At 55.1% G+C, this 101,190-nt stretch overlaps 3 protein-coding genes across 6 annotated transcripts; 2 read left to right on the top strand and 1 right to left on the bottom strand.

Annotated features, from left to right (window-relative positions):
• Positions 1-2,259: 2,259 nt before the first annotated feature.
• On the top strand, positions 2,260-22,111 carry ELP6 (elongator acetyltransferase complex subunit 6). 2 transcript variants are annotated; one of them, XM_068404426.1, is made up of 7 exons: positions 2,260-2,351; positions 7,180-7,258; positions 8,464-8,534; positions 17,037-17,167; positions 18,524-18,716; positions 20,522-20,668; positions 21,477-22,111. In XM_068404426.1, exons 1-7 carry the CDS (start codon positions 2,298-2,300, stop codon positions 21,603-21,605), a joined length of 804 nt encoding a protein of 267 aa, XP_068260527.1. In that variant the 5' UTR covers positions 2,260-2,297; the 3' UTR covers positions 21,606-22,111. The 2 variants fall into 2 exon arrangements, with proteins under 2 accessions (XP_068260527.1, XP_068260528.1); XM_068404427.1 differs by lacking the exons at positions 2,260-2,351; positions 7,180-7,258; positions 8,464-8,534 and adding an exon at positions 9,004-9,134.
• Positions 22,112-25,584: 3,473 nt separating this feature from the next.
• On the top strand, positions 25,585-80,907 carry SCAP (SREBF chaperone). 3 transcript variants are annotated; one of them, XM_068404393.1, is made up of 23 exons: positions 25,585-25,767; positions 44,384-44,600; positions 53,087-53,216; positions 55,436-55,593; positions 59,433-59,653; positions 61,671-61,776; positions 62,938-63,110; positions 63,779-63,905; positions 64,195-64,307; positions 64,937-65,031; positions 68,094-68,192; positions 69,290-69,508; positions 70,848-71,263; positions 71,953-72,147; positions 72,813-73,014; positions 73,700-73,815; positions 74,442-75,006; positions 75,395-75,480; positions 75,896-75,978; positions 77,110-77,276; positions 77,702-77,782; positions 79,014-79,220; positions 79,517-80,907. In XM_068404393.1, the coding sequence occupies exons 2-23, from the start codon at positions 44,479-44,481 to the stop codon at positions 79,760-79,762; spliced, it is 3,927 nt and encodes a 1,308-aa protein (XP_068260494.1). In that variant the 5' UTR covers positions 25,585-25,767; positions 44,384-44,478; the 3' UTR covers positions 79,763-80,907. The 3 variants fall into 3 exon arrangements, with proteins under 3 accessions (XP_068260494.1, XP_068260495.1, XP_068260496.1); XM_068404394.1 differs by lacking the exon at positions 25,585-25,767 and adding an exon at positions 41,183-41,251; XM_068404395.1 differs by lacking the exons at positions 25,585-25,767; positions 44,384-44,600; positions 53,087-53,216; positions 55,436-55,593; positions 59,433-59,653 and having other exon boundaries at positions 61,684-61,776; positions 62,938-63,114.
• A 104-nt stretch (positions 80,908-81,011) lies between these two features.
• Positions 81,012-98,268, bottom strand: PTPN23 (protein tyrosine phosphatase non-receptor type 23). The gene is made up of 25 exons (XM_068404392.1): positions 98,144-98,268; positions 96,151-96,225; positions 95,439-95,566; positions 94,787-94,863; positions 94,240-94,289; positions 93,693-93,824; positions 93,185-93,265; positions 92,403-92,534; positions 92,223-92,270; positions 91,443-91,499; positions 90,549-90,607; positions 90,290-90,369; positions 89,974-90,088; positions 89,552-89,617; positions 88,712-88,857; positions 88,021-88,335; positions 87,783-87,937; positions 87,507-87,658; positions 87,096-87,275; positions 84,910-86,869; positions 83,805-83,989; positions 82,660-82,764; positions 82,427-82,565; positions 81,704-81,817; positions 81,012-81,617 (listed from the first exon to the last, which is right to left on the bottom strand). The coding sequence occupies exons 1-25, from the start codon at positions 98,225-98,227 to the stop codon at positions 81,108-81,110; spliced, it is 5,145 nt and encodes a 1,714-aa protein (XP_068260493.1). The 5' UTR covers positions 98,228-98,268; the 3' UTR covers positions 81,012-81,107.
• Between the last annotated feature and the right edge of the window lie 2,922 nt (positions 98,269-101,190).

Below are 101,190 nucleotides of genomic sequence, written 5' to 3'. Positions count from 1 at the left end.
GAACATGAGCCAGCAGTGTGCCCAGGTGGGCAAGAAGGCCACCAGCATCCTGGCTTGTACCAGCACTAGTGTGGCCAGCAGGACCAGGGCAGGGATCGTCCCCCTGTGCTCGGCACTGGGGAGGCCGCACCTCGAATCCTGGGTGCAGTTTTGGGCCCCTCATGACAAGAAAGACCTTGAGGTGCTGGAGCGAGTCCAGAGAAGGGCAACGGGGCTGGGGAAGGGTCTGGAGCACAAGTGTGATGGGGAGCGGCTGAGGGACCTGGGGGGGTTTAGCCTGGAGAAAAGGAGGCTGAGGGGAGACCTTCTCGCTCTCTACAACTGCCTGAAAGGAGGGTGTAGCGAGGGGGGGTCGGTCTCTTCTCCCAGGTCACAAGTGACAGGACGAGAGGAACCGGCCTCAAGTTGTGCCAGGGGAGGTTTAGATTGGAGATGAGGGACAATTTCTTCATGGAAAGGGTTGTCAAGCGCTGGCACAGGCTGCCCAGGGCAGTGGTGGAGTCCCCATCCCTGGGGGGATTCAAAAGCCGTGTAGATGTGGTGCTGAGGGCCGTGGGTTAGTGGTGGCCTTGGCAGTGCTGGGGTAACGGGTGGACTCGATGATCTTAAAGGTCCTTCCCAACCAAAACGGTTCTGGGATTCTATGATTCTATAATTCACAGCTCAGGGGCTGCCCAAGCCAGTGGTGGCCCTCAGAAGATCTCTCTTCCATGGATGTGTTCCCTTCTCCCATTGAGTCACCCTCCTAAACCCTCAGCAGTGATGAGCTGTGGTTCTGAAGAGCCCCACGCTACAATCCACAGGCGTCTCCTCTCTCTTGCTCAGCGCTTGCCATTTGTGAGCATCGTTTGATGCCCCCTAATGCTCACAGATGATGAGACAGCGCAAGGCTGGTGCATCTCTCCTGGCCCCTTGGCTCATCCAGGTCTCCAGCATGTCTCCCCTCAGCCGAGCAATCCTTGTCTTTGATGAAAATCAAAGGTTACGAAAGCTTAGATGGGGCAATGAAACAGAAAGGTGAATTCAATGCCAAAAAAAAATGTGAATGCTGGCACACGGGCAAAAATAATGCTAAATAATGTGGACGTTTGTGGTTACAGGCTGTAAATTTGCTGTTACTGCTCAGCTGCTACCTGGGAACTGCTGCAGCTCGTTCTCTGAGTGTCAAATTAATGCTCAGCAACACTGGAACATGCTAATAACTTAATAGGGATTATTAAGAGAATAAGAGACCCCTCCCCAATATCCCACTCCCTCATGGCATACGGCATCTGCCATAAAAACCCAGGGGCCTGTAGCTGCCAAAGGGGCATAGGGGGAACCTCTGGGCTGGGGACCAGGGTGGTGACCAGTGCCACCAGCTCCAGGGGGCTGGTCACTGGTGGTTGGTACTGGGATCCAGTCCCATTTAGCACCTTTATTAACGATGGGGATGGAGGATTGTGCTGCTGCCCAGGGGCCCTGGGCAGGCTGGAGAGACGGGCTGACAGAATCCTACAATCACAGAACCGTTTTGGTTGGGAAGGACCTTTAAGATCATCGAGTCCACCCGTTACCCCAGCACTGCCAAGGCCACCACTAACCCATGGCCCTCAGCACCACATCTACACGGCTTTTAAATCCCCCCAGGGATGGGGACTCCACCACTGCCCTGGGCAGCCTGTGCCAGTGCTTGACAACCTTTTCCATGAAGAAATTGTCCCTGATCTCCAATCTAAACCTCCCCTGGCACAACTTGAGGCCGTTTCCTCTCATCCTATTGCTTGTGCCCTGGGAGAAGAGACCGACCCCCCCTCGCTACACCCTCCTTTCAGGTACTTGTCTGGAGCTCAACCATGGGAAAGGCCGTGCCCTGCAGCAGGACGAACCCAAGGCACCGGGAAGAGCTGGGGCTGCCCAGCCAGGAAGCCCCCGGCAGAGAAGTGCCTGGTTGGCACCGGGGTGAGGGTGACTGTTAACACTGCCCACACCCCCAGGGCTGCCTGAGGGGGTGGCCGCGGCGCTGGGCCCAGCCGCAGCGGCACAGGCTGCCCGGCCAGCCGGTGGAGACGCCCCCCCGGAGACGACGGGGACCCGTCCCGGGGCAGCGGCCGGGGCAGGAGGAGCCCGAGCGGCCGCCGCGGCCCCGCCGGGCCCTGAGGGGACCGGGAGGGGCGGGCTGAGGGGAGCCCCTCGCTGCGGCCGCCCCTCCGCCAGGGGGCGCCGTCCGGCTGCGCTCCGCGCATGCGCGGGCCGCACGGCCTTCCCCCCCGCCCCGCCCGGAAGCCTGAGGGTCCCCTCGGCGGCGGCCGCCCGCCATGTTCGCGGAGCTGAACGAGCTGCTGGACGCCTCCCCGCAGCGGCCGGAGTCGGTGAGGGCGGGCGGGCGGGAGGAGGGAGGGAGCGGGGCCGCCGTGGCGGCGGTGCAGGCCCGCGCCGGGCCCGCCGGGAGCCGCGCGGTGCATGCCGGGAAGGGCGGGGCCTCCTGAGGCGGCATCATGGCGGCGGCGGCGGCCGCGGCCTCCCCCGGGACCGGTAACGGCGTCCGGGCCTTCCCCTTCCCCCGGCCCTCACGGCCCTGGCGCTGGTATCTGCAGCTACGGAGGGGCCGGGCCCTCTCCCCGCAGCCCCCGGCGTGTCTGTGCGTGGTGTCGCGGGTTAAAGCCGCTCCCCAGCGCTCCTCCTCCGGGCCCTGCGGTGGGTTCTAGAGGTTTCTCCTCCTTTAGGCCGCTAAATTAATTCGGTTTATCCGTGCAGTCTTTGTGCTAATGGAATCACGCTGTAACTAAACACCCTCGCCCTGTATAAGAGCCGTGAAGCGCTTCAGGTAAAAAGTTAATAAAATATGTGTGTGTTAGACGTTACTCGCGTGTATTTCCTCATAGATACTAGTTTAGATAATAAATGCATATTTGAGCTGATAATTTATTTTGTAAGTCTGAGTTTCCCCGCTTCTCGGAGAGCTCATGATGTGAGCAGGGCAGCTTTATCCCTGGAAAACAGCAGGGATGTAATTCCTTGCTGGGGAAGAAATGCTGAGGAAAAAACGAGGGAGCGTGGCTGAGTAGAGGTCTGGCCCTCGAGGCTCGAAGCAAAGCTGGTGGAGGTTGTTGGCTAAGGCTCGGTGGTAGCGGTGTCACGCTCTGTAAAGGATAAACTGAAGCTATGAGCCGGCAACGTGGGCTGGCAGCCCAAAGCCACCCGTGTCCTGGGCTGCATCCCCAGCAGCGTGGCCAGCAGGGCGAGGGAGGGGATTCTGCCCCTCTGCCCCGCTCTCGTGAGACCCCCCCTGCAGTGCTGCGTCCAGCTCTGGGGCCCAACAGAAGGACACGGAGCTGTTGGAGCGAGTCCAGAGGAGGCCACGGAGATGCTCAGGGGGCTGGAGCCCCTCTGCTCTGGAGACAGGCTGAGAGAGCTGGGGCTGTTCAGCCTGGAGAAGAGAAGGCTCCGGGGAGACCTTCTAGCACCTTCCAGTGCCTGAAGGGGCTCCAGGAAAGCTGGAGAGGGGCTTTTGACAAGGGCATGGAGTGAGAGGACGAGGGGGAACAGTTTTAAAGTGACAGAGGGGAGATTGAGATGAGATGTGAGGAAGAAATTGTTTGCTGTGAGGGTGGTGAGAGCCTGGCCCAGGTTGGCCAGAGAAGCTGTGGCTGCCCCCTCCCTGGCAGTGTTCAAGGGCAGGTTGGATGGGGCTGGGAGCAACCTGGTCTGGTGGAAGGTGTCCCTGCCCATGGCAGGGGGCTGGAACTGGATGAGCTTTAAGGTCCCTTCCCACCCAAACCAGTCTGTGATTCTATGGTAAGCTGAGGCTCTGTAAGTGCCCAGGTCCCTGTGGTTCCTGTGGGTTGATGACTGGGTTTTTAATGCAGGTGAAATGCAAAGTGAGGAGCCCTTGGTGGAGCTGAAGTGTTGGCAGAGCCGAGCCTGTGCTCTAAGGCAGGTTTGATGGTGGAGCTGTGGGACGAGCAGGGATGCTGCCATCCACAAGCCTGGTTTTGGAGGCAGGGGGGTCACCTTGATGTGAGTAGGAAATTCCACAGAGCAAAAACAAAAGGGAATTTGGCCTCAAGATCCTGAGTTTTGACTTGGCAGCACAGTGGATGAAGCTGCTGCCTGTGTGGGTGTATCTGACATGTCACCGCTGAACGCTCGTGACACCCGCTGCTGCCCTGCCAAGGGATTTTGGCAGTTTCTAACAAGTAGCTGCAGCTTCTGCCTTGGAGCCTGCAGGTGGAAGGAGTGTGAAAGCAGAGTGTGGAGGGAACGGGCTGGGGCAGGCGGGTGGAGAAGGTGCTACGAGAAGGCCTTGCCTTTGGCAGTGCTTCAAACCCAGTGGCATCCTTCTGGGCTTGAGAAGGGTGCGCAGGAGCGGGCAGAGAATCAGATGGCACGTCAAGGGCCGCGGGGTTTCTGGATGCCAGCGAACAAGGGCCTGGTGGTGTGGCCAGGACTTCTCTGCTCCTCAGCAGAAGAATTCCTCTTGGCTGGCAGCGAGGGGAAGCCGCCCGCCCTCAGGTCCTGCAGGGAGCTGGTTGCTTCCAGCCAGTGGCTAATCAGGTTGATAGACGTAGCCTGTGGGGATGGGTGCGAGAGGTGCATGGAGCTGTGTGAAGACAGCGTGGCCACAGGGCTTTACAGACCTTGGAAAGCCTCACAGACCCAGATGTGGGTCGGGGCAATCCCAAGCCCAAATCCAGGCTGGGCGGAGAATGGGTTGAGAGCAGCCCTGAGGAGAAGGACTTGGGGGTGATGGGTGACGAGAAGCTCACCATGAGCCGGCAACGTGCGCTGGCAGCCCAAAGCCAACCGTGTCCTGGGCTGCATCCCCAGCAGTGTGGCCAGCAGGGCGAGGGAGGGGATTCTGCCCCTCTGCCCCGCTCTCCTGAGACCCCCCTGCAGTGCTGCGTCCAGCTCTGGGGCCCAACAGAAGGACACGGAGCTGTTGGAGCGAGTCCAGAGGAGGCCACGGAGATGCTCCGAGGGCTGGAGCCCCTCTGCTGTGGAGACAGGCTGAGAGAGCTGGGGCTGTTCAGCCTGGAGAAGAGAAGGCTCCGGGGAGACCTTCTAGCACCTTCCAGTGCCTGAAGGGGCTGCAGGAAAGCTGGAGAGGGGCTTTTGACAAGGGCATGGAGTGACAGGATGAGGGGGAATGGTTTTAAAGTGAAAGAGGGTGGATTTAGATTAGATATTAGGAGGAAATTCTTTGCTGTGAGGGTGGTGAGACCCTGGCCCAGGTTGCCCAGAGAAGCTGTGGCTGCCCCCTCCCTGGCAGTGTTCAAGGCCGGGTTGGATGGGGCTGGGAGCAACCTGGTCTGGTGGAAGATGTCCCTGCCCGTGGCAGGGGGTTGGGACTGGATGAGCTTTAAGGTCCCTTCCCACCCAAACCAGTCTGTGATTCTGTGATTCCTGCTGGCTTTGTGTGCCTTCCTCCTTGTGTCGACACGCCTGGTAGAACCCTGATTCCTGTATTTGTCCCCCGTGCTCTGGAGTTGGTGAAGGCTTTGGGGCAGTTCTGTGACCACAAGCAGGATGCTGGAGTTTCCCGGAGCTGTTGCCTTCCTTCCTTCTTTCCCCCAGCCGTGCTTTGGTGCAGCTGCTGCCTCTGGAGACGCACGGTTTGGACCTTCCCACCCCTGGCTAGCTGGGCATGCAGGCATCAGAAATGAAGCAGAGTTTTGAGTGCTGTCTAAGCAGCTGCAGTGTGACAGCGAAGTGAGGGTTGGCAGGATTTAAGGGTTGATGAGTGGAGGGTTTGAAGAAGTGAAATAAAGTATGTTCTGAATGACAGCATCCTGCTGTGTTCCATGCAGAGCGTGTGGGAGCTCAGGAGGGAGCCTTCTGAGAGCTGGCAGGCGCGGGAGGGGATGTGAAGTGGCACTCAGCCTGCTGCTGCAGGGGACCTCTGCAGGGAAGAGGGGAGTTAGAGGGGATGGAGTCCTGCGGAAGGTAAACTGCTGAACGTTTAGGCTGGTCTTTAAGGTCCCTTCCAACCCAAACCACTCTATGATTGTGCTGTTTGAACCCAGAGACTCCTCCAGGCTTCGCCACGAAGGACACATCTCACAGCATCACAGAATCAATGAGGCTGGAAGAGCCCTCTGGGATCATCGAGTCCAACCCTTGCCCTGACACCACCATGGCAACTAGACCAGGGCACTAAGTGCCATGTCCAGGCTTTTCTTAAACACATCCAGGGATGGTGACTCCACCACCTCCCTGGGCAGCCCCTTCCAATGGCTAATGACCCTTGCTGAGAAGAAATGCTTCCTAATGGCCAACCTGACCCTCCCCTGGCCAAGCTTGAGGCTGTGTCCTCTTGTCCTATTGCTGGTTGCCTGGGAGAAGAGGCCGACTCCCACTGCGCTACACCCTCCCTTCGGGTAGTTGTAGACTGCACTAAGGTCACCTCTGAGCCTCCTCTTCTCCAGGCTAAACACCTCCAGCTCCCTCAGATGCTCGCCAGGGTGCTGCCTCCTGTTCCTGTAGTGCCCACAGAGGCATAACCCTTTTTTTGGGTGGGAAAGAGCTTTCTCTGGCCGAGGCAGAGCAGCGTTGCTGTACCCTGGCTGCTGCTCTGCATTCCCTGCAATATTTGCCCTTCCATTTATAACACTTTAGGCATCAGGGAGCTGATAGATGGCTTGTGACTTACCTATGGGTAGATTGCTTGTTGCTGCAAAGGGTGGGTTTTTTTTTCCTTCTAATAGATAGAAAAAAAAGCATTGATAAGTTCTTTGTGATTAAAAACAGCCCTTCTATGGTTTGTATTGATTAAAGAAACATCTTGACGAAGGTTTGAATGGAAACAAGTGCCTTGATGAGGCTGGTACTGGTAACAAGCAGGCACTGATGAACGGAATTAATTTCCTGCGTGATCAAAACAAGGTGTATGCTTTGTGCAGAGCGCTCTGCCCTACTACGTGTATTTTGGTAAGGTTTTCTGCTCTGAACGTGGCCTGTTTGAGGTCAGCCTGGAGCAGGGAGGGCGGTTTGGGGGCAGGAGAAGCAGTAGCTGTAGCAGGGCTGCTGGTTTAAGCGCACAGGGAAAATGGACTGGGGACAGAGTGGGTGGCAGTTGTCCCCAGCAGTCTGTGCCACTTGGAGTAGACAGGAGAGGACTGTCTGTCTACCAAGATGGAACCAGGAGCAGTTTGTGCCCCCACCGTTCTCTGTTAAGTGATTGTGCTGCTTCTTTTTCAGGGTAAATTCACGCTGCTGCGAGACACCAGAACAGACGGCAGCTTCCTGGTGCACCATTTCCTCTCCTTCTACCTCAGAGGTATGTCAGCAGCAGGACTCCAAGGCAAGGGTTTGCCTTTGCCTGCTCCTGGGAAGTTCCTTCAGCCTAAAGTGTTTCTGTGTGAGCAGAGGCTGGTTTTGCAGCGTGAGGCATCCTCGGATGAGCGCAAGTCTTTGGAGTCAGGATTTATGGATCCCAGTCCTGACTTGTTCTTGGGACTTGGTCTGTATCCGTGGGTACATCCTGTAATGACTGTGCACCTTGTTTCATCATTAATGAGTGTTGTAAATCACAAGGGCATCTGACAGTGAGGTGTTGACTGTAATTCCTTCACTAGCAAAGTGTCTTATAATGTAATGAAAAATATCAGGAACAACTAACAAATAGATAAGCGGGTAGTGAGTAAAGAAACAAAGAGCCTGGCAAGTTACCTGATTGCTGTTCTGCTAACAGTTTCACCTGGGAGTAACCTACCAGCCCCTGCAGAGTGGGTGCTGGACTCACGGACTCCTCCAGCTTTCTGCTGGCGAAGCAGCCAGCCCAGCAAATCTGGTACCTATCAGACTGGAAACGTAGCTCAGAGTGGTGGTGTCCAGGTACCCGCTTGGTGCTCAAAACCTTTGGGAGCTCCCGAGTGGTCAGTGAGGGTTCAGCTGGGGCCACTGACTTGTTCCAGTTGAAATCCGTGTCCTGCTCTCTAGCAGGGAGAAATAAATACTGATTTTGTACCCAAACCATGAGGCCAGGTTGTCACGTGCCGGGTTTTCCCAAAATCACATTTTAGCCAGGTGTCTTTGTCAAAATTGCTTGTTCTGTGTGTTTTCCCAGTCAAGGCCACTTGCCCTACGAGAGCCAAAACAGGGACTTTTGGCACGTCAGTGGTTTCAGTAGCTCGTGTCATGGTCGGCCGTTGGCCTCCTTGCAGTGATACCAGCAAACAGTGCCAGGAGATCCCAGGGCAGGGTGGCACGAGACAGAAAAGGGGCCTTCTGCTTTTTTTTAATGTCATCTTTTTCTCATTCTTTCCCTTTTTAAACTGACTTAACATTTTCCCTAACGTGGAAATCCTATAGAAAGGTGAAAATTGGAAGCCCAGCCATGAGCAAGGGAGGGGCTGCCTAGACCTGTCTCCCTTCAAGGCCTTTCCAGGCAGATTTGTAGCCTGGCTGCTGTGATTTATGTGCTTTGAGAATGGCAGCTTGCAAAATTGAAATTATAACACATCTTTCTGTCTTCTCACCCAGCTGGCTGTAAGGTTTGCTTTGTGGCCCTGCTCCAGTCCTTCAGCCACTACAACATCGTAGCCCAGAAGCTGGTAAGTCTCTCGGCGTGGGTTAATAATTACAGGTCCGGGTGGTTTCTGTTGGGTGGGAAGGAATGAGAACAGGGAATGGGAATTGCGGGTGAGCAAATGTTTCCAGATGTTGACGAGGACAGTCAGGGTTGGTGCTCCTGTGGCAGAGGGTGGAGAGCACTTCTCGCCGTAGAAGAGTTGTGATATAGGGCAAAAACCTGGCTGTGAGGCTCACTGCAAGGGCCCCACGGGGCTCTGCCCCAGAGAGAACAGAGCTGAAGGGCTGCTGGCTTGCTTTGTGCTTAGAAATGTTCTCTGGAGATCAGCATTCCCCAGGCAAGCCCAGACTGGTAGATGGAGTTTCATTAGTACTTTGGGGAGAAAAATGCTGTGGTGGCTGTGTCCCTAGGGCCTCTCTGTCTGCCTGCAGGACGCACTGGCTGCAGGGCACAGGAGGTCCTGAGGTGACTGTGTCTTCTGTCCTGTGGTTACGTTGTGATGAAGTGCCTTGGGGTGAGCCACCTGTAGATTCAGAAGGACACCTGTGGGCTTCTTCTGGCGTCTGGGCCAAGCCATCAGTTTGAGACGTCTGAGGACGTTCTCGTGGATTTCTTTCCCATGGTGAGTCAGGCAAGGAGTCTGTGTACCCTGAAACCAGGAAAAGGAGAAACAACGTAGGCAGGGTCGTTCCCAGGGCCAGCCTGAGCTCTGCCTTTAAACTCTTGGCTTTTTGTACAGTGCTCAGATGTGAAATGCTCCAGTTGTGAGGTCCAGGTGTCCTTGCAGGGCCAAAGGGATGAGGGTTTGTGTTGGTCCTCCCTCCTCTGCTTCTGCTGGAAGTCCCAGCAGTGCTGCTGCTTGTAAAGGCTTTCAGGTGTTGAAGAGCCAGGTGTTGCCATAACAGTGTGTTCCCCACTGTAAATATGAGTTGAGTTTCGGTGCTTGCTAAACAACTATTTTATTTACTACTCGATTTTTACCTTTTAAAAGGAGATCAGTGGTCTGAGAGCTCAGCCCTCAGTTAAATAAAATGGACTGAGCAAATGAAGCATTTCCACGTGGAGCTTTAACTCACTGATGCTCCACATGTGATCTCCCTGCAGAGCAGATTCCCCACTGCTGAGCAAACTGAATAGTTCTGACCGTCGTGTTGTGGAGAGGAGGAAATCTTGGGGGGAACTTGCTCTGTGGGGTAGGAAAAGGGGCATAGCAAGCGGTGTAGGTAGGAGATTCAGCTGTTAGATATGGCATCCTTGCCTGCTCTAAAAGCAGAATGGTGTTTGTTGGTGTGTTTCCTACCGTGGTGCAATTTCCCAGTGCGCAGCTTGTGCGTGTGCTTTTAATAGGTGCTGTTGTCACCTCCCTCGTGGGAGAGCCCGAGAAGGGAGAGAACATGAGGATTAGCTGGAGCACATGCAAATGGAAATGATCTGCTGTCTGATGCTTCAACAAAAAGGTTCCTGGCACGAAGGGAGGTGATAAGAAGAACAATACGCTTTGCCCAGGGGTGTTCAGAGAAGAAATTACATTTGCCCACAGTGGTGAGCTGTCCCTGTCCTGGTGGTTTCAAGTCTGAGTCAGTCTTACACTGTGACTTCACAGGTGCCTGTGCGGTCGGTGGTTGTGAATTCTTCCTGAGCTCTGAGGAGCTGGAGGTCATAACACCAGTTATTTATATCTGTCTGAGTTTCCGTAAGATCTTGGGTTTGCTGTAATCCTTCTTTGCCTAAATGAACACCTCAGGCTCAGTAAGGGTGGGTTTTGTGTCCAGTTCTGGGCCCTGCACTTGAAGAGAGATGTTGAGGTGTTGGAGCGAGTCTAGAGGAGGGCGACCAAGCTGGGGAAGGGTCTGGAGGGTCTGACCTGCGAGGAACGGCTGAGGGAGCTGGGGGTGTTTAGCCTGGAGAAGAGGAGGCTCCGAGGTGACCTTAGTGCAGTCTACAACTACCTGAAGGGAGGTTGTAGCGCAGTGGGAGTCGGCCTCTTCTCCCAGGCAACCAGCGCTAGGACAAGAGGACACAGCCTCAAGCTTGGCCAGGGGAGGTTCAGGTTGGCCATTAGGAAGCATTTCTTCTCAGCAAGGGTCATTAGCCATTGGAAGGGGCTGCCCAGGGAGGTGGTGGAGTCACCATCTCTGGAGGGGCTTAAGAAAAGCCTGGACATGGCACTTAGTGCCCTGGTCTAGTTGCCATGGTGGTGTCAGGGCAATGGTTGGACTCGATGATCCTTGAGGGCTCTTCCAACCTGGTTGATTCTGTGATTCTGTGATCTTTACAGCCCTGTTTTGTGGGTCTGGTCCTTGTAGCACCTGATGGATGGTGATACACTGAATATTGGTACATAGTTGAAACAATGCTTACCTTACATGCTGCTTCCCCACAGTGTTGCCAGGTCCTACCAGCCCAGAACCAGTTCCCTAAGTGGTAGCTAAATGCAGGGATGTACTTATACTTGCAGGAAAAAAGCTTCCCTGTATTTTTGTGCCTGTGCTGGCTCTGCAAGACTGGCTTCACACTTTTCCTTCTCTGCAAATCCTGCTCTTTTCGTGAGGATCTGCACTTCTAAGGGACAGTTAATGTTATTTGTCACGACCTTGTAGAGAACATGCTGGGCCATAGCCAGACCAATGGCCCCAGGGCAGCTTGCCAGCTTGGTGTTCCCACCCTCATTTGTACCATGTTTGTTTTCTTTTAAAGGAAAAACAGATTTGTCCCCATTTGCTCTCCCCCTTGCCTGCTCCCCTGCCACAGCGCTGAGCTCACAGCCCAGAGGACATCGCCTGGTCACCTCTGCTCTCCCCTGCAGGTAGCTGTGCTGGAGAGGAGACCTTGGCTGGTTGCCTGATCACTGATCATCACGCTTTGTACCACGGCTGTGTTGGCTGTTTGAGCTAATTACCCATTACTAGTTCCCTCCTGCAAATATTTTGCTTTCCGTTATGAAATGGCCAGCAGTGGTTCTGGTTTGAAGGGACGTCACTGCTGGCAGGCCGATGGGCCACCACGCTGCCGGGCTGCCAGCATCCTGGACGGATGAGAACGATTGTGCTCCGTGTGGAGCTCACAGCTCATGCCGAGCTGCTGTTTCAGAAGCATTTCTGAGCTTGATCGATAAGTGACAGATTGCCAGGGATAATGTCTGTGCTCCCGGCGATAACGGAGCGTGGTGCTGGGAGATAATGAAAGCTTTCAGGGCTGGTGATGCACACTGGGTGTTCTGCAGCACGGTGGCTCTGCAGCAGGGACGTGTGTCGTGTCTGTGGCAGTCAGGCAGGTGCCGTTGGCCATTTTGAGCACTTTTTTCACCGTCTCCGAGCTGTCCTGGTGCTTTTAGGAGGAATTTCTTTTCAGCAAGGGTCATTAGCCATTGGAAGGGGCTGCCCAGGGAGGTGCTGGAGTCACCATCTCTGGAGGGGTTTAAGAAAAGCCTGGCCATGGCACTTAGTGCCCTGGTCTAGCTGCCATGGTGGTGTCAGGGCAATGGTTGGACTCGATGAGCCCAGAGGGCTCTTCCAACCTCATTGATTCTGTGATTCACGTGCTGCTTCCAGAAGTTACATCAGGTGGGTTGCTAGCTGGGAGACAAGCAGAGGTTTGCTGCACAGATGGCTGCAGTGGGGTGAGTCCAGGTCTCCATCCAGTCCTGTCTGTCTGGGACCCGGTTCCCCAGCTGGAAAATGAGAACAAGCTTGCTGGGTCCTCCCAGGAACGTCGTGGCACCGAGGAGATCGAATTCCTGCTCTGACCCACAGGCACACTGCCCCTCGCTGCCTCCCTCTCATGCTGTGGCCCTTCTACATCCAGGCCCTGGTGTAACAGCATGAAGCTGTTGGGTGTTTTAAAGAGGGGACGCTGTTTTCTTGCTGATCTGAAGCATAGAGAGCTTGTGTGTGCAGGAAGAAATGGCTGAAGCAAAGTTAAAATCAGTTTCTGAATTATTAACATTAATAGTGAATTTAGCCACTGCTCTGGCAAAGCATTTCAGCAAGTGCTGAGGCCTGTGGACTCCAAAATGTCACCAGGGGATGAGGTTTGTGAGGCTGCTGTGCAACCCAGCCCCATTTTATGGCACGTCAGGTATTTGCTGGCCATTCCCTGCTCCTGCCCTGCCACATAAAGCTGCTTCTGTCCTTGGCTAGAAATTTTTCCGTGGTGTGTGCTTGCAGTTGCCCAAGAGGCTTCCCTTAGCTCTCCGTTCCTGCCCTGCTTTCTGGCATGGTGTTAGTGAGTAGATATCACCTGGAAAAGCCAAATCCCTCTGCCTGCAGCCCACATCAGCCCCTGTGGGCTCGGGGCCGGCGGGAGGTATGGCAGGGAGGGTGAAGGGCCCCACACTCTGTGAGAAAAAAAGGAGACAATGTGGATTAGATGAGGCAAGAGCGTGCTGCAAGGCTTGCTGGTTCATGCTGTTCACTGAGAGGGTGCTTGAAAACAAAAAGGATATGTCTAAAAGTGCTGGCTGGTGCCTCGCCCCAGGCTCTCCTTCCTTCCCAGAGTTTGCCTCATAGGTGGGACCGATTTCCTCCCAGAAGCACATGTGGAAGACCAGGAAAAAAAGAAGGGCAAGCTCAGGGCTGATTTAGAAACAGGATCTGAGGTGGGCACGTGTCAGACAGCCTTCACCCCGGTGTAGCCCCTGCTAGGCGAGGATGCTTGTCCCAAAATCAGAATCAACCAGGTTGGAAGAGCCCTCTGGGCTCATCGAGTCCAACCATTGCCCTGACACCACCATGGCAACTAGACCAGGGCACTAAGTGCCATGGCCAGGCTTTGCTTAAACCCCTTCAGAGATGGTGACTCCACCACCTCCCTGGGCAGCCCCTTCCAATGGCTAATGACCCTTGCTGAGAAGAAATGCTCCCTAATGTCCAACCTGACCCTCCCCTGGCCAAGCTTGAGGCTGTGTCCTCTTGTCCTGGCCACCATGGAAGACGTTGCCTCTGATCCGTTGTTTTCTGATCGCCGTAGGCAGCGTTTTCTGGCAGCAACCCTGCTGGATGGGTCTCTCCCCCTCACATTTCAGCTGGGAGGAAAAGCAGGGGAAATCTGGCTTTCCTCTCATTAGCGCTGCACGTGTGGCAACTGATAAGCTCAGGGTTAATCTCCCTGGCAAGGACCTCTTCCTTATCTACCCAGACCTTCTCTCTGGAGGTTCTCACGTGGAAACGCCGCGCTCACAAAGCAGCTGGGCCCAGCCCCTTGTAGGGTTTGTCTCCTTGATCAGATACTTAAGATGCAGCTTTACAATCTTTTTATTTTTTAAAAAAGAAAAGAAAAGGGGCTGTGAAGCTGATGTCAGAACAACAGGAGGGTCAAGCAGGTGAAACACAGGGGTAGAAAGAAGGAGGCAGACGTGGACACATCGCTTTGCTGCATCTCGCTCTCGCGTGCGAGCAAGGAGGGTGCGGTGGCTCTCGGGGGTGTCCTGAGGACTGGGAACTGCTTGGAAAACCTCCAAGGTCTTTTCAAAAGAAGGGGTTGGGACACTGCCAAGCAGTGCTTAAGGTACTGGGGCAAGAGCTGCTACGAGCCTTCCCCTTGCTGGGCGACTCAAACAGGCTCTGTGCTCGTGTCCTGCAGCTCCCAGCACGGTTGCTTAGGAAATAAGCAAAAATCTGTGTTTTCTGTGATGCTTAAAAAGTTCCTGGTCAAAAGCACCAGCACTGCTGGTCTGTGCCTCTTCCAGCGTTCAGGCACAAGCCAGACTGGGCTTAAGGTACGGGCTCCTGCTCCTGCCCTAGGACTTGCCTCTGTTCCTGACCGCTCCTGCTCAGGTGGCCAAGAAGGCCAATGGCATCCTGGCCTCTATCAGAACTAATGTAGCCAGCCGGTGTGGGGAAGGGATCGTCCCTCTGTACTGGGCACTGGTGAGGCCGCACCTTGAATCCTGTGTCCAGTTGTGGGCCCCGCACTTCAAGAGAGATGTTGAGGTGTTGGAGCGAGTGCAGAGGAGGGCGACCAAGGTGGTGAAGGGTCTGGAGGGTCTGACCTCTGAGGAACGGCTGAGGGAGCTGGGGGTGTTTAGCCTGGAGAAGAGGAGGCTCAGAGGTGACCTTAGTGCAGTCTACAACTACCTGAAGGGAGGTTGGAGCGCAGTGGGAGTCGGCCTCTTCTCCCAGGCAACCAGCGCTAGGACAAGAGGACACAGCCTCAAGCTTGGCCAGGGGAGGTTCAGGTTGGACATTAGGAAGCATTTCTTCTCAGCAAGGGTCATTGACATTGGAAGGGGCTGCCCAGGGAGGTGGTGGAGTCACCATCTGTGGAGGGGTTTAAGAAAAGCCTGGACATGGCACTTAGTGCCCTGGTCTAGTTGCCATGGTGGTGTCAGGGCAATGGTTGGACTCGATGAGCCCAGAGGGCTCTTCCAACCTCATTGATTCTGTGATTCTCTCGGGGGATACAGAAACTGCTTTCTCAGGATCCTTCTTTCTGGTTCCTGGCCTCTGGCTCACCAGTTCTGCGTGTCGAGCAGTACTGCGTTGAGCTCAACCTTCCTGAACTCTTTGTAAACCATCTATCTCGCCATCTTGTCCACCTACCTGCTGCGTTGCACAACCACCCTATTTCCAGGGCGTCGAGACACTGCGGATCTTGGCGTTCATGCTCCTTGGTTCCATTTTAAGAAATTACACGCCCGTTGTGACATGTGGGAAGCCACCCACGCTGGAGAGCTGAGCAAATTTGCACTTCTTCTCCCGGGAGATGCACAGTTTGGCCGAGATTTGAAGACAGTGCTCGTGAGATACCTTCGTATGATCATGTCAGTAGGAGCTACTAAGTTTTCTCCTGAAAGGTGGACTGGTGTAGTTACCAATAAGCTGAGGAGCTATGGAAGGGTTGGCAAAACTTGCTGATGAAGGAAAGGAGGATGAGACAGAATCACAGACTGGTTAAGGGTTGGAGGGGACCTCTGGAGATCATCCAGCCCAACCCCTGCCCAAGCAGGGTCACCCACAGCACGTCGCACAGGGTTGCATCCAGGCGGGTTTGAATATCTCCAGAGAAGGAGACTCCCCCCCTCCCTGGGCAGCCTGTGCCAGGGCTCTGGCACCCTCACACCAAAGAAGTTTCTCCTCATATTTAGATGGAACTTCCCATGTTTCAGGAGTTCATGAACAATAGGAGTCCATGAACAATAGATCTCCAGTTGAGGTCTTCTGCATGTCTGCTGCAACCCTGCCAAGGCTTTCTCTGCTGGGGCTGGACGTGCCCAGCATGTGGCTCTCGAGGTCAGCCTCATCATGGAGCAGGAAATCTCGGCTTGAGTTTGAGTCACGGCCCCAGGCAGTTTGTCACAGTCCCTCCTCCTTCTCCAAAGAGGAATCAGGGCTGAGGCTGCGTCCCGTGGGAGCTCGGCCATGCTGCTCTCTCCCAGTCATTGTGCAAGTGTCGGGGTGCCCAGATCCAGGCCGTGCCTCACTCGGGTGCGTGGGTTGTGCCGGGGAGTCGTTATTGCCACAGTGATGGTTTGGAGATAGAGGAAACCAAAGGTGTTCACCACCCAAGGAGGGAGCACGAAGAAATTGCTACCAGCAGGCTCCTTGGGGCAGCGTGAAGAAGCCTGGACCCATCCTCTCCCTGCCTCTGGATAAGACACTGTTTTTCTCCCATGCAATGAGGCTGTCTTCCCAGGAGTGATCCCGGGATGGTGGAATCCCTACAGGATTTCCCTACAGGAAAGCTGGAGAGGGGCTTTTGACAAGGGCATGGAGTGACAGGACGAGGGGGAACGGTTTTAAACTGAGAGAGGGGAGCTTGAGATGAGATCTGAGGAAGAAATTCTTTGCTGTGAGGGTGGTGAGAGCCTGGCCCAGGTTGCCCAGAGAAGCTGTGGCTGCCCCCTCCCTGGCAGTGTTCAAGGGCAGGTTGGATGGGGCTGGGAGCAACCTGGTCTGGTGGAAGGTGTCCCTGCCAGTGGCAGGGGGTTGGAACTGGATGGGCTTTAAGGTCCCTTCCAACCCAAACCAGTCTGTGATTCTATGTTTGAGCCCCCAAATCACTGTTTTTTTTTAATCTCCTGGAAGTGGGAGTCGGCCTCTTCTCCCAGGCAACTAGAGATAGGACAAGAGGACACAGCCTCAAGCTTGGCCAGGGGAGGTTCAGGTTGGCCATTAGGAAGCATTTCTTCTCATCAAGGGTCATTAGCCATTGGAAGGGGCTGCCCAGGGAGGTGGTGGAGTCCCCATCTCTGGAGGGGTTTAAGAAAAGCCTGGCCATGGCACTTAGTGCCCTGGTCTAGTTGCCATGGTGGTGTCAGGGCAAGGGTTGGACTCGATGATCCCAGAGGGCTCTTCCAACCTCGTTGATTCTGGGATTCTGTGAAAATACAAGAGATCGAGTGTGTCCCCCAGCGTGTGTAACAGAGCCGCCTGTCTCACGCCCCGCGCAGGACTCCCTGAAGCACTGACTCTATGAGCACATTTAGATAAGACTTGATAAAAACGGGCTGTCGATCTGCTTGGTTCTGTTTGCACCGTTCCTCCAAAGCTGTTGGCTCTGCAACATAATGTTTTCCTCTCCCAAGGGAGTCAGTCTGACCGCTGCCAAAGGACGGGGACAGCTCGTCTTCTTGGAAGGCCTCAAGTCCTGCATTGACCTCGTGTTTGGAGAGGAGGAGGAGCAGCCAGGACAGCCCAGTCCTCTTCAGTTTCTAAGGTAAACCTGAGCGGTTGTGGTTCTGCTGGGGCTCAGCAGGGCCCCAGCACAGGGCGTTTGCCCCCTCGTGTCCCCCACCACTGCAGCCAACACCGAGAGCAGCAGTGAGGCCCACGGCCGAGACCTGGCTCCTGTTGGGCTTCCCTTGGGGGCCCGAGGACTTGGTAGCTGTACATTACACCTAAGTGAAGGGAAATGCCAGCATGTTGCTGTGCCCTGTCTCTCCCTGCTGCTCACAGAGGGATTTTGTCCCCCTTTCTCCAGCATTTTGGGGCAATTTCCACCCCCATCCTCATTGCCAAGTGGTCTAGAGAAAATTTATTTCAGCACTCAACAGGTTTGTGTCAAATAAAAATCCATCCAAGCAGTTGTATTCCTTTTTTTAATTATTCTGAATTTTTTTCTCATCCAAAAGAACAGGGCTGCTTTAACCATGCTGGCTTCTGGTTTTATTCTCCTCAGCCCTGAGGAGAAGGACTTGGGGGTGATGGGTGACGAGAAGCTCACCATGAGCCGGCAACGTGCGCTGGCAGCCCAGAAAGCCACCCGTGTCCTGGGCTGCATCCCCAGCAGCGTGGCCAGCAGGGCGAGGGAGGGGATTCTGCCCCTCTGCTCCTCTCTCGTGAGACCCCCCCTGCAGTGCTGCGTCCAGCTCTGGGGCCCCAACAGAAGAAGGACACGGAGCTGTTGGAGCGAGTCCAGAGGAGGCCACGGAGATGCTCCGAGGGCTGGAGCCCCTCTGCTCTGGAGACAGGCTGAGAGAGCTGGGGCTGTTCAGCCTGGAGAAGAGAAGGCTCTGGGGAGACCTTCTAGCACCTTCCAGTGCCTGAAGGGGCTACAGGAAAGCTGGAGAGGGGCTTTTGACAAGGGCATGGAGTGACAGGACGAGGGGGAACGGTTTTAAACTGAAAGAGGGGAGATTGAGATGAGATGTGAGGAAGAAATTGTTTGCTGTGAGGGTGGTGAGAGCCTGGCCCAGGTTGCCCGGAGAAGCTGTGGCTGCCCCCTCCCTGGCAGTGTTCAAGGCCAGGTTGGATGGGGCTTGGAGCAACCTGGTCTGGTGGAAGGTGTCCCTGCCCGTGGCAGGGGGTTGGGACTGGATGGGCTTTAAGGCCCCTTCCAACCCAAACCAGTCTGTGATTCTGTGGTCCCTGGAGCAGGGCATGAGGGTTTCACCACACACAGACAGCAAAGGTGCAGTTCTGTAACAAAGTGCAGGACCTGGTGGCTGTTGCAGCAGTGGGGACAGCAGGGATGGCGCAGGCTGGTGTTCCCCGCGTTGGGTCAGTGGTAAGGAGTGGGACACATAACACGTGCGTGGGCCAAGCCCCTCAAGACCTCCTTTTTCTCTTCCAGTGAGAGCACTTCCGACCTCAAAGCCTTGTTTGACTTTGTCCGGACATCCCTGACTCCAAATGGCAGCGACTCCTGGAAGGGCCCCGTGCTGCTGGTGGACGACCTCAGCGTCCTGCTCAGCGTGGGCGCCGCGCCGGTGGCCGTGCTGGACTTCATCCACTACTGCAGAGCCGCGGTGTGCTCCCAGCTGAAGGTACCGCTCCCTCCGCGTGCAGCCACGGCTACGAAACAGCCTCTGGAGCAAAGCTTGGCCTTTGGCTTTTCTTTTTCCACCTGGGCATGATGAGGTTTTGGAAGGCTTTGGCTGTCCAAGAAACTCAAATCATTGCTCTAGGGAGTTGTGTGTCCTGGTTTTGCAGGGATAAAATGTATAGAATCAAATTTCTGTCACATTTGGTTTCAGTTTGTGGCCAGCTGTGGGCTGGTGATCAAGGCCTTTACAGTTAAACCCAGGGCAGCTGCCCCAGGCTGGCCCACAGGTTTAATTAACGTCACATTCCCTATAACTGGGAAAGCTGGGGGGGCTCTGGGGCTCTTTGCTCTGCTCTCTTCTCCCTCTTTCTCTGTTCTCAAGGGTTGTGATCTCTGGAGGAACTTGCCACCACGTTATGGGCTGAGTATAACTTTGTGTCTTTTGTATTAGCATTGATATTGGTGTTCTTATTTTATCAAATCTGTTTAAATTTCAACCCCTGAGTCTCCCTTTTCCCCAATTCCCTTTCTCAGCTGGGGAGGGCTCTTGGGGGATAGAACAACTGGTTATTGTTTAGCCCTGGGTGTGGGCTAAACAAAGCCATTGTATTACTCCCTGGAGTACCCGTGTAGGCTCCTTTGCAACTGGTTTCTGAGCAGGTGCTGCCCAGAGAAGGGCTTTCTGTGTCCCTGACGTGAGCAGGGATTTGAGGTGTAAAATATTGTTTCTCAGAGCTCCTGGCTCTCCAGAGATCTCTACTCACACCCACGTTTGTGTGTGTGTGGGTGGGCAGGGAATGAAATGGGTGATGAAGGTAGTGAGGGGCTGATGAGTCTCAGAGGGGACAGAGGTGAAGGCCCACCTGGAGGGGACTCAAGTCTGCTTCTACTGACCTTCAGCGTTGCTGTGTGTTGCACCAACTGGTTTCTAAGGGCGTGTGATGATGCAGCACTTCAACAACGATCTCCCCAGCCATGTGCTGACTTCTGAGAGCATCGCAGCCCAAAATCATTTCAGTCCCATCCATCCTTTGCTACTTCCATCGCAGCGTCCCCCACCTTGGCCACTTCTCTCTCTGCTTGAGTAAGAAATAAAGTAGACGGTGTCAGTTTGTTGTTATCCTGCACTTCAGATGGTGCCAGGGTGGTTGTGCTGTAAATGCTGACGAGGGACGTTCTGCTCGCTGAGAATATTTACCTCCAAACCAGCTAAAAAAGATGATAAATTGTGCTAACACATTTCTATTTCTGTATAAGCCGTTTTGAAGCTTTAAAGTACATTTTGATTGGGAATTTCATGGTAGTTTAAGTCCTTGGTGACCTGCATGGGCTGAGGCAGAGACTCTTGGGGTGTGTTTTTAATAGAGCTGGTGTGTTTGGGAGCTCTTTGCTTCTTGTGAGAGCTGGGAAGGGTTGAGCATCGCAGCTCTGGCTGCGGCTGTTTGGCCACGTCTTTATTTAGCTGCTCTGAATTCATTGTTGCTGTTTGCGGGGCCTGACAGACCGGTTTAACTCGACAGCTGTCTTGGAACAAAGGCTTGATGTATTTTTAGGCTGCGTATTATGTCTATGTGTGTGTATGTATATACAATATATACACAACAAGCTGTTTCAGAGCTGTATATATGTATCTGCTGTTTATTTTCCCAGTGGATTTTAGCTCAGAAGCAGCTGCTGTGCAGGGGGATGTCTAAGTAGCTTAAATAATTAGCAGGGCATTTGTGCAAGCTCCTGTTGTTATCTCCCTGTCCTTACCCTGCACAGATTAGGAATTAGCAAGGGGCTCACCTGGTGCTCTCGTTGCAGGGGAACATCGTGGTGCTGGTTCACAGCAACGAGGATTCCGAAGATGAGGAAAACGAACTGGTTGTGAACTCCCTGTGTCATCACAGTGACCTGATCCTGTGGGTAGAGGGGCTGGCGACCGGCTTCTGCAAGGATGTTCACGGGCAGGTAACGCATGTAGAGGTGGCACGTGTTAATGTCACGGGCAACGCTGCCTGCAGGCCCCTGGGTAGGTTAGACATGCTCTGTCTGCACCACGGGAGATGGACCAGGAGCAGCCTGATCTGTAGTGTGCCTAAGGACTAACAAACAGCCTTGCTGTGGTCACTGGGATCTGCTGGAGCACCGAGGCGCTTAGGGCTGTGATTCTGCTCCTGCGGGGATGCTCAGGGCCATCCTGCTGCCTGGGGACTGCCCCGTTCCTGGACGCTGGAAAGGGTTTATCCAGCAGCTGCAGTGCAGGCTGTGCCCAGCCCCAGGGTGATGGCAGAGGAATACTTAGAATCACAGACTGGTTTGGGTGGGAAGGGACCTTAAGGCCCATCCAGTCCCACCCCCCTGCCACGGGCAGGGACACCTTCCACCAGACCAGGTTGCTCCCAGCCCCATCCAACCTGGCCTTGAACACTGCCAGGGAGGGGGCAGCCACAGCTTCTCTGGGCAACCTGGGCCAGGCTCTCACCACCCTCACAGCAAAGAATTTCTTCCTCAGATCTCATCTCAATCTCCCCTCTGTCAGTTTAAAACCATTCCCCCTCGTCCTGTCACTACAAGTTCCTGGGAAGCTTCTCCAAATTGTCTTGTTGGTGGATCTAAGCCTGGCCTGTAGTGATGTCTTCTGGGCTGGGAGGGCAGCTGGCTCGCTGGGGCCTGGTTGCTGCATGGTCCCTCATCAGGAGCTGCCACCAAAGGGACTGGCTCCATGCAGCTGTGTGATGGTCAAAGGGATGATATTCCTGTTCCTTTCCATTTGCAGATTAAAATAATTAAGAGAGTGTCCTTGCAGCTGACGGCAGAGCCAGATCTCATCCAGATCTACCAGTATAAGATCCAGGACAAGAACGTCACCTTTTTTGCTCGAGGGCTGTCAGCTGCAGTCCTGTGACGCTGCGATACCGCTGCGAGGGAGCAAGGCCGTGGAGGCAGGTACCTCTAGAGTGGCCGTGCCACCAAACCAGCCTGGCTGTGTCACCAGCACCAGCCAGGAGCCGAGCAGCAAACTGACCCAGGAGGGAAGCTTAAACGCGCGTTGAACCGCGTGCCAACGAGGGGATTAGCCTTGCTGCACCCCTTTGCCCTCCCACCCCGTTCCCAACCTACACAGGCCAAGAGGAAGAGCGAGAACTTGCCAGAATGGCCCTCAGAGCGTGTAAATACAAGCAGGAGGATGCCCCGAGGGCTGGGCGTGCCTCGTACTGCAGGGCAGTGCCAGGCGCTGCTGCGTGGAGCCCTCACCCCACCCTCCCGCTGGTTTAACGAGGTGAGACAGAGCGGGCAGAGGCAGGGATGGTCTGGGAGCGTGGTGCAATCCTTACCTTCCTCCCAGCTCTGGCACAGAAGACATCTGCTCAACTCCCAGCTTCCACACAATTAAAAAATGTGTAGCTACGTGTATAGTCTCTCACCTCGCTGGGGTAGGACCTAGAAGCTGCCTTGCTTGGTCGGTCCCTTGCTTTGTTTTGTTATTTTCCCTCTTTTCACGTGAAACCCCCGTGTCCAGGTTCAGTGTGCTGCTTCCCAGGCTCGTCCTCGGCTTTGGGTGACAGACAGACACTGGTACACGAGCCTCTGTCTCAGCCACTGCCTCCCCATCACAGATCATTACTAGCACTGACATGTATCGAAGCAAATAATCACTAATTTTAATTAGATAAGGGTACAGTCACTAAGTAACCACGGATCTCTGTGTGGGAACTGCTCCCCACAGGCTCCTTGGCAGGGGGGAGAGATGGGCATCTCCCGAGCCCGTGTGAGGAGATGGTTTTGGGCCCCCCCTCCCTCCCCACGGACACAAGGGCAGTGCTGGGAGCAGAGCAAACTCCTGCCGTGAGTGTGGGGAACTTGGGCTTGAGTTTGGGGAGCCCTGGCACGCTTGGAGGCTGCGGCTGAGACTGGGCAGGCTCTGGGGAGTGTGGTGAGTGCTGGGGGAGCGAGGAGGGGGAACGAGGCCCTGCGTGTGCTTTAGGATCACTCGACCCTGGGTCGAGTTGGAACTAGATGATCTTTAAGGTCCCTTCCAACCCAAACCATTCTATGATTTATAGTAGTTCCTTCTATGACCCTGCTACGTCAGGACGTAACCCGTGGGTCTCTCCGTGCTGCCAACAAGGATGGTGCCAAGCAGTGTCTCCAGCCCAGCCTCGCTCATCAGCCTCCCAGCTTCCAGGCTCAGGTGGTGCCTGCTGGGCCTGACCCAAGTCTCCATGTGGAGGCAGAGCTGGGGACACCATCATAGCTTGGGGTCCTGAGTGCCACCAAGCTGCACACACAGCCCGGGGCTCCTTGGGAAGGTGCCTGGTAGCTGATGGTGCCTGGCCTGGCCGTGGTACTGCTGCTGGTGGGTACAAAGCACTGTACCCTGCCCTGGCAGAGGCAGGCTGGTGGCTCGGTCTCCTCCCATGTCACAGGAACCCTCAGGTTGGTGCCTGCTGTGCCTTGCTGGGGTAAAATGCATTTCTTGGCCACTAGCCATGCACGTGGCAGAGGCCAGCAGCGTGACTGCAGCATCACTGGTGGCTTTTGCCCGGTTCTTTCTGCGCTTGACCCATACCTGCATCTGAGCAGGAACCCAGAGGCTGCCCTGGGCTCGGAGTCACCCCAGCCCCTGTGTCACCGTGCAGGGGGATGTTTCCCCACGATCCCAGGCCCTTCTGAACGAGCTGCTCTTTCCACTGTTCACTGGTGAGAGCTTGGACTGGCAGCATCTGGGAGATGCCTCCTGCAGAAAGGGAGGTGAAATCTGTGGTGACTCCTGGTTCACGGTGAGGACCAAGCCCGGCGTTGCCTCCGTCCCTGCCTGACATCCAGGGTTGGCATCTGCCATCAGGACGTGAACGCTGGAGGCCGAGCTGGCAGCTCTGCTGAGCCAAGGCCACCCGGTGTGGCCGTGACCGAACCGAGACCTTGCTCTGGAGCTGACGCTGCGGGAAGGCGGCGGCGATTAGGAGGGATGTGAGTGAGGGCAGAACAGGGTGGCCTTGCACGGGGTCGGCCGACACCTGCGTGCTCGGGGCCACCACGAACGCGCAGCTCTTTGTCTGTGAGCCAGAGCTTGTGCAACGCTGCGTCTGGGCTGATAAAGCAGGCAGGACTTGGCCTGAGGTCCGCGCTCGCTCTGGTCTTCGTTCCCTCGGCCTCGGTGGGAGCAGCAACCAGGGGAAGGCCCACCAAGGCTGGGATGGGTGGGACGGGGGTGCAGGTCCCCGGGGAGAGGGTCGGATGCGATGGTATCAGGCAGGGCTGGCGGGGACTGTCACAAAGCGTCAGAGCCCGACGGCTGCAAGAAAAGCCCTGCAAAGGGCCGGGTTGGGGGGGGTGCTCAGCCCCAGGAGATGAATGAGCAGGGGCTGCCTCTCCCCTGTCCCTTTTCTGCTCCTTCCCTTTGCTTCTGCCCTGCTTCTCGCTTTGGTTTCCCACCAAGACCCTTCTGACACCGCCTCTGTCCTCGCAGGGGTGACGCTTGGCAGCCAGGAGCTGTGCCGGGGGTGATGGCCGAGCTGGTTGTGGGGCAGCGGCAGCTCTGCTGCCTTCCACCATCGCCCTGTCCCTGCCGGCACCGGAGCTGCTGCGTCCTTCGCTGGCAGGAACAGCATGGGCCTTCCTGGGGCGGGGGGAAACCATCCCTTGGACCCTGGGTACCACCTGCCCCCTCCCCTGGGCACCCCCCTACCCCTCGCCCTGCTGCTCCCCAGGGCTCTCGCTCTCCTTCCAGGGGAGCAGCCCTCCCCACCCAGCCCAAGCCATGTGCCGCTGTCCCCGCAGTGCCCGAGGGCTCCTGGTGCCCAATCCTCCCCTCTCAGCCCCCGTGCCCACCCTGTGCCCCAGGGCTCCCAGTGCCTGACCCCTCTAAGCCCTGCCATTCCCCCATGCATGGTCCTGGCCTGCTGTCCCCCCTGAACCCCAGGGTGGCCGGTGCCTCGTCTGCCCCTCTTCTGCAACCCCTTCTGTGCCCCAGGACCCTGGAGAGCTGGGCCCGTGCGAACCGCATGGAGTTCAGCAAGGCCAAGGGCAAGGTCCTGCACGTGGGTCGGGGCAATCCCAAGCCCAAATCCAGGCTGGGTGGAGAATGGATTGAGAGCAGCCCTGAGGAGAAGGACTTGGGGGTGATGGGTGACGAGAAGCTCACCATGAGCCGACAACGTGCGCTGGCAGCCCAAAGCCACCCGTGTCCTGGGCTGCATCCCCAGCAGCGTGGCCAGCAGGGCGAGGGAGGGGATTCTGCCCCTCTGCCCCGCTCTCGTGAGACCCCCCTGCAGTGCTGCGTCCAGCTCTGGGGCCCAACAGAAGGACACGGAGCTGTTGGAGCGAGTCCAGAGGAGGCCACGGAGATGCTGCGAGGGCTGGAGCCCCTCTGCTCTGGAGACAGGCTGAGAGAGCTGGGGCTGTTCAGCCTGGAGAAGAGAAGGCTGCGGGGAGACCTTCTAGCACCTTCCAGTGCCTGAAGGGGCTACAGGAAAGTGGGAGAGGGGCTTTTGACAAGGGCGTGGAGTGACAGGACGAGGGGGAACGGTTTTAAACTGAGAGAGGGGAGATTGAGATGAGATGTGAGGAAGAAATTGTTTGCTGTGAGGGTGGTGAGAGCCTGGCCCAGGTTGCCCAGAGAAGCCACCACCGCGCCGCTTCCGCCCGCCCACGTGAGCAGCGCCGCGCCCGCCCGCCGGGGGGCGTGGCCTGACGGCCGAAGGGGGCGTGTCCACAGCGCGGGGGGGGCGGGTTGGCCGCCAGGGGGCGTGGTTATGCTAATGAGAGCGTGGTCAGCATGGCGGGGGGCGTGGCCGGCGTTCGGCGCTGCGCGCGCGCGTAGGGCCCGGTGGCGGCGGCGGCGGCGGCGGCGACGGGGGGAGGGCGGGAGGGGGTGGGTAAACGGAGACCGGGAACGACGAGCCGAGGGGTTTAGGGTTAAGAAAAGGGGGTTAAAAACACACCAAAAAAAAGAAAAATCGAAGATAAATTTTTTTTAAAAAAAATAATTACCGACAAAACGGACTCACGGCCGCCGAGAGGTCAAAGGCCAGAGGGTGAAGAGGAGCCGCTTCCCCGTCGGTGAGGTGAGAGCCACCGGCGAGGGCGATCGGTCCCCGACGGATACCGGAATATCCGCCCGCAGCGCGGTTCCCGCCGGGCCCGGGCGCGCGCCTTCCCCCCCCTCCATCATCCTCCTCTTGAGGTAACCGCGGCCTTTAGGCCTCTCCACACCGGGAAGCCCGAGGGGAGGCGCCTGGAGCGGGGCGAGGACTCCCCGCGCCTCGGGGGTGTCGTGGCGGGGGGGGTTTGGGCTGCGGAGAGGCCCGCTGGGTCCGGTGTCCCCAACCCCGCAAGCGATAGTGCTTCATGTACCTGTTGGATGTGGGGATTTGGGCAGCAGAGGGTGAATATCTTCTTAGGGGGGGGCGTGGGGTTGTATTTTTGTTTTATCAATGTGTTTAATAATGAGCGAGAGCGTGGGGGTTCTGTGCTCGGCACTGGGGAGGCCGCACCTCGAATCCTGGGTGCAGTTTTGGGCCCCTCACGACAAGAAAGACCTTGAGGTGCTGGAGCGAGTCCAGAGAAGGGCAACGGGGCTGGGGAAGGGTCTGGAGCACAAGTGTGATGGGGAGCGGCTGAGGGACCTGGGGGGGTTTAACCTGGAGAAAAGGAGGCTGAGGGGAGACCTTCTCGCTCTCTACAACTGCCTGAAAGGAGGGTGTAGCGAGGGGGGTCGGTCTCTTCTCCCAGGTCACAAGCGATGGGACGAGAGGAACCGGCCTCAAGTTGCCCCAGGGGAGGTTTAGATTGGAGATCAGGGACAATTTCTTCATGGAAAGGGTTGTCAAGCGCTGGCACAGGCTGCCCAGGGCAGTGGTGGAGTCCCCATCCCTGGGGGGATTTAAAAGCCGTGTAGATGTGGTGCTGAGGGCCATGGGTTAGTGGTGGCCTTGGCAGTGCTGGGGTAACGGTTGGACTCGATGATCTTAAAGGTCCTTCCCAACCCAAACGGTTCTGGGATTCTATGAAAAAGAACAAAGGTCAATTTCCTTGTTTGCAACGAGCAAGGTGCTGTGTTCTCCTCAGATGTGCAGAAGAAGGGACTACCTTACCCGCTTGGCAGCTGAGCGTGAAGCAGCAAGTGGTGTTTGTGGGAAGGGAGAGAAGATTGGGGTTGGGCTTTTGGGCAGAGGATCTGCTGAGGGCCTGGAGGAGCGACCGCTCTGCCTGCAGGAGGATTTGGGATCAAAACAGAGTGTTGACTGCTTAGGAAGCTGGGAGTCATCAGCCTGAGGTGTTGCTGTGCTGGAGGAGAACAAGGAGCAGAGAGGAAGGGAGGGAAAGTGTCTGAAAAAGGGATGTGGGAAGTTTCGGTGAGTCAAAGATGGTGGGATGGGACTAGAAGAGAAAAGAGGGTGAGATGAGGGAAAGAGTTAATCACCTCTGCTGCATAATCAGGAGAACATGCTTTATAGAGAAGGAGGAGGAGTGTGTGCGTAAAGGGAATGGCTGAGATGTGGAGTTAGCTGCTCTGCTCAGTGGGTTTGCTCGGCACGTCGGGAGGTACTCGCCGACCACTTCAGCACCAGAACTGCTCCGCTGCTTCGGTCCTGTGGGGACAGCACGGTGCTGCAAGTATCTTTTACTCTGGCTCATCACCCTGGTCTTTGAAGCTTGGTTAAAATTTAGGAGTCAGCTTCCTTCTATGAACATTTTTTGATTATTTTCTAATATAACGAGGAAGGAACTGTTTGAACCCTGAAGTGGTGTGGCTGTGGGTTTGTATTTGGGAGAATCCTGAGGACAGGACTACTGTGTACAACATTTCCAGAATGCAATGTCCACTTATTTTTCATCATTATTGAAAGACATGAAGTTTCCTTTTACGAGAGGGGCAAAGATGAGGCATGATCTCACTCTTTGTGAAACCTGTAGCTGTTACGACAGCGTGCTAGTGTGATAAATTTAGGATTACACGGGGCTGTTGTGTAATGCAGAAAGGAGATTAGCTGACTTGAATTCAGAAGAAAGGAAAACACCCTGGGATTTTTCACTGAATGTATGGCACGTAGAGCGCTGTGAGCCCCAGTCCTTCCACCAAAACAATTCTGCTCAGTATTGTCAGTTACAAAGCTTAACTTGATACAATGTGGTTTATTTTTCCCAACGTGATACAAATAGAACATCACAAAAGAGCAAAGCAGAATCAGGCTTTGTCTCAGGAGCATTAAAATAGTTTTTTAAGTGTCAGAGTCTCACTGATGAATGAATTTGTCAAGCTGTCTCTGAAGATGGCTGTGGAGTTATTCAATGTTATTTTAATTCAGTGGATTGCTAGGCCTGTCTGTCATCAGAGTTCATATAATTATGCATAGAAGAGGGTTTTTTTTCCTTCTCTGATGAGCAAAGAGTTTAAAAAAATAGAATAGGCACAGCTTGACGAACAATAATAGTTCTACCTGTCTGTAGCAAACGTAGTAGGTCATGAGTGGAAGGGGAGTAGCAGCACTGCAGCGACTTCAGCACATCTTGTGACCTGGGAATGCTCCTTCCTGCTCTCGCCGTGGCCGACTTTCTGTGGGGCTGCCAGACCTCCCGTGACTGCCTTCCCAGGGAGCCGCAGGCAGCTTTCTCCTGGTTTACAAAAGACTTTTTATATGGCAGCGCGGAGCCCTGGTGATGGGGAGCACGCTCCTGGGTGCTGTAGAGCAGGAGGAACCGCTGGCGCTTGGCCCGAGGGACTGAGTCTTGAGTATAGAACGAGATAGGTGTAGGCTGAGCTTTAGAGGCATTGCTCAGCCGTAATATCTTGTGTTATAATTCCTTCAAAACTTACACGGTGTGTTAAAGGGCGAGAAAGGAAGGTCTTAAGGAACACGAGGCAGCTCTGCGGTCGTGCAGCCCTCTGTTTCAAGATCTACAAGCTATTTTCACAACCAAAATATCAAAAAGAAGGTGGAGGAAAAGAGACTTAAAGATGGTTGTCTTCAAGTGAATCTTTTAATTTGTGCCCTCAGGTGAAGCCAGTCCTGGTGTCCTTTCTGCCTAACTGGGTTCCCTTGGGAAGAAAATAAAATTCTAGGGCTGCTGCCAGTAAAAGTGAGAGGTATTGAATGAGGAGGGGAGGAGGGTTGCATTTCTGCAGTTAAAAACTGAATTAATCTTGTGTGGAGCATTGTGATAAAGATGCCGTGGGAAGAATAGTTGGTTTGTTTTCCAAAGACAATGTCCGAGTCAGACTTTCAGACTTGTCTAACAGAGTAGTTTTGGGATTGTTGGGAAGAAAGAGCTTAGTGATTTGCCGATGCTGGGATTTTAATTGGTGATTATTAGAAAGGGAAATATTTAGCGCTGAGTGATGCTAGAGATGACAAAAACGCTCCAAATGGCCCCTCTGTAACCTAGAACCTGTTGAAAATCAATCCCATGCGAGCGAGTCACCTTACAGATGCTTGTGTTCCCTTCTCAGGGCGCTCTTCAAGCCTGAAAGATGTTGAAGTGGAGGCTTGTTTATAATGAAAACTGTTCTGATTAAAGGCTTGGTGATTTGTTTGGCATTTTTTTCTGAGGGAACAATGCAGGGAAATACCTGCTGAAGTTTCCTTCTTAAATTTTGCTTTATTTCATGCACTAAGTGGTCAGAGTTGTGTTCGTTGTCTGTGTTCATGTCTCCCTTATTTCTGTCAGCGTCAACATCCTGCCTGTGAGAGGATACCTGTTAATTAGGTGACAGACACAGCCAAAACTTCCAGCATTCGGGAGTTCAGAGTGAAAATACCACTGAAGCTCGAACATTTGGGAGCTGTAGAGAGGGTCTGTGTGGAAAAGGAAGGGTGTTTCCCCAGGGAGCCAAAGGTAGGCTTCTCTTTTTCTGCCAAACCCAGAAGTTTTAGAAACCCTTCGCTTGATAAAGGTACCCAACCAGTACACAGAAACCAAGTTCTCCTTCTGAAATGGGAAGACTATTGTTTTATATGTTTCCACAACATATTTTTCAGGAAAATGATAGTGCCTAATGCATAAACTTGGTTTGATCCAGCTCTAATTACAGTTAGTCAGGAAACTTCTGCCACTGATAGCTGGTCTTTGTTAGAGGGGTGTGTTTTTAATATGACTTTTTTAATACTCAAAAGCTATTTCTGAGTTGTTTTTTGGGGGGGAATTTTCTTCTAGGAGGCAAATGAGCCAGTATAAGCTGTGATCTTGGTAAAGCAGAAAAACAATCCTGCTGTTGCATCAACAGAGATCACCAGAGCGAGCTGCTGGACTAAATTGAAAGGATTTGTGGGAGCAGCGATGAAAACGGTGGCGATGCAAAGGGTGCTTGAAACCCCTGTGCTGGCAATGCAAATTCCAGGAGAAGGCAGGTACCTAACAGAGCTCTTCTGCCCTTCCTCCGTTACAGTCAGAGCCAGAACCGGTTTCTGCGTGCTGGAGGGGGCAGCACCTTTGTGTGGGGAAGTGGAGCAGCACACGGAAGCATTGACGTAGGTGTGGTTTACCTGGGAAGGGTGTCAGAAACCCGCTGCGTCTGCAGCACCCGGGACTGAAGTAGGGACCTAAACATGAGCAGTGGTGGAGAGGGCTGCTAAGTGAGCTACATTTCTTTCTGAGAAGTGTATTTGCCTGTTATCACAGAATCCCAGAATCAATGAGGTTGGAAGAGCCCTCTGGGATCATCGAGTCCAACCATTGCCCTGACACCACCATGGCAACTAGACCAGGGCACTAAGTGCCATGGCCAGGCTTTTCTTAAACCCCTCCAGAGATGGTGACTCCACCACCTCCCTGGGCAGCCCCTTCCAATGGCTAATGACCCTTGCTGAGAAGAAATGCTTCCTAATGTCCAACCTGACCCTCCCCTGGCCAAGCTTGAGGCTGTGTCCTCTTGTCCTGTCGCTGGTTGCCTGGGAGAAGAGGCCGACTCCCACTGCGCTCCAACCTCCCTTCAGGTAGTTGTAGACTGCACTAAGGTCACCTCTGAGCCTCCTCTTCTCCAGGCTAAACACCCCCAGCTCCCTCAGCCGTTCCTCGCAGGTCAGACCCTTCACCAGATCGTTAACCATTAATTCTGATTTGTGTCCTGACAGAGTTTAGAACCAGGAAGTGTGTCCTTTGCAGGGAAAGGAGCCCCAGCTATAGATAAAGAAACACAAAAGAAGTCAGGCTCGTTTCAGGTACCTATTTGATGAGGTAAATGAGTAATTGCAGCTGGAGAACTGTTGAGGGGAAGAAAGTGAATCTCAGATGGGTGTGTTGTGGTAATGAACGACTGCTAGAGGTACTTGTCAGTTACATTAACCTTGGCTTAGAAAAGCAGTGCTGGGTAGAAATCACACTCTTAAAGTACTAATTGCAAGTGTTGCTTTAATCACTCCTGCAATATGTGGGTTATTCAAACCCAGAGGTGTTTCCATTTTTCATTTGAAGAGTAGCAAGACCACGTAAGAAGCATTAAGACAGAAATCAAACCTGCCTAGCAGAGGCCATCAAGGGATACAAGAAATTACTCTGTGAATGTCCTGATAGTAAGAAGATGATGGAGGAAAGAACAGAGAGGAAAACTTCCTGCCCAGTGTCACTGGAACTGGCGTGTTCAGTATCTTTTGACTCTTGCTGAAGACCAAAGTCAGCTGGTGAGCAACTAACGCTAGCGAGAGGCTAGAAAAAAGACAGAGCAGGTTTGCAAGCGGTCGTTTATGTGAGATATTTTCATCTCTGTACTTAAAGTACAGACTAAAAAAAACCTTAAAAGCTTTAGTGGGCGTCTTTTGAGAAATGGAAAATAGATGATGTTTTGAAAGCCTTGTTTTAGAGAAGAGCAGTTTGTGTAGGTGAAGGAGTGGGAAGAAGAGAGGGGGGAGTTGTAGTCATCTTAAAATCCTGCAGCAAGTAGTCAAATGATTTGTAAGCACCCAAAGTGTTACAGGGAGCACGTAACAGGCAGTGCTTTTGCCACAGGTACTTCCCTGGCAAAGCGAGTTTATTTCTCTCTGGGATAAGATGTCAGGTCTGTTCTGGCTGTGGAAACAAAAGTTTCCGTATATCTGGATTCAGGAAGGTTTTGATTTTTGTCCTAATAAGATTCTCTGTTAGGTGAGGTTTAAAAAAAGAAAAGCTTAGGAAGGTTGATGGATACAAAACTGGATAAATAACCCTACTGAGAGTACCAGTAAAGGTCTCGTTACACCAGAAGGCTGTAATTGCTTGGGTATAATCCATGATTAAAGGAGCCTTTTCACCCGCACTGATAACCATCTCCTGTGGGGAAAGGAGGAAGGGAGGTTTTGTTTGGGTATATAAAGCAGAAAATAAAGTGCAGGTTATGATGTAATCCTTCCGTTCCACCCAGTGCTGGAAAAGCTTCACTGGGACACCCTGTGACTGCTTTTGGTATGATGCTGGACAAGTGACACGGACCAAGTGGAGAGGCTGTGAAGCAGAGCAGTGTGTCTCTGGAAAGGGTCGTCAGGGAGAGCTGTGTGCCCTGAGAAGGCTGAGGGGAGACACAAGGGATTTACTCTTCCAAGTCCTGCTGCTGAGGCTGTCCTGTTCTCCACACCCACTGAGAACAGCACAGAAGGAGCGGTTTAAATCGCAGGGAGGGACACAGGTAAAACGTTACAAAAAGTGATCTGAAGCTTAGCACTGGAGTACGTTGCTTGGGGTGGCTGTAGAGTCTCCAGCTAAACGCTTAAGAGCAAGTTGGATGAACATCAGTTGGGAATAATCTGGGCATAACTCATAATGCTCTGAGATGCATGGTGAATGGGGCAAAGTCCAGCTGGCGGCCGGTCACTAGTGGTGTCCCCCAGGGCTCAGTTCTGGGGCTGGTGCTGCTCAATATCTTTATAGATGATCTAGACGTAGGGATTGAGTGCACCCTCAGTACATTTGCAGATGGCACCAAGCTGGGTGGGAGTGTCGGTCTGCTGGAGGGTAGGAAGGGTCTGCAGAGGGATCTGGACAGGGTGGATAGATGGGCCGAGACCAACGGCGTGAGGTTCAACAAGAACAAGTGCCGGGTCTGACACTTGGGCCACACCAACCCCCTGCAGCGCTACAGGCTGGGGGAAGAGTGGTTAGAAAGAGCCCTGGGGGTGCTGATGGACAGGCGGCTGAACATGGACCAGCAGTGTGCCCAGGTGGCCAAGAAGGCCAATGGCATCCTGGCCTCTATCAGGACTAGTGTAGCCAGCCGGTGTGGGGAAGTGATCATCCCTCTGTACTGGGCACTGGTGAGGCCGCACCTTGAATCCTGTGTCCAGTTGTGGGCCCCGCACTTCAAGAGAGATGTTGAGGTGTTGGAGCGAGTGCAGAGGAGGGCGACCAAGGTGGGGAAGGGTCTGGAGGGTCTGACCTGTGAGGAACGGCTGAGGGAGCTGGGGGTGTTTAGCCTGGAGAAGAGGAGGCTCAGAGGTGACCTTAGTGCAGTCTACAACTACCTGAAGGGAGGTTGGAGTGCAGTGGGAGTCGGCCTCTTCTCCCAGGCAACCAGCGCTAGGACAAGAGGACACAGCCTCAAGCTTGGCCAGGGGAGGTTCAGGTTGGACATCAGGAAGCATTTCTTCTCAGCAAGGGTCATTAGCCATTGGAAGGGGCTGCCCAGGGAGGTGGTGGAGTCCCCATCTGTGGAGGGGTTTAAGAAAAGCCTGGACATGGCACTTAGTGCCCTGGTCTAGTTGCCGTGGTGGTGTCAGGGCAATGGTTGGACTCGATGATCCCAGAGGGCTCTTCCAACCTCATTGATTCTGTGATTCTGTGATTCTGAGAGGTGGATTTAATGGTAAAGCTCTGATATGTAATTACATGTGGGTGTTGCATCAGTCTTTGGGTATTTTGAGGAGAAAGGGATTCCCTGGCCGTTTGTCGTAAAGCAGCTACACTGATAAACAAAAAGCAGCGGATTATTCCAAAAGTGAGGACGTGAGATGCGTTGCTGGGTCAGACTGACGACCTGGTTGGGTTAGTATCTGGTTTCTGAGTGTGGACAGCATTTAGTGCAGGGGAGGAGTGTACAAACAAGGCAAGTATGTTGGATGCTGGTGGCCAGTGCAGGAGAAGTGGCTTGTGGCTGGGGGGCTTCTCCAGCCAGAGGAATGCCTCGGCTTTGCGCTGAATAACGCTTCACAGCTCGCTCTTCCAAAAATCTGTCTGCATGCTTTTTTTAGCCCACGTGACCTAGACAATGTCCTGGGGTAAAGATTTCCGCAGCTTAACTGTGTGTTTATTTTGAGCTGCTGCTTTGTAGTTTCGTTTGATGCTGAATTATTCCTGTACTGGAAGAGGCAGCCCTCCCCTGTTCAGTTTCCTCAGATCATCTCTGATTTTGAGAGAGATCCGTTGGATCCGCTTGCTGTGAAAATCTGTTCCAGATTGAAAAGCCTTCCCGTGGGTTTTTGTTTTATGGAAGCTGCTCCCTATCTTTGATCAACCTTGTCACAGCATCACAGAATCAATGAGGTTGGAAGAGCCCTCTGGGCTCATTGAGTCCAACCATTGCCCTGACACCACCATGGCAACTAGACCATGGCACTAAGTGCCATGTCCAGGCTTTTCTTAAACCCCTCCAGAGATGGGGACTCCACCACCTCCCTGGGCAGCCCCTTCCAATGGCTAATGATCCTTGCTGAGAAGAAATGCTTCCTAATGGCCAACCTGACCCTCCCCTGGCCAAGCTTGAGGCTGTGTCCTCTTGTCCTGTCGCTGGTTGCCTGGGAGAAGAGGCCAACTCCCACCCTGCTACAACCTCCCTTCAGGTAGTTGTAGACTGCAATTCCTTGGCATTGAACTTAATCTGCCGTTTTGTTACCTGCTCATGGGTGTGGAGTTATTTCTGCCAGCTCCTTCAGTCAGCCTGGTCTTTGCCACCATGAGTAACAGACAAGTGAAAGTGTTACTTATGTCAACGTTGTATCTTTTTTCCAGGGAAATTGTGAACATGCCAAGCTGCCCAGTTCCCTGTGGGACCTTCTGGTTACCTCCCTCTACTAAAAGAATCAGACTTTTGTTATGATCCTTTTTTAACCTCTCTTATAATCAGAGGGCTCTCCCCCTTTATCACATGACAGCTCAGTTTTTCGGAGGTCCCTGGTAAGGAGTTTTCTTGAACACACTTGTAGCAGTCTAGGTAGACTTTACATTGGATCTCTGCTCTACGTGCTTGTTTATTCCCCCGGAGAAGTCAGTCTAACAGGTTTGTGGAGCTGACTCTTCCTCAATGGGTGCTAACTCTCCTTCCATCAAACGATTGTTGGCTGTTTTCTACTGATTTCTTTAGAATATCTGCCTGAGTGATCTCTACTTGCCCAGACATTCCTAGTAGAAGTCAGTAGGATACCTCCCACCTTGCAGCAACTGTATCAGGACACGAGGTTACATGTTACCCCAGCTGGAGTTCCTCTGGGTCCCGTGCAATCATACCCTCTGGTCGGGGACCCTGCCTTGTGTAACGTCTCGTTCTGTAACCCCTTCACTGACACACCAGTCTGTGACACAGCCTGATGTCCCTCCTAAGAGGATTTCAGCAGAGAAGCTTCCTCCCCCCCGTAACTTCTCCTCTGTGAAGATAAATTCAAATTTTTAGCATTTATTCTATAGTTTTCTGTTCTCTCTGTGTTCTCCCTCGATGCCCTGATCATCTATGGGCCCTGCAGACTCTCTGGAGGACTTGCTGCTTGTGGTATCTGAATTTACAGTTATTATTAGCTCTTATGCCTCTTCCCAGCAGTTCCTCAGACCCCGTTTTAACCTGCTGTACAACGTTCTCATACACAGTGTGCAAGAACCTCTCTGCTTATCTTCCTCATTGGACACGTCTTCAACTCTTCACTGATTTTTTTTGATACGTGATAGACATTTCTTCTGAGCCTCCCGTGGAATATCTCTGAGTAGCCCCTGTCTCCTCCAAACATTTTCCTCTTCTAATTCCCCCTAAATTTGTTTTTTAAACATGCTTTTTTATGTAGTTCTTCCCTCCCCACCCCCTTTTTTTTTTCCCCAAAGCAGTGGGTTTTTATTTTGCACTCTGTTGTTGCTAGAAAGATACAACTTTAGTTGTCAAATGAGATGTTCTGGTAAAAGCAGAGCCACTGTCCAAACCTGCTTCTCTGTGCTTTGCTTGTTGGGAGTTTTAAATATGACGTTAATTCAAGCACCTCTTAGGTCTGATCCCGTTGAGGTGGTGCCACACATGAAGGAAATCAGACCCAACGCTGTTTAACCAGCTGGTAGCTCAAATCTTTGTTGAGAGTTTATATCCTTTCCGAGACTCCTGGTAGTTTTTAATTATAGTGTTATAACTGTGGATTTCTGTTTCTCTGAGTAAATGTCTATTATCTGTAGTAAGAAATTCCAGAATTAATTAAAAAAGCCAAACCCTGCAATCTGATTTGTCTCTTTTGCCTTCTTATCTCATCAGAGTAGTTTACTACTCCGTTGCCTAAGGCCTGGAAAGATTATTAGCATTGTGGTTACTGTTTTAAAATTCAGTTGCAGGTGAAGGATTTGTATTGTGGAAAAAATCTGCCTTAGCTGAATCTTTCAAATAGTTCACTGACAAACAAAGGAGCTGCTTTCTGGAGGGCTCACAGACTTTATCTGGCTGAGAATTCCCACGCTGCTTGGCGAGCTCGTTAGAAAAGCACGTTCTGGTGACACTGTGAAGAAAGGAAGAGCTTGATGCCTATCTACCCAATATTTACAGCAGCAGCTTTTGAATTGTGATTCTTAGCTTTGTATTTCACAGTATTTTTTAATGGAATCAGTATAATTTACTTTCCGTTTACAGACCAGGGAGAAATGAGTCTAGAGAGGACAATCCTTTTGTCCAAAATCTGCTCAGCTGCCAAAATTGGAAATTGAATTTGGGGATTCTCCCTGTGGCGTATGTCCTGCACCTTTTCTTCTCTAGATTAACTCTTGTCCTAACTAATTTTACAGGTTTTCTATCACATGTCTCACAGAATCACAGAATCAATGAGGACCTCTGTGATCATTGAGTCCAACCATTGCCCTGACACCACCATGGCAACTAGACCAGGGCACTAAGTGCCATGGCCAGGCTTTTCTTAAACCCCTCCAGAGATGGTGACTCCACCACCTCCCTGGGCAGCCCCTTCCAATGGCTAATGACCCTTGCTGAGAAGAAATGCTTCCTAATGTCCAACCTGACCCTCCCCTGGCGCAGCTTGAGGCTGTGTCCTCTTGTCCTAGCGCTGGTTGCCTGGGAGAAGAGGCCGACTCCCACTGCGCTACGACCTCCCTTCAGCTAGTTGTAGACTGCACTAAGGTCACCTCTGAGCCTCCTCTTCTCCAGGCTAAACACCCCCAGCTCCCTCAGCCGTTCCTCGCAGGTCAGACCCTCCAGACCCTTCCCCAGCTTGGTCGCCCTCCTCTGCACTCGCTCCAACACCTCAACATCTCGTCTCCCATCACTTGCCATTCATGAGATGTACACTAATAATATTCCTGAAATTGTAATAAATGCTGCTAAAACAGCCTAAACCCATATTTTATGTGAGAAGCTGTCTCGTATGATCATGTTTCTTTCTATGCAGTAGAGTGACGTTGGTGGCCAGATCATGGCTAACAAGAACTAGGTTGGGCAAGAACTCTGTGGTCAGGAAGAAGAGATTAAGAAATGTTTTCTTGTGTTGAAAGCTGTCAATATACTTAATAAGTGAGCGAGCTTCCTTTGGCTGGATGCAAGAAGAAGAGTAAACTTTGAAGTTGTTTTTTTCTGAATTTGGATACTTTCTATTTTTATTACATATCCCAAACTTCTGTGTTCTGTGGTTCTTCACGTGGAACATCCTGTCACTTCATCCACACCATAAAGTTCTTGTCTAACATGGCTGGAAGTATTTTAGGAAGCAAGAAAGGACGTTTGATAGAAGCTCCATTAAATGAATTGCTATTCTTAAGCAGGAGTTTAGCTGCGGCTCTTCTCTTGTGGCAGAAAAGTCCAAAAGATGTCCTGAAAATAGGTTTGTAAACTTATTTTGAACATCAGTCCCTTCTTTAGTAGCAGATAACATATTACAGAATCATTTAGGTTGGAAAAGATGTTTCAGATCATCAAGACCAACTGTTATCTGGGATGTTATGGTTACTTAAGTGCTTTATGAATCTTTGTGGCAGTGTTTGTCGTTGTTGCTACTGAAGCATTTCAAGGTATGATTAAAAATGTGTAAAACGAGTGAAATACCACTTGTAAATGGGGTCTGTTTCAGATAACTGCTGGATTTTTAAACTCTCAAAACATAAATGAATATTGTAGGGGGAGGAAAACGGGCAAAAAGGTGAGAATGAAGTGAGTGGCTACTGTTAATTGTGTAGGATTTAGTGTCAAGATTTGTGTAACTCCTTGATCTTTAAGCCTCTCAAGCTCCTGGCAAACACGCTTTTGTTTGGTTTTGGTGGTTTGTTTATTTTTTTTTCAGTTGACTGAGGGAAACGAGTTGCCAAGCAAGTTTAGAGCACACAGTCCAAACCTTAGACCAGCGTGAAGAGCTTTGTGGTGTCTTCAGAGAAGGATAAACGAGAAGGGAAGGGTGTGCTAGAGATGTTTGATCCTCGCAGTGCCATATTACAGAATCACAGAACCACAGAATCAACCAGGTTGGAAGAGCCCTCTGGGCTCATCGAGTCCAACCATTGCCCTGACACCACCATGGCAACTAGACCAGGGCACTAAGTGCCATGGCCAGGCTTTTCTTAAACCCCTCCAGAGATGGTGACTCCACCACCTCCCTGGGCAGCCCCTTCCAATGGCTAATGACCCTTGCTGAGAAGAAATGCTTCCTCATGTCCAACCTGACCCTCCCCTGGCCAAGCTTGAGGCTGTGTCCTCTTGTCCTGTCGCTGGTTGCCTGGGAGAAGAGGCCGACTCCCACTTCACTACAACCTCCCTTCAGGTAGTTGTAGACTGCACTAAGGTCACCTCTGAGCCTCCTCTTCTCCAGGCTAAACAATAGCTTTCAGATTCTGTTTTGGCCGTATAGCTGCAATGGAGGGAATGCAGCCTGAAATTTAATTTATTGAAGAATTTTTACTTTTTTGAATATGAAAAGTACCCTTCTGTGAAGGATACTCGACTGAGAACATACAGGCTGTTCTGGAGCCTTGTTTCTGAAAGAGCAGTGTCAGGATTAACCCATTCCAGCCTCCAGGAGGTTAGTGCACTGGTCATGCTTTTCCCATAGGAAGCATTCTGTTGCCCGTGACCTCCGTGTCCTTTCGCAGCACAAAGCCTGTTATTCTTCTCATGGGAAAGCGAGCGGAGAATAGGAACTTGGTGTTAGAGCTGCTTGTGTAGCATTTCTGTGAAGGGAGGTTGGTGTCTTGAGCATATTGCTTGTTTTCCCACCTCTGAAGTCTTCAGAAGAGTGCTTCATCCCTGGCCCTCGTTGGAGGACAATCCACACTGGCTGAAGAGTAGGAGAGCTGCGTTCCCAAGGGCTGTTCGCCTCTTCCTTCCCCTTCTCCCTTTTGCTGATGCTGGGATGGGAGAGCCCCTGCAGCAGCTGGCACCAGTCATTTCACTGAGGGGATGGCAGCAGTGATAGCTTCTACCACCTCAAGGATCTGAAGCACCTCTACAGGCCAACAAAGGGCAAGAAAATCTGTTTGTTCTTTGCTGGTGTGTGTGTGATCGAACATCTGGCCGTTCTCTGCGTCTGCAGAGAAACTTTTTGATTTCACTTGTTTTCAGGGGGGTGTTTGGTGCTGAGTTTCTGACCCTGTCATGAGATCATGGCTGCAGTGAGGACTGAAAAGAGGTGACAGAGACATTTGCAGGTTGAGTGGAGACTAAATCAGACAGTAGATTCAGTATCAGTGATCTCTCTTGCTTTCCTGCTTTATGTGTCCCGGGTATAGCCCAGGAGTGCCTGAAATACCTGTAGCTGTGTGTGTGTGTGTGAACGTGTCCCTGTGGGCAGTGGAAGTGCTGCCATGTGAAGGAGGTGGCACATGGATGTGAAAGAGGCATTGGCCTCCATGGACCCTCTGTTTTGCGGCTCAAGATCTTAACTGGAGCCCACATAAAAATGTTTCTCATTTGACAGTACAAATTTGGAGTAGTCTGGCTAGTTTTGTCTCTAGCAGCACGAATCCTGCTGTCTCCACTTGTTCTGTGATAACTTTGAAGGTTGCTCTGCTGATTCTGCTGTCTCTGGGGAGCCTGTGTGGGATTGATGCAGTCTACAACTACCTGAAGGGAGGTTGTAGTGCAGTGGGAGTCGGCCTCTTCTCCCAGGCAACCAGTGACAGGACAAGAGGACACAGCCTCAAGCTTCGCCAGGGGAGGTTCAGGTTGGCCATTAGGAAGCATTTCTTCTCAGCAAGGGTCATTAGCCATTGGAAGGGGCTGCCCAGGGAGGTGGTGGAGTCACCATCCCTGGATGTGTTTAAGCAAAGCCTGGCCATGGCACTTAGTGCCCTGGTCTAGTTGCCATGGTGGTGTCAGGGCAATGGTTGGACTCGATGATCCCAGAGGGCTCCTCCAACCTGATTGATTCTGTAATTCTGTGATGGATACGTGGCAAACGACTGCAGCGCTGGGCAGGTGAACTATTGCTGATGGTCCGTACGCCCGCCTTGCCCTCAGGTGCTGGGAGAGCAGTAGTCACATTGATCTGCTCTGTTGGCAGCAGCAGAGAGCAACTGAGTGACCTTTATAAATCCTAATTTTTAGTAAACTCTGTCTCCTTTCCCCTTCATTCCTCCTGTCCTTCCCCAAATACACAGCCTTGGCAGGAAAGCTTCTGAAATTCTGCATCTGGTCTGGGGCTGCTGTAGTGATGTGCTGTGCTGTTCCCCTGGCAAACAGGTACGTCACAGAGACAGGTTTGAAGTGTCAGGTCCCTTTGGGGATGCTGTAGCTGGTGGTAGGGGTTTGGGGGGACAGAAGAACCGTGTTGGATTTGTTCCTACTTTACCAAGCTCGATGTTTTAAATGGAAAACGCTGAATTAAAATCCATGTTGAAAGTTTAGGTGTAGGACTTTGCTATGGGCCACAACATGGAGCAAATTTATGTATTGAAGTGCAAGAAAAAATACTACAGAACAGTGATTTATTTTTTTTTATTCTTATTCCCCCCTCCACTCTTCACTAGCTCAGTCATATGTTTTTATGACACCCAACGCTAAGACCTGATCCAAAACATTTTATGGAAAACTGAGATGTTGAATATACTTTAAAAAAACAGGTTGCTCTTTATTATAAAGGGAAAAGTTTTCATACATTTGGTAATTTTGCCTCTAAGCTTCCCGTGGGCTCGAGTTGTCTGAGCTGCTGCTATTAGCTGCGTTGTCCTGCACTTCAGTGGTAAAGGGAAGCGTTCTGTGAAGGCTGTAAAATGCTCTCGGGCAGAAATGTAAAGAATTTGGAACATGTAACTATTGTTAAGTGAGATAAAAGCTTTTGTCTTGGGAAAAGTAGTATCATTCAGCATCTGTAAGTTGGATTTTTTTTTTTCCTCCAAGAAGAAATTTCCCTCTGTACTCTTGGATGGGTGGGAAATAGAAGAGCCTGACCTACTGTCAGCTGGCCAGAAGTTATGGTGAGCCACAACTGGTTGTTCTGAGGGGTTTGGGTGAAGAGCTGCTGGGCTGGCGTACGCTGAGGGCACAGCTGGTGAGGCTGGGGGCGGGGGGTACCAGGCAGTGCTGTTAGCACTGATGCTGGTGCTTAATTCCGGTTGAGAAGTTGCTTTGTCTTGTGACAGTAATCAGCATGGAGAATATTATGAATTAAGTGGTGTGTAACATCACACACCTAATCGGGATAAGGATCAGCTTGAAAGAAGGTGGCCTTGGGGCTCTAGAAGTGTTGTGGGCATTTAATATTCTCTGCCTGTCTTGCCTTGAGAATGAGCAGCAAACAAATGATTGTGCCTTCTCCTGATGAGATGGTAGAAGCCCTTCTCCTGGAGTTGCAGCTTTATGTATGAGAAGAGTTTCTGGCTGCTCGAGAATCCCATTTGTAAGTCTGTGGGTGGCAGAGGACGTAGTACACCCAAAAAAGTACAAAGATGTGGTGTATAATGTAGTGACAGAAAAAAACTGCATCTCATATGAAACGTTTGCAAGGCTGCACTGAAAAACTGTGTTTCTTGAGGTGCGGAGGAGTAACCTTGGTGTAGGGTGTCCTGCGCTCCCCACAGACCCCCCATCCTCGCTCTCCCAGCCAGCCCCTGGGTTGTAGTTACCATGGGAGCTGCTGCGGTCAATGAAACGCTGCGATTGGGTGTGTGTGGCGGGGGGGGAAAGTGTCTTAACTGAAATCCCACTCGTGTGTAGCTGAATGTGTGTGATCCTGGCAGTAATAGTGATTTGTGGTGGTGTAAATGGAGGGGCGGCTACAGAACCTAAGCACAGAATCACAGGATCAGTCAGGTTGGAAGAGCCCTCTGGGCTCATCGAGTCCAACCATTGCCCTGACACCACCATGGCAACTAGACCAGGGCACTAAGTGCCACGTCCAGGCTTTGCTTAAACCCCTCCAGAGATGGTGACTCCACCACCTCCCTGGGCAGCCCCTTCCAATGGCTAATGACCCTTGCTGAGAAGAAATGCTTCCTAATGGCCAACCTGACCCTCCCCTGGCCAAGCTTGAGGCTGTGTCCTCTTGTCCTGTCGCTGGTTGCCTGGGAGAAGAGGCCGACTCCCACTGCGCTCCAACCTCCCTTCAGGTAGTTGTAGACTGCACTAAGGTCACCTCTGAGCTTCCTCTTCTCCAGGCTAAACACCCCCAGCTCCCTCAGCCGCTCCTCGCAGGTCAGACCCTCCAGACCCTTCACCACTTGGTCGCCCTCCTCTGCACTCACTCCAACACCTCAAGATCTTTCTTGAAGTGCAGGGCCCAGAAAGTCTTATTCTGGAGAAGCCAGGAAAAATGTATTTATTTCTTCTCAGATAGAAATACAAGACTCTTGGATAATCGTAACTTTGAACTGTACAAAAAAAATCTGTCTTCCAGTCCAGCCTTTAGCTTCTCACAACATTGTTGTGACCCACATGGTTTGTATTTAGCCTGAGATTTATAAAAACAAACAAACAAAAAAGTTAGAGGGTAAGTTTCTTCTGCTCCATCTTTCCTAGAAATTTGATTTGTGCTTTATTTTAATGTATTATCTTAACCTTTTCTTAGGGCTTTTCATATTGCTTTTTTTATACTTTGTAAATCAAATTGCAAGTTTAAATTGACCAGTTCTGACATCTGCAATTCATTTGCCCTTGGCCAACAGCCTCATCCTGAGTCTTGCAGTCAAGTCAGAACACGTTTTGATGAGAAGTGTCTGCATTAGTTTATCTTCCTCTTATCTAAGACTCTGGCTCAGTCTTCTGACCTGTGGCTGCTTACCCTTCCCTCCCTCATTCCCCATGCAAAAATCCCTTTCTTTGGCCTGTCCTAGCTGCAAAGCCCGCTCTGGTCTCTTCTCTTGTTCCTGGCGTGGTGCTAACGGTTAAAGCACTGCAAGGGCTTCGGTTGGTGGCCAAGAGCACTCCCTTAAGCCCGCCTGCTGACAGCCAGCCTCAATCCTTCTCTGCTAATTGGCATTTTGGCATCTCCGTGGAGCACTGCTTAATTCTTTTCCTGCTAAGCTCCTTTTCTCCCTTGCAGGCAGATGGGTTCCTCGCTCCGTTCCGGCGCGTCTGCTCTGCCCAGCAGCTGCGCCTGACATCCGTTGGGCTGGTGTTCAGTCCCTGCTTCTGTTTTCTGCCCTTCCTTCCCCTATGCAAAACCCAATAATTGGATCAAATTGCCTGTAGGCTCGTAACAAGTCACAAAATCCCAGAATCAATGAGGTTGGAAGAGCCCTCTGGGCTCATCGAGTCCAACCATTGCCCTGACACCACCATGGCAACTAGACCAGGGCACTAAGTGCCATGTCCAGGCTTTTCTTCAACCCCTCCAGAGATGGTGACTCCCCCACCTCCCTGGGCAGCCCCTTCCAATGGCTAATGACCCTTGCTGAGAAGAAATGCTTCCTAATGTCCAACCTGACCCTCCCCTGGCCAAGCTTGAGGCTGTGTCCTCTTGTCCTAGCGCTGGTTGCCTGGGAGAAGAGGCCGACTCCCACTGTGCTACACCCTCCCTTCAGGTAGTTGTAGACTGCACTAAGGTCACCTCTGAGCCTCCTCTTCTCCAGGCTAAACACCCCCAGCTCCCTCAGCAGTTCCTCAGAGGTCAGACCCTCCAGACCCTTCCCCAGCTTGGTCGCCCTCCTCTGCACTCGCTCCAACACCTCAACATCTCTCTTGAAGTGCGGGGCCCACAACTGGACACAGGATTCAAGGTGCGGCCTCACCAGTGCCCAGTACAGAGGGACGATCCCTTCCCCGGACCAGCTGGCTACACTAGTCCTAATAGAGGCCAGGATGCCATTGGCCTTCTTGGCCACCTGGGCACACTGCTGGCCCATGTTCAGCCGCCTGTCCATCAGCACCCCCAGGGCTCTTTCTAACCACTCTTCCCCCAACCTGTAGCGCTGCAGGGGGTTGGTGTGGCTGAGGTGTAAGACTCAGCACTTGTTCTTGTTGAACCTCATGCCATTGGTCCTCACTGTATGGTGTTTCTTTTTTCCTTCCTGAGGAGGTACAGTGCTGGAAATCTTTCTAAAACAAGTTGGTGATGTTTATTTTCCATTTATTTATTGTTCTCATGAGCTTTCTTTCTTTCCGATCCATAGCTGGGTACAGTGCCTTTGCTGAAGCGTTGCACATGCTGGAATTGCCCGACCCCCTGATGTATTCCGGGATGGCAACGAGCTGACAACACTTGAGGATGACCCTGACTGAAAAGCTGCGCGAGAGGATATCGCGGACGTTCTACAGCCACGGGCTGCTGTGTGCTTCCTACCCCATTCCCATCATCCTCTTTACTGGGCTCTGTATTCTGGCCTGCTGGTAAGTCACACAAAGTGCTTGGTGTCACAGGGTGCTGCTGCTTTGTGGGGTTTTCAGAGCAACGCCATGAACAGGCTCAGGTTTCTCTGTCTTGTGGGCTATCTCAGAAGCTCTTCTTTAAAAAAAAAGTAATACCTTTTTGTCATCTCTTTTTGTGGGACAGAAGCAAAGACAGGCGTGAAGTATCTTTGTGTGGTTTAATAAGTAAATAGTAAAAAATAATTGAATAAATGAAGTAAAGCAACAAATAAAGTAAAAGTAATCCCCAAACACCTGGTGGTGGACTCCAAAACCATAAATTAAAAATAGGGAGAGGGAAAGTTGACCTTTCTCTCCGTATTTGCCTATTCTGTTCTCCTGGAGCTTGTGCTCTTCTTCTTCAGCCCTTACCCTGGCATGCATGTGGTGTTTGTTCTTGTAAATTCCCTACCCTCCTCATGAACTCCCGTTTAGATATGAAGTCCAGTTTACATATTGCCAGCTAAATGTGAGCCAGCAGTGTGCCCAGGTGGCCAAGAAGGCCAATGGCATCCTGGCCTCTGTTATGACTAGTGTAGCCAGCCGGTCTGGGGAAGGGATCGTCCCTCTGTACTGGGCACTGGTGAGGCCGCACCTTGAATCCTGTGTCCAGTTCTGGGCCCCGCACTTCAAGAGAGATGTTGAGGTGTTGGAGCGAGTGCAGAGGAGGGCGACCAAGGTGGTGAAGGGTCTGGAGGGTCTGACCTGCGAGGAACGGCTGAGGGAGCTGGGGGTGTTTAGCGTGGAGAAGAGGAGGCTCAGAGGTGACCTTAGTGCAGTCTACAACTACCTGAAGGGAGGTTGTAGTGGAGTGGGAGTCGGCCTCTTCTCCCAGGCAACCAGCACTAGGACAAGAGGACACAGCCTCAAGCTTGGCCAGGGGAGGTTCAGGTTGGCCATTAGGAAGCATTTCTTCTCAGCAAGGGTCATTAGGCATTGGAAGGGGCTGCCCAGGGAGGTTTCAGTTCCAGTCCTGTTAATACAGCTGCTCTGTATTAACTGGTGTTAACTAGGTGTTAATTCTGGCCTGAGAAGTGGCTTTACTAAGTCAGTCAAAACTATTCCAGAGTGCAGCCCTTCTACACTTGAGCATTTCAGTGTGGTGAGACTGAGCTCTGACAGGACATCCGTGCACTGGACACCCTGAAATATTTATTGGAAGTTTAGTTTTCGGTTGAGATTTTCAAGTCTTCCTCTTAGTTTGAGCCTGAGGCCTGACTTCTTCATTGTTGACCTGGATGATGGGGTGGACTGCACCCTCAGCAAGTTTGGAGATGATGCAAATGTCATGTATCATGAACTGGAAGGTGGAAAACTGGATGAAGTGGCTGGATGAAAACTGGAACGAGTGGCTGATACACCAGATGACTGCATGGGCAGAGAGGAACCTCATGAAGTTCAACACAAGGAGATGTAAAAGGAAGAGTCACCCCAGGTGCCTCTACAGCCTGGGGGTCAGCCCTCTGGAGAGCAGCTTTGCAGAAGAGGCCCTGGAGGTCCTGGTGGACACCAAATTGAACAGGAACCACCCATGTGCCCTCATGGCAGAGGTGGCCCACGGTATCCTGGGCTGCATCAGGGAGAGCTCCTGTTTTCTTGGGTAGCTTTGCAGTTGCAGTCCACATCTTGTTCATTCATTTACAACAAGAAATAAAACTTATTGTATCCATTTACAATGCAGCTACGTTACCGAGTGTGGTGTATTTCAGGTTCCTTGACTTGGAGTAGAATTTGGGTGTTGTCAGAGCTCAAACTGCTCTCTACAGTGAGCACTTGATAAATATCCTTAGAAGTCCGAGAGATGCCTCCTCCTTGTTTGCTCTGTGTGGAATAATCTGGTGTTTGTGGTGTGTGGCTGCACACAGTTGTTAGCTCTGTGGCTTGTGCAACTACAGCTGGTTGAAAGCTAATCTGTTAACAAATGGGTAGGGACTACGACAGTGTAAACCTGGAGCAAGACAGTGAGTAACTTTTCAGGCTGTGGTGCACTAGAATCCTTCTCAGTGAGTCTTTTCTTCAGATGTGGTAAAACTTTATAGTTTTTTAGGGGGGCAGGGGGCCAAGGCCAAAGAAAGGACTATAGTTCCTTTTATTCAGGATGCCTGAATATATAAAATGGTATGAAATAAGAGGAAAACAGAAGTGAGGTGACTGTTGGTCAGTGACTGCTGGCTGTCTACGCGGTGGGGCAGGGAACTTCAAAAGTATTTTAGCAATTTTTTCAGAAAATGAATTTTTAGCTAATATACTAACTCACTTCACACGGAATCCCAGCCTGGCTGGGGTTGGAAGGCACCTCTGGAGATCATCCAGCCCAACCCCTGCCCAAGCAGGGTCACCCACAGCACGTTGCACAGGGTCGTGTCCAGGCGGGTTTGAATATCTCCAGAGAAGGAGACTCCCCCCCTCCCTGGGCAGCCTGTGCCAGGGCTCTGGCACCCTCACACCAAAGAAGTTCCTCCTCATATTCACATGGAACTTCCCATGTTTCAGCTTGTGCCCGTTGCCCCTTGTCCTGTCACTGGGCACCACTGAGAAGAGTCTGGCCCCATCCCCTTGACACCCACCCCTGAGGTATCTGTGAGCATTGATAAGATCCCCCCTCAGTCTGCTCTTCTCCAGCTGAACAGCCCCAGCTCCCTCAGCCTCTCCTCGCAGCAGAGATGCTCCAGCCCTCTGACCATCTCCGTACCCCTCCGCTGGACTCTCCCCAGTAGTTCCTTGTCTGTCTTGAACTGGGGGGCCCAGAAATGCCCACAGTTACTCCAGGTGTGACCTCATCAGGGCCGTGTAGAGGGGCAGGAGAACCTCCCTCGACCTGCTGCCCACACTCTTCCTCACGCACCCCAGGACACCATTGGCCTTCCTGGCCCAAGGGCACATTGTTGGCTCATGGGGAACTTGTCTTCCAGAACTCCCAGGTCCTTCTCTGCAGAGCTGCTCTCCAGTAGATCAGCCCCAGCCTGTACTGGTGCATGGGGTTATTCCTCCCCAGGTGCAGGACCCTACACTTGCCTTGGTTGAACTTCATGAGGTTCCTCTCCCCCAGCTCTCCAGCCTGTCCAGGTCTCTCTGAATGGCAGCAGGGCCCGCTGGGGGATCGGCCACCCCTCCCTCACTTTGGGTTGAAGTTAAGTCCTGGAACTATGACATGTGATGGGCATTTCCTTCATTCTATGCTCGCCCTTACTCTTCCCTGGTAAGAAACAGGCTGCTGGCAGATGGAGCCTTGGGCTGACCCAGCTGTGTGTATATTTGTTTTAAGCTGCGTCCATCTGAATAGCCTCCCAGGACGCAGAACTGGCAGCTGCTGGGCACACTCAGCACCCAGGGTGGGTTGGGTGCTGTGGGCAGGAGCCGCAGCAGACAGTCCCTTATGGGAGCTGTGGGATGGCCACCTCCTGTGGAAGCTTCTGTTGGCTGCGGGGAGGAACTCGCTGATGGCCACGAAGTGTCACATCTGCATTTTTTCCTGCAGTTGTGTCGTGAGGACTCTCAGTGATGGTCTTTGGCACCGATTTACTGCTGGAATTTAATTTGTTGTGCTCTTTAGAAGTGTTCCATTTTCTTAGGACAGATCCCACTGATTCAGCTCAGCCACCTCGCTGCAAAAACGAGTGAGAAAGGTGCTGAAATTTGGAGAAAGAAGCTGGTGGAGAAAATCAAGGCTCAGCTTCAAGGTAGAAGCTCGTTTAGGTGGTGTTTCTGTCCAGCATCATTGGTAAGAGACCCTCAGCACTGTTTGCGTAGTAATGCAGGTTGATGTCTGAAACAAGTGTGGAGCAATTAAGTAGTAGGAACTACAGGTCTCTCTAATGAGGAAAGAAGATACACAAATGATCCAGTGGTTTCACGCTGACTTTTATCAGCAGGGAAGGAGCTAATAACATCTGCGATGCTGCTGAGAAGGTTAGTCCCATCCCTGAAGGGGGGGAAAAAGGAGAAGGTAGTAGAGCAAAAAGGAAGTATTGTGTATTCTTCAGCCTTAAACATGATTAATAAATACATTGTGTTGTTCAAGCAAGCAAGGGTGGATCTGGCAACCTGAGTTCTTGAAAGGGAGAGAGGTGAAACAGTCTTCTCCTGTGCACCTGTATGCACCTAGAATCAAGGAGAGCTTGTAAAACTGCTGCAGAAGAAATAAACTCAGTTGTTCTTGCTTTCCTCCCCCACCCCTCAGTAAAACATGACCATCTTTGTGTTCAGCTAACCTTTTTTAAAAGCTGAAATAAACCACGTGGTCCACAATTTATCCAGCATCAGTTCTGGTTCTCGATCTATGTGACAACAGTTAACATGGTGGTGTTTCTCCTGTTCTAAAAAGGCCGGGTGTCGAGGACCAGGTAGCACAGCCATCACAGGGTGTCTGTTACTGGTTCCCAGAATCAACCAGGTTGGAAGAGCCCTCTGGGCTCATCAAGTCCAACCGTTGCCCTGACACCACCATGGCAACTAGACCAGGGCACGCTCAGGTTTGATCCTCCTCACATTTCTCTTTGTTAGAGATTTTTCTGACCATCAAGGCAAGAGGTAAACACCAGAATGGAAAGGATAGAGAAAGGAGGGAAGAAAAGTAGAATCTACAACAGGTGACAGGAAAGCTCAAGAAGAAGATTTGGTTTTGAGAAGCATTATTTTCAGATGCTCATGAGCACACCCTGACCCCCTTCTGCAAATCCAAAATAAAGGAAAAATAGACCATCTACACGTTGGTATTCCTGAATTCACGCAAGGGCGCGCTTTAGTTACCAAGCATGAGGCAGGTTCGAGCAAAAATGTTCATCCAACTACTTTACATATTTTCAAGACAGCTTAGAGGGCCAAGATGGAGATGTGCCAGGTGAGCCCGAGGCAGCTGGCAGCTCAACAGAACTGCAAACCCTCCGATTGCATATTCCTCCTGCTCAGAATCGAAGTGGAGATCACCACCACCCCACAGCAGGCTTCTGGTGAACCTGAAGGGAAGGAGAGAGCTGGCAGGTCTTAGGTAACAGGGAAGGTGGTGATATATCGCCTTAAAATAGCCACCACCTCCGTTTTGCACACTGTAGAACAACCTTTTAGCCTGCTTCCAGCCTAAACTATCACAAATATAGAACAACCTGGTAATGAGATAGGAAATTTGGTAATAAAGGGTCTTGCCAGAGGGTAGAGAAGGCCAAATATTCGGCAGCAACAGTCCCCTTCTTAGCCTTGGTAAGTGCATAAACAGTTCCTGTTTCTGAACAAACGTTTGCTTTGTCTTGTTTCCCCACTGACAGAACCCTCAAAAACTCTGCCCTGCAAAAGCCAAGATGCCCCTTGCTCTGTGCTGCCAGTTTCCTTTTCCTGCGAAGCAGAACAGAGGTGTCACTACACAGAACTTGCTTCTAGTTTCATCACGCGGTCCCACAGGGACTGTATTCTCTGTGGATTTGGAACATGACAAGGCTTGGACATTAGGAAGCATTTCTTCTCAGCAAGGGTCATTAGCCCTTGGAAGGGGCTGCCCAGGGAGGTGGTGGAGTCACCATCTCTGGAGGGGTTTAAGAAAAGCCTGGCCATGGCACTTAGTGCCCTGGTCTAGTTGCCTGGTCTGCTCCTTCATCCAGGTCAGCTCCAGGAGCTGTTGGAGCGAGTCCAGAGGAGGCCACGGAGATGCTCCGAGGGCTGGAGCCCCTCTGCTCTGGAGACAGGCTGAGAGAGCTGGGGCTGTTCAGCCTGGAGAAGAGAAGGCTCCGGGGAGACCTTCTAGCACCTTCCAGTGCCTGAAGGGGCTACAGGAAAGCGGGAGAGGGGCTTTTGACAAGGGCATGGAGTGACAGGACGAGGGGGAACGGTTTTAAACTGCAAGAGGGGAGATTGAGATGAGATCTGAGGGAGAAATTCTTTGCTGTGAGGGTGGTGAGAGCCTGGCCCAGGTTGCCCAGAGCAGCTGTGGCTGCCCCCTCCCTGGCAGTGTTCAAGGCCAGGTTGGATGGGGCTGGGAGCAACCTGGTCTGGTGGAAGGTGTCCCTGCCCGTGGCAGGGGGGTGGAACTGGATGGTCTTTAAGGTCCCTTCCCACGCAAACCATTCTCTGGTTCTATGATTTAGTGAAAAAATCGTTCTTCCTTGGTCACTTTTTCAACTGATTCTTTGTTTGTCACAGGTACTCGATTTTTTATTTTCATTTGTGTCTCTCGGCCTCAGTCAGACGCAGGATAATTGCTCTGTGTATCTCCCCCAGGCTTTTGTTTTCAGCAGATCAGCACGACAAGCAGGTGCTACGTGTCATTTAGCAGGACTAAAAATGATGGCTGCTTGTGTTCTGTGTCTCCTGAGTGTGCCTTCTGTCGGGCATTTTCACCTCTGATGTATTACGACATGATTTTATTATTCCTTTGTCTCTTCCCTCCTATTGCACAATGATTTTATAATAATTAGATGTTGTATTTTTGTCAGACTAATAAAACAGCAAACCCGACAAGCTTTGCTTCTCATTTCATTGTTCTTTTTCATCCTGTTGTTGTTCAGTCTGAAGCCTTGTCCTGAGCTGTTGCTTGTCCCCTCCGTGGCCTTTGATGATCCAGGCTAATCCCTAATCCCTAATGAAGCGGGCAGAGTGTTGCAGGAAAACAATCCCAAGGCCTTTGTATTTATTCTGGCAATATTGGAAGAAAAGTTCAGCTGTAAATGGGAAAATTTGTCAGAAATTTAAGGCCTGATAGATTGTTGTGCATCAGACAACAAAAAGACAAGAAGTTATGTCATCGGAAAGCCCAGCAAACTCTGGTCTCCAGTTCATTTTGGTGCTGACAGTTCCCACTTGTTGGTCGATATCTCTGTAACTGCAGTCTTGATTTTCCACCAGTTCAATTCTGATACGGTTTTAATCGCTTTCACAGAATCACAGAATCAATCACAGAATTAATGAGGTTGGAAGAGCCCTCTGGGATCATCGAGTCCAACCATTGCCCTGACACCACCATGGCAACTAGACCAGGGCACTAAGTGCCATGTCCAGGCTTTTCTTAAAGCCCTCCAGAGATGGTGACTCCACCACCTCCCTGGGCAGCCCCTTCCAATGGCTAATGACCCTTGCTGAGAAGAAATGCTTCCTCATGTCCAACCTGACCCTCCCCTGGCCAAGCTTGAGGCTGTGTCCTCTTGTCCTAGCGCTGGTTGCCTGGGAGAAGAGGCCGACTCCCACTTTGCTACAACCTCCCTTCAGGTAGTTGTAGACTGCACTAAGGTCACCTCTGAGCCTCCTCTTCTCCAGGCTAAACACCCCCAGCTCCCTCAGCCGTTCCTCGCAGGTCAGACCCTCCAGACCCTTCACCACCTTGGTCGCCCTCATCTGCACTCGCTCCAACACCTCAACATCTCTCTTGAAGTGCGGGGCCCACAACTGGACACAGGATTCAAGGTGCGGCCTCACCAGTGCCCAGTACAGAGGGACGATCCCTTCCCCAGACCGGCTGGCTACACTAGTCCTGATAGAGGCCAGGATGCCATTGGCCTTCTTGGCCACCTGGGCACACTGCTGGCTCATGTTTAGCCGGCTGTCCATCAGCAGGTTTCAAGAACCTCCGGAGCTAAAACCAGTTTTCTAAACTCTCTGAAACCTCAGTTTCTCAACTTTCAAATAGTTTGAAGTCTTTGTGGTGGGATTGCTGCAGCAATCATCTGAAGATTGTAGTAGTAAAAAGATCAATATTGCCTAGCTGGGTTGGTGTCTCATTGCTACTATTAAAAGCGCTTTGAGAACCAATGAAGTTAATGACAAATACTGGAAATAGTGTAAATCTCAATGAGGAAAATTAAGTTATTAGTAGGGGACTTGGGGCAGGAAAGTAGCCATCGGCCTCTTCTCCCAGGCAACCAGCGCTAGGACAAGAGGACACAGCCTCAAGCTTGGCCAGGGGAGGGTCAGGTTGGACATTAGGAAGCATTTCTTCTCAGCAAGGGTCATTAGCCATTGGAAGGGGCTGCCCAGGGAGGTGGTGGAGTCCCCATCTCTGGAGGGGTTTAAGAAAAGCCTGGCCATGGCACTTAGTGCCCTGGTCTAGTTGCCATGGTGGTGTCAGGGCAATGGTTGGACTCGATGATCCCAGAGGGCTCTTCCAACCTCATTGATTCTGGGATTGTCTCATTTTTGTGCAGGCTACAGCTTGGTTGAGACGTGGCTGTACTTAATCAGTGTTTTTAGCACTACTAACTTTGGGGTGATGGAGAGTAATCCAGGTGAGGTCCTGCAAGAACTTTTCTTCTTCTCCCAGGATTTTTAGTCGCATTATCTCTTGTGTTGGGGAAACACATCAAACAGTTCCTCTGAGAGCTGAAGCCCTCTTTGTCTTGCAGCCATGTCTCCTGTCCCGCAGAGGTTGGATTAAGCTGGAGTGGGCTCATTTCTCGTGACCCATTCATTTTTTAAGCTCTTCTTGGAGACTGTCTAAAAGCCTGATTCAAAACAAAGCGCAATGTTTCTTGCTTGTGTCCTACCCATAGTTACCCGCTGTTGAAGCTGCCGCTGCCTGGCACAGGACCTGTGGAGTACAGCACCCCCGTGAAGGATTACTCTCCACCCTCTCCAGACGCGGGTCTGCAGCAAGGGGATCTTGGCGAGCGTCCCGACTGGGTGAGTCCCGCACTGGGGGTGTGCTGGGTGTGGGGGGGTCAAAGAGATGGTGAAACAACCCTGTTCTGTTACCTACAGCTTACTGTAATCCATAGAAAATCACAGAATCACAGAATCAACCAGCTTGGAAGAGCCCTCTGGGCTCATCGAGTCCAACCATTGCCCTGACACCACCATGGCAACTAGACCAGGGTACTAAGTGCCATGTCCAGGCTTTTCTTAAACACATCCAAAATATTTCTGGTGACACATTGCTTTGTGTAACTGCTGAGTTTAGGCTGTATTGTCTTGTGTTACTCTTGCTCTATCAGAAAAAGGGATGCCAGGCATTTGGAAGAGTTAAAAGCTCTGAAATGCTGTTACCAGTCCATTTTTCAAGGATGACTTTATCTAAGGTAAATAGGATACTTCTTGAAGCATTATTAGGTTTTAAATGAGTTTAATGATGGGTTCTGGGATAACAAGATCTTGGCACTGGTGAGGCCGCACCTTGAATCCTGTGTCCAGTTCTGGGCCCCGCACTTCAAGAGAGATGTTGAGGTGTTGGAGCGAGTCCAGAGGAGGGCGACCAAGCTGGTGGAGGGTCTGGAGGGTCTGACCTGCGAGGAACGGCTGAGGGAGCTGGGGGTGTTTATCCTGGAGAAGAGGAGGCTCAGAGGTGACCTTAGTGCAGTCTACAACTACGTGAAGGGAGGTTGGAGCGCAGTGGGAGTTGGCCTCTTCTCCCAGGTAACCAGCGCTAGGACAAGAGGACACAGCCTCAAGCTTGGCCAGGGGAGGGTCAGGTTGGCCATTAGGAAGCATTTCTTCTCAGCAAGGGTCATTAGCCATTGGAAGGGGCTGCCCAGGGAGGTGGTGGAGTCCCCATCTCTGGAGGGGTTTAAGAAAAGCCTGGCCATGGCACTTAGTGCCCTGGTCTAGTTGCCATGGTGGTGTCAGGGCAATGGTTGGACTCGATGGTCCCAGAGGGCTCTTCCAACCTCATTGATTCTGTGAGTCTGTGAACAAGCCCCCACTTCCTAATGTCCTCCAAAGGCACGCAGTTTCCCTAGAGCAGCAGGACAAACCTCCTGCTGACGCACTCCGCTTCACATACCTGCCCTTGGCCTCCTCTGAAGGCTGAGAACAGGATGCAGTCAGCCTTTACAGCTGTAACTGTGGAGATTTTCATTTGGATTTGAATTTAGGCAGCCAAACACTCTGTCTGTGGAGCCAGCTACTATAGTGGGGTCTAGGGAGTGTAGGGGTACTTGATGTTAATGGTTGGACTTGATGATCTTAAAGGTCCTTTCCAACCAAAACGATTCTATGAAGAACCTGGTGAGTTGAGTATAATGTAAAGGTGGGTTTTGATTTTGTTTTGTTTTTTTTTAATTGACTTTTATGTATCATGCAGGTAAATGAGACTCATATCTTTATGTTAAGGGTTAGGAATTAACTGTTCTTCTGCATGAGCAAACTGGAACCCTGATGCTTTCCAAGAAGGCTGGTCACCTTGTCCAGGAAATGAGGAAACAATTCTAAAATCATCCTTTGTAACCTGCATTGTTCTTTTTCATTCCAGGTTCTCTCTTAAGTAAAGTTGCCTGTTGGCTTAAAGCTTTTGGTGCCTCCAGCTCTCTGCTCTCTCCATATGTGCTCTTCTCATTGTGATTGATATAATTTGCCACCTTCTACACTCTTTGGTGCCACTGAGAGCTTTTTGTTAACTCGGGCTGCTGCTGGCTGATTAAATCTTCCCTTCTGCTTTGTTGCCTGGTTCAGCTAACAGAGCACAAAAGTTCTGGCTGCCACGGCGTGATTCCCTCGAGCAGGAGCAGCAGCCTGGGCACAGAGACCAGGAAGATTTAAATGGCACACAGCAGAATCAGCCCAGTTTGGGGGAAACCACAGCGTTGTGAGAGGCATCTGTGAGAGGCAGAGAGTCCCTGCTCCTGCCTTTCATTCCAGTACCAAATCCAGCAGGAGCTGGGAGCCTCTGCCTCACAAAGAAGTGCAACAGACTGATGCCAAAATGGTCAGTGGCATTTTGCCTCTTGGAGAAACAGGCTCTTTTTGTTCTTGCTACGTTAGGACTGTCATGTTTCACCTCTAATTTGGGAAAGGAAAATATAGTCTGGCAAACCCCTTCCTGAAAGGTTGCCAAGCTGCGGTCTAATTCTGCTAAGCAGCTTCCCACTCACCGTGTGTTTTTATCCCCCCTCTGGTTTTCCCTGCAGTACGTTGGTGCTCCCGTGGCCTACATCCAGCAGATCTTTGTGAAAGCTACCGTCTCCCCGTGGCAGAAGAACTTCCTTGCTGTTGATGTGTTTCGTTCACCCCTCTCCCGCGTCTTCCAGATCGTGGAGGAGATTAGAAACCATGCCCTGAGAGACAGGTAATTACTGTGCTTTAGAGTTTGTGTACATGGCAGGCTGACCCACTGTTGTACACCCCCATCTTCTAAATTACTGCCTCCTAAGTCCTATTATTAGCTTTGAATTGGTAAGATTCTCAAAATTAAAAGAAAATTTTAACGAGAGATGACTGCTAACAAGTGACATTGTACCTGTCCTGCACACAGAGCAGTTTAGCTTTTGTGCTAGAGAGCTTGCCTGTCCTTTAGCCACTGATAATTATCAGGAACCTTCCTGTCAGAGTCCTGGGCAGAGGTCTGGAAGGAGCCTCCAAGGTTATACCTGTTACAGCAGATAGCAGCATCATATAATCCCTTTGTAAGCGTGCAAGCTTCTTAGTAAAGCAAGTTCATTTGACCCCACCACGCCTATTGTGAAGCTCTTCTAGAATTTCACTTGGTCAGGAACCTTCTCCTGCCTTTCCACTTTGTATTTAGGACAGTTTATACCTGCTTGGTTTTGTCCTGACAGAATCTTTGTACAAAACCAGCTTTCCTCTGCTCCAGGTGTTTACAGGGACAGCTCCTACTCCCCATCCCAAATCCCTGTTTGTTACACTAAACATATGAAACTCTTGGCTTAGTCCAGTAGTAAGACATCTCTGTATTCTTTTTGTCATCCTGACTGCTCCTCTTGGCACTGCTGTTGTTAGTGTATCATTCCTGAACGTGGGAGATGAGAACTCTACACAATATTCTCAGAGAAGTCTCATTTGTGCATTATTTTCCATGGAAATGCCTTTCCTGAAATATCATGAGATCACACGTCCCTTTTCCATGGCCAGTCACATCAATTTTATACATTATAAACAGATTGATGAACTTCCCCATGTCCCTCTCTGTCATTTCCAGCTGATGAGCTCCCCACCTTATAGCAGGAACTCTTTTTAGTCCCCAAGTGCATGGCCTTGCACTTTGAGCTGTTATTAATAGAAAAGGGATTCAATTTATTCCAGCCCTCGCATCATCCGTTTCAGATACTCTGTTCCTTTTCTGTATTAGCGGTGTTTATTTTGTGTCATTGGCAGATATCCCTATCTTATTCCAAGGTTGTTAATAAAAATATATAATAATCCTGGTTCTCTGAACCATCTGTGAGAAATTCCACTTTGTTTTCCTCAATACTGGTGGTTTCCCCTTTCAGCAGCCCCATGACCAGTTTCCTGTTAACCTCCTCCTTTACTGCATCACCATTTTTGTGCTGACTTCTGTCTTTCCTGTGCATTTTCCGTGTGGTCCTGCATCAAAAGCTTCATTGGGGCCCAGGTAGGTGAGATCTGCTGTGCTTTCCCCATCCAAGAAGTCAGGCATTTTGAAGAAAAGACCACTCAGATTAGTTTGGTGTAAACCAAGAGTACATTTTATACACCTTAACTTGCCTCTGTTTTTTTAAAATAAGTTTTCCTTCGAGTTCTAAGTTTTTATTTGTGGTCCAGTTCTTGGCTGGGTTTATGTTCTAAGGACTGAAAGGCTTCTCTGCTTGTCTGTCTGTGTTCAGTGAGAATAATGATGCTGAGAACAGGCCAAGTGTGGTGAAAAATGGTGAGATGAGAGTCTTTGATCATCCCCTGGCTTTTCAGCCAGGAGCTTTTGTCATTCTTTGTCCTCTGACTCACACGGGTAAGGAAGATCTACTGCTTGTTCATACTTCCTTGACAGCATCCTTCATTGCCTCACTTTTGAGAGCGTCCATAAGGCCATAAAGCCAGCGTCTTGCTCCCAGGACATGTGTTGTCTTCTCATTATCTCCCCTTAGTGTTGCCCTTGATGAACAGTGATGCAGCATGGAACCAAAATTAAACTTACACAGCCACCAGAAGAAAAAATCTGAAGCACTTAGACCTAAACCTTGGGATAAGGGCTGCCATTTTGGTGATGGATATTTCAGGAAACATCTATCTTTGAGATAAGTTCTGAAATTACCTCAAAAGTCATTATGAAGTTCCTTGTTGTCAGCTGCTTCTCTCAGTATCAAAGTTAAGCGCAGCTGATTTTCTTAATATGAATAAAAGCATTCTTTTATTCTGAAGTACAGAAGGAGCTGAAGATCATCGACAACTGGATAGGAAACACAAGGGGATCATATTTTCATCAGCTGTTAAGCTTGCTGAAACTTTGAGCAGCCATCACTTGTAAAAAGTCAAAAGTGACCTGAAATTTGTCGTTGGCTCCAGTTCATGGTTTTTGGTATCTCTCTGCATCCACACACACTGGTAGGGCTGTCAGCTGTGTGTGTTTGCTTCACAAATAAGAACGTACGTAGGCTTATCTGCGGTGTAAACTGTTATCACTGGTATGTCTCAGAGTTAGCTAAAGCTGAAATGCAAAACAATAGTTGTCTGGCTCTTCCTGGAGCTATTATTGGAGGGATCACTGCATCAGTTCCTTGAGATTATCTTTCAGAAAGCTTCCTATAAACACAGTTATTTTCAAGCATATTTTCTAGTATTTTCTTTTGATAGCTGTGGCTTTTCTAGGTACCTTGCCACATAGTGACAGAATATAGATTCTGGAGGGAGTGTTCACGAAGACGTAACTCAAATCATTGGTTGGTTTCCATGTTTTCTCTTTGTAGTCATTTAAACTCCTCCAGGGAAGGCATTTTGCAGTAGGACTCTACCTGATTTCTCATCTGGAGCCAGCTAAGACTGATCTCTTGTATCTTAACTTCACCTTTCTTCCATCTACCCTTCCTGTGCCAATCCCACCAGCTGCCCATATCACGTTGCAGCGTTCTCTTTTGGATCGTTCTCTTTTGGATCATTCTCTTTTGGATCTGCAGCTCTTCCTTCTCTAGCCAGACAGCGTGCTGACACATTTTGTCACTAAACCTTCACAGTCAGATCCTGTTGTAAGCCCAAGTTGAATCTTGCTTGAATTACTAGTTGATAAGAATGATGTGATTGTGTTAAAATGAAGTGTGGGAGCAAACACAAGTTCCATTTTATACCAGTTACACCTCTAGTGATTTCTGCACCTGGAAGGCATTTGCTTTTCCATACACTACAGAGGAATTCTGAAAACACTTTGCCCAGTTGCAAGTGCTGTTGTACATTTCAGAGCCCTCTGTACACCTCAATAATCCGCCTCAGGAAGGCTGATAAAGATTTGTGTGAAGTGTCCCATCGCAGACGTGGAAAGAAGTATGCAGAAGAGTTTAAGGCCTTTGAAGAAGAATTCCAGGGAGACAGTTTCTCCGTAGACTGGAGGTGTCTTAAATGTGGAACTGAAAATTGTGGCACCTAGGATGGGTGAAGAGTGAAAGCTGCGTGGCCAGACAGCGTGCAGAGAAATGATAATGGGGTTCTGGAGTAACAGTGAGATCCTGATCTGTGGCCCGAGGCTCTTGATCCTTAGTTATGAAAAGCAAGAGCAGTAACATGGTGATGCAGGTCCTTGGGGTGTTCATCTCAGCAGCTTCGCCTTTTGTTTGTGAGAGCTGCAACAATGCAGTCTACAACTACCTGAAGGGAGGTTGTAGTGAAGTGGGAGTCGGCCTCTTCTCCTGGGCAACCAGCGCTAGGACAAGAGGACACAGCCTCAAGCTTGGCCAGGGGAGGTTCAGGTTGGACATGAGGAAGCATTTCTTCTGAGCAAGGGTCATTAGCCATTGGAAGGGGCTGCCCAGGGAGGTGGTGGAGTCACCATCTCTGGAGGGGTTTAAGAAAAACCTGGCCATGGCACTTAGTGCCCTGGTCTAGCTGCCATGGTGGTGTCAGGGCAATGGTTGGACTCGATGATCCCAGAGGGCTCTTCCAACCTGATTGATTCTGTGATTCTGTAACATACACGGCAGTGTCTAACCTTTGCTTGCGTTTCAGTTCTGGTGTCAAAAGCTTGGAGGAGGTTTGCCTTCAGGTAACGGATCTTCTGCCTGGCCTCAAGAAGCTGCGGAATCTGCTCCCCGAACACGGCTGTCTGTTACTGTCTCCAGGGAACTTCTGGCAGAACGACCGAGAGCGATTTAATGCTGACCCAGATATCATCAAAACCATCCACCAACATGAACCAAAGACATTGCAGACATCAGCTACTCTCAAAGGTAAGAGGCTGGAGTGCCAAAGAAGCTGTGAGAAACCCCTACGGCTTGCATCGCTGTTCTGTCCTCGGTATCTCCAACATCTGGATTGTCAACGTTAGCGAATTGAGGGGTGTTTTGTTACTCAGAGCATCTGGAATGAAGCTACCAAATACATGTCATGTCTCATTTCATGTCTGTATTTGAACTCCGTTCTGTATTTGTGGAAGGTGGATCATTCCTCTCAGTCAGCCTTCTTTCCGTAGGTGTAAGAGCAGCAGGTAACTCGTCTGAGTCTTTTTGTTCCTCTTACTCTACGTATGCTCTAGCCTATCTTTTTTCCTCACGCTATTCTTGGACAGCAGGATGGCCATGAGCCAGCAGTGTGCCCTCGTGGCCAAGAAGGCCAATGGCCTCCTGGGGTGGATTAGAAGGGGTGTGGTTAGTAGGTCAAGAGAGGTTCTCCTCCCCCTCTACTCTGCCCTGGTGAGGCCGCATCTGGAGTATTGTGTCCAGCTCTGGGCCCCTCAGTTCAAGAAGGACAGGGAACTGCTGGAGAGAGTCCAGCGCAGAGCCACGAAGATGATGAAGGGGGTGGAACATCTCCCGTATGAGGAGAAGCTGAGGGAGCTGGGTCTCTTTAGCTTGGAGAAGAGGAGACTGAGGGGTGACCTCATTAATGTTTATAAATATGTAAAGGGCAAGTGTCACGAGGATGGAGCCAGGCTCTTCTCAGTGACATCCCTTGACAGGACAAGGGGCAATGGGTGCAAGCTGGAACACAGGAGGTTCCACATAAACATGAGGAAAAACTTCTTTACAGTGAGGGTGACTGAACACTGGCACAGGCTGCCCAGAGAGGTTGTGGAGTCTCCTTCTCTGGAGACATTCAAAACCCGCCTGGACGCGTTCCTGTGTGACATGATCTATGTGATCCTGCTCCAGCAGGGGGTTGGACTGGATGATCTTTTGAGGTCCCTTCCAATCCCTGACATTCTGTGATTCTGTGATTGTCTGTCATACTCAAAGACTGTCTCATTGTCACAGATAAATGAACATTCATCCTGCTCCCTCTTGTGCGTTCACTGATAGTTGCTTGCATATACCCTGAGCTGAAACTGAAAAATACTGAAAAGTGGTTTTCTCTCTTAATTAAAAAAATAAGTCTGACCATGTTTGGGATCATATGGTTCAGCGGTTCCATGAGGCCAGAGGAAATGCTGTTCCTTTGGTTTTAAAGGAACTTTGTAGGTGTCAGGAAGCCTAGAGTATGACATGTCTGAATAGGGGTTTTGTAACCCTCAAGGGAGTTTGTTCTAAAGGATATTATTTGAGCACCCAGAGCGTGTGCGCACTGTGGTTTGGAGCACATGGGGCCTCTCTTTGAGCGCTCCAGAGGACACAGCCTCAAGCTTGGCCAGGGGAGGTTCAGGTTGGCCATTAGGAAGCATTTCTTCTCAGCAAGGGTCATTAGCCATTGGAAGGGGCTGCCCAGGGAGGTGGTGGAGTCCCCATCTCTGGAGGGGTTTAAGAGAAGCCTGGCCATGGCACTTAGTGCCCTGGTCTAGTTGCCATGGTGGTGTCAGGGCAATGGTTGGACTCGATGATCCCAGAGGGCTCTTCCAACCTGGTTGACTGGAGATGAGGGACAATTTCTTCATGGAAAGGGTTGTCAAGCGCTGGCACAGGCTGCCCAGGGCAGTGGTGGAGTCCCCATCCCTGGGGGGGTTTAAAAGCCGTGTAGATGTGGTGCTGAGGGACGTGGGCTAGTGATGGCCTTGGCAGTGCTGGGGTAAGGGGTGGACTCGATGATCTTAAAGCTCCTTCCCAACCAAAACAATTCTGTGATTCGATGATTCTTTACTCCCCTGCAACAGGTATTTATCCACATTGATAAGGTCTCACCAGAGCACTGAGAAGGTGTTTCCTGTGAGAACAGTATTTCTCATTCAGCGTTCTTCACAATAAACACCTCTTTATCCATCTTTTTTGGTTTATTTTGTTGTTATCCTGCTGTTTCATTCATCCTATGCTTTTGCAGATCTGTTGTTTGGGCTCCCTGGGAAGTACAGCGGGGTGAACCTCTATAACAGGAAGCGAGTGGTATCCTACACTGTCACGCTGGGTCTCCGGCGATATGATTCCAGGTAAGGAGCTTTAGCTGTGCTCTTTCCATCCTAGGGATCCCTTGTTCAACTCTTGGCAAGTTTGCTGTTTTGTCTATTCTAATTATTATGTTTTTCTTTAATCTCCATTTTCTTGTGTTTTAGAGTATTTTAAGATCTTCTAATCGTGCTATAGCAAAACAGGGTGCTGTTTTTTTGGAGAAAACTTGTTGTGTTTTAAGGAAATAAAATACTATCAGTTCTCAGTTTCTGTTTAAAAGAAATACATATAATATCCAAAGCTGCCCATGGGAGTTCCCCTGGTGATGGCTTCATCTGCTCACAGAGCTGTCATTGCTGCAGCCAAAGCCCAGTAGGTCTGTCTTGACCCAGTCCCTGGTACGCAGAGTGGTTTGCTTTCCAGTAAGCTCTAATTCAGCTGGTACCAACTGTGAAACCCCTTTGGCAGTGTTGGCAGAGCTGGCTTGGAATGAGTGGATCTGAGGACTAAATGCTCTGCTCCGTGCTAGGGAGGTGATCGTCCCTCTGTACTGGGCACTGGTGAGGCCACACCTCGAATCCTGTGTCCAGTTGTGGGCCCCGCACTTCAAGAGAGATGTTGAGGTGTTGGAGCGAGTGCAGAGGAGGGCGACCAAGCTGGTGAAGGGTCTGGAGGGTCTGACCTGCGAGGAACGGCTGAGGGAGCTGGGGGTGTTTAGCCTGGAGAAGAGGAGGCTCAGAGGTGACCTTAGTGCAGTCTACAACTACCTGAAGGGAGGTTGTAGTGGGGTGGGAGTCGGCCTCTTCTCCCAGGCAACCAGCGCTAGGACAAGAGGACACAGCCTCAAGCTTGGCCAGGGGAGGTTCAGGCTGGACATTAGGAAGCATTTCTTCTCAGCAAGGGTCATTAGCCATTGGAAGGGGCTGCCCAGGGAGGTGGTGGAGTCACCATCTCTGGAGGGGTTTAAGAAAAGCCTGGACATGGCACTTAGTGCCCTGGTCTAGTTGCCATGGTGGTGTCAGGGCAATGGTTGGACTCGATGATCCCAGAGGGCTCTTCCAACCGAATTGATTGATTGATGTCTGTGTGAATCTACAGAGCTTCTTCCTACTTGATCTATACCCGTTGAGCTCCTCCTTGGAATTGTGTGCTGGTTGTGCATACAGCGTAAGTGACCTCCTCCTGCTTGCTTTTCATCTCAGGTTCCTCAGCAGCCTCCGCTCTCGCCTCAAGCTGCTGCATCCCAGCCCCAACTGCACGCTGCGGGAGGAGAACATCGTGCACGTCCACTTCAAGGAAGAGATCGGCATTGCTGAGCTCATACCCCTCGTCACCACCTACATTATACTCTTCGCTTACATCTACTTCTCCACACGTAGGTTTGTGGGGTGGGGAGCCTTGCGGGGAGAGCAGGCTGATAGGCCACCTACTCATCTGCCAGCTGAATATATGTAAGGGATCCGTGGTGGGGTGCCCTTTCCCTGGCTCCAGATAAGCGAGGCTCCTGTCCAGAGCACTGCAGTTCCCTCCTGTTTCAGCAGGAAAGGTGGTGGTAAAATTTTACTGTGAACTGTCAGGTAGACAATTAGTAGTCCTGTTTATCTGATTTCTGCTAATTTGTCCCTCTTAGCCAGTGTGGTGTTACTCCTTGTGATATCTTCTGAGGTGTTTTCTCTTACGCAGTGTTAAATGCTGTAGTAATGACAATTTTCTCCAATTTGGAGAGACTAATTTGTTGTGAGACAGCTCAAATCCATGTTCTGAGCTGCTGGGTTTAGACCATTCCAGCCACATTTAATTTCTTTTTTTCATGTGCCAACAATGCTGTACTGGAACTGGTTTGAGCTACAAGCCACGCACTGTCCCCTGTTCCATCCTGTTCCAGTACCTCTTACGTACTGGGGGGTCTGGGAGCTGCATTTCAGACGTTGAGACTGAACTACCATCACTCCTGAAATAAGTCAGGATGAGGATCTCTTCTTGATTTTTTTATTAATGTCATTAATTCGCTTGGTAACAGAGACTTTGCATTCTGTTTTCCAGGGAAGATCGACATGGTGAAATCCAAATGGGGCCTGGCGCTGGCAGCGGTCGTGACGGTGCTCAGCTCCCTGCTCATGTCCGTTGGGCTGTGCACGCTCTTTGGTTTGACACCTACTCTTAATGGAGGGTACGTTTCCAGCACCAAACCTCATCCTAAAGAATGACAGATGAAGGTGAAATCATTTGAGAACAGCTGTTGGGTGCTTGATCTTTAAGATCTAGTAATCTTCAAATAAGCTGACAAGATATTTGGGAGTCGGCCTCTTCTCCCAGGCAACTAGAGATAGGACAAGAGGACACAGCCTCAAGCTTCGCCAGGGGAGGTTGACCTAGGATGCATGTTTGCTGCTTAACTTGCCTTCTTCCCTTCTTTTCACCAAGGATCTCATTCTGGGTTCTGGTTCTGTTTCCTCTAGAGAGATATTTCCATACTTGGTTGTAGTGATTGGCCTGGAGAACGTGTTGGTTCTCACCAAGTCAGTTGTCTCTACGCCCGTTGACCTGGAAGTGAAGCTACGCATTGCCCAAGGTATGAGCCTGCTCTGGAGAGAGAAAATCAGGGTAACCCAAGGTCTGGGAGGTGGGGAATGATCTTAATCTTGGTCTGTGGAGGAACCAAAATGATCTTCTCTATTATAGATACACTTTGCGTCTGCATAAGGATTTGAGTATGCTCAAACCATGGATAAATGTAGCTTAGAAATGTAAAAGTATTTCTAGACATCAGGGAAGAGAGATTCTGGAGTGATGCCCGGAAAAATCTACCTAGTTTTAACATTAGGAGTGGTTTGTATCCTAGATCGAAAACAGGACTCAAGAACTTGATGGTCCTTTGCACTTGTGAATCCCTGGGTTGCCTTGTGCAGGACCTACCCTCTGACTGCTTAAATCAGGATGGTTTTGGGAGCTGAGAGAGTCATCCTGGGCTCCCTTTGTAGTCAGTGATAAACCCACTAACAAAGACGTTGGGAGTCTACAGTCTTTGACTTAGATATTCAAAATAAATCAGAGGAATTTTAGCCTGAAAGTGCCTTTTTTTGCCTGTTGTCTGTGAATGCCTAATTTAAAAAAAGGGAAATCCAGTTCCTTTTGCTGTGCTCGTGTCTGTCCACCAGTGAACGGTCTCCTTTTACCTCTCTTTGCATGTTCTTTCTCCAGGCTTGAGCAACGAGAGCTGGTCCATCATGAAGAATATGGCCACAGAGCTTGGGATCATCCTGATCGGGTATTTCACCCTCGTCCCAGCCATCCAGGTGAGCATGGCTGAGCAGGTTGAGTTTGCAGGATGGAGGCTTGTAGGCACTGCAAGAACGCAGCGTGCAATGTTCTGCTCCTCTCTCTGGCTGCTTGGATTAGGAGTCTGGTAGTGGGAAATACATTGTGGATCCCTCCAGGAGCGGGCCTTCTGTCCAGCAGCTGCCCCTGGCTCCCCAGTCTCCCCAGTTGGGATCCTTCCAGTAGCTGGGCTTGCACATTCAGTTCATCCAGTAGTTGGCCCTGGATCCTTGCTCTCCCCAGTTGCCTCACACACACACGCAGAGGCACAAGTGGGTCTCTCCGTCGCCTCCCAGCCCCACAGTCCCTCTGGCAGTTGGCCTGGAGCCCTGGTGTGTCTGGTAGCCAGCTCCTCCAGCTCTCTTGCTCCAGAACACACCCATACCTGGCTCCCAAGCCTCATCCTGCTTGCCAGCTGCCTGGCTCAGTAGTCACTAGCGATCACACACTGACACAGGAACTCTGACCTGCTCCAGTTGCTGATGTCCCAGACACATGGGCTCCTGTGCCACATGGTCCCCCTTGTAGTTGCTGGTGCTTAGACCTTGCTCGTTCCAGTTGCTGGCACCACAGACACACGGGCTCCTACAGGACATGTGGGTTTGGAGACCCCCTCTCTGCTTGCTGAGTCGTGTCAGGAGGCTGACACCATTTCATTTCTGATCCTTGACTGAGCAGGGCTTGTTCCTGGGGAGCTACATGAACAGAAGCGTTGCCTAGACAAATCCTCATCACCAGTTCCATAACACGTCTGCAGCCAGGCTTCGGGGAGGTGTCAGCCTGTTGTCTCTGGAAGTTTCTAGCAGGCGCAGTCAGCCCACGAAGGCAGGAGCACCCCAGCATCTGCGTAGTTGGAGGCTACTCTGGGCCCTCGCTGGGTGCTCGCTGGCCACACTTGACCTGCATGAAGAGGGCTGGGTTGTGTATATCCTTGCTTTAACATTGGGGACTCACCAGGAGAGCCTGCAGATTAAAGCGTATTAATTATGATCTAAGCAGATTAAACATTCAGTTTGGATTGGGGCTGAACTTGGCAGTTCCTGAGCTTCTTTCTCAGTATGCAAGAGGACAAGAGAGGACCTACAGCAGAATTCCCCATGCTACAGCTGGCCACCTCATTGCTTTTATTTGAAGCTGCTTGCAGAGATTGCTCAGAAGGGAATTTTTCTATGTTTTTCCTGGCTCTCCTTGTCCTAAAACAGAGTTTGGCTTCAGCTGAGAATTGTGCATCCACTTTAAATCCCTTATAATTGTGAGCAGCAATTAAATCCTCCTGCCTTGCATTGCAGGTGGGTAGAGACCGCTGTTCTTCTGGCACAGTGTTGCTGGTGATGGTCCTGAGATGCTGCAGGGCTGCGTGCTGAGCGCTCGTCCTGTGCTCTCCATCTCTGACCCGCTGCCTTGCACTGAAGTTCACAGAATCAATGAGGTTGGAAGAGCCCTCTGGGCTCATCGAGTCCAACCGTTGCCCTGACACCACCATGGCAACTAGACCAGGGCACTAAGTGCCACGTCCAGCCTTTTCTTAAACACCTCCAGAGGTTGTGTTTAAGAAAACATGTGGATGTGTTTAAGAGAACCACACACCGACAGCCCAATCCTGCACCCACTGAAATCACTTTGGGTGTTGCCATAAGGTGTGCAGTATCCCAAGTATAAGAAGGTTCTAGATTTCCAGGGCTAGCAGCTTCAGATGTCTCTAATCCTAAGTGGAGTCAGTGGAGGGATTAACAGAATGAATCTCTCCATGCAGAGCCTGGCGTTTGTGGAGCCTGTGTTTGCCGAGGTCTGGGTGAAATCCAGCTGGACATTACTTTCCTTCTGGTTTTCTCCTCGAGAGAGGAACCTGTGTTGTGTTTTCATCCCAAAACCTCCTGTCAGAAAATCTCTCCATCAGAAAAACCTGATGAGAACCTGCTGCTGTCACTGGGATGTATGGGGAGGGGCAGCTGACCTGGTGGGTTAGGAAGGCCCTACAGAGGGATCTGGACAGGTTGGATCGATGGGCCGAGACCAACGGCGTGAGGTTCAACAAGAACAAGGGCCGGGTCTGACACTTGGGCCACACCAACCCCCTGCAGTGCTCCAGGCTGGGGGAAGAGTGGTTAGAAAGAGCCCTGGGGGTGCTGATGGACAGGCGGCTGAACATGGGCCAGCAGTGTGTCCAGGTGGCCAAGAAGACCTATGGCATCCTGGCCTCTATCAGGACTAGTGCAGCCAGCCGGTCTGGGGAAGGGATCGTCCCTCTGTACTCAGCACTGGTGAGGCCGCACCTTGAATCCTGTGTCCAGTTCTGGGCCCCGCACTTCAAGAGAGATGTTGAGGTGTTGGAGCGAGTGCAGAGGAGGGTGACCAAGCTGGGGAAGGGTCTGGAGGGTCTGACCTGCGAGGAACGGCTGAGGGAGCTGGGGGTGTTTAGCCTGGAGAAGAGGAGGCTCAGAGGTGACCTTAGTGCAGTCTACAACTCCCTGAAGGGAGGTTGTAGCGCAGTGGGAGTCGGCCTCTTCTCCCAGGCAACCAGCGCTAGGACAAGAGGACACAGCCTCAAGCTTGGCCAGGGGAGGTTCAGGTTGGACATCAGGAAGCATTTCTTCTCAGCAAGGGTCATTAGCCATTGGAAGGGGCTGCCCAGGGAGGTGGTGGAGTCCCCATCTGTGGAGGGGTTTAAGCAAAGCCTGGACATGGCACTTAGTGCCCTGGTCTAGTTGGCATGGTGGTGTCAGGGCAATGGTTGGACTCAATGATCCCAGAGGGCTCTTCCAACCTGATTGATTCTGTGATTCTGTGATTTTTGGTGACCAGTTCAGAACTGGAGGCTGCAGTGGTGTGGGTGAGCTGCCTCTGCTGGGAAAAGTGGAGCATTACAGCAAGTTTGGGAAGCACTGAACTCCCAACTATTACAAAATGTCACTGATTAATAGGATTTGTCAGTAAGATGGACTCAGGCCCACGCTCCAGGGCAAGGCTTTGCCGACTTTCCCTTTTTTCTGAGGTGGAAATACCGTGGTCTCCGCAGCTAATCGGTGTGTCCTGTCTGCAGGAGTTCTGCCTCTTCGCTGTGGTCGGCCTGGTGTCTGACTTCTTTCTGCAGATGTTTTTCTTCACTACCGTGCTGTCCATTGACATTCGCCGGATGGAGGTAAGGAAGGGCCAAGAACGTGGGGTTTGGCCTCGTGTCTTCCTTCGCTGCTGCTGTGGATTAAAGGAAGGGCGCCCTGTGATTGTCACCTAAACAGAAAAGACCGAGCTGTAAAAGTTCTGAGGCAGGATTTGTTTGGTTACATGTACGCAGGGACTGAGGCCAGGATATGAATATGAGCCAGCTGAACATGAGCCAGCAGTGTGCCCGGATGGCCAAGAAGGCCACCAGCATCCTGGCTTGTACCAGCACTAGTGTGGCCAGCAGGACCAGGGCAGGGATCGTCCCCCTGTGCTCGGCACTGGGGAGGCCGCACCTCGAATCCTGGGTGCAGTTTTGGGCCCCTCACGACAAGAAAGACCTTGAGGTGCTGGAGCGAGTGCAGAGAAGGGCAACGGGGCTGGGGAAGGGTCTGGAGCACAAGTGTGATGGGAGCGGCTGAGGGAGCTGGGGGGGTTTAGCCTGGAGAAAAGGAGGCTGAGGGGAGACCTTCTCGCTCTCTGCAACTGCCTGAAAGGAGGGTGTAGCGAGGGGGGGTCGGTCTCTTCTCCCAGGTAACAAGCGATGGGATAAGAGGAAATGGCCTCAGGTTGTGCCAGGGGAGGTTTAGGTTGGAGATCAGGGACAATTTCTTCATGGAAAGGGTTGTCAAGCGCTGGCACAGGCTGCCCAGGGCAGTGGTGGAGTCCCCATCCCTGGGGGGATTTAAAAGCCGTGTAGATGTGGTGCTGAGGGCCATGGGTTAGTGGTGGCCTTGGCAGTGCTGGGGTAACGGGTGGACTCGATGATTTTAAAGGTCCTTTCCAACCAAACCGGTTCTGTGATCCTATGAAAAGGATGCTTGAGGGAACAAGACACCCTCAGGTAGATAAACGTGCAGATTTGGGGTAAATGGGCAGGAAGGAGACACGGGCACAGAGGTGACCACGGCTGGGCGAAGAAGAGAGTGTGTGCTGGAGAGAAGCTGGGACGGATCAACTTGAGGGTGAAGGTGGGAACGCAGGCGTGGGCATGTATCAAAGACAGTGTCTCTGCAGACGTTGCTCTCGAGGGACCTCATCCCCACGGCTCTCCCGTGCTCACCTTTCTCTTGGCAGCTCGCCGATCTGAACAAACGGTTGCCAGCAGAGGCCTGCATGCCCCCGGCGAAGCCCGCCAGCCGCTCCCAGCGCTACGAGCGGCAGCCAGCCATGCGGCCGGCCACCCCCCACACCATCACCCTCCAGCCCTCGTCCTTCAGGAATCTGCGCCTGCCAAAGAGGCTGCGGGTCATCTACTTCTTCGCCAGGACCCGGCTGGCCCAGAGACTCATCATGGTACGGTGTTTGTTAGCTGCTGTCCCTTCCTGCTGGACACTAACGCAACCCAAACAGGCTTCCAAGGGGGGAGAAAAACCCACCATTTTCATCCTTGTTTTCCTGCAAGGCTTACGCTGCCCCACGGTAAATATAGTCCAAGAAATACTTCCTGAAGAACATGGCTCTGCGTGCGTTAGCTCCAGGGCTCTGCTGGTTGCCTGCTGTTTGGTTGGCAGTGGGTAATTTTCTGATATTTGCTTTGAGATAAAAATCTGCTTTTATACAAGCAGACATTCAAGGATGTGTGAGCGGAGAGAGAAGGTCTTTACAGAGCAGGAATCATGTTTTTCTCCTGCAGATAATGTGGGATGAAGACACGGAGATATTTTGCCCCATGACAGACTAAGGCTTTTCCTTTTGCAGGTGTAACTGCAGCGGTTACAGCAGTTACTGCCCCTGCTTCTCCCCCCGTCTCTGTTCTGGGTGTCTGTCATGGAAGCAGAGGAACGTGTGTGTTCCTCAGCTCTACAAACCCCAGCCCAGGCTGTTACTGGCAGTTTCAGTTCAGTTAACGCCTCAGTCTGTGAACTGTGGCTGCTGCAGGAGGTCTACCACAGTTCACGACCCAGAACCCCAAATTAAACCTTTCCTGCCCTCTTTGAGGGTGACACACGTGCTGGTCCCAGCCACCAGCGAGGGGTCTCAGCCCTGCTGCGCAGGTGTGGGGGAGGAGTGGGGTTCTTCCCGTTGGAGTGCAGGGTGTTCTGGGCCCCGCACTTCAAGAGAGATGTTGAGGTGTTGGAGCGAGTGCAGAGGAGGGCGACCAAGGTGGGGAAGGGTCTGGAGGGTCTGACCTCTGAGGAACGGCTGAGGGAGCTGGGGGTGTTTAGCGTGGAGAAGAGGAGGCTCAGAGGTGACCTTAGTGCAGTCTACAACTACCTGAAGGGAGGGTGTAGCACAGTGGGAGTCGGCCTCTTCTCCCAGGCAACCAGCGCTAGGACAAGAGGACACAGCCTCAAGCTTGGCCAGGGGAGGTTCAGGTTGGACATTAGGAAGCATTTCTTCTCAGCAAGGGTCATTAGCCATCAGAAGGGGCTGCCCAGGGTCACCATCTCTGGAGGGGTTTAAGAAAAGCCTGGCCATGGCACTTAGTGCCCTGGTCTAGTTGCCATGGTGGTGTCAGGGCAATGGTTGGACTCGATGATCCCAGAGGGCTCTTCCAACCCCGTTGATTCTGTGATTCTGTGTACCCTTGGTTGGGATGTTGCTGATCATCTCGGAGAGCTGCCGAGGCGTCGGAGGCGGAGGGTGAAGGCCACGTACTAAATGATCTTGTCTCTTCGCTCACCGCGTGTAGGCTGGGACGGTGATCTGGATTGGAATCCTCGTTTACACGGATCCTGCTGGTCTCCGCACCTACCTCACCTCACAGGTCACCGAACAAAGTCCTTTGGGTGAAGCAGGTCTGCCTCCCATGCCTGTTCCTGGAGGGGTCCTGCCTGCTGGGGACCCCAAGATTGATCTCTCAGTCTTCCCGTCGGACCCGATACAGCTGTCGGAAAACCAGACGCAGCAGCGTGAGCAGAAGTCAGGGCTGGAGACAAACCAGCACACTTGGGCCCATGGACTAGAGGGCAAAGGGAATGGACAGGTGGAGCTTGGAGCTGAAGCGGTGGTTACGTGGGGAGCAGAAGATGAGGAGATTTGGAGGAAGCTTTCCTTCAGACACTGGCCATCCCTCTTTGGCTACTACAACATCACTCTGGCCAAAAGGCAAGTGGGGCTGGCACCGAGTGCCACTTTGAGTTCCCTGTGGAGTTGACTCCAAGTCTTTTTCTTTCTTCTGTCCTTCGTTCTTCTCCGTTAGATAATTTGTGTTCCACGTGGCTTACTCCAAATGTGTCTTCAGGAGGAGACTATTAAACACCTCCTCCTGTGTGGTGCAGAGGTACCAAACTCTCCAGCACTGTTTGTCTGACAATAAGGGTCGTGTCTCTGTGCTGTTGGGTGTATTCCTTGCTTGTTGCCTTCCTTCGTCCTGGAGATCACCTTTTTTGGAGGTGACACATTGTGTCAGACAATGTATGTTCATCTGGGGATGGTACACGTGAGGAATAGAGACATCTGAGCTGAAGAGACTTGGTGGTGAGATCTTCTGGCCTGCAGTGTACAGGAGCTGGACCAGATCGTTCTGTCCTTACTTAGATCTGTGCGATCTCATCAGCACCTCATTCCACTGTTGGCTCTTAACCTCTTCCACAGAGTTAAAGGTTAAGACCTGGGAAATATCTTTAGAGAAGAATATTTCAAAGGAGGTCTTTAGTTCAGAAACTCCTGGACTGAAAGTACGTCCTGAGACCTACCTTGGCTGCTAGTGAGAAGATGGGCTGGGTTCCCTGTTAGGAGTTTTGTGTCTTTGTGTTTGTTCTTCCTGAGCTATTCTCATCTTTCCATTCCTTCAGATACATCAGCATCCTTCCAGCCATCCCTGTCACGCTGTACCTGAACCCACAAGAGGCCTTAGAGGTGCGGCACCCCCAGGAGGCCAACCGCTACCACCCCTTCTTGTCTGCAAGCGCTGGGAAGCTGGATGCTGGAGCTCAGCCTGACCAAGCCTCGTCCAAGCTGCAAGGGCACCAGGATGTCACCCTGTACAAGTAAGGGAGACCTTGATACACCCTTCTGACCATGCCTGAACTCCCTTGGGGACACGAGTTGCTCTTTGGCTCTTCGGCTCTTCTCCTGGAGGGAAACAGCTTCAAGTTGTGCCAGGGGAGGTTTAGGTTGGAGATCAGGGACAATTTCTTCATGGAAAGGGTTGTCAAGCGCTGGCACAGGCTGCCCAGGGCAGTGGTGGAGTCCCCATCCCTGGAGGGGTTTAAAAGCCGTGTAGATGTGGTGCTGAGGGCCATGGGTTAGTGGTGGCCTTGGCAGTGCTGGGGTAACGGCTGGACTCGATGATCTTAAAGGTCCTTCCCAACCAAAACAATTCTGGGATTCTATGAAAAAAAGGAGAACAAAAACTATTTGTAAAGCTTCAGTTCAAAATCCCGTGATGCTCAGGAGCCTCTAGCTCAGCTCGTGCAGCATCACATGAATCCCTCCTGGCACTGTCTCTTCTGGTGGCTGCAGCCCACGTTGTTGGCAGGCAGTGCTGGTGATGCTCCAACTGGTTCTCCTGGCAGTGCTGGTGATGCTCCAACTGGTTCTTCTGGCATCACACATGGTGCAATACTTCCACAGTATTTTTCAGACTCTTCTCAGTGAACTAGCAATGAGATCTTGTATCTCACCTGCCTTTTGTCTTTGTCTCTCCCACCAGGGTGGCCGCTCTGGGTCTGGCCTCGGGCATTATCCTGGTCCTCCTGCTCTTCTGCCTGTACAGGGTGTTCTGCCCCAAGAACTACGGGCAGCACGGGCTCTCGCACAGCAGGAGGAAGAGGGGGGACCTGCCCTGTGACGACTACGGCTACTCCCCGCCCGAGACCGAGATCGTCCCCTTGGTCCTCAGGGGCCACCTCATGGTAGGTCGGACGGGTGCAGTCCTTAGAGGCACATAGAGTAGGATACTGTAGCATGAAGTTTCCTGCAGGACTTCTCCATTTCTTCCTGGGACTTGCTCTGAGCTTTTTGCCTTCTCTGCGTAGCCAGCTGTTGGCTTCCATTGCCTGGGCTGGTCCAGCTCTAGACTCCTGATCTTTAATGCCTCCTGCATCCTTTTTTCCCCGCTTCCCAAAAGTTAGTCTGTAGGTTTGAGCTGTTAAATGTTGTTTCCAGCGCTAAAAGCATCCATGGGTTTGCTCCTGCTCAGTTCACTCACTTTTCTTGAGGGGAAAGATATTTCTTCCCATTCTGAGATGAAACAAACTGCTTGGGCATCCAGTCAGGTGGAGTTTGAGACGCTGTGGCACGTCCTCCAGAGAAGCTCTACCTCTGCTCCTGGTCCTGCCATCTCTTTGGGCCATACTGAGTCAGGAAGAGGGAAGACAGCAGAGTCTGTTTGGTTTGCAGCAGTGTAGGGCACAGTGAGGAGGCTGGGCAAAGATGTACTCATGTTCTTAGAGCATCCCTAGGTTGCTAAGTCAGCCACGGAGTTTTGACATAAAACTCATCATCTCTGTAGTTCCTGAGCCACACGCAAGGTGACTGTCAGAGTGCAGAGGCCTCGGTGGTGCCACTCACTCAGCAGTGCTTGTTCTTCCTTCCCAGGACATCGAGTGTCTGGCCAGTGATGGGATGCTGCTGGTCAGCTGCTGCCTGGTGGGCCAGATCCGCGTGTGGGACGCCCAGACAGGCGACTGCCTCACCGTCATCCCCAAACCGAGGTGAGTGGTGTCCGTACCCAGTCATTGTGGGCAGGTCCCTCCACCATGGGCAAACCCCTCTGTAAGAAATCACAGAATCACAGACTGGTTTGGGTTGGGAGGGACCTTAAAGCCCATCCAGTTCCACCCCCCTGCCACGGGCAGGGACACCTTCCACCAGACCAGGTTGCTCCAAGCCCCATCCAACCTGGCCTTGAACACTGCCAGGGAGGGGGCAGCCACAGCTGCTCTGGGCAACCTGGGCCAGGCTCTCACCACCCTCACAGCAAACAATTTCTTCCTCAGATCTCATCTCAATCTCCCCTCTGTCAGTTTAAAACCGTTGCCCCTTGTCCTCTCACTCCATGCCCTTGTCAAAAGCCCCTCTCCAGCTTTCCTGTAGCCCCTTGAGGGACTGGAAGGTGCTAGAAGGTCTCTCTGGAGCCTTCTCTTCTCCAGGCTGAACAGCCCCAAGTCCTTCTCCTCGGGGCTGCTCTCAACCCATTCTCTGCCCAGCCTGGATTTGTGCTTGGGATTGCCCCAGCCCACGTGCAGGACCTTGCCCTTGGCCTTGTTGAACTCCAGGCAGTTACGAGAACCTCCGGCAGCAGAGGTGGGAGCACTGAGCTTTGCTCACTGTGTTTCAGGTTGCGCAGAGACAGCAGCGGCATTTTTGATTACCAGGAGAGCTGGGATCACAGTCCGGATGGCAAGAACGGTCTGGATGACTCCTTGGAGAACAGCCACCAGCTCAAAAGGATGCTCAGCCCTCCCCAGCCTCCGCTCTTCTGCGACCAGCCAGACCTCACGTCTCTCATCGACACGAACTTCTCGGAGCAGGTGAAGGTGGCCGAGTCCGAGCCACGGCTCCGCGCGGTGGCCGGTCGCCAGAAGGAGACGGGCTACGACTTCAGCAGCCTGGTGGGGAAAGCCTACGAAGAACACGGCACCTCCAGCTGCGTGAGCCTCACCAGCCTCTCAGCCCCACATGGCCAGGCCGGCTTCTGCCTGGGGAGCGGGGTCCCCGTGGGCTGCGGGACCGAGGAGGGGGGCTGCAGCACCCGCCGGAGGAGCCTGGGGGATGAGTCTTTTACGGGGTATGACAAATCGTCGCCGCTTCCTTCCTGGGGAGGAGACCTGGAGAGCTCTGTGTGGAGCCTGGACCTGCAGGGGAACCTCATCGTGGCCGGCCGCAGTAACGGGAGGCTGGAGGTGAGGAGCGAGGCTCGCTGCCAGCGCCGGCACCGGGCGAGCTGCCGCGGTGGCTCTGTGCAGAGCTGGTGCCTCTGACATGAAGGCTGGTAAAATGAAGAGGAATTCTGTGGGAATGATACAGGTTTTGAAGCAAATTTTCATCAGAAAATTAAATTTCTCCAATGAGAAACTTTCAGAATTAGTTTAATTTTAATTTTGGTCTTTGGAAATGAAGTTAGAATTTTTCCTTCCAAATAAATGCAGGGATTTTTTTAAACATTTTTAATGATATTGGACCTGACCTGTTAAGATCAGACAGCTCAGGGGGCTCAGCGCTGTTATGTGGAGCCCCGACTCCTCCAGGTACAACGGGCTCGTGGTCAGGGTCAACCCCTTCTCCTTCCAGGTGTGGGACGCCATCGAGGGGACCCTCCGCAGCAGCAACGAGGAAGGGCAGTCTGGCATCACGGCGCTCGTCTTCCTGAGCAACAGGTAACTGGGTGCTCCAGTGCAAGGGGAGGAGGACTCATGGTGTGTGCCAGGACCCTCCTGCCGTGGAGGTCGAGCAGCTCCAGGTGCCAGAGGCTCAGCCGGGAGGTCTCTTCCCACGCGGCCACCTCTCGAGCTCTCCTGGGTCCAGGTCTCTTCCAGCAGCCCCTTCTTCATACAAACAGTCTTCCCAGTAGCTGAATGTCCAGAATAACCCAGGGCTGGGAGATGGGGCCTCGGGGTCACTTATTTCTGCCAGTTTATTCTGTGCTCTGAGCTTCAGCTCATCTCCGAGCCCTCGCGGTCAGCCGTGCCCGCGTGGTTCGTGCTCTGCCTCGGAAGGTGCCTGGGCTCGGGGCTCCTCGCCCTGTGCCAGCGGGGAAGGGCCTCTCCCCACGTGCCTGCCTTTCTCCCTCAGGATCGTCGCTGCGCGCTTGAACGGCTCTTTAGATTTCTTTTCGCTGGAGACACACACGTCCTTGAACCACCTGCAGTTCCGAGGTGAGCCAGCGGCCCAGCGTGCCCTGCGCTGCTCCGGGCTCCGCCGAGACTTTTCACAGAATCAGAATCAACCAGGTTGGAAGAGCCCTCTGGGCTCATCGAGTCCAACCATTGCCCTGACACCACCATGGCAACTAGACCAGGGCACTAAGTGCCATGTCCAGGCTTTTCTTAAACCCCTCCAGAGATGGTGACTCCACCACCTCCCTGGGCAGCCCCTTCCAATGGCTAATGACCCTTGCTGAGAAGAAATGCTTCCTAATGGCCAACCTGACCCTCCCCTGGCCAAGCTTGAGGCTGTGTCCTCTTGTCCTGTCGCTGGTTGCCTGGGAGCAGGCGCTGCAGGAAGGGACTGGCTGGGGACAGGACTTTTCCCCATTGAGAGTCTTGTGGCCAGCTCTCTGTTCTGCCTCTGTGATGAGGGTAATCGCAGCACTCGGGCTTCAGGGATCTCAGCTTTGCAGACCTGCTGATCTGCAGGAGGGAGTTCTGCTGCCAAGGACCCTGTTGGAGACCCTCGGCCCAGTTGCTCATAGAAGCATAGAATCACAGACTGGTTTGGGTGGGAAGGGACCTCAAAGCCCACCCAGTCCCACCCCCCTGCCACGGGCAGGGACACCTTCCACCAGACCAGGTTGCTCCCAGCCCCATCCAGCCTGGCCTTGAACACTGCCAGGGAGGGGGCAGCCACAGCTGCTCTGGGCAACCTGGGCCAGGGTCTCACCACCCTCACAGCAAAGAATTTCTTCCTCACATCTCATCTAAATCTCCCCTCTTTCATTTTAAAACCATTCCCCCTCATCCTGTCACTACTTGCCCTTGTCAAAAGCCCCTCTCCCGCTTTCCTGTAGCCCCCTTCAGGCACTGGAAGGTGCTAGAAGGTCTCCTCGGAGCCTTCTCTTCTCCAGCTGACCAGTCCCAGCTCTCAGCCTGTCTCCATGAGTGCTGAGCAGCTGTAGCTCCTGTTGGTGTCAGCCCGAGGGCCGAGCATTGGGCTCTTTGGAGGACCACGGTCAAGTTCACCCTCCAGGCATCCCTGGTATCCCACCAGCCCTGGGCAGTAGCGCTCTGGGAGCGTCAGGCTGCGTCTGCTGCCTGGAGGACTTGACTCACCTGCGTGTCTCGCCGCAGGAGCCCCGAGCAGAAGCAGCATCCCGTCCTCCCCCGTCTTCAGCAGCAGCGACGTCATCGTGTGCCAGCTCACCCACACCGTGTCCTGCGCCCACCAGAAGCCCATCACGGCGCTGAAGGCTGCGGCTGGACGGCTGGTCACGGGCAGCCAGGACCACACTCTGAGAGTAAGGTGTCCTCAGCTGCCACCCTGTCCCTGGGGGGTGTGGGGGCTCCCCCGTCCTGCGGACGCTGTGGGACGGGAGCTTGTCCCGTAGGTGGTGGGGGGCAGATTGGATTTGTCTGCCTGGCCGTGCCCCTCGGGGGGGCAGGAGGTCAGAGCCCTGTGTGAGCTCCGCAGCAGAGCGTGGGATCCTCTTGCCTTGGGGCTGAGGGACTTCATCAAGAGCAGGGTCTGGGGTGTCCCCTGTCCCCTCCTCGTCCCTTCCAGCAGCAGCTGCCCCGTCGCTTCCCTGCCCTGTCACTGCCCAAAGGCATCACCCTCCTCCCCTGCCCTTGACCCCCCTGCCCTGAAGCTGTGATGGGCTCTGAGTGCTGCGGTGGGGCACGGTCCTGCCCCGCCGACGCTGCCCTCTGCCACCTCTGCCCCCAGGTGTTCCGGCTGGAGGACTCGTGCTGCTTGTTCACGCTGCAGGGCCACTCGGGAGCCATCACGGCCGTGTACATCGATCAGGTGAGGAGCAGCTGGGCCCTTTCTGTGCGGCTGCTGAGCTGCAGGGACCCAGCTGGGACCCTCCTCTGGTCTGCACGTGGAGAAGCTGATGGGTGCTTCTCTGAGGGCACGGGGGGTTCGCTGGCCGCTGTGACGGTGGGCTTGGCCTGTGCCACACAAGCTGAACTCGTATTTCCCATCCAGAGATTCATAGAACAGTTTGGGTTGGGAGGGACCTTAAAGATCATCTAGTCCAAGCCCCTGCCATGGGCAGGGACACCTTCCACCAGACCAGGGTGGTCCCAGCCCCATCCAACCTGGCCTTGAACCCTGCCAGGGAGGGGGCAGCCACAGCTGCTCTGGGCAACCTGGGCCAGGCTCTCACCCCCCTCACAGCAAACAATTTCTTCCTCACATCTCATCTCAATCTCCCCTTTGTCAGTTTAAAACCGTTCCCCCTCGTCCTGTCACTCCATGCCCTTGTCAAAAGCCCCTCTCCCGCTTTCCTGTAGCCCCTTCAGGCACTGGAAGGTGCTAGAAGGTCTCCCTGGAGCCTTCTCTTCTCCAGGCTGAACAGCCCCAGCTCTCTCAGCCTGTCTCCAGAGCAGAGGGGCTCCAGCCCTCTGAACATCTTCGTGGCCTCCTCTGGACTCGCTCCAACAGCTCCGTGTCCTTCTGTTGGGCCCCAGAGCTGGACGCAGCACTGCAGGGGGGTCTCACGAGAGCGGAGCAGAGGGGCAGAATCCCCTCCCTCGCCCTGCTGGCCACGCTGCTGGGGATGCAGCCCAGGACACGGGTGGCTTTGGGCTGCCAGCACATGGTGCCGGCTCATGGTGAGCTTCTCGTCACCCATCACCCCCAAGTCCTTCTCCTCAGGGCTGCTCTCAAACCATTCTCCATCCAGCCTGGATTTGGGCTTGGGATTGCCCCGACCCACGTGCAGGATCTTGCACTTGGCCTTGTTGAACTTCGTGCCATTCACACGGGCCCAGCTCCAGCCTGTCCACGCCCCTCTGAGCTGCAGGCTGGGTTCCCTGGGCCCAGCACAGAGCAGGTCCCTTACACCCTGACTGCATCCCCCCCCGGACGCTCTCTTAGCTCTGTAGGATGTGGCTATAGGTTTCCATAAGTGCCTCCACTCACGAGTGTCAGTAAGTTGCCCCCCGTAGTCACTCCACGCTGGCACTTCACTTTTCTGCCCCACATTCCTGTGCCCTCCTCAGCTGTTCCTCACCTGCTTGTCCCCTTGCAGACGATGGTGCTGGCCAGCGGAGGCCAGGACGGGGCCATCTGCCTGTGGGACGTGCTGACGGGCAGCAAGGTGAGCCACATGTACGCCCACCGCGGGGACGTCACCTCCCTCACCTGCACCACCTCCTGCGTCATCAGCAGCGGCTTGGACGACGTCATCAGCATCTGGGACCGCAGCTCGGGGATCAAGCTCTATTCCATCCAGCAGGTTGGTACCAGGGGAGGGTTAAAGGTGCTCCTGGGCTGGACAGGACTAAATCTTTCCTCTCAGCAAGGGTCATTAGCCATGGGAAGGGGCTGCCCAGGGAGGTGGTGGAGTCCCCATCTCTGGAGGGGTTTAAGAAAAGCCTGGCCATGGCACTTAGTGCCCTGGTCTAGTTGCCATGGTGGTGTCAGGGCAGTGGTTGGACTCGATGAGCCCAGAGGGCTCTTCCAACCTCATTGAGTCTGTGAAATCTCCCAGCCACGGGCTCAGCTCCCCTCCCACGCTCTCCTCCCCCGCAGGAGATGGGCTGCGGCGCCAGCCTGGGCGTCATCTCCGACAACCTGCTGGTGACGGGAGGTCAGGGCTGCGTCTCCTTCTGGGACATCGGCTACGGGGACCTGCTCCAGACCGTCTACCTGGGCAAGAGCAACGAGTCGCAGCCGGCGCGGCAGATCCTCGTGCTGGAGAACGCCGCCATCGTCTGCAACTTTGGGAGCGAGCTCAGCCTGGTCTACGTGCCCTCCGTGCTGGAGAAGTTGGACTGAGGAGGAGGAGGAGGAGGCGCTGGAGCCGGGGTGGAGCGTGGCAGGAGGGGGACGGTGCACCAGGCCCCGATGGCGGCGTAGGCAGGTGGGGACACCAGCTCTGGGGCTGTGTCCGTGCCGCTGGTGCCTTCCCTCCTCTGGAACTTGTCACCTGAGGGTCTGCAGGGCCCGAGCCCCCCACTGCTCCCCCGTCCCCCCATCCCAGAGGTGTGATGGCCCTGGGGCTGTGCAGGGACACTGATGGGGACAGCGCCTGGGGGCTCCCCTGGGCTGTCCGGGGAGCCCGAAGGAGGGTGGTGGGTGCTGGGGAGCAGCGGTGGCTTTGCCGTGTGGTGGCCAAGCTGAGCCCAGCCCTGGCCCAGCCCGGGACACAGCGGGGCCGTGGTGGGCGGCTGGGGGGCTGCCAGCCCTTGGGGGCACCTTGGGGGAAGGACGGGGCCGCCCCTGGGCCTGGCCTCCACGTGCCTTAGAGCTGCAGCAGCCCCGGCCCCGTTATTTATACCTGTACATAGTTATTTATTATGGGGGGGGGGCACGGGAGCACCACAGCAGAGCCCCCCCCCACCTCCCCGGCTTCCTCCTTGGCCCAGGCTGCAGCAACAGCACCTTCCTCCTCCTCCTGCTGAGGAGGCTTCGCTCAGGGGGGGAGCGGGCAGGCAGCCCTTGCCCCCCTCCTCCTTGGGGCAGCGGGACCAAAGGGCCCCCCAGGGGCTGGCAGTACCCCCTGGCACGGGGCTGCTCCCCCTGGGGCTGGGGGGGGGCTCAGGCCCCCCTCCCAGGCAGCGAGGGGCCGGGGGGCTGCCCCACGCCCGGGCAGGGGGCACGGGGCTGCCCCCTCCGCTCTCTTCCCCCCCCAAGTAACGCCGCTGACGCCCGTTAATTGCACCCGGTGATTGTAGGGGCAGTGCTGGGGGGTGGCCCCAAGGCCTGGGGGAGCCGCAGTGGGGTGCCCCCCACCCCTGGCCTCACCCCACGGAGGGTCCAGGGGACGCGTTTTTGTACCACGTCGTGTTTTATAGCGTGTGCGAGGACCCACCATTAAAGAGAACTAACCCCAGCGTGGCTGCCACCCCCCCTGAGCCCCCCAGGACCCCCCCCACCCCACACCAGCACCCAGCACCGCTGCGGATCAAAATCTTCTTTTATTTTAGTAGCAAAGAGCTGAAAAAGTCAGTTCTTGGGGGTGGGGGGGGGGGCAAATACCGTGGCACCGGCCACCGTCACCTGCACTGGGGGGGGCGGAGGGGAAGGCAGAGAGCCCCCCCACCCTTGGGGTACCCCTGGGTGCCCCCCTCCCACCCTGGGGGTGTAGTGCTGGGTCTGGGGGGGGGTCCCCGCCGCCCCCTCAGGCCTTGTTGAGGGTCCAGAGGGGGTCGAGCATGCTGAGGGGGTCGTCGGTGGGCCGGGGCCCGCGCAGCCCCTCGCCCGCCTGCGCCTGCAGGAAGTGCTGCTTGTTCATGCGCTGTTTGCCCCCGAGGGCGGCGTCCAGCGTGAAGGCCTCGGGCGTGAGCGACGCCAGCAGCTCCAGCGAGGAGCAGGGGGGCGCGGCGGGGGGCACCGGGCCCCCCCCGGGCACCTCGGGGCTCCCCGGTCCCTGGGCGCTGCTGCTCTGGGGGGCACCGGGGGGCTCGGGGAGGGGGGGCTCGGGGGCAGCGACGCCGTCCACGGCGCCGTCGGGCAGCGCCTCGGGGTCGGCGGGGTCGGGCGGGGGGGTGGGATCGGGCCCCCAGCCCCCCCCCGCCTCCCCGCTGGGCCCCCCCGGCTTGACGCTGAGCTTGGCGATGGTGGCCTGGATGGAGCTGATGGGCACGTCCCCCCCCAGCACCAGGTCCTGGGGGTCCTGGGGGAGGTAGAGCTGTGGGAGAGAGGCCCCACCATGAGCCAGGGGGGTGGTGGACCCCCCCCAGAACCCACCCAGCACCCCCCTGACCCCACACCCACCTTGGGGGAGGCGCTGTTGGTGGCCCGGGGGGCGGCGGGGGCCCCCACGCCGTGGCGCAGCAGGACCTGCTCGGCGTGGAGCAGGACGGCCTCGTAGCAGAACTTGAGGTGGAGCTAGGGAGGAAGAAGAGGAGGAGGAGAAGGTCAACCACAGACCCCCCCCCAAGAGCCCCCGTCATCCCATGGTCCCTCCACGCCCTTCCAAGGTCCTTCATGGCCTCAAGGCCCACCACGGACCCCCACGGTTCTCCATGGCCCACCACAACCCCATGGCCACAACTGTCCCTCCACGGTCCCTCACGCCCTTCCAAGGTCCTTCATGGCCTCAAGGCCCACCATGGTCCCCCACGGTTCTCTGTGGCCCACCACAACCCCACGGCCACTCATCATGACCAGAGTCCCTGATGGCCGCTCACACTCCCATGGCCCCAGCTGACGTGGTGCCCCACAGCCCCATGGCCACCCAATGACACCCACAGCCCACCGTGGTCCCCCCAAAGTCCTCCACGGTGCCCCATGGCCACCTGATGACACCCATGGCCCACCACAGCCCCCCAAAGTCCTCCATGGTGCCCCACGGCCACTTGATGACACCCACAGCCCACTGTGACCCCCCAAAGTCCTCCACGGTGCCCCATGGCCACCTGATGACACCCACAGCCCACTGTGGCCCCCTCCCCAGCCCCAGTGGGGGCTCCCACCCCTCCCCAGGGCCCCCCTCACCTTCTCCTGCAGCATGTGCTTGCGCTGCTGCCGCATCCGCCTGACGAGCTGGGCCAGCTCGGGGATGCCGTTGCCGGCCTCCAGCTCCTGCACGGCGGCGTAGAGCAGGCAGAAGGCCCCGGTGCGGCCCACCCCGGAGCTGTGGAGACCCCCCACCGCAGCTGTGAGGGGCCTGAGGGTGGGGGAGACACCCCACAACCCCCCCCCAAACCCCCCACCCCAGCCCTGCTCACCTGCAGTGCACGACGAGGGGCGTGTGGAGGGGCCGCTGGTGCAGGTAGTGGCCGTGCACCTCCTGGATGAAGCGCAGGAGGGTCCCCTTGCTGTCGGGCAGGCCCCTGGGGGGGGACACACTTATTGGGGGGGGGACACACTCACAGGGGTGGGGGTCCCCATCTCACCCCCCCAGGAGGCTGGAGCCCTGTGGTCCCCCCCCATCAGGAAGGAGCAGCTCAGGGGGCCCATAGGGCTGTGGTGGCCCCCCCAAAGCTGCACCAGGACCCCAGTGTCCCCCCTGTGTCCCCCCCAGGTGCAGCAGGACCCCAGTGTCCCCCCCCGTGTCCCCCCCAGGTGCAGCAGGACCCCAGTGTCCCCCCCCAGCTGCAGCAGGACCCCAGTGTCCCCCCCATGTCCGCCACCAGCTGCAGCAGGACCCCAGTGTCCCCCCCCCCGTCCCCACCAGCTGCAGCAGGACCCCAGTGTCCCCCCCGTGTCCCCCCCCAGCTGCAGCAGGACCCCAGTGTCCCCCCCGTGTCCCCCCCAGCTGCACCAGGACCCCAGTGTCCCCCCCCAGCTGCAGCAGGACCCCAGTGTCCCCCCCATGTCCCCCACCAGCTGCAGCAGGACCCCAGTGTCCCCCCCGTGTCCCCCCCCAGCTGCAGCAGGACCCCAGTGTCCCCCCCGTGTCCCCCCCCAGCTGCAGCAGGACCCCAGTGTCCCCCCCCGTGTCCCCCCCCAGCTGCAGCAGAACCCCAGTGTCCCCCCCCTGTCCCCCCCCAGCTGCAGCAGGACCCCAGTGTCCCCCCCCGTGTCCCCCCCCAGCTGCAGCAGGACCCCAGTGTCCCCCCCCGTGTCCCCCCCCAGCTGCAGCAGAACCCCAGTGTCCCCCCCCTGTCCCCCCCCAGCTGCAGCAGGACCCCAGTGTCCCCCCCGTGTCCCCTCCCAGCTGCAGCAGGACCCCAGTGTCCCCCCCCGTGTCCCCCCCCAGCTGCAGCAGAACCCCAGTGTCCCCCCCCTGTCCCCCACCAGCTGCAGCAGGACCCCAGTGTCCCCCCCCGTGTCCCCCCCAGGTGCAGCAGGACCCCAGTGTCCCCCCCCGTGTCCCCCCCAGGTGCAGCAGGACCCCAGTGTCCCCCCCCGTGTCCCCCCCATGCCATACAGCTCCGGCCAGGAGGTGAACTGGAGGTGGACCACGGTGCGCCGGAGGCTCTGGTCGCGGTACTGCAGCGTCATCATCCTCTCCACGTGGGTGGGGGTGACCTTGAGGCTGGTGAGGACCAGGGTGATGGGGCCCTGCACCAGGGGACGGCCCCGCTCCTGGGGGAAGTACCTCAGCACCTTCTGCTGCGGGGAGGGAACGGGGTGGGGGTCAGCAGTGGGTGCAGGCAGCCCCCACCCCACCCAGGGTAACCACCTCCCCGGGGGACCCTCCTGTCATCAGGTGGCTGTAGGGCACCATGGAGGACTTTGGGGGGTCACAGTGGCCTGTGGGTGTCATCAGGTGGCCATGGGGCACCATGGAGGACTTTGGGGGGCCACAGTCGGCTGTGGGTGTCATCAGGTGGCCATGGGGCACCGTGGAGGACTTTGGGGGGTCACGGTGGGCTGTGGGTGTCATCAGGTGGCCATGGGGCACCATGGAGGACTTTGGGGGTCACAGTGGGCTGTGGGTGTCATCAGGTGGCCATGGGGCACCATGGAGGACTTTGGGGGGGCCACAGTGGGCTGTGGGTGTCATTGGGTGGCCATGGGGCTGTGGGGCACCACGTCAGCTGGGGCCATGGGAGTGTGAGCGGCCATCAGGGACCATGGTCATGATGAGTGGCCGTGGGGTTGTGATGGGCCATGGAGAACCGTGGGAGACCATGGTGGGCCTTGAGGCCATGAAGGACCTTGGAAGGGCGTGGGGGACCATGGAGGGACACTTGGGCCCATGGAATGATGGGGGCTCTTGGGGTTCTGTGGTTGACCATGACGCCTTGAAGAACCATGGGGGTCATGTGAGAGCATGGAGGGGGGTTGAGGGCCTGTGGGAGGTGGGTTGAGGTCATGGGGGACCATCAGGCTGTGGGGAACCATGGAGGACTTGGTGGGGGGTGAGGTGGGGCCATGGGAGTGTGGGTGGCCACCATGGAACTGAACCATGTCCAGGCTTTTCTTAAACCCCTCCAGAGATGGTGACTCCACCACCTCCCTGGGCAGCCCCTGCCAATGGCTAATGACCCTTGCTGAGAAGGGTCCACACGCCCGTGGCCGGGCTCTACCTTCTCCATCTCCTGCTCCGACACCAACATGACGACGACGGAGACCTTCTGCTCGTAGACCATGAGCCAGAAGTCGGCGGCGGTGCCGAGCAGCGGGGCCTGGGTGGCGATGAGGGGCGGGCAGTAGGGCGAGAGGTCCTCCACGCGGCTGGCGTTGATGTAGTCGTCCTTGCCCGAGCGCAGCACCACGCGGTTCCTGTCGTAGGGCATCACGTCCTGGTGCCGGTTCTTCATGGAGTAGCAGCGGGCGATGGCGATGGAGAGCTGGCGGGCGTCGCGCTCCTGGGCCTCCTGCAGCTCCTTCCACACCCCGTCCAGCCCCGGCCCCGCCGCCAGCCCGCGGAACCGCTCCAGCTCCGCCCGCAGCCGCGCCACCCGCTCGGGCTGCTCGTAGGGGTCGCGCTCGATGAGCTGCACCCCCTTGGGCCTCCGCCCCTCCTTGGCGTCCGCCTTGGTGGGCTGCAGCAGGGGTTGCCCGCCGGCTGCCGGCGAGCCCCCGGGCTGGCTCTCGGGGCTGGAGGACAGGAGGTCGTCGGTGGTGGAGCTTTGGCGCTGGAAAGGGGCCTCCGGGGCGGGGGGTCTCGGTGGCCCCCCCAGCGCTGGGGGTGGCATGGGCAAGGCGGGCTGCGGGGAGGGGGCCGGGGAGGGGACGAGGGGGCCTTGGACTACCACGGGGCCCTGGAGCTGGCCCAGGTTGGGGCTGGGAGAGGGGGGGATGTGGTGGGGGGTGGGCTGGGTGGCGGGTGGGGGGGGGCCCATCTGGGTGCTGGGGGGGGCAGGGCTGGGGCAGAAGGGCAGAGCAGGGGGTCTGGGGGGCACGGGCTGCAGCCCCCCCAGCGCGGGGTGCAGGGGCTGCGGGGGGGGGGCAGCGGGGGGCCTGGGGAAGGGCAGGGCCCCCGTGGGGGGGGCGAGCCCCTGGGGGGGCAGCTTGTCCTGCCCCGGGAGCTGGTAGAGCTGTGGGGGCTGCCCGGGGCTGGCAAAGGGCTGCTGGGCAAACTGGGGCTGGGGGGGCAGCTGGGGGGGCAGCTGGGGGGGCAGCGGGAAGGGTGGGGGGAGCTGGGCTCTCCCGGGGGGCAGAAAAGGGCCCGGGGGGAAGTGCTGGGGGCCCTGGGCCCGAGCGGGCGCCTCCACGCCGGGGGCGAAGGCGTGCGGGGGCTGCCCGGGGGGGAAGGGGGGTTGCCCGAAGGGCTGCGGCCCCCCCTGGGCGTAGGGGAAGGGGGCAGGGGGCCCCCCCGGGCGCTGCGGGGCCAGGAAGGGGCCCGGGGGCCCGGCGGGGAGGCGCGGGGCAGCGCAGCTGGGGATGGGGCCCTGGATGCTGTCCACCGTGGTGGTGGCCGGGCGGGCGCCGGGGGCCGGCTCGGGGGCACCCATGGGTGCTGGCCCCAGGGCGGGGGGGGCGAGGGGGGTGGGTGCGGGTCCCCCAGGCTGGTGCAGGCCGTAGGGGGCAGTGGGAGCAGGTGAGGAGCCGGGCAGGGGGCCGTGCTGCGGGGACGAGCGCGGGGGGAGCACGTGGGGCCCCCCGTAACCAGGGGCTGGCATCAGCGGGGCGGGCGGGAAGAGCTGGGGGGCAGCGGGGGGCGCTGAGCTGGGGGGGGGCCCGGCCGCCTGCGGGGCGCTGGGCTGCAGGAGCTGCACCGGGACCCCCCCCAAGGGGCCCGGTGGCGCGGCGGGCGCCGGGGGCAGGTGGTAGTGGGCGGGGGGGAGCGCAGGGAAGCGGGCGAGGGGCTGCAGGGGGGCGGCGGGCAGGAGGGGCGGGGGGCCGGGGGGCCGCAGCGCGGCGTCGGGGGGGGGCAGGCGGGCCAGGTGCCCGGCCAGCACGTCGGGGGCCAGGCCCCGCAGCTCCTCGGGCAGCTCCAGGCAGCCCAGCGGCACGTCACCCTCCGCGTCCAGCTCCGGGGGCTTCTTCTGCAGGGGGGGTTTGGGGGCGGTGGGCCGAGGGGGGGGCTGCTTCTTCAGCTCCCTGCGGGGAGGCAGCGAGGGGGGGGGTCAGCAAGGTGGGTGCTGCCCACCTACCCCCCCTCCAGCACTGGGAGCCACCACACCGACACCAGGAGCCACCACACCAGCACCAAAACCCAGCCCAGGCCACCCAAAGGTGCTTCCCACCACCCAGGGGTGTCACGAGGCGGGGGCTCAGCCCCCAGCCCCCCGCCAGCCCCATGGTGGGGGGTCTCTGCCCCACTGACCTCTCCAGGAGCTGCTGCCTGCTGGCCTCGGCGGCGTGGCAGGCGGCGCGCGCCTTCTCCAGCAGCTTGGCCGCCTTCCCCTCCAGGTCGGTGTAGAAGTCCTTCCCCTCCTGGGATTTCTTCATCAGGTCCTCGTAGGCTTCATAGGAGGCCACCAAGGTCTGCACAGTGGTGTTCCACCTTGGGGGGGGACAGGGATGTAACACCTGGTGTCCCTGCCCCTGAGGAACCCACCAGCACCCACCTGCTGTGGACACCGGGTGCAGGACTGCTGGTAGCCTGTCCCTTGGAGGCCACCAGTGACCCACACTGTGATTTGTAGGGCTGGCCCCAGGCACCCAGACCCCACCAGGCCACCCAGACCCCCCCAGGGCATTGTCACCCCCCTGTCCTGCCCCACACACCACTCACTTGTGCTCCACCTCGGCCAGGGCCTTGCGCACGGCGGCGTACTTGACGTTGGCGTCCGTCAGGGCCTTGAGGACGTTCTCCTGAGCCGCCAAGTTCTGCTCCAGGTAGACCTTGATCTGGTCGTACTTCTTGAGCTGCTCCTCAAAGAGTTTCTGCTGAGAGACGGAAGGGTCTGAGGAGGCTCAGGGGGAGGTTGGGAGGGGGCAGAGCTCCTGCTGCAGCCTGGGACACGTGGCACGTGAAGAGAAATCCCCCAACGGTGTGCCTGGCACCCACCTTCATCTCGGAGCGGTCGGTGGTGACCAGCGAGGTGGTGATATCATCCTTCTGGATCATCTCCCGCAGCTGCTGCTCCAGGGACAGCCGCTGGTCCCTCATCTCCTGCACCTTGCTCAGGATCCTCTTCAGGTTCTGCAGCACCTGCTTGTCGTCTGGGGGACAGGGAGGGCTGAGCAGGCCCCACCAAGGAGGTGGGGTGTGGGGTGGGGAGCGTGGCCAAGCCCTCCCCGCTCACCTTCGGTGAGGGCGGGCGCGGGCAGCGCGGCGCGGACCTGCTCCAGCGGCCCGCTGAGCAGGCGGAGGTTGCCCAGGTGGAGGTTCATGGCGCGGTGGAGCTCGGTGTTGGTGAAGCTGGCCTTCTCGTGCACCTCCACGTACTTGGAGCACTCCTTGCTCACCTCGGCCACGCCGGGGGACGGCGGGGACCCTTGGGGTGGTGGGACCTTCCCCAGCAGCTCCTGCACCTTCCTCTCCTGCGCCTCGTCCTCCTCCAGGAGGTCGCGGATCTCCTTCAGCGAAGCCTCCACGTCGGTGAAGACCCCGGAGAGCACTGGAGGGGACAGAGGGACGCTGGCCAAGGGCTCCCCACACACCTCCTACAAGCTCTCCTGGCCCCCCCCCCAACCCGCTCAGGCACCGACACGGCAACCTGAGGAACCAATCTGGCTGTGGGCAAGCAGGGAAGGCATGGACAGCCCAGCCCAGACGCCTGGGTGATGGGCTCAGGGCCTGCCTGCGGCCACCAGCAGGATGATGCTGGCCCAGCCTGTGAGGAACCAGCATCCCCCACAACCACCCCACAGGAAAACACTCTTTGGGGTGAAGAAGTTTCTCTCAGGAAAGGATCAGCGCCGTTTCCACCACACCTGCCCCCAGGGCCGGCCCACCCAGCCCCAGTCCCACCCAGTAGATCCCAGTGTCCTCACCCTGCATGGACTGGACGAGGTTCTTGACGGTGTCGGGGCGCACGCTGAGCGCGGCGCACTTCTCCATGAGCACGGGGGGGATGTGGCTGTACATGTCCAGGTTGTCCACGGTCTCGGGGTCCAGCTGCAGGGAGTCCATGAACTGGCTACAGGGGACAGAACGAGGCCCTGAGGGGGTGCAGGGCCACCCCACCCCTCCCTGCAGGTCCCCCAACCCAGGGGACAGCACTGCAGCATCGCCCCTGATGGCATCAGCAAAGCCCCAGGGGGGATTTGGGGACTGGAACCCACTGGGGGATGAGATCTGCCCCAGAGGTGGGCAAACTGGGACTTGAGGGTCCCAGTTCAGCATGAGGGTGACAGATCAGAGATGTCTGTGTTCCCATTGGCACTGGGGTGGGAAACCCAGTGAGGAGATAACAGGGACCCCCCTGTGCTGGGGATAATGGGGACCCTCCTGTGCCAGGCCAGGACACCCAGCGAGGGGATAATGGGGACCTCCCTGTGCTGGGGATAATGGGGACCCCCCTGTGCTGGGCTGGGAAACCCAGTGAGGGGATAATGGGGACCTCCCTGTGCTGGGGACAACGGGGACCCCCCCTGTGCCAGGCCAGGACACCCAGTGAGGGGGTAACAGGGACCCCCCTGGTGCAGGGGATAACTGGGACCCCCCTGTGCTGGGCTGGGAAACCCAGTGAGGGGGTAACGGGGACCCCCCTGGTGCAGGGGATAACTGGGACCCCCCTGTGCCAGGCCAGGGCACCCAGCGAGGGGATAACGGGGGGGTCTCCAGCGGGGAGGAGGTGCCCAGGGCCCTCCTCAGGGCCAGCTCACACGTACTCCAGCACTTCGTTCTTGGCTTCAATCTTGGCCATCACGTCCCTCAGCAGCTTGGCCTTCTCCTCGCTGTGGGAGAGAAGAAAATAACCCTTCAGTGCCATGACAGGAGCAGGGAACTGTCACCCACTGCCACCCACTGCCACCCACAAGCACCCTGAGCCCTGTGGGGAGCTGCTGGAGCCTTGGCTGTCCTGGCTCTGCCACACGTGGCCCCGTGGGGCAGCAAGGCTGACAGCTCCTGGAGAGGAGCCAGACACAAGGACACCTTGGGGACAGTCACCAGGGAAGCCACCATGGCTGGTTTGGTCCCCTCCAGCTCCCTGCAGAGGGGCTGAGCTGGGGCACGGGCTCCCAGCTGAGCTGGGTGCTGGAGATGGGCAGCGCCAGCTCCCTGACCAGAGCCGTGCCCGCCCGGGACGCACCTGTAGAGGGAAGAGGCCTCGTGGGCAGCCATGGGCACCAGCTTGGCGAAGATATCGGGGCCGGTGACAGCCGGGTCCGTGGGGTTGACAGGGAGGGCTTTCACCAGCGGGGCACCTGGGGGTGGAAGACACAACACGTGCCTGAGACCTCCATGGTGGACAGCTTGTGCCCAAGGTGGGTCCCTCCCGCCCAACACCTTCATCCCTGGCACATCCTGGCAGGGCATCACGGCACGGAGCCCCGCTGGTCCCCAGAGCCCCCGGGGATTCACCCTGTGACCACCAGGAGCTGGCAGAAGGCACTGCCCACCCTCACCTTTCACGGACTGCAGGGTGTCCAGCGCGGGCACGGCTTCGTGGTAGATGAAGTCGTTGTCCTTTTTGGCTGAGTTGTACCTAGAAACAAGCAGGGATGCCACGGGGGTGAGGGGTGGGGGGCACCCCCGGCTCCCCCAGCGGGGTCAGGCACTGCCACCCTTGGGCTTGGCTCCAGGGAGAGCAAAGAGCCCCTTCCTCAGGCAGCTCAGGGTTTCTGAGCCATGGAGGACGGTTACGTGCCCCCTGCATGGACTCACTTGCCACCGATGACATCCATGGTGAACCTCAGGGCTTCCTGGACGGTTTCTGGCTGGCCCTGCAGACACGAGGGGGGGTTGGCACAGGCAGGGAACAGGTATCGCTGTCCCAGGGGCTGATGGCAGCCCTGGGTGCCATGGCCACCGCCCGAGTGTGCCCAGGGGCCAGCAGCAGCCCAACCAGCCACCTCTGCTCGTCATAGAACAGTTTAGGTTGGGAAGGACCTTTAAGATCATCGAGTCCAACCGTTACCCCAGCACTGCCAAGGCCACCACTAACCCATGGCCCTCAGCACCACATCTACACGGCTTTTAAATCCCCCCAGGGATGGGGACTCCACCACTGCCCTGGGCAGCCTGTGCCAGCACTTGACAACCCTTTCCATGAAGAAATTGTCCCTCATCTCCAATCTAAACCTCCCCTGGCACAACTTGAGGCCGGTTCCTCTCGTCCCATCGCTTGTTACCTGGGAGAAGAGACCGACCCCCCCTCGCTACACCCTCCTTTCAGGCAGTTGTAGGGAGCGAGAAGGTCTCCCCAAAGGAAGGGAGAGGCCTGCAGGCAGCCCCAAATCCCCCGTGCCCCAGTTTCACACACAGACCCCATCCCCAGGGCTGCCCTCGGTGTCCCAAACACGGCAGCACCGACACCAGGAGCTGCCCACGTGCTCCTGGAATGCCTAAAACCAACCCAAAGCCCTGACAGACCAAGTGGCCAGGAGACACCAGAGCCTTGGGCTTGGCTGGACGTCCCAGAGGGAAGCACAGCGATGCTTTGGCTTTGCCAACCCCCTGAGCAGCAGGGAAAGCTCTTAAACCGACACCAATCCTCCCTGGCTCAGCACAGCAACTTTCAAAAGCCAATTACTGCTCCCAGAGGGAGCAGGAACGCACCTTTGCCAGCTTGATGGCTTCGTTGAGCTTATCAAGCGCGCTCTGGAAGTAGATGACCTGCAGAGAGACCAGGAATTAGGGCTGGCACAGAAGAGGGGGCCTTGCTTTGCACAGGACGTGCCACCACCAACCCCAGGGGCCGCAGTCCCTGCAGCCTAACGGGGCTTTCCCAGAGCACCCACAAACACTTGAGGAGGGTGAGGACGTCAGTGCCACACGCGTGTCCCCAGGCCCGTGGACACCCAGCGTCACCAGCGTGACCACCTCTTCCAGGACTCAACACCTCCCCCCAGGGCGGGACCATGATGCAGAGCCCAGACTGGAGGAGATCACAGAATCACTCAGGTTGGAAGAGCCCTCTGGGATCATCGAGTCCAACCATTGCCCTGACACCACCATGGCAACTAGACCAGGGCACTAAGTGCCATGGCCAGGCTTTTCTTAAACCCCTCCAGAGATGGTGACTCCACCACCTCCCTGGGCAGCCCCTTCCAATGGCTAATGACCCTTGCTGAGAAGAAATGCTTCCTAATGGCCAACCTGAACCTCCCCTGGCCAAGCTTGAGGCTGTGTCCTCTTGTCCTAGCGCTGGTTGCCTGGGAGAAGAGGCCGACTCCCACTGCGCTCCAGCCTCCCTTCAGGTAGTTGTAGACTGCACTAAGGTCACCTCTGAGCCTCCTCTTCTCCAGGCTAAACACCCCCAGCTCCCTCAGCCGTTCCTCGCAGGTCAGACCCTCCAGACCCTTCCCCAGCTTGGTGGACCGACCCGGCTCTGCTTACCCTCTCCCCAAACTTCTGCTGCTCCTCGGCCTGTTTGCCCATGTGCAGCTGCAAGAAAACACATGTCGGTGGGGTCAGAGCTCCTTCCCTCGAGGAGCAGCTTTGAAATGGGCCAGAAAACCCCAGGCTGGGGTGGAAGTCAAGGGCAGGTCCCCCCCCAACGTTGCTCTCCCCACTTACATGGGCCACAGCAGCAAAATAATAGATTTTCATTTGAACCAGCTTCTTCCAGTCCTTCTGGATCTTTCCCAGCAGCGAGGCCGTCTCCGAGTTCTCCAGCGCCCGGCAGGCCTCCTTGTAGTAATCCACCACCTACAGGGAGAGAGGAGGGGGGTGTTAGGGACCCTCCCAGGCAGCTGGATCCCGGGTGGAGCCGAGAGCAGCACGGGGAAGGAGGGCAAGGAGGATTCACAGGCACCGGTGCTTGTGCCCAAGGTCTCGGATCACCTGGCCAGCACAGAACGGACAGTGGGGACCGCATGGGGGCATTCTGGGTGAGACCCAGGGACTAGTGACATCACCAGGATAAACCTGCCCCCACGGAGGGTTAGAACCACAGACTGGTTTGGGTGGGAAGGGACCTTAAAGCCCATCCAGTCCCAACCCCCTGCCACGGGCAGGGACACCTTCCACCAGACCAGGTTGCTCCCAGCCCCATCCAACCTGCCCTTGAACACTGCCAGGGAGGGGGCAGCCACAGCTTCTCTGGGCAACCTGGGCCAGGCTCTCACCACCCTCACAGCAAACAATTTCTTCCTCACATCTCATCTCAATCTCCACCCAGGCGATGCCAGCACCCCACACCACTGTCTGAGCAGCGCTGACGCTGCGCAGGGTCCGGGACACCCTCCCCCAGCTCCCAGTCCCACGTGTCGCCCCGTGCAGCGGGAGCAGGGCTGTGCTGGGAAGCGCTGGGGCAGGAGCAGCCAGTCCAGCCCAGCAGAGCTCGCCCAGGAGCTCACCTGGGCGCTGATCCTGGCCACGAGGAAACTCTTCCTGTTGTCCAGCATGGACTTCTCCAGGAGACACTCCTGTGCCTGGCCCTGATGAAGACACAAGGGGAACACTCAGTTTCCCTTACACCTGGGACACCCCCCTGCATCCAGGCCAGCGCCAGGCCCCACCAGCTACAGCCCCTCTCGTGAGGGCTCAGCGCAGTAACCACCCACCCCAAGGGGTGCCTGAAGAGCCTGGGGACGAGCAGAGTGGTGCAGAGCCTTCCCTCTGCCCCACTGCCCCCCAAATCCTCCTCCCTCCCCACAGCAGGGAGCCCCCACACCTACAGCAGCCCAAACCCCACGGACAACAGCCCCACCGGGGTCCTGTCTCCCCCAGCTCCAAGCACTTGGACTCCACAGGGACCACCCAACCCTACGAGCACCCCTCTCCTCATCAACCAGCAGCTGCCCCCGAGGCGGGCAAGGAGCCACCCCAGTGCCACCAGGAGAAGAGGCAGAACCCAGTTCCTACCAGCATGAGGTTGATGTTGAGGTTGAGGATCTGGTGACTCATGTCCACGCTGTAGGAGTGAGGGAAGTGGTCCCGCAGGTAGGTGAACGCCCCGGCGGCACACTGGAAGTGGGTGCAGGAAACCTTCATGCCCTGAGAGGAGGGGACAAGGCACGTCAGGCGCAGGGACACGCTGCTGGACACGAGGAATTCATGGAGATTCCACCAGACTGGAAGAGCAGCAACCTCCTTTCACACAGGGGTGGGTTTTAGGGTGATAAACCCCACATCAGCAGGGGTCAGGTGTTCCCTGCGCTGCTCGTGCCTCCTCTGAGAGCCCAAAAATCAACTGCCACGAGCCTGGAGCGAGTCCCTGGGGGCTCAGAGGGCTCTAAACACAACTGTGGAGGGGAGGTGGCCCCTCTACAGCAGGGGCAGACACCAAGAGATGGTGTCGAACATCAACGTGCTCATAACCACCATGGTCACAGAGGAGAAGGCCTCAGTGCTGCTGGGTTGTGCCTGATGTGGAAGAGAAAAGTCGAGGGAGGACCCAGGGGATCGTTACCTCCTCGGACACTCTCTTGTCCATGGCGCCCAGCATGGAGTGCAGCGCACCTGCGGAGAGAGGAGGGCGGCTCAGGGGGGTGAGGGAACCTGCGAGGCCCCGCTCCCCCCAAACATCACCCCTAGGTCCTGCTGGGGATGGAATCATGGAATGGTTTGGGTGGGAAGGGACCTTAAAGCCCATCCAGTTCCAACCCCCTGCCACAGGCAGGGACACCTTCCACCAGACCAGGTTGCTCCCAGCCCCATCCAACCTGGCCTTGAACACTGCCAGGGAGGGGGCAGCCACAGCTTCTCTGGGCAACCTGGGCCAGGCTCTCACCACCCTCACAGCAAACAATTTCTTCCTCACATCTCATCTCAATCTCCCCTCTGTCAGTTTAAAACCGTTCCCCCTCGTCCTGTCACTCCATGCCCTTGTCAAAAGCCCCTCTCCAGCTTTCCTGTAGCCCCTTCAGGCACTGGAAGGTGCTAGAAGGTCTCCCCGGAGCCTTCTCTTCTCCAGGCTGAACAGCCCCTGGGTGGCCCACAAGGACAGCTGCTCTTACCCAGGTTGTAGAGGATGCAGGCCTGCTCATACTTGATGTCCTCGTGAGTCACCGTCTTGCCCGAGAAGATCTCAGTCCTGCGAGGAGAGAAGCCCAGAATCAGTGAGGTTGGAAGAGCCCTCTGGGATCATCGAGTCCAACCACTGCCCTGACACCACCATGGCAACTAGACCAGGGCACTAAGTGCCATGGCCAGGCTTTTCTTAAACCCCTCCAGAGATGGTGACTCCACCACCTCCCTGGGCAGCCCCTTCCAATGCCTAATGACCCTTGCTGAGAAGAAATGCTTCCTAATGGCCAACCTGACCCTCCCCTGGCCAAGCTTGAGGCTGTGTCCTCTTGTCCTGTCACTGGTTGCCTGGGAGAAGAGGCCGACTCCCACTGCGCTACAACCTCCCTTCAGGTAGTTGTAGACTGCACTAAGGTCACCTCTGAGCCTCCTCTTCTCCAGGCTAAAGCCCAGTTACTGGCTGTAGATATCTCCTCAGAGCCAACTGCCGCCTCGTGGCTCAGCTCAGACATCCTGCTGAACCCCCAGGGCTGGGCAGCATTTCCCAGGGGGTCCCCAGGACACCCCTGTGCCACCCAGGGGCTGGGGAGCCCATCCTCCCACCCACAAGGCCCTGGAGAGAGGGGAGGGGCTGCTCCTCACCAGGCGATGGGCACGGCCGCCTCCTGCTCGGCGCCCATGGGGATGCGGCTCTGCAGGTAGTGGAGTTGGCCGAAGTATTTCCGCAGCGTGCTGCAGCCCTCGAAGTCCCTGGGCACGTTGACGGCGCTCTGGAGAGAAGAGAGGAAGAGGAGGAGGAGGAGGAGGCTGTAGATCTCACCACAATAAGGCCTGCCTGGTTTGTGGTGAGATCTACAGCCCCCGTGTCTGAGGCACTGGCTGCCCAGGGCCGAGGGTGTGTCTCTAACCTGCTCAGCGGCCCCCAAAATCGATGACCCCAGCGACTAACACAAGTATTTGGGCTCAGAGCTGAGAGCCAAGGGCTGATTTATCCCCAGCAAAGACCTCAGGCACCAGCCTGACTGCACAAAGCGATTCCTTCCACTCACCACAGAACTTGTATTTAACACAAACCCCCTGAATTCAGGGAGGTGGATACAGCAGAGCCCTGACCCCCAACCCCTGCCCGCTCCTTGGCAAGCTGGAGTCATCTGGGGCGCCCAGGACGCAGCCCAGCTGCTGGAAACCCCGACGTGGGGCACTGGTGAGGAAGAGGAGCTGCTGCAGCGCTGCTCTGGCACAGATCCTGCTCCAGGGAGGCAGTGGGAGCTGGCAGACGTATCCAGCCACCCCTGGTGTGGCTCTGGCAGGTGTCACCAGGGCTGAGAGGGATTCGGGATGGAGCCCACCTCACCTGCCGGAGCAGCTCCAGCTTCCGCAGCTCCTCGTTGTAGTTCTCCGGGTTCTCCCCATAGTTCTTCAGGACAAACTGGAAGAGGAAGAGAGGGGTGAGAGCCTGGCCATGTCTGACCCCCAAATCAGAGTCACAGACTGGTTTGGGTGGGAAGGGACCTTAAAGCCCATCCATTTCCACCCCCCTGCCGCGGGCAGGGACACCTTCCACCAGACCAGGTTGCTCCCAGCCCCATCCAACCTGGCCTTGAACACTGCCAGGGAGGGGGCAGCCACAGCTGCTCTGGGCAACCTGGGCCAGGCTCTCACCACCCTCACAGCAAACAATTTCTTCCTCACATCTCATCTCAATCTCCCCTCTGTCACTTTAAAACCGTTCCCCCTCATCCCATCACTCCAGGAGGAGTCACTGGTGAAGGGGACAGGTGGAACCGAAGTCACTCCGGAGCCACACCTGATAGGAAGGCAAAGCCCCTCGCTGGCCAGAAGGCAGCCAAGGGCCAAAAGGGAAACGAAACGGGGCAGCGATGCCGACACGGAACAGCCTGTCACCACGGAGAGGAGAGCCAGGGACCCACAGCCCCACTCTGCCCCCAAAACTCCCCACTTTCGAGAAGCCACCACCCCTGGGGCCCAGTTCGACCCCAAGGCCACCGTCCCCTCTGCCACGGCTCCCCGTAGCCACACCGAGGGCCGCCGCACCTTGTCCCCGCTGGCACGGCATGACTCAGCTCAGCTGATCCTCCCCCGCCCCGCTCACACCGCTGCCGGGCTCCGACGGGACGCCGGCCCCCTTCGGCACCCCAAAAACCAGCAGGTGGTGGCACGAACGCAGGAGAACCCCCCCCCCATCCTCCTTCCACACCAATAAATCATGATTTTTCATCCGTAGGCGGCACTAGGAAGCGCCAGGCAGAGGTGGGGCTTGTTTACAGCTGCTTAATTAAATACTTCACCTCCCTCAAGCCACCGGTTCCGTCCCCACCGGGGTGGCAAGGACAGGCCGTGTCCCCCGCGGCCCTCGGTGGCCTCTGGGAGGGAAGGAGCCCGTCACCTCGCATCCACCCTACTCTTAACCTTCCCCAGAAGGGATCAGGGCTTTTAAGCTCCTGATGAAGGCTCTGCCCAGGATGGGGGGTGCTCCAGGGACTCCCCCCTCCCCAACCTCCATCCCCTGGCAGCACCCGCTGACCCCGGCCACCGAGATAGGCCCCGAGGCGAGAGGGACACACATGCTCCTGGCCTTGCTCCCTCTGTGCCACGCAGGGCAGAGCTGCCACAGACCCCCCCCTGCCCTGCCCCATCACACTCCGGAGCCCCCCAGCCCCTCAGGGCCCTTCCTGACGGTGCCCCCAGCACCCTGCCCCTGTCCTCCCCATCTCCAGACACCCCCCCCATCACCCTGACCCACACCCCCCTCAACACCCTGATCCACAGACATCCCCAAGGATAACTCCCTGCCCCACCACAGCCCCCCTAAACCCCCTGCACTCCCCTTCTCTGAGCACTCCAAAGACTCCTCACACCACAAACACCCCCCACGGAGCCCCTGACCCCCCCCTCGCCCACACCCCTCTCCCTCACAGACCCCAAACACCCCCCACAAAGCCCCTCTTCCCCCTTCAAGCACTCGCTCCCCTCACAGACCCCAAAACACCCCTTAGAGAGCCCCGACCCCCCTCCTTAACCCCCCCTAAGCACTCTCCTCCCTCACAGGCCTCACCCCCACCCAGAGCCCCCCCCTCAAGCAATCCCTTCCCTCAGAGACCCCAAACACCCCTCATGGAGCCCCCAGACCCCCTCTACCCCACACCCCAAGCACCCCCTTCCCTCATAGACCCCCCCTCCCTCCTCCCAAGCATCCTCCTCCCTCTCAGACCCCCCCTTTCCCCCTCAGACCCCCCCCCCTCACAGGCCCGTCCCCTCACAGGCCCCTCCCGCGCCCCCCCGGGCCCCCCGGCAGGCCCCAACCGCCCCTTCCCCGGCCCCTTCACCTTCTTGACGGCGGCGTTGAAGGCGAACTCCCCGGCCTCCTTGAGGTCGAGCCAGATCATGGGCATGCGGGGCACGGCCTCCATCCCGGCCTGCGCCCGCCGCCGCCGCCGCCGCCGTCCGCCCGCCCCGCCGGAACCGCGCGCGGGGCATCACGGGAAACCGAGTCCTCCCGCCCGCCCTAGCCCCGCCTCTTCCGGTGCCGCTGCCCCGCCCCCCGCGAGGGCGCCGTTCCCATGGCGACGCCCCGCCCCCTGGAGGCGGGGCAAGGGCTGTTCCCATGGCGACGCCTCGCTCGCTGATTGGAGGAAAGGCGGCTGTTCCCATGGCGACGCCTCGCTCGCTGATTGGAGGAAAGGCGGCTGTTCCCATGGCGACGCTCCGCCCCCCGGGAGAGGGCAGGCCGTTCCTATGGCAACCAGGCAACCAGGCCCGGCCCGGTGCAGGCCCGAGGGGAGCGGGCCCGGCACCCCAGGCCTGGTAGCCCCGCTGGGCCCTGTCCCCATGCAGGGGCAGAGGGCGGCTGGGAGCTGTGTGACAGCCCAGCCTGGGGCCAGTGGGCTCTGCTGATGCCCAGCTGACCCCCTCGTCCTCCTCCCTGCTCCTCCCCGCCGCTGCTCCTGATTAATGACACGTTAATTAAATGGCACAGAATAAGACGTGGCCTGTGTGGGGCTGTGTGGGCTCTGCCAGCCACTCCGTGGCAAAGTGGGCACAGAAACATGTGCCGTTGTCACAGGAAAGCCTCCTTGGTCCTGACGGGAACTGGCCACATGATTAATAAAACCACAACAGGCCGGATCCATGGGCCGAGGCCAAGGGTGTGGGGTTCAACAAGGCCGAGAGTCAGGTCCTGCCCTTGGGGCACAACAACCCCCCGCCCCGCTACAGGCTGGGGGAGAGGGGCTGGAAAGTGCCTGGGGGAAAAGGACCTGGGGGTGTTGGTCGATGGCGGCTGAACATGAGCCAGCAGTGTGCCCAGGTGGCCAAGAAGGCCACCAGCATCCTGGCTTGTACCAGCACTAGTGTGGCCAGCAGGACCAGGGCAGGGATCGTCCCCCTGTGCTCGGCACTGGGGAGGCCGCACCTCGAATCCTGGGTGCAGTTTTGGGCCCCTCACGACAAGAAAGACCTTGAGGTGCTGGAGCGAGTCCAGAGAAGGGCAACGGGGCTGGGGAAGGGTGTGGAGCACAAGTGTGATGGGAGCGGCTGAGGGACCTGGGGGGGTTTAGCCTGGAGAAAAGGAGGCTGAGGGGAGACCTTCTCGCTCTCTACAACTGCCTGAAAGGAGGGTGTAGCGAGGGGGGTCGGTCTCTTCTCCCAGGTAACAAGTGACAGGACGAGAGGAACCGGCCTCAAGTTGCCCCAGGGGAGGTTTAGATTGGAGATGAGGGACAATTTCTTCATGGAAAGGGTTGTCAAGCGCTGGCACAGGCTGCCCAGGGCAGTGGTGGAGTCCCCATCCCTGGGGGGATTTAAAAGCCGTGTAGATGTGGTGCTGAGGGACATGGGTTAGTGGTGGCCTTGGCAGTGCTGGGGTAACGGGTGGACTTGGTGATCTTAAAGGTCCTTCCCAACCAAAACCATTCTGTGATTCCTTAATTGCCTATCGAGAGATTAATTCAATAATCTCATTAATGTGAATTCTTTGGGAGCTGCATCACTGCGAGAGCTTGGATACTTTTAGGGTGTCCTCCTTTGAAGTGGCGCAGTTAATTAGCCCCATTAATTAGCCCTTTTCCCTTGATCCCCTCTGGTTTCCCCCCAACATCATGACATACACATAAATTGAAGGTTCCAGGTCTGTACCCCATCATGTCCCTGGTGACACCCTGCTCACCCGTACAAGACCCCCACCAGGTCTGTTATAAACACATAGGGTTTATCACAATAATAACGTTTTTTTTTTTCCTAAAATTTAATTGTTTGATGAGCTCTGCAGCTCGTTAGCGGCTTCCCACGTGCCCAACACCCCCAAACAGCAGCGGGACGGGAGCCACGTCCTTCCACCCGCGAGAAACCCCCCGCCCGCCCGTCCCTCCCTGTCCCAGTCGTCGCTCCCCGTGGCACGGGGACACCCGGTGTCGGGGACATTGGGTCCTGGGGCACGGGGACACAAGGACATCAGGGCATGGGGACATTGGGACACTGGGTGGCAGGGACATCAGGACCTGGGGCATGGGGACCCCAGCGCCTGGGGTGCTGAAAGGTCCCGGCGTCCCCCCGGATGGCCCGGCCCTGCCCTCGCCACCCCACCCCAGGCCTTTCCTGCCCCATCCTGTCCCATCCCATCCCATCAATCCCACCCCACCCCATCCATCCATGTCATCCCATCCCACCCCATAGATCCCACGCCACCCCATCCCAGAGATCCCATCCCATCCAGTCATCACATCCCAACTGATACCATTCCATCCCATAGATCCCATCCATTCCACCCCACCCCACCCCACCCCATAGATCCCAGCCTACCCCATCCCAACTGATCCCATCCCATCCAGTCATCCCATCTGATCCCATTCTATCCCATAGATCCCACCCCACCCCACTCCATCCCACCCCATCCCATAGATCCCAGCCTACCCCACTCCATCCCACCCCATCCCATAGATCCCATCCCACAGATCCCATCCCACCTCATCCATCCCATCCCACCTCACCCCACCCCATAGATCCCATCCCATCCAGTCATCCCAACTGATCCTGTTCTATCCCATAGATCCCACCCCACTCCATCCCACCCCATCCCATAGATTCCATCCCACAGATCCCATCCCACCCCACCCCATAGATCCCAGCCTATCCCATCCCAGAGACCTCATTCCACCCCGTCATCCCATCCCAACTGATCCCATTCTATCCCATAGATCTCACCCCACTCCATCCCACCTCACCTCATCCATCCCACAGATCCCATCCCACCTCATCCATCCCATCCCACCCCACCCCATAGATCCCAGCCTACCCCATCCCAGAGATCCCATTCCATCCAGTTATCCCAACTGGATTCTATCCCATAGATCCCATCCCACCCCACCCCACCCCACCC

The sequence above is a fragment of the Nyctibius grandis genome, chromosome 7 (genome assembly GCF_013368605.1).
Source record: "Nyctibius grandis isolate bNycGra1 chromosome 7, bNycGra1.pri, whole genome shotgun sequence".
NCBI lineage: Eukaryota > Metazoa > Chordata > Aves > Nyctibiiformes > Nyctibiidae > Nyctibius > Nyctibius grandis.
The sequence above is the reverse complement of the archived record's forward strand: the minus strand, read 5'-3'. Positions and strand labels throughout refer to the sequence as shown.

Excerpts from the sequence above, each read along its gene's own strand:
- PTPN23 (XM_068404392.1), bottom strand. The coding sequence starts at position 98,227 with ATGGAGGCCGTGCCCCGCATGCCCATGATCTGGCTCGACCTCAAGGAG. Across the intron at positions 89,618-89,973 it reads GAGGCCTCTTCCCTCTACAG|CGAGGAGAAGGCCAAGCTGC; the intron begins GTGCGTCCCGGG and ends TCTCTCCCACAG. Across the intron at positions 87,938-88,020 it reads CGCGCCCGCCCTCACCGAAG|ACGACAAGCAGGTGCTGCAG; the intron begins GTGAGCGGGGAG and ends CCTGTCCCCCAG.
- SCAP (XM_068404393.1), top strand. The coding sequence starts at position 44,479 with ATGACCCTGACTGAAAAGCTGCGCGAGAGGATATCGCGGACGTTCTAC. Across the intron at positions 77,783-79,013 it reads CGGCCGTGTACATCGATCAG|ACGATGGTGCTGGCCAGCGG; the intron begins GTGAGGAGCAGC and ends GTCCCCTTGCAG. Across the intron at positions 79,221-79,516 it reads AGCTCTATTCCATCCAGCAG|GAGATGGGCTGCGGCGCCAG; the intron begins GTTGGTACCAGG and ends CCTCCCCCGCAG.
- ELP6 (XM_068404426.1), top strand. The coding sequence starts at position 2,298 with ATGTTCGCGGAGCTGAACGAGCTGCTGGACGCCTCCCCGCAGCGGCCG. Across the intron at positions 18,717-20,521 it reads CGGTGTGCTCCCAGCTGAAG|GGGAACATCGTGGTGCTGGT; the intron begins GTACCGCTCCCT and ends CTCTCGTTGCAG. Across the intron at positions 20,669-21,476 it reads GCAAGGATGTTCACGGGCAG|ATTAAAATAATTAAGAGAGT; the intron begins GTAACGCATGTA and ends TTCCATTTGCAG.